This window comes from Periophthalmus magnuspinnatus, chromosome 3 (assembly GCF_009829125.3).
Source record: "Periophthalmus magnuspinnatus isolate fPerMag1 chromosome 3, fPerMag1.2.pri, whole genome shotgun sequence".
Taxonomy (NCBI): domain Eukaryota; kingdom Metazoa; phylum Chordata; class Actinopteri; order Gobiiformes; family Gobiidae; genus Periophthalmus; species Periophthalmus magnuspinnatus.
Genome location: NC_047128.1, coordinates 18,610,578 through 18,754,756, shown reverse-complemented (window position 1 = coordinate 18,754,756; position 144,179 = coordinate 18,610,578). Strand labels below are relative to the sequence as shown.

General features: G+C 39.3%; 4 protein-coding genes across 4 annotated transcripts; 2 read left to right on the top strand and 2 right to left on the bottom strand.

Moving 5' to 3' along the window:
* Positions 1-11,338: 11,338 nt before the first annotated feature.
* On the top strand, positions 11,339-17,969 carry fibinb (fin bud initiation factor b). The gene is made up of 2 exons (XM_033988198.2): positions 11,339-12,114; positions 13,859-17,969. Exons 1-2 carry the CDS (start codon positions 11,781-11,783, stop codon positions 14,146-14,148), a joined length of 624 nt encoding a protein of 207 aa, XP_033844089.1. The 5' UTR covers positions 11,339-11,780; the 3' UTR covers positions 14,149-17,969.
* Positions 17,970-23,976: 6,007 nt separating this feature from the next.
* Positions 23,977-53,337, top strand: bbox1 (butyrobetaine (gamma), 2-oxoglutarate dioxygenase (gamma-butyrobetaine hydroxylase) 1). The gene is made up of 8 exons (XM_033989907.2): positions 23,977-24,053; positions 25,266-25,667; positions 28,128-28,242; positions 48,082-48,280; positions 48,582-48,687; positions 49,422-49,618; positions 50,054-50,220; positions 51,869-53,337. The coding sequence occupies exons 2-8, from the start codon at positions 25,281-25,283 to the stop codon at positions 52,030-52,032; spliced, it is 1,335 nt and encodes a 444-aa protein (XP_033845798.1). The 5' UTR covers positions 23,977-24,053; positions 25,266-25,280; the 3' UTR covers positions 52,033-53,337.
* On the bottom strand, positions 53,333-109,326 carry madd (MAP-kinase activating death domain). Its single transcript, XM_055228925.1, is given in 36 exon segments — positions 53,333-55,226; positions 56,110-56,156; positions 57,957-58,026; positions 60,521-60,627; positions 61,578-61,650; positions 61,722-61,888; positions 62,434-62,514; positions 62,517-62,538; positions 62,620-62,730; positions 62,823-62,928; positions 63,185-63,305; positions 63,836-63,898; positions 64,424-64,541; positions 65,021-65,176; positions 65,252-65,335; positions 66,132-66,235; positions 67,124-67,174; positions 68,928-69,134; positions 69,413-69,563; positions 71,499-71,685; positions 73,315-73,423; positions 77,566-77,667; positions 78,823-78,959; positions 79,668-79,921; positions 81,039-81,247; positions 82,166-82,269; positions 82,729-82,885; positions 83,053-83,288; positions 83,513-83,685; positions 89,617-89,697; positions 90,155-90,268; positions 91,456-91,587; positions 93,838-94,141; positions 101,941-102,555; positions 104,318-104,484; positions 109,021-109,326. Coding segments are annotated over 35 exon segments (4,926 nt in total). The 5' UTR covers positions 104,377-104,484; positions 109,021-109,326; the 3' UTR covers positions 53,333-55,112.
* Positions 109,327-120,162: 10,836 nt separating this feature from the next.
* On the bottom strand, positions 120,163-143,462 carry nr1h3 (nuclear receptor subfamily 1, group H, member 3). Its single transcript, XM_033985743.2, has 11 exons — positions 143,324-143,462; positions 138,009-138,179; positions 135,062-135,144; positions 131,643-131,867; positions 130,571-130,837; positions 127,859-128,064; positions 126,565-126,744; positions 125,115-125,214; positions 124,925-125,038; positions 124,176-124,270; positions 120,163-123,091 (listed from the first exon to the last, which is right to left on the bottom strand). Exons 3-11 carry the CDS (start codon positions 135,102-135,104, stop codon positions 122,945-122,947), a joined length of 1,377 nt encoding a protein of 458 aa, XP_033841634.1. The 5' UTR covers positions 135,105-135,144; positions 138,009-138,179; positions 143,324-143,462; the 3' UTR covers positions 120,163-122,944.
* Positions 143,463-144,179: the final 717 nt, after the last annotated feature.

Here is a 144,179-nt window from a genome sequence, read left to right as displayed (position 1 = left end):
TTCTCAAAGTAAAGCAGGGGGATTAGCTTTACCTAGGGACCTCGGATAAATTGTAATCATCACAACTGCTGTATGTGTGTGAAAATATCTGTAAAACTTCCTTGAATACTACCTACTGTAATTCTGCAAACTCAGAGCTACTCAGGTAATTCTAGTCCTATGCAAATACTCATGTCTGTGATGTGAGATGTTTTTCGTCCGTGCATTGCATCCAATAGTGATTCAAAATGTCTCTACAGTCCATTTTGGTCCAGATATGAACTAATTTAGCAATATTAATTTGCCACAGACCATACTCTAATCCAATTATAGTTTTTTTTCTTCAACTACAAAGTAAAAAACATACAAACAACAAACTGCAGTAAAAACATGACCTGGGACTACAACTTGAATGCACACAAAAAAAAACAGATGTGGGGTAATTGAAATTTTAAAGACAATCCTGTAAAAATTCAATGGATTTTAGAAGCTACTGTGTAATTTCAGATCAACTACCATGCTTTGTGGAAAAATGCCACACTCTGTAAAGGCAGAAGTTCAGTCACCATCATTCTGACTGCACACACATCCGTCACTTCCATGTTTCATTCCATGAGTATAGCACCACTCAGGCTGCGCTCATTAGAAGACTGATGCACAGAGGCCCACAATTGTGCCTTTGATTCTCTCCAGGCCTTTTGACCCCAGTTCTGTAAGAGTACGTAGCATGTTGCTGTATGTGAGCATGCAGTGACAGCCGAGGTGTACACTGATCCTCTAGGTCTGTTTACATGTGCTTGTCTGCTAGCACTTATCTCAAAGCCATCTGGACTACATTAGTGAGATGGTAAAAACCGAATGGATGAAGATGTATAAAAAGCAGTTGCATTTCCTCAATCGGAGTTGCATGAGGGTACCAGAGTGTGTTCATATGGTTTCCAAACTGTTATTTTATCAGTTCAGTTTGGTGTGTCTTGCTCTGTTGATCAATCCAATCTAGAAATAAAATCTGTCAATTACTCTATACAGACAAATGAAACAGAAAACGCACACCAATATGTTTAGATCCCTTTAGAGGTGCAAATGCAATGCTGTCTTTCTTGTTGGAGCACTTAACAATATTACCACGTCACAACAGCATCTTTTTAGCTTTCATAATAGGCCAACTACAGTGTTGTTAGTTCAAAAGACTAATCAATATTATTGTTTCAACTGAGATCCTATTTACAAGGCACCACACACAAAACGCTTCCATGCTGTCAAAATGTAACATCCTTCAGACAGTCTAATCAGTGGCAGCAATGAGCATATGCAAGGTACAGGTTGCAGCATGGGCAAAGTTATGTGAGCAAAACACATGACTATTGATGGAAGCGTTACAACAAAACAAGATGTAAATGTAAATGTAAATAAATGTAAAGCATGAAAATACACTTATTCAGTTTCAACAGTTGTCAAGGAAGAGCCTGCTGTATTTAAAGTCTTAAAACACTACCGGCAGGCAGCTTGAAGCCTTCAAAGTTAAAAAGACAGAAACATTATCCACCTCTTAAGTCAAGTAGACACTCAAGTAAAAACATTCAAAAAAAATATGTTCAAGTAAAAGTAACAACAGGCTCACAAGGAGGCTACTGTAAACAATGCACCGTAACTGGTGGCATAAGGAATTATAATGTGTAAAACATCCCACACAATCACAGAAGAGCTTGCCCTCCTTCCATCCCCTAATAGAAAAAAGCTATCAATAATTGACGTGCATTCCTCCCGTGTAATGACAAAATATGCCGGTGCTTTCATGACATTTCAGATACCTCTGATATTTATAGATTTTTATGAGTCCTTGTATGTGGTCCTTTGCTTTGTTTAAGTTCTAATATGTGGTTTGGGCACCCCTGTGTATTATAATAATATTTCATTCTGATAACCATAAAACTACAGAAAAAATACTGGTATTAAAACTAAAAGTCACAAGCAAAAAAGACACAAATAATGGGTTGAAGCTACAGTTCTACACTGGTTGAGTTTGTCCATGCCCTGTGCCACAAACACCTGAATGTGAACAGTGTTGCAGGAGATTTCAGGATAATTTCAGATTTCAATGAACCCAGCCCATGAGAGTCCCAGCCCCAAAGACTGTCGCTTGTGGGTTAATAAAGTCTGTCAAAGTCTAAGACCCTAGAGAGCCTTTGTTCTTCCTGTACTCAGGCATCAAGGGGAATGTGGCAGCAGAGTGCTATGCACTTTTGGCTTTAAAAGCTGCTTCTCCCTGTCTGTGGAATGCCCTACCAGACATCCACCGCCATTGTGACACGTGCCACAAATAAATGGATGTAAAATTATTTCAGCACGAGAAATAAATGTTAAAAAGGAAAAGAAATCCCCTCAAACTGTTAACTCCAGCTTGGTCAAATTAAAATTAATCACTAAAAGCACAGGACAAAAATGCATGTGGACGTGTGCTGAGTCAAGTATGACACTGCCGTTTGTGGTTATGATGCAGTTAACCCATGGAATTTTTAGAGCAATGCTAAATAGAAAAGAAAATCTGACTGGCTGTGCAAGTGACTTTTTTCAGTTAGTATGTCCTTGGCACATTCTGGACAGATGGAGTTACTGTAAAGAATCAATTTTCCATTATTCTCTGGACATCTCAAAGCTAAGCACTGCTGGGTTATTGAATGGGCTGAGCCAAGGTTTACTCTTCACAGCTTTGAGAAAGAATAAAGGCGAACTTGTCTGTCACAAATGAACAATGGCATGAACAAAAAAGCAGATCATTACAGGCAATATCTTATTACTGGAAACATATTTATAAAATTAACCTAAAAATACTTGGACTTTTAATTAACCAGGTAAGAGATGTTTCTGTAAGAGATAATAATGTCTTAAAGAAACAACTTTCCCAAAAGGCAGCAGCACACAGGGCTCCACATTTCAAAATACATTATAATCAGCAGACGCACCCAGAAGGTTGAATTTAATACATCTCTCCAAACTCACTTGTGTTGATTTTTACGATTTTCAGCCCTGAGCTTGTTACCTTTGCCTTTCACCCAATCACCTGAAGCCATTTATATAAACGCTTAATCAAGTCAAATCTTAAAGTACTGGTTTGAAGAACTAGGTCTATACTGCCTTGAGAAGAAGGAAGCTGGAACTGTATAACAGCATTTAATGTTTTGGGGCCATTTCAACTATGATTCATGGTATGAACAATGAAACAATCATAGTTGCTTTTCTTTGAAATGCCTTGTAAAATAGGCTGCAGTATTTCTCTTAGTGAAGATATAACTCAAGGCAACTAAGAAGCACTATAAAAGATGTAAGAGAGAGGCCAGGGCCAGGCTGTAAAAACAAGAGTAATACGTTTATTTATTCAGCAAACTAGGGTCAAAAGGTCCACACTGTTTTACTTCACTGTTACCATGGAAATATATGTCTAGCATTAACACCCACATATATTTTATTATTATGAGTAGGTGCAAAATATTGAGGAATATTAATTTCCTACAAAGGACTGCCTTGGGTGGGCATAGGACTGCCAAATTTCTAAATAAATTACTTCAAGGACCATGCCCCTGTCAACAACGTCACCAATGCTTTACATTTGTGAGGTACAATTACAAAAACAAGATGTAATTCAACTTCCCAATACCAGTACGATTGCTTCTGCTGCCATTTCTGTTCTTAGGACTACGATGAATGTTGAAACTGCTTGATTGGGAGAAGTCATTGGCCCAAAACAAGTGTGCTGCAGAGTGAATGTAAATCGGATGTGCTCATTGGCCCCACAGAGCTGGGCCTCTGAAGATTAAATATGACAAGTGAGTAACTAAGACAAATCTGCTCCATTATCAGGCTCATGGATGATGAATAAGTACGAGGGAGCTAAAATAAACAATCCGCAGAGGTGTGGATGAAGCGATCAGTTAATGCGTGTGTAAGCGTCTGTTTAATTACTTTTCTAAATGAGTGCTGTGCAGTTACAAAAAGCCCAGTGGAGGAGGCAATGAGATAGTGAGGAGCTGGAGATGTTGTTTCAAGTGTAGAAGACAGAATAATCACTGGCTTTCAGCAGCAGATCCTTCTCATTAAGAAAACTTAAGAAAGAAAGGGGCAGTAGAGGTTCTGTAAAAAAAACCCCCAAAAAAACACTACAATCGAGACTAGAACTGGAACTGTATCAGAACTAGTGTAAGACCACATGGAAATATAAGAACCCACAATTATTTTGGAACGTTATCTATTATTGTGGTATTGATATTGATCATAAATATGCAGCATTTTTTGTAGTATGAAAATAGCATTTGAAATTTTGAAAACACCAGCAATTGGAGACAACTGCAGTTACCTGAGTAGTTTATTTTTCTGAAAACCCACAGTGCAATGTGCAACAGAGAAATACTACACTGTACATTCATCTTATGAGTAGCAGTAGCCACTGATCCACACATAGCAGTGATAAGGCCCCGCCACCAAGAACAAATGCACAGGTCTTGCTGAGATTGTTGTATCTTGCCCAAGAACACAATGACAGAAAGTTAAAGGTGCCTCAGATTATGAACTTTCTCAATATCTCTATGCAAACTCACCCCACTGCAGTTGTACCACTACCAACATCCTCAACACACCCCTTGCTCTGATTTTGAGCCAAAATCTCTATCAGGACAACAGGCCTAATGTGGATATTTTAAGTGGTTATTAGCATCACCAACATATAAAATAAACTTGCAAGCACTGCTTATTGCCAAAAAAGTAATTACATGTCCACAGTGTCACTATAGGCTTAATACAAAAAGCACAGAGCTGAAGGTTAAATGAGAAGAGCAACCCTGTTTAAAAGAGAATTCATAGAGTCATAAAGAAGTGGATTCAGAAAAAGCTTTTATTACCTCACTAACTCCACTTTATGTGAGAGTGAATCATTTTAGTCTGTGCTTGTTCCTGGAGAAACTCACACACTGAAATACTGAGGTTCATGCCCATTGTTTTAGCACTGTTTAAATATTGATTTCTAGTCTTAATAGTTTGTTTAGTTAAGCCTTTATTTGACGGGACAATTTACAGAGACTTTAAACTTATAAATACAGAGATGTTCCTTGAGATAAAAAAAATGTTTAATGTGTAATGTCTCCATCTACTTATAAAGCATTTTATTGTCTGATAATCAGGAAGCACATTGTTAGCATGCTAGCTTTTTGTTTGCTTTACCATAATGGCAAAATTCCACTTCTCTGAAAATTTTGTAAAGTGCTTAAAAACTCATTGCAGTGAATAATGAGGAAGCACAGAATGCATAAGGTAAGTGAGAAACTTTGGACCACTGCAAATAGTTTAAAATGAAGTACCGGTAGTTCTGTTTTTCAAAGTTTTAAGACAATAAAAATAAGGTACAGTGCTTTTAAGTTCTTATTTACTACTTTGAAAAATCATCAGTGCACTATGGCCCAGGTGTTCTCAGGGCTGTTCGATCTTAGAGGGGGCCCTAGGTTCTTTGGGAAAAACCTCTAAAAAAGAATGATGTAACAGACATTAGTAAAACAACATGTTCTCAGTTGTTATCCTTCCTCTTGGGGCCCCTACTGGCTTGCGGGACCCTGAACATGTGCTTAGTTGGTCTAAAGCTAGAAACTGCCCTGATTGCTACCATGGATTTAAAATATAAGCATTCAATTAAGAAGTGTTATTTGTGAGCACATCTGGAGGAGCGCTGAGATGGTCTCCTGGCTGTGTGTTGAACCTAGTCCAGAATCAGTTCAGATAAGGACTTTTTGTTTGTGAGAAGTAAATGGGGCCAAACATGTGCATGAACTTTCAGCCAATATTGGACTAATGCTGCAAACCATTCCTCATGGGTTTCTTTAGAAAGAGAAGCAACAGCTGTGGTTGTAATGTAGGTCAAATGTGTGAATGGACTCGAGAAAGAGGCATTTTCCAAATACATATAAGGTGGCCAAGTATTTTTAAGGACTAGATATAAAAACTATATCATAAATACAAAATGCATTTTTATTTTAATGAGTGAAGAGAAGACATGGCTCTTTTCCCAACTGAGAATGAGAATGCAGCCAAAATAAAAAAATAAAAAATTGGTCCAACAGACTTCAATAAACACAAGTAGGGAACTCCTCCAACTGATTATTAATAATAAAAAATATCAAATATACAAAAAACAGGATGTCTAACACATCCTCAGCTAAAAAGAACAAGGTTTACTCAGTTTCTGGATTTGAAGTCGCACTATGTAACTTTTCAGGTATAAGGTCCACCACTTGCTTGTCTTCATGGAGCTTTGCTTAAAATGTTCCATAGTGTGGCATTCATTTTATTTATTGTCTTTATTTGGTGTTATTTTTAGTGGGGTTTTTTTTGTTTAGTTTTTTTTTTTTTTTTTGGGGGGGGGGGTTTGCTTAGTTAGCTTAGAAAGTTACAAGGTAAATCTGTATTCACTAACCTTTCCCTCTACAATCTTCCGTGTGATAAGATGATCTAATGGAAGTTGTTTGTGTGTGTTTAAATTCCTGCCAATCCAAAACACACCATTAAGTCTGTGTAGAGCGAAAAGAGCAATAATCATTACTTTACTCAGTTCATCTAACAGAAACATTTACAGCTACAAATATTTACAGAATTTGTCAGCGACGGTGGGGCTGGATTTATTTTTGTTTATTCATTTTGTTCTAGACTGCAAGTATGCAGTATAAAAAAGAAGAGATGCACCAGACCTGCTTAAGTAGTGACGGACTTCAGATAGAAGAAAATCTCTATCTTTGTGTTAATTATTTAATCAGTGCAAATTTATAGTAGCCAGGGCAGTTGCAAGGTAATTTGGCAGATTTTAACTTTCAGAGGTGAGAGGAATAGCCAAAAATTGTAGTCAAGTAAGAGTAAATTTACATCAGAATTATATTACTCAATTCAAACTACAAAGTAGTGGTCCAGGAAATCACTCAAGTAAGAGTAAAAAGTATTTGGGAGAAGTACTACTCATGTAAGAGTAACTTAAAGAGTAGCTGTTAAAATATCTGCTTCACTGAAAGTTTATGTAATTAGACAAAACAGTAAATAATGCACAGTCTTGGCTATTTTCAAATAATATTCTACAAAAAATAAAATAAAAATAAATAAATCATAAAGGAGCACTGCAAAAAACACAACTGATCAAATCATTTAATACTGTCAGCATAAAGTTTTTATCACATGTAGACTTGCTCACAGTGGGAAGAGTAAGAAAAACTTAAAAAGTGAGCACTGTTACTTCTATTAAACAATACTCAAGTAAGGGTAAAAGTATGCTGAAAAGGTACTCTGAAAAGTAAATTATTTTTTATAAAGTTACTTAAGTAAATGTGAGTCATATCCATCTCTGTCCCTACATGGGAATACTTAAATAACAACATTATAAAACAGTGTAGCTCATAGAAGATTTTGTCATATGTCTCCTGTACTACCTGCCTAGGGACGACAGAAGGAAACTAGCATCTTTGCAATAATCTGCCATATTCACACTGTAGTTACACATGTTCATTAATATGCACTGACCCTATCAAATAAATAAATAATAATAATACAAAAGAAATCGGTTTACCCTAATATGTGACCTTTAAGACAGTTCCTTGCTCAAGTGTGACCCAGACAGTGGTGAAATATGGAGCCTGTAAAACCTTGGATAGAGGCCTCAGCGTCTGCAGAGGCAAACATTATAAAACACATGAACTTCAATAACAGAAGCCAAATCTAGTTTCCACAAGGAGAAATTCCACATTCGCTTGTATTCACCAAGATGAGAAATGCTTTATACACAGCCAGCATAGAGCAGTCCATTTGATTTTCTTTTAAAGATACAAAATGTAAGCCTCGGAGACAGGCGCATGCATCTTCAGCATTGTTCGTTATCTGAATCCTCTGCCCCACGGCCTTCTGGGAAACACAGGAGACTTGCTGACTAGGAGAAAGTACGATAATAAAAGCGCATCAGAAGACAGCGTGCAGCTTGTGTAGTGATGTTTACATGATGAATGAGCACAGCACTGGGAGCCTGACACTACAGCAATTTTTATAAGACGTCAAATGAAAGAGAGGCAGTTTATAATGCTGTGGCAGAGTTCAGAGCAAATGGGTTGTACAAGAGTTTAGAATCTTTGCAAGTGATTTAACTTTTGTCAGAGTTTTGAAATGTAAAAATATTCATTAAACATAATAATGTCCAGTTGCAGTTGCAAGAATGTAGCAGTAAATGCTATTGACAAAATGCTTATTTCTAAATATATTTTAGGATTTTAATGTATAATTAATGTTAACCGGTTTAGCGCGTGAGCAAACTCTTGATAAATGAGGCCCTTAGTTTTTTTTTTATAGTATAGTCCATATGCGACTTCAACAAAACTGTCCTTTGGTGCTGAAACTTTAGCTAAACAATAACAAAGCAACAGTACATGTTTTCCTTCAGTATCAGATACATGTTTTATGCAATTAAGCTTTTGTGTCTCATTAGTTTCAATCATTCAATTTAAACAAACTGTGGTTATGTTCTTATGTATAGACTCAAACCTGTTTAAGGCAGATGCAGATAATGTCTTTTGTGTGTGTTGGTGTTCTCCTTACTGCTCTTTTCCATGACAGGCCTCAGAGGTGGAGCTTCCCTTCAGTCCAGTCACATCATGTAAGCCACAACCGCTCAGCCAAAACACGCCCTCCACCTTCATGACTTCATTTTCCACTGTGTGTCTGTGTGCTGCTGACACAAAACACATTTGAGTTTACACATACAGTTCTAACTAGTTATTTCCATGCTTCAGTGAGTGTGTATCATTTTACTACTCAATAATAAGTGTGAGTAATTCAGAGTTTAATGGGTGAAAATAATGGCAACACAAGGCACATGGAAAAGAATTATGTTCTTTGTGAACTCTTGACAAGTGCAATCATCAAGAGTGGAAAGTACTAACAAGCTAATTACAAATACTCAGGTTAGTGTAATTCAGTAGATGTTTTTGGCCTAGCTTTATAAACATGTACTTGTAATTTAATATGTATTTACAGCCCAAGCGCCAATTATACCTGTGTGTGGCTGTCACTGCTTCATCTGCTCTTCTCTATCTCTACAAACACACATCCACACAGGCACTGCACTGCCTGCTTTGACTGACCAAAGCTGAGAGTAAATACAGTCTGAAACATCTTAATAGTTCTCTAAGCAGTTTTACTAAGTTCTACAAACTAGTAACAAGTACTTTCAGTGATATTCAGATTTAAAGAAAACATACTGTGCTTGAGCCTTCTCATTATCTATAGTTATAAGCTATGACACCTGTGGATCATTGTTATCATTTTACATTTATTATTATTTTAATATTAATCTAAAACAGCTTAATTATAAAACTGCGGTGCCCAATGGGAGTTGCCGTCACCAAAAATGTCAATATGTACCAAAATTACATGCAATGCTGCAGAACTCGACTTGTATCACTCAGCTAAGAAAATTAAATATAACATGGCGAAAAGCTCTAAAGAGTCGCTTTTGGATAATAGGTTCGCTTTAACTTGAGAACATCTTTTCAGAAGCTTTTCAATCACTAGCAATTATTTCATATTTCAAAATCCGGGACTGCTCAGGATTTTCTTCAAATTGTTTACACCAAAACACAGTTAAGGCTTAACGTTGTGGAGTTCTCATGGCTTTTTACAAGTTACAACTATGCTTTTCTAACTCACGCTGTGGTATTAGTGGTACACAAACTCCTTTTGGTGGTACAAGGATTCTGCAGTTCTATTGTTTTCAGTTTTTGTCCTCCATTGGGCTAGTCCATGTTTATAAGTAATTTTGGTTGATCCCTGGAATAGTCATGTTATAAACTTGGATTAGATATGGTTACTTGTACAGTCAACATTTTTGTAGGTGGTTGGTGTGCTACAGCACGAGAAGTTTAACATTTGCTATTATGTTGAGCCCACATCCGCAGCATGAGACTTTTAATAACTCTAGTACAGATCCATTTTCCAAGATAGATGGCATGAGTTATGCTTTATCTTTGTATTTTGCCCCATTTGATATTCTGCTCAACTCTGTGTACTAGGCTAAATCCCTATGGGTAAAAACTGAACACAGTTGTTGTCTATGGGAGAAGTGCGGGGTGCAGACAGATGATGAGCCCCCATCCCCTTGAGTGTTCATTAGAGCGGCTCTTTGAAGCTCTTTGAACTGAGCTGTCATCTGAGACACAGGAGACACAAGAGACCCTACAGAGTCTACACAGCACAGACCCTGCAGTTTAGAGTGGCCAAGAGCAGGTGGACACAGGAAGTCTCCAAATTACACACAGACAGGACTCTGCATGCTCAACTAGAAGATGCCACTGTCTAATTATATACCAAAGCCTACTATCAAAGCTAAATATATATGATTAGGCTACATTACTAAAGCAACATCTTGCAACTTTCAGGAGTTGGCACATCACCTGCATAATTCCATGGAAATAGAAAGTTAAGACCGCACTTAAGAACATTATCCATGAAGATGAATTTTATGCCATACTGCTGCGGAATATTATAGCCAAATGAATAACATTTCCATGGAGACAAGCAGGACGAGGGTTTCAAACCTGGACTAGGTCTGAACCATGGTTTAACATGTTCTTAGCATGGTATAAACCACAGGTCTAATTAGCTGGGGGCCGCAGGAGGCAGAGTCTGGGTGAGGCTGTGCCGCATCAAGTATTCAATAAAAAAAGCTTAGTTAAAATCTTCTCAAACTTCATTACTGTTTTCAACATACATGAAGAAATACGCCAATTATTGTGGATTTTATGGATATACATCGTTATTTGTTGAATCTTTTGTGATGGGAGTACACAGAGCAAGTGACATGTTTGGGGTTTATCGATTTGGCAGAACCTTCTACACACAACATGGTAATGCCACACTAACATTACATTTTTATATAGTCCTGCAGGCCACAATTTGCCCCTGGGCCATGAGTTTGAGACTCCTGGACTCAAGTAACACAGAAATCCAGTTTCTGATGGCAGGCTGTGCATAGACTAGCCCACAGAAGGTCTAGAATTTGGGCAAATATCTGCTTATCTGCTGTATCTACTTATTTAGGACCATGTAAATTACACACGTTGAACTGTTGTGGGTAGTAGTCTGTTTTCAAATGCATATAATATTTTTTGGGTAGACAAATTACAGGTTTTGTGGTACCTTCCAGCAGCAGTCCAAAGAACTGCCTGAGCAAAGTATTAGTGCCCATAATTCTAATTACCCCCTGCTTCTCTGTCCTTCTCCAGACCTCTGGAGCTTTGACACCGGGCTCTGGACAGCCTGCCTCGTCTGTGCCTCTGCTCAATGGAGCTCTCAGTGACGGAGGGAGAGCTGTAACCCGAGAAGAGGAGGCAGCCGCGGCGATATTATTAGCCAAAACTCCAAAGCGCCACTCGACTCTTCCAGATGTTCCAACGGAGGCACCGAGAGAGGACTAGCCCACTCAGTTTGGACGCCAAGGGGCTGTTACGGTTTTTTTCACCTTGAGGATGCTTCGTTGACGCTACTAAACGGAAAACAAGGGATTAAACACCACAATTTTAATATTTTTTCCCTCTGTTATTGCCGGAGAGCCTTACTGACAGTTGGCTAAGTTTGTTTCGTTTGCATGGCGCGCGTGCACTTCTTGAAAAGTTTTTTGAAATGTCACTCCGCCAGACTGGAATAAAATAGTGCGTTTGGGTGTTAAAAAGGAAACTCTACGACTGTTAAAAAGCAGCTCCACGTTTTTTTGTGGTTGAAGAGGACGAGAGCACACCATGGCGTTTTTTCACTTGCTTCTCTGTGTGGGAATGTTGTCAATGCCCATGTGCGGAGCGTTTTACCGCGGACCGCTACAGCCAGAGATGTCCAACGGCACTTTCCATCACTATTTTGTGCCCGACGGCGACTACGAGGAGAACGACGACCCGGAGAAATGTCAGATGCTTTTCAAAATGACGGACGAACGTAAATGTGGACTTGACGAGGACCAGGACTCGGTGATACGGGACGACTTCACCATCATAAAGCGGCAGATAGAGGACTCGGCCCGGGTGATTGAGGGGATAGGGAAGAGCATCTCGTTCGACCTGGATGGAGAGGACAGCTATGGCAAGTAGAGCCAAATAATGGGACAGTTTTGGACTGTACCACACGTGTGCGTAAAAATGTATGAAAAGACAGAAATCATTTCCAATTAACCACCTTTTGTAGCAATAGAAACCCCTAAAACAGAGCACGAAGAATGTCCGTCATATATGTACATTTTACTCCTAGTTTAATCCAAGATAAATGCTGCATTATGATTTTGTCTAGTTGGTTTATTCCTACACCTGGTTAGGTCTAGGTTAATCCAGGTTAGGTTCTAGTTTAGGTCAGGGTTGTGCTAGGCCTGTATATTTTTTATTTTGTAGCCTATAATTTATTTATTTTATTTATTTATTTATTTTTACTTGTATCTGCACACCTAGGGTTGTCAAAAGTATCCAAAATCAAACACTAATCGAGACTCAAACTAGTATCGAAACTAGATATGCATTTGTATTGATAGTACAAAAGTCACATTCACATGACAGAAATAAGAAACCTTTCCTGAGCAGCTTTAGAATGATCTGGAGCTGTATCAGAACAAGTATAAGACCACATAGACTAGTATACACCCATAGACCGCTATGGAACATACCTGGATGAATAAGGGATTGCACAGATATAAGGCCACGTGGTAATATAAAAGTAAGTACTACAATTTAATATCAAAAATTATATTCTATTGTCTTAAGTGTTTTGTCTTTTTTGAATGTCATGGAGTCAGAATCAGTATTGAGTATCGAGGCGATTCCTTTGTATTGAAATCGAATTAGAAATGTTTGTATCGTGACAACACAAATTCTTCTCAAAGGAACATTTGACCTGTGCATCCTTAGACCACTCCCATCAGGGACACATCACCTGATCTTGAGCCTTTGCCTTCTGTGCATATTTTAGGTTGAAGCAGGACACCAAAGTAGGAGGAAACTCTAAAACATGGGAGATATATGCTACAGAGAAACACTTCACAGTGTTTAGGAAAACCCTCAGGCTTCTTGCTGTAAAGGGAGAATGTTAGAAAAAGTGCAGATCCAGTTTAGACAATGATCACAAATATAGTATCTTATTTATATGTCATTGTTCTGCACGCTGCATGAATGAATTAGTCATAATTACAAAAATGTAACGTATATATGATTTTCATTGATTTTGCCTAGGCTTATAATAATATTTGCCAGTAGTGAGAAAGCAGCTTATCAGGTTGTTCCACAGTTTCTTTTGTTTATTTTTTCTAATATTGTTTTGGCTAATGCATCTCTTTGGACACTTTACCGAGTGACACCAGATATGGGGGATTTTACAATGATAGCCTTTTTGGCATTAAATCCAGAGAAAAATACTCTGATAGGTACCAATTCCAATACCACAATAAAAAACACGAATTATTTAGACAATAGAATGTCATTTTCAACACTAAATTGCAGTACTGTCTTTTGTATTACCATGTGCCCTTATATCAATAGTTCAATAGTGATCTATATACTAGTCTATGTGGTCTTATCATACTTATTGATACAGCTCAGGAGCATTCTAAAGCTATTCAGGAAAGGAAAATTTTTGTCCTGCGAATGTGACTTTTTCAGTATCGATACCTGCTCAAATGAGTATCTAGTTTCAATACTAGTTTTAGCATGGATTAATATCTGATTTTTGATACTTTTGACAACCCTACTACCTATTGTTCAGACCTACAGTATTTCATTCCTAGCTTATCTGCACATTGCTTGTGTAGTCCCTTTTAACCCTCTGAATTCTTCCCATCTTATAGGCAAGTACCTGCGCCGAGAGACCACGCAGATCTCGGAGGCCTTCAGCAGCTCGGAGAAGTCACTGCTGGAACTGGAGGTGAAGTTCAAGCAGAGTCAGGAGGGTGAGCTGAAGGAGGAGCATCGCCTTAATGAGGACTTCCTGCAGATGGTGGTGCACACACGGGACGTCCTCAAGGAGACACTGGACATCTCCCTTGGGCTGAGGGACAAACACGAGCTGCTCTCCCTCATCATCCGCAGCCATGGCACCAGGCTCAGCCGCCTAAAGAATGACTACATCAAGTTCTGAAAAGACACGGTACTGCTGGTGTCATGGTGTTAGGGATTTTAAGTTGCACGGTGTGACTTTTCTGGTGTGGGTCCACCACGTGCTTGTTTCCACAAGGATGTATGTTAGAGCTTTTTAGGTACAGAAAATGATTTAAGTTGTCTTTTCCTCATGGGATATTTATTTTAAGGCACAAATAATCAGACAGGCTTACAACAGCTCCCCTGCTCTTAAAGAGGTGATATTATGTAAAATTGACTTTTTGGAGCTTTCTACCATGTTATAACGTTGTTCCCTCATCAAACACATGCCTGAAATGGTTTATATCTCATACATGCGTGTTTGAGTAATCTTGCAATCTTTCCTGGGCACTTTTTGAACCCTCCTTGATGTATCCCACAAGCCTAACAATGCTCATGCACAGCCATTTTTTATAAGTATACAAAAGCATGATACTAAACAATACAGTACGACTTCACAAACCTGATCAAATGTACAGTAGAGCACTGAAGGGGGAGTGACTTAGTGCAGGGAGCAGGGGAGTGTCAAAATAGAATTTTCAACGCAGTACAGCTTTGAATAATAAGGCAACATGGTGATATAAATATGTTATGTGTTAACAATCAACACACCGTAATGTATTTCTTTATGGATGCTATTATTGCTCAAAGTGGCTTGAAAAACATGCAGTCTTACTGAGAGCGCGGTTGTCTCCATGTAGATAGCAATAACATTTCCATAGAAACAAAGCAGGTGGTGGACCCTCTATGAGAAAAGTTACATAGTGCATCTTTAAAGCAAAAGTAGGAAATGTTCAGGGAATTAGTGCACATTACTATTCACATTCACATTTACACCGTACTTTATCTACAGGTGTGTTCACACTTACACAAACATCATATAAAAATGGAGCGGACAAGTTTCGACAACAACTTAACCAGAACTAGAAACAGGAACCAAACCAAGTCTACATCAAACCAGGATATGTATAAACGCACTCTAAGCAGTACATAAAAATCTACTTTTACTTTACTACACTTTGGTACATGTATCAGCAGTTTGTACTCCGCTATTTATGAATCAGTGCTTGATTCACTGTACCACTGCTCCCCTCATTCTGGGAGCTTTAAAAACTCCTTTTTGTTAGTTGTCACAATCTCTGAAATACATCTTCTCTCAGTTTAACGTTTAGTTAAAGAGGGGGTATAATTGATCTTCTTTTAGCTTTCTGCCATGTTATAAAAATGCCTTAAGAGGTTTTAGATGTCATCCATGCATGTTTCCCTATTTTAACCGTCCTTATGGTTAGCTGTACGATCCTGTGCAATGCTCAGTCCGCAAGCCTACGTCATTTATGCTGTCACATGACAATTCTCCATAAATATACAAAAACATGACAAAACATATACAAAATTGTACACAGCAACTTGACAAACCTGATTTAATGTGCAGTAGTTTCATTAGGGGGATGCACACTGATAATGTTGTGATAGCGATGTGATGTGATTACTTTGCGCAGGGAGCAAAGAGAGGGGAGACTCAGATCGTTCAAAATAATAAAATGTAACATGGTGATCTAAATATGTTAGGTGTTAACAACACCTCCTAGAAGTAAAATACCCCCTCTTTAACATTGAAAAAGCACAAAACATGCTCAAAATATAAGGTGCTAAAGACAACGTAATGCAGAAACAGAGTATTTAAAATATAGATGTTTATAAGATTGATCACTCACAAGTAGCCTACATTAGACACTTTTACTTGAGTCCTATTTTTATATTGTCAAATAGACCTAATGCATCAATATAATATTCTTGAATATGATTTCAACTCCATTTCTCTGCAGTTTACCTTCCTCATTGTGAGGCATTTTGATGAGATTGCTCTTCACTCTGCTGAGGGCTCATATTTGGGCTGTATGATTTTGTAACATTTAAGTTGTGATTTTTGGACTATTATAATCTATTGCATTGGCATTTGCAATATATTTTTCAAATCAAGATTCAGTTCCTAATGGAAATTTTAAGAATAGCTGCAGATTTTTTTTATATAATCATTCATTGTGATTTAATTTATTTTTGTAATTTTCCTTGACAGTGTAGATAACAAACTTCTTCTGTTGGTGTTTAAAGTACCTGACTATTTTTCTGCATGGATATTTCTGTACCAGAAATGTACTGTGTGAAGTGAGTCTTAAACTTTATTGAGGTGAATAGAGACAGATGTTTCATGTTTGGATAATTGACAAAAGTAGGGGTGACGTTCTGCTCTGGAAACTTTAAACATTTGGTTTGGCTCTTCAGGCCAAACTCCACTTCTGTGATGTAAGACAGTAACATGATTTATCAGACCAGCAACCAAAATCTAAAAGGTTTCATCTTGTCAAAAATTAATCCACAAATTTTGTCTTCTTTTTATTTTCATAAACTTTGATGGTTAGACAAGTTAAAAGATGTTGTTACCTTGTTGACTTGTTTTGGCTCCAAGCTGCAAGCCCTTTTACAACACAGTTCTGAAGAAGACTTGAACATGGCTTACATTCAAAGTAGGGCTACCCAATATATGACAGTGTGTTTAAATACATTTTCAATTAAATCCGATGGTTTTCAGTGTTAATTTTCAGAACATAAACAATACAGATTTTAAGTTATTGCTGTTTTTCAATTTTATGTCAAATTACTTCACCCAATGTCTGAACTCTGCTCCAAACCACATTCTTTTGCTCACCAAAGATTTGCTGTAGACCTTGAGATATTAAAGACCCAAGCTAATCATTGAGTATTAGAAATGACTGAAATTCGATTAAAATGTCATTAATTGCCTTAAATCAAAGTGACATTTGAACTTTATGGTGTCTTATTTATTCTGTATAAATCATTTTAACCCTGTAGTTTAGACCTCTACAAACATGCATGAAAAGCATGGGATTGTTGTATTAGTTTAGCTGTGTTTTCTTTATTGTTATAGTACCTGGGCATTTTTAAAGGGCCCATATTACGCTATTTTCTGATCTATGTTATAATGTTGTTTGTCAAAAACAACCTGGAGTTGTGTTTTGTTTCATTCACACATGTTTAACACAAATCCTGCTGAGGTCTTCTCTCAAACTGAAAACACTTTGCTCCACCTTTTGATGTCATGGGGTACACAGGAAGTATATATGTAAGTGCTTCACTGTGTTTTTAAATGCCGTAAACCTTCATTAGAATCCTTTGGATCATTTCCATCCTGGAATTGCCAATATCAACTAAAATCTACTAAAACTTAACTTAAACTACTGCTTCATGACATGACAAGGTGGAACAGAGCATTTTGAGCTTTGGAGATGTAGACAGATTAATAATGCTGGGTTACTCAAACTGGTGTGAATGAAACAAAACACAAGTCCAGGTATGTCTAATGAGGTAACAACATTATAACATGGCTAAAAGCTCACAAGAGTCAATTTGGCATAATATAGAACCTTTAAAACAGACATTGTGAACTGAATCTTGATCTAAGTCTATCCTTTGTGTAAATGTGTAGATACAAACAGCTTATTGCAAGCTTGAGTTGTATTCAGAGCAGGCAGACTTTGCACAGCCCCCGTTCCACTAAAGCTTTGGACATATTTACTATATAATATTTGTTATATCTTAATAATTATTACTTATCAATGGTGTACAGTGTATTTTATGGGCTAATAATAAGTAAATACTGTGAGCATCATTGTCTACAGAAAATTATTGTATTCCTGTTTATATTTGTGGATATTTGAACAAGACTGCGGGCAGCTCTATAGTATATACTGAGCAGTTAACAGTGTTATTTTGTGTGTGCCATCTTAAATAAAAGTCTGTTTAAGGTACAGATGAGGTGGAAGTATATTTCTTTTTTATGTAACATGCTGTCATATGTTCTATTCATTCAGGATTGCAAACTCAAGGATACATGTAGTTGAAGTCTTTTTAATAGTTAGTTATTTATAGACTATTTGCTTGATATTCTAATTTTGCATATCTCCAGAACAACAATTACAATATTATCCATGCCTTGAAATATCTCCCACTCCTAAGTTGAAGTGTTTCCCACATATTTCAGGTAGAATAGGGTGGCAAAAATTCTTTTAATTTGAATCATTTCATCTCAATTTGTGAATGTAAATGTAGCTCATAGCCCATAGTTAATCATTAAGCTGTCCATTTTGCCCAGTAGTTACTCTGAAATGTTTAATACAGTGGGAAACAAAGTGTGATTTTGTTATGCCAATATAGTCCAGGTTGTTACCATAGTCTCCTCTATTAATGTGGAGATACTACTGTAATACTAAATAGGATAATGCGCATTCGATGACTGCTGGTTCGAATTCAATGAGGATTTTTTACTTGTAAAAAATATATATAAAAAGGCAAGAGACTGGTTGTCTATAGCAGTTTATAATCAGACAAGCCTGGAGACATTTGAATAGTCAACATTGGCATTGATCATTCAAGTCTAATGATGTTTCCACATGAAGAGGTTTGTTGTGCTTCATATTGGACACATTATACACGGCACACAGACACACTAGGGTGCGTTCTCAATAAATAGTTTAACAAATTCTATGACAAACCACACTGTTCTGTATCCCTTGCATTAGGCTTCCTCATTTGGAGCCTGAGGAAGTGTCTGTGGTGAAGGAAGTTTGCACGTTTTTGCTTCATCTGCTCCGACAACAGAAGAAGACTAGACAAAAAGGAAAGTTTAACAATCATGGAAAAAAATCCTGCCTAAAACACAAATAAATGAGTTATGTATACAGATCTGGGTGATTTCACAGTGAAAAACCCTACACCCAGTAGGTTCAGTGGTTAAGAGGATTGCCAATTTCCAAAACTTTTTTCTGAGCGGAGCCAGTAAGTTCTTCTCTGTTTTCGCCATCAATCTGAAACCTAAAACAGACCTATTATGCAAAATTGACTTTTCAGAGCTGTTAACCATGTTATAGTTGTTTCCCCTTCTCATTTACTCACCCAAAGTTTTATTTGGAGTGATTCGTGCATGTTTGGGCAATCTATCGCTTATTTTCAAGACACCATATTGCAGATCAATCCACATCTTCACCGTCACCAGCAGATGCACACTGCTCTCTACTTAGTTAATTCTCTAATTTTGTTTTCTTAATAGGTGATGCACGTAGGATTCGGCAGCATCGCGTAGTCATTTCACCATAGCAAGGATAGACTATATAAATGAACCTGCAAGCTGCCACGTTCTAAATAGGAAGTGAGCATTGGTGAGATTCAACTTCATAGACTCCAATTAAATTTCTATTGAAAAAACATCCTCCCCCTCTCCATAACTGTTGCTGGCAGACTCATAATTTCGGTCTTAAAATGTCCGTATTAACTGGCTCTGATAGACTGTACAAAGAAGTGGACTAAGTGAGTGTGCCATCACCCGTTAGCGTTTGGCTCTAGCGAAATGAAGCTCATCAAGGCGAGCAGTTAAAGGGGCGAATTTAGAGACGAGTTCTATATTTGGAATTCCAACCGTGAGTATCATAGCAACCAAAGATCAGGAACGAGGCTGTTGAAGGTAACGCTCCTTCTCGCTGGTACTGCTGGTTTCGAATAGGGTGGGCAATGTTTGATTTACGGACAAAATAGTGAAATCAAAACACCAGGATCATGTCGAACGGGTTAATACGAACATTTTAAGCTCTTTGGTTGCGATGATACTCACATTTGGAATTCAAAACATGGAACTCGGCTCCAGATTTGCCCCTGTAACTTCTCGATGAGCTTCATTTGGCCGGAGCCGAATGTTGTGGTTGACGTCTGTGGAAGTAAACAGCAAATTTTTAATCTTTTGTGTGTTTATATTGTTGCAAAATGGCTAAATGTTTTAACCCTCCGTGCATGACCCAGAGCCTGATTTGATGAATTTATTCATTTTATACTTGCAAATAAGTACAGAAAAGTGGGCAAAGATGGGGGGAAGGTGAAAACAGACATTTTCGCAATTGATGGACAATTCGGGATTTCTCAAGCATGCATAAATCAATCAAACTACAACTCTGAATAAGATAATGATGAGGGTGCACTGTGATAACAAGGTTAACAGCTCATAAAATTTGACTTTACATAATATGTCCCTCCTCTTTAATGCAGCACTTCAGGGGCTATATATCCTGTAGATTCTACTGCCGTTACAGGGTTAACATGGTGTAAAAGCTTAAATTGCTTCGGAATGACAAAGCTGGCCTCTGCGTTTTCCATACAAGCTTTGAAAGTTCTGTGTGATTTACAAAGCCAGCTGTTGCTCCTTCATTATGAGCGCTTTGAAGAGAGACGCGCTGCACGCTATTTATAAGGCAGACATAACAGAGGCTGCAGTGATGAGAGGAATAAGCACGTTGTAAACAGCTTGTTTTCCTGCTCTGCCATTCTGATGCAAAGTCCATGTGTGACAGCAAATGTTATACAGTGAATTATGCAAGATGGCAAAGTACAGTGTGCAGTAGGTTTACTAACACAGGGAAGACAAGACATACTTTGAACAGGCTAATTATAGAGACACTCGACACTATAACCTGTAAGGCTTGCGAATCCGTACCTTTAGCCCACATCAGGTTTCGCCAACTAACATCACGGGGGCAGTTAGCGCAGATATTGCATGGATATCAGGGCAATCAGCGCCATATTCCTTATGTTTCACTGACTTTAAAGGAACTGTATAGCCTGTGCTCTTACAGCTCTTACAGCAACTACACTTGCATATAGAGCACACACAAAGTTTTCCTCATTCAATATATGGACAGCTTATACTGCAGCAACATAGGCTGCACTAGCATGATTAATGACTGGCTGCAGATGGTGAGATTTAGGTAGAGAGGTGTCAGATCAGAGAGAGTCTTTTTTAGGTATCAACCAAATGGATTTCAGCATTGAAACTGGCAACCTAAATGAAAGACTGATGTGAGTCTGTTTCCGCTTTCTGATTGAATAACTGTCTTGAGAACAAAAACTTCAAATGATGACATAAACAACTTGGCCATCATGCCCAATGTTTTTCTTATCAAATATAAATCAAGATTACAATTGTTATGAGTAACAGCTATATTTGATTTGAACATTAAATTCCCTCATATAAGGAGACACAGATAGGTCATGTTTATGGAATGTAAAATCTATATATACGTACAGATCCTTTAACAGGAAGAGATGCTTATTAATCTAAGAACAGAAAGCTAAAATTGAGCTAAAACAGATGTAATACTGATACTTGAGCAGCCAATGCATGTTTCCTTTACATTTTACATTTGTTTATCAAGAACCAATATGGTGGCAAGTGGCAAAGGCCGATTGAGTTGGCTGCAGCACATCTGGGAGAAAGAACAGACATATGAACTGAGGACTCCAAAGAATATGTAACTGCAGAGAAATGTTAGAGTTAGATATGTACCAAAACCGGCTGCTTCTGTCAGATATTGATAGCGATACTTGGGTTTTGAGAATACTGATACTAAGAGGCCTACCTGATTGCAATGTTGATAATAAAATTTGACCAGTGCAGAGAGGGAACAGAATTAAATGTTTCAAACTGATCCATAAAGAATACCTATAGATTTTTTTTATTTTTTTTATCCATAACTCATTATGAAGACTTATGTCAACAATGGCCAGCACCATGTCTCATAATGTCACTGCATTGTGTCTTATGAAATATGTCCCACTGGTCTTTAAAGTGGGACTAAACACTTAAACTCTGCCCACAACCATATTTCAAATAGAGCTGCTCAACTGGGTAGTGCCTGTGGACTAAAGAAAAGAGTGAGGAAGGAAGAGGGGCAGGGTAGTCAGGATAGACTTTTGTGATGATACTGGAAATTGCAGGGGCCACTGAAGGCAGCACACACTTGGATTTAGGCATTTTTGACCAGAAAGCTGCAAATTTAGCTAGTTTACACTAAAGTTGCCAAGAATAACTAGGAACAGTAATGCTATTTAAACACTTTAAATGACTTCAGCATGGTTTTATCTGTGATCACATCCTGATGCCCCATATTTGTATGTAGCCTAGACAACCCTCTAAACTGCATGGCCTGCACATTATCTATGGAAGGGAAAGAGGAAATTACTTAATATTTGGTGGAAATTAATTGTCTGTGTCCCTCAGTCGTCCAGGTAAACCTCACTGAGCTAGACAAAATTCAGCCTTCTTTTACAATGAGAAGAAATACATGGTTGTTATGTGCATATAGGCTAATTACAGTATCATTCTTGCTTTTTATTTGCTGATGTGAAGCTGGATTCATCCCGGGTCGCTTTTTGACCGAGCACTCACGTCCAAAGGTGGGTAGTATTCACTTACATTAACTTTTTAAAGACATTATACTTTTCAAGCTGCATACTTTTACTCCTACTTGAGCAATATTTTTATTGAAGTAACAGTACTCTTACTTGAGTAAGTTTACAAGTGACAAAAACTTTATGTTGACAATATGAAATGATTTGAATATGTGTGCTTCTTGCACCACAGCTTCAGATATGCTTTGGTTTTTCAGATTTTTATGTCTATCATATGAAAATAGCAGATTTTGTGCATTATTTAATATTTTGTCCTTCAAATTACATCTCACATCCACAATAACTAAATGGCTGTTTTCACGCACAACGATATATGGACTGAGCCAAGTAGCTATTGAAATGCAGGGGAAGAAAGTACCTAATAGCAAATATGTTACTGTAGCCTAAATGAGTAGATTTTTTGGGGTAATTATACTTTTGAGTAGATTTAAACCTGTACTTGTAGTTATAATTGAGTATAAATCTAGCCATGTTGCCATCTAACATTTTAAATGATAAGCAGATGTGGGTCATTTCCAAAATATGTACTCAAGTAAGAGTAAAGTTACTTCAAAATAATATTATTCAAGTAGACGTACAAGAAATTACTCAAGTAAGAATAAAAAAGTATTTTGGGAAAAATGCTATTCAAGTAAGAATAACCTAAAGTGTAACTGTTGGAAAGTAACATCTGATTCATAATTTGTTAATGTAAGTAGGAGTATTGTTACTCTTTAATGTATCATGTTTTCTACAAAAAAAAAAAAAAAAAAAAAACTATCGTGGCAAAATGGCTAGTAACATGTACTTTGAGTAGTGTTGTCCATATGCAGCTGCACTTTTTGAAGCCTTCGACTATGTTGTTCCCTCATCAGAAACATGCCTGGGGATGTTTTATGTGTCATCCATGCATACTTGAGTAATTTAGAGAACTCTCCTGGGCCTTATTCAGATCATTCTTAGATCATGTCCAAGTATCAGCCAACACGCCTACGTCACCCCATGCTCCCTCACAGCAATTTTCCAATTATACAAAAGCATGATGTAAACTAATACACTATAACTTCACAAACCTGATGTGATGTACAGTAGTTTCATCAGCAGGATGCATGCTAATTAATGCATCCTGCTCATGCTGTGATAGTGATCTGAATGAGTGACTCAGACTCGTCAAAACGAAACTTATTAAACATAATAAAAGCATAAAGCATTTTCAAAACAATAAAAGATAACACGGTGATCTAAATATGTTACGTGTTAGCAGTTAATAGCTACATATAGAAGTGTTATAGCATACCACCTCTTTCAGTAGACTACAATTTTGGCAGCAGTACTTTTACGTGTAATTGAATAAATGTTTAGCCATGAAACTGTACTTTTACTTGAGTACAAATTTACAGTACTCTGGTTCCGCTCGCGCTCCGTTCCGTTCCGCTCGCGATCCGTTCCGCTCGCTGCTACGTTCCCGCTCAATGCTGCGTTCCGTTCCGTTCCGCTCGCTGCTGCGTTCCGTTCACCTTTCACCCACTTCCACAGACACGCCGCTCTGCTCACCCGGCGTGCGGCGTCTGCAGTTCCTGGCACACAACGAGGAAGCCTCTCTGTTTACCAGCTAAGGTAGGAGTGCCCGCCCGGCTTCTTTTAAAAGTACAAGCTAGAAATGTAGTTATTACTTACCGAATTACTCTGTACAATCAGTTAATAACAGTTGAGCTAACCTAACTAACGCTAAACTAGTGGAGGCTAGCTAGCAAAGCGTCACGTTGAGCATCAGTTGTCAAACACAGTAGTCTGCGATTCATTCATGAGCAGCTTAGTTTTTTGGGTGCATCATTTGCTATTGTATTTTGAGAACGTTTAGGATATCTGCACTATAATATGTTAATATATCTGGTGAAGGTAATGTAATGGGCTATGTAAGATTATTTACATAGCCCTGTTTATTCACAGCTTCATACATTTTTTTTTAAATTGCCCATCAGTTTTGTATTCTGTCACTGTCCAGTGTTTTGTTGATATATTGTAACTTGAAAACCCTGATGTAGCACATACTGTTACGCAGGTTAACTCTCTGCAATCCAGCAACCATCTATTTAGGTCAAAGGCCATTGCCACAATTTATGTAAATACTGCCGTCCATACATGTAACCGCACCAGCCTTTAGACCAATTAGATGACATTCTTTTTGTTTTAAGGATAACTTAATTAGTCTTTAGTCTGTACAACTGGTAAATAGTAGGTTTCATGCAGGATTACAATGATTAATTCACTAATAATCATCATCACTCTCTGGACCATGCAGGTTCTAAAGGACATAAGAGCAGACCTTTTTACATCAAAGATAGCTGCATTATTAAATCAAATTTCTTCTAGAATACACTTTGTGATTATTCTCTAGAAGCTGTCCTTCGCCATATTTCAACCTTTATTTTGGTGATCATGGGGTACAGTATGTAACTTTCTGGACATGGCACATCACCTGCATGATTCCATGGAAACAGAATGTTAAACCATACTTTGGAACATTCTCCATGGAGATAAATATGAAAATATTTTTGTTATACTGTGGAATATCGTAGCCATAGACATTTCCATGGAAACGAGAGGCCTTCCTACAGGCCCAAATAAGTCAGGTTTTGGGGACACGCAAGCATGCTCACACTAAGGATGCATGTTTTTCTGTGCAATAAACACAACCAAAATGGCTCAAAGTTACATACAGGGGCTTTAAAAGACAAATTATCTCCTGACTAGCCAACCGCTAAAATAATCATTAGTTGCAGCCCCATTTCCAATCTTGTTCCATAGCTGTCCCTGTTTTTTTTACAGCCCCAGCACAGAACCATGTGGATGAGCAGATGCAGTCGCTTTGTGGTGTCCGCCCTTCGCAGGAGCTCCTCGACTTTGCAGTGTGTGAGGGGCCGTGGTGTACCTCCTCAGCTCTCTGTGTCTTCCAGGCTGCAGCAGAGGCGTGGACAGCACACACACAGCCCGGCTTCTCTCTCTGATCTGGGCCGGAGTGTGCGCTATGTTGAGGCCCTACACGAAGAGCGCCTCCTGCAGGTGGAGTGGGAGGACGGCGGGCACAGCGTTTACCCTTTCACTTGGCTCCGGGACAACTGCCAGTGCCCCATGTGCACTCTCCAGTCTGCCCAGGCGCGAAAGCTGCTCGTAGGAGATCTTGACGTGAACATCAGGGTGGACTCCGTGGAGCTCACCGCTGACAACAAGGTACACAGCAGCACGTCAGGGATGTACTGTGGCACTAGGCAGAAGGCTGAATATGGGGTAACTTGCACACCATCATGTGTGTAAGTTCTAGTGTTGTCACAATCCTAACATTTCAAACTGGACCATCTGGACGACCTAAATCAGTCCAGGGCGGTCTCCCTGACACCCATAGTCTTCAAGACATTTTAAAAGAGTTGCATGCTTGACTGTGTCGAAAGCAACAATCTGGTCTAAAAGCATCAGAATGGTAGAATCACCAGTATAAGTCATTAAAAACAGGTCATTAAAAACCTTTTAAAGTGCAGATTCAGTGCTGCTAAATGCTTTGTAGCCTGAATGGAAAGTGTCTAAAGTGCCATTTCGATCTAAAAAAGGCTGTAACTGCACAATGATGCAATTTGATACAAAGGGAAGTTTGGAAATTGGACAATAATTAGACAAAATTGTAGGGTCGAGACCAAATTCCTTCTTCAGTGGTGTAACAATAGCCATTTTACCAAAGGAGGGGGCAGTGCCAGAAGATGGACTGCTTTTGATGATTTCCCTAACACAAGGGCCCCAAAAAAGCGAGATGGGACTGGGTTTGTTGGACAAGACAATGGTTTTAATTTATCAAATGTCCCTGTGACCAGATACAGTGACAGAGGCTCAGACTGACTAAAACAGCAGAACACGGTGCAGTTGGGCCAATGTTAAAGATAGATTGGCCTATAATAGCGACAACCTTATTGTTAAAGAATGAAATAGTTTTTCACCCTTATCGGTCCATCGATACAGTCTCCAGCAGTCTTTGAATTTGATAAGATACTTCCAAGTTATCACTTTTCCACCTGCGATCCACTCTATGGCACTTGTATTGCACCATTGAGCTATGGCAGCACGCCAGTAGTGGTTCATGCATTGCAAAACGTAAATAGTGTGAACCTTGTAAGGATGGACATTTGTTGGATAAACGATCATCAAGGGCGTCACATCCCATCATCTTGTACTGCATGGCATAGACCAAGTTCTCTGGCTGCTGTTATTGGAGCCACGTAATTGCCCCAAGTGTCCTTCTATGGTGCTGTTTTGTGTATTGCTGCTTTGCAGGATACACATTTGCTTGTGTTTTTGAAGTCGCTGCTGCTTCTAGTTCTTGATGACAAAAAGCAGTGTCTTCTGTTGCTGTTGGTCATGTTCATGAACAGAAGCATGATGTGCTTAAACTCTTTGTTGCTGCTCATTGTTGTGCCGCAGATAATTGTTGATGCTCTTTTAGCATCTGTCTTTTTATAGCTGTCCAGCACCTCTTGGCAATGTAAGCCTATGTCATACCATTGAGTGTGTCTTGCTGGACCCGTGTCATGTGCCGGTGAAAAAGTGGCTAAAGCGAAATACCGCACTCTTCATCCAGTTCCTTTAGGGAAGCATATCAGGACTTTTTAGGAGTACGTAGCTGGAATCTACACAGGTGATGGTTCAGGTTGATGGGGAAACCAGCACACCAGTATAACATGCTGGGTAGGTGGAGCTTGTTTTGTGGTACAGTCTGTGCCCAGACTCAACATTCATTCATAAACGTTCTGTAGGTTTTACTATCACCCAAGGTGACTGTTTAAATGTCCAATAAAATTCATAGGCTTCCCCAACATACTCGTGCACCACTTAGGCCGGCTTTTACAACCCACAGGATGGTAATAACTGGCACTTCAGTGTGCTCAGCTTTCATTTTACTGTTTAGGAAATGAATAAATGGTTACATTCAGATTTGAACAAATATCTGAAGCTATTAAAATGCACATGAAAATACAGTAGTAATTCAACCACGTGAATTATGTGGCTGGATGGCAGAAATGTGTAAAGGCCCATTATCTGCTGAAGATGGGTGTGTTTGGCATCATAAAAAAAACCTGCCGAAACGAGTTTGAAATTACGTCACTAAACTGTGGGTTGAAATGGGTGACATAAACATAAACATGAGACAACTCATCAAGTCATTAAGTCATTCCCAAACCAAGCATGGTTTGGGAACCATCAATTACATGTAATGCCTTTGCCTTTTTACACCTAATATTAAACAGGTAATTTAAATTATTTTATTACTTTTCCGTATTCAATTCCAGCTGAAAACATCCAAAGCTCCAGGAACAAGTTGTACCCACAAAGAACACATTATCATCTGAGATGATCATCTCCAATGTAATTGTTACTGAAGCCCCCTTTTCATGTGTCTTAATGCATGAGAATATTCAGGATTAAGAATAGCAATGTTTGGGCTTATGTTTTACAATTCACTAACTCAACTTGAATGTGCACGTGTAAGTGTTATGTATTCTAAAGCACCGAAGAACATGGTAAATGAGTTTTAGTAAAATAATGACCATTTTGAATAAATTGTATCCAACTAAAACAATCGTATCCTTGTTCTGTTGTATGTATTATGTCCTTAAACGTCACCACCACATGCATGTCTGTCCTCAGGTGTCAGTGGTGTGGCAGGGCCAGCACTCCAGTGTGTTTGACTGCGACTGGCTGAAGAGACGCTGTTTCTCTGCTGCTGCCAGACGAACTGTGCAGGAAGAGCTCTTCCTCAGTGGTCAGTGTCCCGTCTAAACCCACACACACTACACACAACTGTACACAACTGGCCATACTCACTTTGCACCATCAATACTTAAATACATCTTTTTACACTTTCTATGAGGTATTATTTGTTGACACAAATTTAGGACCCCATGTTACTTTTTATTGTTTTGAAAATGCTAAATTTTCAACAAAAAAAAAAACATTAAAATGTTTAAACAATCAGTCTACCCAAGAGCAGCTGCGGGTTACAATAGTAGCTTACCATCACTGAGTGTGGAGTAAATGAATAATGCATGTAAAGTTGAGTGTCTTGAAAGGCACTATATAAATCCGGTTATGATCAATAATTAGTTTTAGTTTAGTTTTTGTCACTTGAATTCCTGCTCTCCTCTCTGCCCTCGCCAAGTCACAACACAATCAAAACAAGCAGTGTTTTGTGTCTTGCTTTTGTATATTTATGAAAAATGGCCATGTGGGAGCGCTGCAGAAAGCTTCTTGTTATGTAGCCTTGTACAAGAGCCATGCAGGTCTAAAACATCTTTAGCCCTCTTTTGATGAAGGAACAACGTTATAACATGGTATAACGCTCCAAAAAGTTGATAATATGGCCTCTTTAAAATTAAGGCTGCATCTTGTGTTCCAAATATATACATATAAGTAGTACAAACAAGAGCACTGAAGCAAATATTGTAGGCTCTGTTGGCTAGAAAATGTGTGAAAAGGGGGAGAGACTATTGAGCGCACCCTCACCATCTAAATTTGAAAAGAAAACACATTTTGTACATACATAGGAATTAGTTGGACTTAAGCCGCTGGTTTTTATGTTGTAACATGAGATATTTACACATATTTACACTTTTGTCTTGAGGCACATTCACCCTTGAGCTTGTGTTGTCCTCTTCATCACGCAGCAGTCCAGCCTTTCGAAACCGGTTGGTGGACTTTTTCACACTTCTCCATTTTGTCAGGATCCATTCGCAGACTTGAGCAAAAGTTGCTCTTCACATGTGGCCAGTTGTGGTGAAGGATTTCTTGCCGCTAGTCATCTAGCCCTCCCACTCAACTCGGAGTGCCACTTTAAATGCACGATTTACGCTGATGTCCAGTGGCTGCAAATATTTTGTTGTGCTCCCAGGAATCACAGCTGGAATTGAGCTTGTTCTCTTGATGTCTGCTTTCACAGAATCTGTTATATGGGCCCTCATGCTGTCCATAAGGAGCAATGCTTTTTTTCTGTGAAAAAATCCTCCAGGTCGCTTGCCGTTGCACTTCGTAAGCCATTTCTCCATTAGGCTTTCTACCATCTACCCTTTCGCATTGACTTTCACCACGATTCCTTTTGGGAGTTTCTCTTTTGGCATAGTCATCCACTTAAAAATCATTATTGGTGGAAGCTTTTGTCCAGATGCTGTACAGCTCAGTACACAAGTGAAATGTGTTCGCTCATGGCGAGTTGTTTTCAGCGTGACAGCTGATTCACCTTTCCTGTTAACAGTCCTAATGAGAGGTAAGTAAAACGTCAAAGGTACTTCATCCATGTTTATGATGTCATTTGGGTCAGTGGAATTCTGGGCAATCTTCGTTTGAGTGAATTTGCGGAAGTTTTTAGTCGGGAGGGAGTTGCTGACAGAGTCGTCCGTGCCCTGATGGACAGGCCTTTTCATCTCATAAACCTGAAACACCAAGTCCATTTCTGAAATCTTCAGACTTTTTTTTTTGGTCGCGATTGTTTTTGCTTTAAACCGGATCTGCACAGTGATAACACTTCGGGTATCCAGTATGGGCAATCTACTTTTATTTCTTCTGAAAGCTTTTGTTGTCTTTTTACTTTGACTAAGTTCCTCCCACTGCCACCTCCAATGTCGATTAATTGATGTCAAGCTTACATACGGTGGTTCTATTTCCATCTTTGATGGCCAGATCGATTGCCTTTAACTTATCATATGCATTTCTTTGTGTATTCTAGTGTATTCTTCAGTGCATAATATTTCCCCACATCTGTCTCACTTTTGCGTTTACTGCTAGAGAGTGCCCCCGGTAAAAATCTATATATTAGCCACACCATTGTATAGGGCACGGGGTTCAAAGTGTGGGGAAAAAAGTAGCAGCTTATTGTCCGAAATTTAGGGTAAATGTAGTAGCCCCAGCATTAAAAAAGAGGCATGAAGCTGAAATTCTAATGCAGGAAAAGTTTTTTTTTTCCTTCAGTACAGGATCCAACACCCAGAGACTTGAACCCTCAAGACATTATGATAGTGTTGTCCAGTTCAGTCTAGCTATACCTTTGCTGTAGAGAGTATTGTCGTTATTTTTGTTACATTAATGAATTACTCTTAAGTCATGTTTTTGTAGTAGTATGACAACCTGTCTTCTTTCACTTCTGTGAGGGGAATCGTGCTACAGGCTGAATTGTTACTTGATGTTACTTGTCAAAACATTTGCAAAGTAGATTTTTGCCATAAAGCACTTTTGAGTAGGGATGCATGGTAATATTGGTCACCAATAATTACTAACAGATAAAATATCACTTATCTGAAGCATATTGTTAAGAATAATGTCATATTTTTTTAAGGCTTTATAAAATGCACCAAGCAGGTCATATAATATGACCTGCTTGGTGCATTTAGGCCTATAAACTGACACAAATAAAAAACTAGTTTTACATTTCAAAAATAAGGTTAATTTAAAATGGTCTGTTATTGTATCGGTTGAAAATTCCATAATCGTGCATCACTACTTTTGATGATACAATGTTTATAACAATGAATTAAAAAATCTTGTTAAGGAGGGGGTATTTTACTTCTAAGGGGTATTAACTGCCAACATATAACATATATAGATCATCCTGTTACCTTTTTATTGTTTTGAAAATGCTATATTAACCGAATGAACAATGAATGAACAATGTATTGTTCATTGAGATATATATATATATATATATATATATAATATATAATATATATATATATAATATATATATATATATATATATATATATATATATATATATATATATATATATATGTTTCACTTTTGTTTTTGACACTCTGAGTCTCTCCTCCCTTTCTTCCCTGCACTATGTCACTCCCCCTTCAGATTGCTATCACAACACAAAACCTCTTCAGCTATGTTTTTGATGAGGGAACAGCATGGTATATAGCTAAAAAAAAATTAATAAATTTAGCAAAATGCCCCCTTTTTAATCAGATCATAGGCCCATCAGAGGTGTATTTCCATTGATTTTACAGGCTGTTCTTGTTGAAATTCCATATTGAAGTTTTACAAATCAATCATATTCTTCTTCCGTAACTGTTCCTGGGAAAAGCGGTGATTTAATCTTTTCTTTCCACACATTTGTCATGATCACATCACTGCTGTTAAAATGGAGCGCAGTGATTTTCCAGGACATTAACAATAGTCCCGGCTGCTTTATGGTGTGCCAGACAGCAGAAGGTCGGCCTAGAACAAGGTAAGGCTCTCAGGAGGGAGGGGAAGGGGGGCTGACGAGGTCCTGCAGGAGCCACGGGTCTGTGCGGCTCTGCTCTCATTAACAGAGCAGTGCCAGGGCTCTGTGCCGGAGAGAGAGGGAAAGAGAGAGGGGATGGAAAGTATGGAATATGACTGCACTGTGTTCCAGCTCTGGGGAGAGGAAACACGATATGGAAAAAACATTTATATCGACTGACTACAGACAGGCTTCCTTTTTCTAACTCAAGGTTTACTTCAGTCATTAACAAACACATTTTCAATTTGGGGACTTCGTTGTAATATTTTAACATGATTTTTTTTAAGTTAATGGAGTGAGAATTTTGATTGTTAAAGTTTGTTTTATTAGAGATCCTATATTACACAAAATTGTCAATTGTGAGCACTAAGCCATGCTAGAATGTTTTTACATCATGAAAAAAAAAATCTGGAATGAAACTGCAGGTATGTATTTGATGAAGAAACAACATTATAACATAGATCAGAAAATGGATAAGCAATATGGGCCCTTTTAGGTTAGAGTAACAATGTCCATTCATTATAAGGTGCATATGTGTGCCGTCACAGAATTCTTAGTTTAAAACTGAGGTGGATAGCAGGTATGCTAGAATTAGCTTAACTGTTAAAATGCAATGGTGACTTGCCTTGGTTTGTGGTTACTATGTCACTACTTTAGCTGGCCGTGAACAAAACCCCTCACAAATAATGATGAGGTTCAACACTTGTGACTTTGAATACTAGCAGAGGGCACAGACACTAACTTATCCATTCAAAAGGACAGTGATTTGCAGCACTTTTTTGGGGGAGCTTGAGGAATAAAAATTGAAATGCCATGGCAAAAGTGTCAAGACTATGAAGTCAATTTAGCATAATGTTTTGATGTAGCTCAGTGAAGCACACTCTAGTTTGTCTGCACTTGGTTTTACAAGTCCACCTCTGCGTATTAAAGTTCAGATCAGTGAGGAGTGGTGAGCATGAGGATATCTCAGGCATTCTTTATGGGATGTCCTAATATTCCCAGATGTGCAGTTATAGTCCTGTCCTGTTTCTAGAAGCAGGATTTTGAGACATGGGTTCAAGTGATGTAGTTGCATTGTACTAAAGGGAGTGTTTCTGAAACTGGTATGCAAGCCTTTTCAGGTGTCACACAAGCCCCACAGAAGGGAATACCTTAGACAAGACACACCCAGCTTGCCTATATGAATGTGCTGTGTGTGTGTGGGTTGTCAGAGGGTTTGATGACACAGGTGGGCAGCCTCACTTCTGATAGTCTACCTCATGCCAGCTGTGGCTACAATACAGCTGTGTACATTGTTGTAAGTGTGAGATTTTTTGTGTATACAGACTTCTGACAGCTACCATTAGCAGTGTTAACTCACCTTCACAGTCTAATAGGAGCTCACTCGTGCACTAGGATTGTCAAAAGTATCGAAATCAGACGTAATCAATTCTAAAACTAATATCAAACTAGATAGTATGAGTACTACAAAAAATCACATTAACAGGACAAAATTTGAGCTTTCCTGAATAGTCTGTCAGTTTGAGCTATACAAGATAGTAAAAGATCTTATGTAATAAAGAAAATAGTATTTTGTGTACAAAACTTACATCCTCATTACATTACTGGAAAAGGAGCATGTTTTATCTTCAGTGCGGTATCGAGTATTGAGTCAATTTCTTAGTGTTGAAATCACATTTGAAATTTTACTATTGTGACAACACTATTTGGCACTTAGTACTGTTGAACTCCATAACTCCCCAAAATGTTACAGAGCAAGCCACGTTTGTTCTTTACCACTTATGTTAGTAAATGGGAAATGTTTTGAAATATACTATATGTTAATAATATATATTTTTTTTAAGTGTATGAGATGGTGGTATGAGCAATTTACGTTTTGGAGACCACAGCCCAGAGAAAGAGGCTTTGGAGTGGCAAGGAGTGTGATAGTTTGGACAAGTACAGTGGATGGATTCTGTCTAAGTAATAAATAAATCAAGTGTGCATGTTGTGGCCTTGCAATTTGCTGAAGTCAGTTTGAATTTGAGAGCTGTACAGACCATATGGAAAAGTCATTTAAAGCGCGTTGGGACTCCAGGGTAGTGCATGTTCTGCTTAACACTAGCCCTTTGTAAAGTCACTGTTTCCTCCACACTGCAGGCCTCTGGGTAAGCAGCACTTGGTCCAACATGTTTTTACATTTTATTAAACATAAGTAAGGCTGTCAGGGTTAATGCTAATTTGTTTTAGTACAAGTGCTACTATACTGGAATATTAGTGTAAAGTGCTTTTGAGCTTGTTGCAGTAATCAAAAGCTGAAGCTGAAGTTATTATTCATACACTATTTTCATGTTTTTTCTGACTTTAAAGGTGCACTATATAACGTTTCTGATGAAGTGCAATATAGATGTGTTTAATGCCACACGGTGGAATATTCCTGGCAACGTAATAACATCTCCGTGGATACAAGAATGTAGTGGACCCTCCTTGAGAAAAGTTACATCTAATAGTCTGTTTGTGATTGGTGTGTATAGATTTGCATTGCGAGCTCCTTCAGATGGTAGTTTGGCAGCTTTGTCCTTCTTTGGATAATTGTACATTGGAAGTTTTAATTTCTTCAAATCTAGCTTTATTGGTAAACCAAATTTGTATTTATTTTTTATGTTGGTGGTAGTTAAGTTTGAGAGCCGCTGATGTAGATTATTAGGATTTATATGCAATAACAGCTGAATGACAAGTCTGTGTTAGCTGCAGATTTTTGTATTGACGTATTTATATATAAAAAGTCAGATTAAACTCATAATTCTCAGGTTTAATCTCTCCTTATATAAATACATTGTTTCCTAGTACTTTTTCCAGTGCAGTTATAGTCTTGTGAGTGCAGTTTGGGTCAGATACTCACCCATTTTCACTAATTGATCTGCAGGTTATTCCTTTAATTGACCAAGAATTTCTTTAGTCGACTACAGCCCTAGTAGTCTTTTCCTATAGTTTAAAGCACTTGTCCTCCTTGCTCTTCAGTTCAGTGCCAACACATTTTATGGGTCTTATCTTAATTGCCATTAGTGATGTTACATGTTTATCTAACCTCTCTTATCTCCCCGTTTTAAATCCTGGTTCACTGATAACCGTGCCCCTTTGATCCTGAGGCGTCCGGTGGTGTTGGCAGCGCTCTGTGGACATCTCCGTCACAGCACAGTTGTGATGCATAATATTATCACACATGTTTACTCTGTGTGATAACTGTCACTCATTGACTTTGCCCTGCCTTTGCCCCCTTTTTGAACTATGACACACATGCTGTCCCCAGTGCTATACTATCACAAGAGAAATCAACATGCAGCAGTATAAAATGTATGTAGCTTTACTTATACACACCTCTCACACACAAATTTTTTGTGAGTTTTGTATCCATTTGAAGGAACAACAAACAGAGATATTAAGCTCATAAAAACCTGAGACGCTCTGGACCAGATTGTAGGTAAATAGCTAGTTACCATCTGCCATCCCTAATTTACAGAAACAAATTGTACAAAGCAATTACATTGAGTCAACAATAAGAATAATTCACAGTGTCCACTCTCTGTCCCACACACACTCACACAATATCACACATGTACAATACAATCACACACCAACGATGATCATTACCTATTTACAAAATCATGAGCTAGCTTCATCTTATAAAATATATACCACTTCTATATTTCAACATTACATCAGTCCATAGCTTTCAAAAATACAGTATACCAGAGTTGCACACATTTCAGAGTGTGTCATGCATATGTGCTGGCAGGTTTGTTTATGCCACAACCACTTTATAATCTCCACAGAAAATGTTGCATAGTTTGTTTGACTTTTTATTTCAGGTGGGAGATTGTTCCACTCATTTATTGGCTGTTTGTGCAAATGAAGTTTCGTGAAGTCCCTGCCTCCCTCACGGAAGCACTTGCCTTGGTTATACATTTTGGCATAAATGCAAATCTACTCATTATCATTACTATTGTGTGCAAGTAGTTGTCAAATCCTGATTTAATCCTGGTTATGAATGATTTTTTTTTTTTTTTTTTTTATCCCAGATGATGTCTTTGTGATATAGTCTTGCTTTAGCTATAGTTGAGACCTGATTTAGAATAGTTAGTCCTGATTGAATTTTGGTATAATCTTGGTTAAATCCTAATTTAGTCCTAGTTTAATCCTATTAATGACCTAAAACTCATTCATTCTTCTTTTAGTTCAGGTTTTCGCTGCAGTCTTTGCATTCGGAGGATTGTATGATTTAAAATCTCTTCCAGTTTGCCTATGCAAACAAGATATTATCTAAATAGTTTGCCACCCTTTGCCATTTGCTTATTACAACCATTAATATTTTGATTTAGCAATTAGTCTACAATTATATAATCTTGTAGCCAAATAGGCCAAAGCACTAAGGCTAATAAACTGTTGTAGTGTTTGGCGATTAATAAAAACCTTATTGTCTGTTACCTGTGCAGTGGTTTATTAAATGTCCCCTGTCCTGAGGGCTGCACAATGGAGACAAACCTCCATGTCAGTGAAGTGAATAATGGCACAATGTGATCTAATATCCACTAATGGCCCTGATAACCACACTGAGGGACTTCACTGCAGTCTGAAAGTGATGGCTATGACAGTGAGCTGCTGTCTAGAGCTCAGGCCTCAGGAGCAGCACTAATGGATATAAATGGAATTGAGCTTTTTAGGGTTATTAAAAATCAATGCACTGATAATATTTGATTGTAATGTTCATACTCATATTAAAACATTTGAGGTGGTATGGATACTCTCCTTTCCTAAATTGTTTTAGAATAATTTACAGTTGAAACTAGAAATTTACATACACTTTTTTTTCTGACAGTCTGGTATGAAATTGGGTCAATTACGATTACCAAAATTATTTCTATTTGCTAAATGCTAGAACAATGAGAGACAGATTTTTTAAAGATAATTTTTCATTACTTTCTTCAAAGTCAGAAGTTTACATACAGAAAGATGCATTTAAACAATTTGGAAAAACACAGATGATGATGTCATGTCTTTCGAAACTTCTGATAGGTTTATTGACAATATTTGAGTTAATTAGAGACACACCTGTGGATGTATTTGAAGTTGCGCCTTAAACGCACTGCTTCTTTGTGTAACATCATGGAAAAGTCAAAAGAAATTATATCAGGAAGATAATTGTAGACTTGCACAAGTCTGGTTCAACCTTGGGTGCAATTTCCAGATGCCTGAATGTGCCACATTAATCTGTTTAAACAATTATATGCAAGTATAAACACCATGGGAATGTCCAGCCATCAAACCATCTCTGGGACACAGAACCTGTCTCCTTCCAGATCAAACATACATTGGTCTGAAATGTACATATCAACCCACGAACAAAAGTAAAAGATCTTGTGAAGATGCTGGCTGAAGCTGGTAAGACTGTCTTTATCCACAGTGAAACGAGTACTGTACTGACATGGGCTGAAAGGCCAATCAGCCAGAAAGAAGCCATTAGCCAAAAGCCAAAAAAAAAAAAAAAAAACATTAAAAAGCCAGATTACAGTTTGCAAATGCACACAGGGAGAAAGCCCTTAATTTTTGGAGTCATGTCCTGTGGTCTGATGAAACTAAAATTGTTAGGCCATAATGAGCATTGTTACATTTGGAGGAAAAAGGGGGAAGCTTGCAAGCCTCAGAACATCATCCTAACTGTGAAATACAGGGGTGGCAGCATCATGTTGTGGAGTTATTTCGCTGCAAAAAGGGGCAGGCGCACTTCACAAAATAGATGGCATCATGAGGAAAGAACATTATGTGGAAATACTGAAGCAGTACGTCAAGACAGGAAGTTGAAGCTTGGGCGCAAATGAGTCTTCCAAATGAACAGTGACCTGAAGCATACTGCCAAACTGGTTACAAAGTGGCTTAAGTATAACAAAGTTAATGTTTTGGAGTCGCCATTACACAGCCCTGATCTGAATCTTATTGAAAAGTTATGGTCAGACCTGAAAAGGCATGTGTGAGTAAGGAAGCTTACCAGTTCTGTCAAAAGGAAAGGGTCAGAATTCTTACCAACTACTGTGAGAAGCTTATGGTTTGATCCAACATTTAAAGGCAATGGTACCAAATATTAATGAAATGTATGTAAACTTCTGACTGAAGAAAGTTATGTAAAATTGTATAAAAAATTCTTCTCTCCTTAATTTGGCATTTAGCAAATAGGAATAATTTTGGTAATTCTAATTGACCTAAAACAGGAAAGTTAAGCCTGATTTCATGCAAGACAGTGAAAAAAGAAAGCAGAAGAGTTTTTTTTATATATATACTTCTAGTTTCAACTGTATATCTGCATGGAAATATTAAAAGCCTTGTATCTTATTTTAATGTATTCTTGTCAAGATAAATGCTCTTTACATTATCCTTTGTAAATGGTAAAAAAAAAAACCAAAACAAAACATTGAGGCTGTTTTTTATCTGGACCAAAAAAGGTGATCTTGGCAGGAGCTTCTGTGTTAATTATAACTAATCAGACACATGTTGTTACTAAGAATCATGAAACAAACTGCCTGACACCATCCCAGACTGTTGTTTCTGTGTCGTGGTGCATTTTCAAGACTGACAAAAGAGCAGAACATGTTCCTTAGGTTTGAAACCTCTTGACAGAAACTAACATACAAATGGGTGATATAACAATAGTAAATCAAATACTGGAGGTACTCTTTGACAATCTGGAGATAATCAATAATCCTCCTGCTTGGTCATGATCTTAACCAATCACAAAGTGTGAAGTCTCAGAAGATGCAGTTACTTCTTACATTGGCCATTGGCTGTATTTAAGTTGGAGCACATAGTGGTTGGTGTCTTATATCAAACTATTCAAATGTTTATGCAAATGTAATTTGTGTACACAGTGTAGAGTATGTCTTAGGGATTGAGTTAGTCTGATGCAGTTGAAGCAATGTTTTTAATAGCAGCATATTTGAAAAGATAAGTTGAACATACACCCCTTTTATAAGCAAACACCCTAATCCAAGATTGATCGCAGTCGAATCGAAATCACAAGTTGAATGGATGCAATTAGCATATCACAAAGGCAAGTTTTGACGTAATAACTTTATCCACAAGCAAAATATCTTGTCTTATTCTGCTTAAAAAACTTCTAAACCTGTAGTTTAGATCTGTATTAAAATGTATAGATCTGTATGTTGTGAAATCACTGAAGTGTGGTTGCTGTATTAGTCAGTTAATTTTTCATTTTTTTTGTCAATTCAAAACAGAAGCCTATTAAACAGTCAAACATATGCCTATTATTATTAAAACATAAATCGCAAATCTAGTTGCAATCCTTGTCAATAAAAATCACAACTGGATTTTTTTTTTCCAAATTGGTCCGCCCTAATCTAAGCTGTAATTATTGCTGTATGGAAGAAAACAACAAAGCAAAGGGTCCCAGTGATGTACAGAAACCCAATGAGCAGAGCGTTGTCTTCCCCTGCAGCTGTCTCTGTTGTTTTGTCCTCCATTCAATCTGTTCTGTCCCCTGTCTCGTGTCTATTCCATGGAAGGTGTCCCCGGTGGCTCTCCCTCCTCTGCTCCGGTGCAGTGTCTCTAGTACAGTGCCCTAGTGATGGAGACGTGCTTCAGGCTGTCAGCCCCACACTGCCAGAGCTCAGGAGAAAAGGCTCCCTCCTCAGAGACATCACTCAGGGTTTACTCACTCACTCAACTGGCCCTGCTCCTTCTATGTCTTCATCAGGACAACATAACCTTTGCACAGGCAATTTGGTAGAAGGAAACTTCATAGTCTAATAGTTGAAAGTCTAATACTGATGCCATGATATGAAAATTTCAAACTCTATTCCAATGTTTAAGAAATGGGTTGATAATCCATTTTAACACCACAATGTGTATTCATGAAGACATGTTGTGCTTGTGTCTGGTATAGTTATAATCTATGATACACATGAGTCATTATGTTATAATTTGGATCTAAATCTCATTATTGAGCCAAATTGAAACAAGTACGCTGACATCCGTGTTAGAAAACCAGATGGGAACCTCGTTGCCCAATAGGAGCTGAAGTCACCACCGCACAGCTGTCAGCACCTCCTATGGATATCTGCAGATTTTTTTCATTTGTTCCAAAAGGACGCTGTGACGCTGCTGAATGCTCCAACTAAGAAAATAAAATTGGTGAACGAAGTAAAGAAAAGTGGATGTATACTGGTGGCGGTGAAAACGGGTGTTGATCAGAGCAATGACATTTTGAATATAGGCATATAAAGATTACCCTATTTTCCGGACTTTACGTTGCTCCTGAGTATAAGTTGCACCAGCGAAAAAATTTGTAATAATTAAGAAAAAAAAATATATATAAGTTGCACTGGACTATAAGTCATTTTTTGGGGGAAATTTATTTTACAAAATCTGAGACCGAGAATAGACATTTTATCTTTAAAGGAAAGTTATAATAATAGTAAAATGGAGAACAACAGGCTGAATAGCAGTACAGCACGCTAATGTAACACATAGACAACAAACTGAATATGTATCTGGTATGTTTACGTAAAGTATTAACAGTTAATCAGATAACTAAAGCATAAAAAACTAGGTAACAAGTTTACTCTCGATCTCACTTCCAAGTCACATTGAATTCTTCATCCTCTGTGTCGCTTCTGAACAACTCCGCCTTCTCCGGAAGTGGATGAAGTGCCACTTCTGCATGGCTGCCATACTGGTACACAAGCCTAGAGTGCCCTCACACAGTTGTCAGTGTGACAATAACAAAGATGTGAAATTATATATTTTAATAATTTCACATATAAGTCGCATCTGAGTATAAGCCGCACCCCTGGACAAACTATGAAAAAAAAGGGTGACTTACAATCTGGAAAATATGGTATTCAAACATGCACGAATCACTCTAAATACAACTTCAAGAGGGTAAATGTAAAGGGAAACATGGTTGAAAGCTCTAAAAAGTCGATTTTGCTAATTAGTGAGTGTAAATAGAGTTTTAGGGAAACTACTACTCAAGTAATTGTAAGAGTAGCTGAATGGATCTATCTATATTTTTTTGTAAATGTTAATGCTAATTTCAACTTTACAAGGCAGGTAAAACAGAAGATAATTACAAAACATTACACAAAAGACAATAGAATAATAAGACCACAAAAATTTGAGGAAACTTAATAATAAATGATGCAAATATTTCTTGCATCATTTATTATTAAGTTTCCTCAAATTAATAATAAATGATGCAAATATTTCTTGCATCACTCCTTCAGGTATTATTGTCTACATAAAGATTTTGCTTCTTGTAGTGTCACACAGTGAAGTCTACGTAATAGTGCTTTTGACCCGGTGCACTTGGGCTGTTGTGAACACAGCAGACGGTCTCTGAGCAAGTCGACTGTGGTAGAAAAGCAACAGACCTCAGGCTTGCCTAAGTAGTCTGCAAGTGCAAGTAAAAGTGGCTGGAATTGGATTAAAGAAGCACTTATTTTTCCATGAATGGGCGCGACAGCACATTTGCAACCTTCATGGCAAACAGACAAAAAAAAAGGCCACCGCGTGTAGCATCAGAAAAGCAAATGTATCAACGGGGCCTGTTGTCATGGAAATAAGTTGTCATGGTCAGTAGCTCTTGGCGCAGTATGTGTGAACAAGGACTGACCCAGCAGTGAAATAAATTCAACCAAATCTAGTGTGCACTGGGGCTGCTCCACAGAGCGTAGTAATGTGTTAAAACACCTTTAGTCACAGTGGAAAGAGTAATCCCAATCTTTTACTCAAGTAAGAGTTCTTTTATCCTGTAAAATGTCACCGGATTATAATATATAATAGACAATATTATTATGAATACATCATTTAACCCAAATTTAGTCCCTACAGTATATAGGCCTGTATGATATAATAATATAGCCTAAGGTAGCCTATAATATTAGGCTCTATAATTATGTTATAATGATCGTAAAAACCTAATTAGTTAGACATATTCTTAAATGACAGCACACAGCAATGGGCTTGTTATAAATGACAAAAGAGGGCTGTCTGATGTCCTAGCGCAGTGTTTTCAGCCCTTCCCCACAGCTATCATTTTGAAGGGGTAGGCGAAGGAATATGGCGGAAGAGGAAGGGGTACAAAATTGGGATTGGGTCTAAACCAGCACAATTTAAAAAGTTACTCCCCACTTTACATTACACATTTTGCATTATCTGAACATCATCTTAATGCGTTTGGCACATTTTGCACCTCAAGTGTGTCTGCTGCTCGTGTTCCACCATGTGCTGTGGATTAGCTGCTGTTGTGAGGGCTCCTTTTCTCTGTGGTGGGCATCTGTTTAAAAAAACTGTGTGCTCTTCCCGATCCGCTCAGTGCTTTTTCCACTCACATGCGCACCCTTACATACTCACGCTGGGCTATCATCCCCAACGGAATCTGAGGAATCTACACACACAAGCACTACTGGCCTGTTTTGATGGAAAAAACATGGAATTGCAGCTTTTCACATCAATACTGCCATTTCCCAATATATTTTATGCTTTGAGATTTGAAAGTAGTGTTGTCACAATACTAAAGTTTCAAACTTGATATTGATACTAAGGAATTCAGTCAGCACTCAGTCAGCACACAATGAAGATAAAAAAAATGCTCCTTTTTAAATAACAGAATGTGATTTTCATATACAAAATAAATAGTACTTTCTTTATCTTGGCACAAGGTCTTGTATTTGATCTGGTAAAGCTCAAAATCATACAAAAAACTATTCAGGAAAGCTCAAATTTTATACTGTTAATGTGATATTTTTTGCACTATTGATATTTGCTCAAATGGGTATCTAGTGTGCAATATGTGGGATGTGCAATGAGTGGAATGTGCAACTATTGGAATTTTTTTTTAAATTTTGACCCCTCTGTGCCTTTGGCTATAATCTGGTGTGTTTACATTCATGTCTGTCATGTCATATCTTCATTAACATGCTTTGTCCCAGCCAAATAAATAATTAAATAAATAAAGTTTTTCGATATTAGTTTTAGTATCATTTAGTAACTAAATAAATGACTGTTAATTGTGCATATATAACTTTTGCTAGTGGAGGGTCTGTCTGAACCATGAGGAATACAAATTATTGGATCTAAACTTCAATAAAGGGGACCTATCCTGTAAAATTGACTTTTATGAGCTTAGTTTACTCAGAGTTGTATTTTGATTCCCTCATGTTTGCATAATCCTTTATTGTCCTGTATTTGAAACTTGAGTGGTCAGAAATTGTCCGTTTTCACCTCTATCCAACATCCAGGATTTTGTGTTAAACATGTTTGAATTAAACGAAACACAACTCTGGGTATGTTTTTGATGAGGAAACATTATAGCATAAGGCAGAAAATGGCATAATTTGGGCCCTGTTGAGATGAAACATTACGTACCTGCAGAGGACTTAATATTGCTTGACTAACAGCAGCCTTTGAGATTTACAAGTTTATAGACATTCAAATTGCAATTTTGACTTAATTTGTGATACATCTTTCTGCCCTGTTGCATTGCCGTCACAAACTCGAATTCAAACTTCCCCCATAATGTCGTGTTTATTCATTTCACACTTGGGCCATAATCCCCTTTCCACTTTCTACTGCTTTGGAAAGCTTTGGTGATTTGTGATTGGATTTTTCATTTTCCTGGCTGTGGGTGAGTGCGTGAGGAGAGGAGGAGGAGGAAGGGGAGGAGGGAGAGGGCAGGAGCTGGCAGGGAGGCCTGGTGTAGCGCAGAGGCAGTGAGCTGTGCAGAGGAGAGAGAAAAGGTTCAACAGTGTGCACTCTGTGCCGAAGGCTGGGCGCCGTCTTCACCTCGGCCGCACAAAGAGACCTGTGTTTGTGGAAAGGAGCTGCTAAAGACTGTTCCTCAGAGCTGAGCGAAATGTGACGTGTAATTAAGGTGTAGGATTTATGACAATTGAATCTAAAGTGTGCAGTCATGTGGGGATCCATAGGTTTTTATTCTGTGTAAAAGTTGTTAACTCTGTAGTTTAGATACAAAGCACTTATGAAATGCATGGGATTCTTGTATTAGTTTAGCAGTTCATATTCAGTCTTCTTGCAAATGTGATTACTCCTGGATGTGTTGTACAGTAATAAAACTAATAGCCAAGACCAACACAGAGCTGACTTGGGTGGTCCCTGAACATAACTTCTGCAACTAACTTGTTTATTAAGTAATGTAGAGGAATTTATTCAAGGAACTTATTGTAGATCCATTTGACTCTGTAATGAGGGGCAGTTTACCCCAGTGTTCAGTAAGAATGATCTCAACCTTGAGATATTTTTATATGCAGCTAGTTGTCACAGTACTCAAACTAGATTTTGATATGAAGGGAAACTTTTCCTTGATATCAAAATCTAGGCAGGGGACAGTAGGCGTAAGGCGAAAGGTTTGATACTCAATATCTATTTCAGTACCATGGTAGAAAATAACCCATTTGAATTGCTGTACTGTTTTGCTCTGTGGAATCTAGTGTCCTTAACTGTGCAACATAGTGTGTGTGTTTTTTGATTTTGCTTTTTACAGAAACAAGTCATTTTTCTTTTATAATCTATGACACCTGTGGATCATTGTGTCATAAGTTGGGCATTTTAAATCGCAATGTTTACCTAAAATACCTTAATTAAAAAACAAGCCAGCTGACAACGTTATTTGAAAACTGCACATTGGGACCTGACGTCGCTGTAAACGTCATCATAACACAGAGCCGTGCAGTTGTTGGCAGTTCTGTTGGATAAGTGCACATTATGTGAGTGTCATTAGTGAGTACCAGGTGGCAGTGAAAACAAGTATAATATGGTTAAAAGTGCTAAAAAGTAGATTTTTGCTTAATAGGTCTGCTATATAGGTCCCTGGGACTGCAGATGGAAATTAGCTACTTAGCTATAATCTGGTGCAGAACATCTCTGCTTTATGCTTAATGTCTCTGTACATGGTCCCTTAAATAAAGACTAAACTAATATATGCACTGTTTGGTGATACTGCTTCTGAAAATACCTGGTCAAGTATCTTTCACTACTAGTTTTAATATTGAAGTATCTGGTCATTATTTTTACAGCATTTTTACATAAGGTTATCTTACTGCACAAGTCTACAGTATATTTAGTAAAATAAACATATTTTGATAACACTTACATTAAAAAGGAAGGAAGCCTAAAGCATTTTACTTCAGTGCATGTTTTTTCTTTTTGCTCCTTGATCGACCTGCAGTGTGCATTCCATTGATTCTCTGTGAAACAAGCTGATTGGACTCCTCTGATAAGAACAAACCAATCAAAAGAGCAAGTGATAAGTGTGTTCTGGAGCACCAGACAAGAGCAGGTGAAGAAGGAAAAGCAGCCTGCAGTTCATCCTACCTACTTGTCCTACACTGTGAGGTTTGAGACCGTGGGCAGGTTTCAGCCCTGTCACTTGCTGCCTTCCCAGGTGTTCCTTTTGAGAAATTCTGTGTGATTTTTTTTGAATGGCAGTGGCTGAAGTGGAGCTGAGAGCTGGAGCTCCACAGAGAGGCTGCTGTCAGGGTATGGAGGTGTTCCCCGAGGCCAACAGCAGACCTCAAACTCTGGACAAACAAGTCGTCTTTTTCCCCGAACAGTGGACATCCCCCAGACACAAGAAACAGCATGCTGACAGCAGCTCCTTTACAACAAGTGGAAAGTATGTGAGGGAGAGGGGAGGGGAGGGGAGGGAGGAAGAAGATTCTGCTGTCTACTACTAATTTAAACAGCCCAAAAACACAAATTGTCGTATCATCAATTAACAAAATAAAATTGAAGAATGAAAAAGTACAAAGCAGTGGACATGTGGCTGTGAAAATGGAAGTTCATCTGCAATATGGCATTTTGAAAATAAGAAATTAAAGATTGCTCAAACATGAAGAAATCACTCCAAATACATCTTCAAGAGAGTAAATGATGAGGGGAACAACTTTAACATGGTTAAAAACTCAGAAAAATCAATTTTGCAGAATAGGTCTGCTTACATTTTTTGTTTTAACCCAGGTTTAGTCTTTACAGTGCTAATGTGACATCAGAAATGCTCAGATCTGAATGGTTATAGTAGTGTTTTATATCTCCAGACTGCAGCTGTGATCTCTCAGAGCGGAAACCAGAGAGTACATGTGTGCACAGGAGAGCTCCTCTTTCACAAGCTCAGAGGAACTTTTAACATGTGGAGTGGCCCTTTGGCCGTCTGCGCTCCTTTGTCTGTCTCTCTCTGTCTGTGTGTGTGTTTTTGTGTGTGGATGTATGTCCAAGTGTGAACCAAGGGCCCCTCACATCTCCGTCTTTCAAACCCTTTTAAAGTGTTCCCCTGTACACGTGCCTCTCCCTGAGCTGAGGTCAGAGCTTCACATATAAGAAAACATGTGAATTTGTGTTTGGTTTCATTCACATATTTCTAGATTCAGACCATCTCCAAAGCTGAAATAGATTATCATGTCACGTACATTGGTAGAACTAAACCGAGAGAAGTAATTCATTATGTGTTTATTCTTGGGTGGCAGTCTGTGTAACAGCATGGTAAGAAGGGAAGTGTGTTTACTCTTGGGTGGCAGTAGCTCAGGGTTCGGTTGGTTCATCACCCACCAGCCTTAGGCTTGCTGTTAAATCCCAGGTCAGACCAGTGCATACTGGTGTCTTTAGGCAAGACACCTCGTCCATTTGTCTAGTATTCTGTGGTGTGTGAGTGATTGGTGGTGGTCAGAAAGGGTGACCCAGGGCAGCTGGAAGAAGCTTACCATCCCTGTGGAGTGAAAGAATAATGACCACTGTAAATCATTTTGAGCGGCCTGTGGAGAATAATTCTATTACTGAAATTACACTTTCAACAAACTGATCATTTCAGTGTTAAACTTTACAGTGTTTAATAAGCAGCTATTGTTTTTAACCCACCTCAAGACTAAACCTGACCACACTGACCTTGTGGATTTGTTGCTTTTGTTAATTGCTGAATGCTTTTGTAAATCTCTGGAGAGTTTGACGTAATCAGTGTCCTAATGATCCTGTCACAGATGCCTCCTCACAGTGGCCTACATTTGGATTCCCACTGTGCGTATTGTATCAAAGAGAAATCCTTTCACGTCTCTGTTCTGATCCTGAGTGCATGTGAATAATGCATGCCTGAGCTCCCTGCTGTGTCTTCGTCTCTTTCAGCCTGTTAGCACCATGCTGTTTGAGAAATGCTAGCTGTTTTCACTTCTCCTGTACACAGACATAAGGATGTGGAGCAGGAAGGGAATAGGTAGCAGCAGCATGCTAACAGCGGAGCCACATGGTAATTTTGTTAGCAGCTGTTGGTGGCACCAGGTGATGTGCAAAAGCGTGTTGTGTGCAGAGCCAGCGGGTGCGGGATTCGTCTTTTTCCAGCTCTCTGTCAGAGAGCTGTGGATCCTTCCCTGCAAGCTATTAATCTGCACTGTGCACTGTCAAAGGCTAGGGCTTTAGGTAGGGTAAGCTTTGGGATTTTATGGGATTTAGTGGTAAATATTTGTTATGATTTTTATTTTTATGGTTGAAGTCATACAAGTGAATACAATTATTATGCCACAATACTAAAATTTCAAACTCTTTCGATACTTAATAATGATTCTGATACCACAATGACAGTAAAAAAAACACACTTCCTTTAGATAATAGAATGTAATTTTCATTACTACATCATAGTACTTTCTTTTATATTCCCATGTGGCCTTACATCTATGTAATCCTTCAGTCGTCCAGGCATGTTCCATAGTAGTCCATGGGCGTAAACTAGACTATGTGGTCCTAAAAAGCGTGGTCCTAAAGCTATTTAGGAAAGGTTCATTTCAGTTTTGTGAATGTGACTTTAGCATTGATATTTGCTCAAATTAAACTGGTTTCAATACTAGTTTTAGTATTGATTAGTATCTCATTTTCGATACTTTTGCCAACCCTATGACATGTTACAAAGATATTTTAAAGCCCCACTGCAGAACATTCCACCAAATAAATGGATAAAAATACAAGAAATCAATTTTATTATGTTTTGTTTTTATTTTTTTCTTCCCTTTTTTGGGGTTTATACTTTTGATTTTGTGCTTTGTAATGTTTAGTCCTTCCAATTACATTCACTTCGAATTATAAATTGGATGTTGGGCCCCGACAGTTACTCTTCCCAAATATTTTTGTACTCTTACTTGTCAGGTAATAGAAGTGTAATACTGTCTCTTAAATAAAAGACAAATTGTTGCACAAGACCACAATGTTCTCATGATTTTATTTTTTAAAACATGAGTTCCATTGGCCAGCGGCTTCACTCATTTAAACACAGTATTAAATGCTCCTGTCTGTGTGTTTCAGAGCGCGTGCACTGGGGCTCCTCTCTCCGTGTACCAACTGCTCACTTCCACGAGGTGCTGCAGGACGACCGCGCGGCTCTGGCCTGGCTCCTGACCCTGAGACGTGTTGGTGTGGTCCTCCTGCGGGGGGCGCCACCTGAGCCCGGACACGTGGCCCGACTGGCAGAGCGCATTGGCTACCTGCGCCTCACTTTCTACGGGTAAGGTCGTAAACTTAGGCATTTGACCTACTTGCTGTGCCAGGGTGGAAACTTGTCAGGAGCAGGTCTTACAGGTAATACTTTTGTTTAAAGGGTTCCTATTTTCTTATCCATGTTATAATGTTGTTTGCTCATCATAAACATACCTGGATTTGTGTTTTGTTTCATTCACGCATGTATAACACACAAACCTAAACTCAAGATTATAGGAACCAAACTTAGCCTAAGTTTGGGGAAACCTAAACTAAACCCAGATACTAACTTTGTGGTACATTTTGTGATATGTTTGTGTCTTTCCCAGTCACACGTTTAAAGTCCAGGACAAACCCATGGCCAACAACGTGGCATACACTGCAGAGAAGTGCAGCTTCCACACAGACTACCCTGCGCTGCACTATCCTCCTGGAGTGAGTTCTGCACACAGCACTCAACACACTACAGCACTTCTAATAGGGATTGGCAATATTAGGAAACTAATATACTGTATTTACTGTACTGCATTTGACCAAAAGACTAAAAGTAGCTTATTAATTTTGTTTTGAGTTTGTTTTTTGTTTTTTTTGTTTTGATACCTGCTCATAGAATATCTAGCTTCAGTACTAATTTTAGTATTGATTAGTATCTGATTTTTGATACTTTTGGCAACCCTATTTCAAAGCCTGTTCTTCCTCAGAGGCATCACCTTTCCTTAATTCAAAATGGGGCATTTATAGTCTAGTATACAAATAAAAATAAAAAAATAAAAAAAAACCCTGTGATTTTGACACAATTTATTGATGTTTTGCTGTGGGGGTGTTCTGCGTGTATTGCTATGGTAGAATGTTCAGTAGTTAGCATGAAGACACTACAAATTAGCAAACACGATCAAAAAAGTTTTAGGATTGTCTGAAAACTCAAACAACACATTTTGTGGGGCCTGTGACGAGTGTTCATGGTCCTCAACTGTTCCAGCTCAGTAAATTCTTTATGGTCAGATTGTTTTAAAATAAAGCTCAGATTAAAGTCTAACAAAGCTTGTGACAAAGCAGAGCCGACAGTTAGCATTACAACCCCAGGGACTGTTGACATCAGCTGTGAAATATCGACCTATAATGAGTCTTAATGTATGTCCTGTCCTGTGTGATTGGCTGTTCTTCTGCAGGTCCAGTTCCTGCACTGCATCAACCAGGCGGCGCGCGGGGGCGAGAACCTCCTGGTGGACGGTTTTCACATTGCAGAGAAGCTGAGGGCAGAGGACCCAGAGGCCTTCCACAGCCTCTCCTCTCTCGCCATAGACTTCACTGACACAGGCTCTGACTACTGCTCCTTCAAACTGCAGGCCAAACACCGCGTCATCCAGTGAGCAGTTGACACTTCAGTTCTGGTCTAGTCCTGATGTTTAGTACTGGGTTTAGTCCATATTTAAGCCCTGTCTGTCCTAGGGTCTCTTACAGCCTCTCTGCTTTTCTTAATAACACCAAACTCCGTCCTTCAGTGAGGCTATTACTGATATAATACTGCCCTCTACTGGTTATTGGCAGTAGTCATGTTTTCAGGGTCATACTTGCATAGGATTTTCTAATAATATCTACCTACATTACCCAGTACCTGCTATGAATGTCTTATTTTTAAACCTAATTTCTCAAACATTCAATTTCCAATGTATCTATTATATTAATTGTAGTATTAATGATTCTGAAAACAGCCAGCATGTTTCTTTATTGCTCTTCTTTGCTGACATGAACAGTGTTGCCTGCTAACTCTATTGCTAACCAGCTGCCCATATACCCACAGTGTGAACTCTGAGGGCACCGTGACCAGGATCAACCTGAACAATGCCACCCGAGACTCGGTGCTGGACCTGCGGGTGGAGCAGGTGCAGCCCTTCTACAGAGCGCTGAAGGCTCTGGAGGACATGATGAACAGAGAGGACAACATGGTGACGCTCAGAATGGAACCAGGTCTGTGCACACACTCACCCCCCCATCTCCACTCACCTAATTATTATCCAATCAGAAAACAGAATGAGACTCACTTGAGTTTCTCATTTGGGTTGCCAGTTTCAATGCTTAAATCCAGTTGGTTTAAACCTAAAAGGACTCTCTGAGCTGAGCCCTCACCACCTAAAGCTCAGCCGCTGCAGTCAATCATTAACCAGTACTAGTGCAGCCTCTTCAGCTCAGTGAGTGAAATCTGGAGGTTCTGAGCTTCTGAGCCTGTCCCATATGCTGAGAATGAGAAAATGTGTCCTCTCTGCAGGTTAAGGCACTGGCAACCCAGGTTCAGCTGTGATTGTAATACAGTAAGAGCATAGACTATACAATTCTTTTAAGGCCAATATGCCCAGAATGTTTAAATATTGTCTTGCTGTACAATAAAATTATACCTTAAAGCACTCAAAGCAAAGCAAACTATACTAAATGCACAATATATTTGAAAAAAACATGCAGAATGGAACACTTACTAATTAGTTTTCTATCTATAATGAGTCATAGAAGTAAAGTATCCAACCCTCTATAGCCCAAAGCTTATGATAGTACAGAAAAATATTCCCCACTAGTACTAAGAGGTATCTATGATAAATATTGACCTTCAGAAATGATTGTTCCATCTGTCATGTATTGAGCGATAAGTTGAGCGTAATTATCGTGACAAGTGGCTTGAAATGTTTGCTGTTTCAAATTTGCACCAAATGTTTCCATCTTTTTGAGAGGTCCTTGGCAGTGCCTGTTTAATGAGCAGAGCAAGGACACGAGGACTTGCCCTTGAGCAGTGCATTGGATGACAAACATCTGCGACAGTCTGACAGTGTCCTTTCCACTGCAGTACCCGGGTCACCGTGACAACACCAGCCAAAGTCACCCCCATGTGCTCCCAAATCCAATCAAGTGTCTGCTGCCCTCAGAGCAGGCTGCGAGAGCACTCTGTCTGACATGATTTATCCCATAGACGAGACCATTACTTCCACCAGTGCTGAGCAATTTGGGAAAGATTTCTGACCAGCATTGCGATTAGATTCGAAATGTAATCGATCCTGTTCAAAGTTCACATTTTAAACACGTCCAGAAGAATTCACAGAAAGACTTAAATATGAAGTGACAAAGTAATACAGGCATGTCCAAACTGTGGCGCAGGATCCAAAAGCGGCCCTCAGATCAATGTTTCTTGAGACTTCTAGGTGTATTGGCCCATATTACCTTAACAGTACTTTTTTACTGCAAGTTTTTGCCAATATCAAATAATTAGTTTGTTCTATTGAGAATCTAGATTGAGCCACCAAACCATTATTCAGGCTTAATTACATTTTGTACATTTATAACAGATTATTCACTGCACCAGTCTATGGCCCTCAATTGCATCTCTGCTTTGTGTGTTTTGATATGCAGCCCTTGATGAGAAAAAGTTTGGGCACTTCTGAACTAGTAAAAGAATCCCATTTCAGATTTTGTCTACGGGTTTAGCAGTTTCAATGCATAATATGACAGGATATTTTGTTATTGTGGTGAAAATTTTTGAAAAGGTGTTATTCATTGCGATTAATGTTGGCGCTCAAGCCTCCACCCCCGTCACAGTCTAAATTCATAATGGATTGTCTTGTGCCAATTGCAGGGGACATCCTGACCTTTGATAACTGGCGCTTGCTCCACGCCCGCACAGCATTTGAGAGCTTCCCTGACCAGCCACGCTACCTGGAGGGCTGTTACTTAGACTGGGACGAGGTTATGTCTCGCCTAAGGATCCTGCAGCACGACCTTCAGGGGAACGAGGCATAAGCGGAGATCAGGCACAGCAGGCACCGGCATCTCAGGTTTAAATCCTTCAGCAGCAGAACATACGGCAAAGTTTACATTCTGCGCAAATCCAGACATCGAACCTTAAATAAGATTTCAGGTGTTTGATCAGAGAGTTGTTTTGACTTTAGACAATGCAATTATTTTATGTAAAAGTAAGATTTGTAAAATATATTTATTTTTTCAGTACTATTAAAATGTAGTGTTATACATTCTCATTTAAGGGATCTCAAATGTGACATTGTGCCTGATGAGGAAATGCCTCAAGTTTGCCAGTAAGTGTAAAATGTAGTGACTCAATTGTACATAACCACAGTCACTATCATGACTATGCTGCTTTGATTGTGAGATTGGATTTTGCATAGTGCCAGCATTGATACAGAAGAAAGCCACTTAATTTTAAACTTCTAGTTAGACTAGTGTTAGCGCATCTGGAGGTTGATGAATGCACAACAGCATCTGGTTTGTTCAGGTCACTAACAGTGTTTCCGTCACCCTTTCCTTCCCTATTAAATTTGTATGGTTTTCAGTCATGTTAAAACAAATATTTATGGATCATGCTGAACGAGTTACGGATGGAAAAACACTGACATGATTTTTATGAGCTTTTAACCCTGTTAGTTTCCCTCATTATTACCGTATTCAAAGTTTCCATTTCACCAACAAATTCAAACTTTGGGTCAAACCTGTAGGGTTAAAAAAATCTATTACTATTCTTTGCCATTTATTGTTGAAAGTGGTTATGTCTTTAAAGTAAAGCAACTGGACTTGCCGATTAGTTCAGTTGGTTATTTTTATATTTCACTTTACAATTAATATTAAGACATAACACTTACCTGTATTAACAGATGTGTCCTCCAGTGAAGCATTCACTTCATTTGCAAAGTTCTTAAACATGTGATGGATATCTACCTCCAACTCACTATTCATTGTGTGATCTATAAGCATTTTATTTAAATATTAGCACAAAAACCCATAGGAAAGTTATAGGATCAAAATGGTGACAAAACTGTTAGTGACAGAGCCAATTATTAAAGGTAATTTTTACTGAAAAATCAGACATGGATGATTCAAGATGACAAATGGTTGGAAATACCAATGTGATTTTTATTTGTATTTATTAGCAGCCATGTCTAGCCTAGGTAATACTAATCCTTGTAAATGTACGCACCTTTTTAATGAACGAAGGCTATGATGACAGGTCTATGTATGCTTGTATGTGTATTTATATGTTGTATATTGTATGCTTAATGATTGTATATAAATCAAAGAACCAAGGCTTGATTTGGGCCAACTTTATTCTGTTCCCAAAGCTGTACATGGTTTATAAATATCTCCTCAAACATGGAATACTTACACCTGACATCTTGTTTCATTGATTCCAGCAGTTGGCTCTCACAAGGATAGTTCCACTTTGAAAAGTATCAAGTGCACAGCCTGAACAGTGCACAGTAGCTCATTCGTTTCTTATTGGTGGATTTCTCTGCACAGTTAAATGACTAAAATACAAGCAGGTCAAAAATAAACCATCTTCCAGTGTTACAGCTGTAGTACCTATATTGCTGAATGTACAGTCAACCCGAAGAACCCTAAAGGTAAACTCACACTCGGCACTACGCACAAAATGGCCGCCACTGCAGAGAATGGTGCAACCAAACACAGCGGAGAAGACTTCTTACACATTTATGCTCGATTCATTGCTCTGACAATGATTACAAAGATCAGTCAATTCATGGTCAATGCTTGGATTAGTGTATGTGCCCTCTGCTGGCTACTTCTAAGTATAGAAAAACAACAGTTACATGTTTTTGACACAGCAATTTACACATTAAAATTATTAGAGTATTTTTTCATTTATTCAAACAAAATAACTGGCCACGTGTTACTAAAATCCTATTTATCAATCTGTTGTTTGGGGGTGTGTCCTATAAGCAGCTCTGATCTTCAATTGGTCCATGTCTACGGGAATGTAGAAGAAAGGCATCAGAACTTTGAGCGAGCGGCACCATTCTCATAAACAGACTCCATTTTGTGTAGTTCACAATGACATCATATTCACCCATCTATTTACACACAAGTCTGGCACATCCTTCACCCTGTTAAAGCCAGTCTCTGGCATGGCTAACTACCTAGATATTGCACATCTAGCAAATCATCTATTTATCACAGAGAAATGTACAGTTAATATATTAAATAAATACTATATATAGAAATATATATATAATATTTATTTGTCTTTGTCATAGTTACATGCAATAGAACAGCAGAGCACAGACAGGTTAACAGTAATGAGCCGTTTGAGTGGAGCGAGGGCAGGGAGACACAACACTCACAGAACAGTGTACACAGCTGACGGAGCGTGAACATGCCGTGCTGTGGGACGCCCCAAACAAAGCAGGGCTCAGGAAGGACATGGACTGTACAGAGGAGCAGAGAAGCACAGGAGGGAGGGGCCAGAAAGGGTCAGAAGGGGTCGGGGGGCGGTGCACGGGACCTGCACACACCGCACAGCCCTGACCAAAGACACAAGAGTCACTCAGTTTAAACAGCAGGCAACATATAGGTTCACACAAGGCTCCAGGACCCTAATATCTATCCTTTCATTTTTTTATATGTGCCAAGATACAATTAATGCAGTTGTTCGTATTTAAATGTGCTGTATTTTGCTTATTTTTACATCATTCACATAACACCATTCTGTCATTCTTTGTTTTTGTAAATTTTCTAGATTTTTTCCCCCACTCCTTAATACATTTTTGGAGAACCCCAGCATTAATCGATTCTAGAGCATCTGGATTGAAGTAGTGTAAAAAAAAAAAAATCTGTATTACATAGGAATTGTATGTAATGTATTCTATCCAGAGTGAAAAGCATGAGTTTCCATTTGCAGGATGGTGATTGGAAGCCTGTGATCAGAAGTGAAGGTTGAAGTCTGTACATGCCACAGCGCAGGTCCACACCACACAGAGCTGGGGCAGATGTGCTTTAACAGATTGTCAGAGTCTGCGTCCAGAGGCACGTCCAGCTCACACACAGGACGGGGGTATGGGAGGGGGGGTACACTAGCTGGGCAGGGGCCTCGGGGACAGCATCTTGGGTTTGCCCTCTGCCTCTTTCCCCTTCACAGCAGCCACGTAGGAGAACAGACAGAGGACAGAATAGCAGATCTGATGGGCCTGTGGACAACAGAACGTTTAGTCCACACAAAACTACACATGCTTGCTTTGTTCAGGTGCAGTCATCGCCTTTCACTCGAGGACAGGACGTTTTACATGACGTTTTTAAGGCAGCTAAGACTATGTAACACCATATGGTCCATATAGAATAGTAATGATACAAAAATATCATCCCTCTAAAATAAATGAGCACACATTTAAAACACATGTCTAATTTCCCTGCATGCAGTAGCAAATCCATACTACTTCTGCTCTCATTAATCTCTACAGGGGTTTGGTGAGTCACTAAAATTAATGAATACTAAAGATAAGGAAGTGGACGACAATTTGCAGATGGATATCACTGACAGCAAAGACAAAGAGAATACCTCACCAGAGGACACTTCTGTGTCAGTTTAAAGGACCAGGTTGTTCTTATGTGAAGATCATTGTATTTTAATAGCTATTAGGCTCTGAAATTAGCATTAGCATCAAGACAAAAAGACCTGACTTAAAAACACATGAGTGCCCACCGGTCAGGTTTTTACCTCATTTGTTTAATGTTCAACACGTCAGTGACATCCACTTGTAGCTCACTGTTCATTGTTTGATCTTAAAATATTTATTCATTTTAGCACTGCTTGGGAAAAATCCCCATAGAGATATAATTGGGGCGATAACAGTGAGCTAGCTGTTCTGCACAGAGCCAACTGAATTTGCTCCTTTTATAATCATTTGGGAAATCCATGTTTTGAACGAATCTCAATTATCTATCCACTCTACTGTGTGATATTTTATCCACTTATTGTCAAGTGCCTTGGCTAATGCCAACAGCATCACAGTTTACATATAACTTCAAAGTGACTCCAGTCACTGTTGGAGTGAAGCCTGCGTGAGTACTCACCATGGGCGTCTTGTACTTGTGGATCACCACTTCTTTAGTTTCAGGAACTATTTGGTGCAAGAGACAGAACAGAGAATTCAAAGGCAGCAGAAACATGGGTGAGTAACAGGGTTAGCACAAGAGGGACGTACACACAAGAGCAGTGAGACACATCCACTCCCCTGTCCCACTAACACTGCACACAACCATTCTTCTCTCTGTTTGGAGATTAGACCCTTGTCCCACTAATGCTTACACCAAACACATTCATTTAAGGCATCGGAGCAAATCCTTTCACCCGGACAGCATAGTTACACCCTTTGAGCTACAACTGTTAGCACCCTCAGTGACTTTTCATTAGTAACCGTGAACCCAAAGCCCAGATGAGCTGCTGGCCAGGGGGAAACACAAGAGACACAAAATGGCCGCCCCACTGACCGCGGCATCTGGGCTTTTCCATAGGAGCAGATGACTGAGTGGAGAGAGAGAAAGCGAAAGGCTGGAGGGGGGGAAGAAAGTAAAGGTGATGGTGATGAGGGGGTGAGTGTGCACGGACAGAGGGAGAAGAAGAAAGGTGGCGACACTTTACCTGCTGGAGAATGAAGGTTTTCATAGTGGCAAAGATGAGGGCAACATTACAAAAAGCAGCACAGAGACGCAGCAGTAACCCAGCCGACCACTACACTACTACCATTACTACTACTGCTACTAACACTACTACATCTACTCCAATTTCCTCAGTACTAGGTCAGGTCAGTAAAGACCAATAACCAGTCTCTAGTCTTTTTTGTGGGATTTGTGGAGTGTCTATGTTCTGAATGTTAACAGATTATACACAAGAAAAAAACAAAAACAAACAAAACACAAATCTAGAAATTCTCATTCTCTCAGTGCCATAATTATAAGGAAGGAAAGATCATGTAGTGATACAACATTTTAGGAAAAGTACTTTGTTTCCTAAATTAGGGTACGACTAATGTCAATAGAAATGTCCTTTAAGCATAATAAATCATATGAATATATGCATCCCAGGAAATTGATTAGCTAGTAATAAGAACCGACTGTGTAGACACTACCAATAGAACTCAACAGTGACCACCCGCTCTGGCCCCAAAGTAAATTTCATAAATTTTTAATTTTGACTTTTAGAGAAATTAAAATATTAAGAGTTCAAAAGGCATCATGGAAGCTAAGAAACTATGTGGTAACTAATATCCATAACATGGTTATTTTATAGCTCAGTCTTATGAGCGAGCTTTCAAGCTTTTATTTTATTTTTTCTAGTCTATGGAAAAAAAAAAAAATACTTCCGCAACCGGGGGCGGACAGCATCTGTACCAGTATTCATGAGCAACTTGTAACTATCCCCCTTTGTGTTTATGGAGTTCAAGTGATTAAATCTAATGAACATGAAACACATAATTAAAAAAAAAATATATATATATATATATATATATATATATTTTTATGTCTACTTCAGTAAGAGCACAATAAAAAACTGTACCCTAAAAACCCTACTGTAAGCACAAGCAATACAAGGTTAATGTTATGAGAAAATCATTGAAAGAGATTTTTTGTTCCTAACCTTACTGTACGTCAGGTAACACCATTCTTATTTGACTCCTCTACCCACCTCTGCACTTTGAAAATCTTATACAGACTCTAGGTGGTAGTTTTGTCTCTCACTTCCTCTGTAGTTCATCATTTTAACAAGTTTCTCCCTCACACTTTGCGACTACACCTCACTATAGTAAGCCAACATGTCTCCTGACCTGTAGTAGCCTGTAGTAGCCCTGATGCCCTGGCTCTGGAGCTGAGTTACTGCTGTGCCGAGTACAGGCCTAGAATCAATAGATGGTTGTAATTACCAAATTCCTCCAGGACAAAGACTCCCTTCACTGTATTGCACTTTTTAATGTGACTCAGCTCTATGAAAACCTAAAAACAAACAAAAACAAACAAAAACAAGACACAACATTATTAACTCAACAACAGCGATGAAAGAAAACAGTTCATCTTAACAAAGTAACCTACGGTAAGTGTAGAGCTCTGAGTTGGAAAGGGAAATCAAAGCACTTGATGTGAAATGCAAGCTCTAAGCAGCTAACAGAAGAGGAAGAGACAGGCTTCCATGGGCATACACATGGGCGGTACTACGTGAGGACAATGGGACTGGAGCTACATGAATACTGAGGGAGGGGACATAGTGCAGTGTCCTTTAGCTGTACGGTGCATTAGGGCCCATATGATGCATACATGGAATTACTATTGTAGAATGAAAACGAGGAAGAAAAACAAGTGTGCATACAGCTACAACTCAAAACTAAATAAATCATACAAATAAATCATGTGAATATGAAATAGAATAAAGAAATGAAAAGTAACCAAATAAAGAAATCAAAAGAGCAAAGTAGATGTGAGAGCTAAAAGCAAACACAGCAGAGGTGGGTACCTTCCGCTCCTTGCAGGGGGAGAAAGCATGGGAGAGAAATGGTTTGGATTATTATCGGACACAAGAGCAAAAACACTCCAGAGGGCGCTCAAAGCACCTAAGCCTCAGACCCCAAACAACTGCCTGACCAATGAGAATCCAGCAACATAAAAGACCAGGAAGTGATGCTGCTTTCAAGGACATGTGGGACAGTTCTCTCTGAAGGTGCAGCTTATCATTTGTATTTGTAAGTCAATGGCCTTTTCCATTTGAGACTTGGGGTTGCAATTACAAACAGGTGACCTTCTTGATGATCCAGTTTGTCAGCCAAAGGAACTGTCTGACTGTCTGGCCACATGAATATTATTTTCAAAAATGATCCGATGCTAAACAATCCGACCCTGGTTAAGTAGAAGTACGAAGGTTGATGGTTTAATCCCTCCTTGGACCAGTGAATACTGCCATATCCTAAGGCAATATACTTCACCCATATTACACATGTAAACTATGAATAAGCTGAGTGTGCGTTGGTGGTGATCGGAGGGCCTGATGGCACAGACTGACAGCCTCAGTTACATCAGTCTGCCCCGGTAGAGATGTGGCGTGGAGTGTGAAGTGAATGAATGACCATAATGAAGCTCTTTGAGAGGCTTCTGAAACAATCTGAACCAGATTGCAAGTACAGTAATACCCAGCTTCTACAATTCCCATTTTCTGAACAAAAACTTCAGTTTGGCATTTCATAAAACTGCACTGCCTTACAAATGCCAGTATTCAACTTGTGCTCATACTAACAGACGTTTGGTGCATTCCAACCCATTCGCTGCACACATGGAACGTGTGTTGTCCAAATCTGATTTCAGTGACCCAACAGCTTTTGAAAGCAGCATGTGCCCAGTCCTGAGGTCTAACCTCCATGCCTCCTCCTCCTCCAGCAACCAGCGCAGGCCCCAATAACTGCACACAGACTGGGCAGGATCTACGCTATCTTTGGAGCTTAACATTACTTCGCTAAGCTAATTCTGAAGCTAACATTCACTTCTCCAGGCTAACTGTACACTATGTTAAGCTATCTGTGTAGCCAACCATCATTATGCTCAGGAAGATAACCCTCTATGCTAGGCTACCTGTAGAGCCAACTATCACTATGCTATGCTGTAAAGACCTCACTACACTGCATTTAGGAGGACAGCAACTTTAGACATGATAAAATACAAGGGAACTATAGTTCAACACCTTAATTTACACTGAGTTTGGGTGTAACATGCACCTCTAAACTTCCTTCCAATTGCGTATAGAAAATATATAGTATAGTGTTTAACAATTAACCAACAGCACACCTGGCAAAGCAGAACACTACGGTTCTGTTTAAATTGGTGAAATTGACAAGGCTAATAATATATTATGGACCTGTATTTGCTCTAATGCAAAAGTCTTTATGTAACACAAAAGCAAAATGTGATAAGCATTGTGTAGACCAAATGAAAGATAAATCCTGGTGAGTAAACACAATAACATTATTTGAACATTACGATGTACCTCTCCTGCTGTTGCATATTCACATCACAAGATATAGAACTAACTATGCAGATGTGAGGACAACGCATGGCCATGTTGACGGGTCCAAACTTGAGTCAAAGTTGCTATGAGAAGCCAATTATTAATGAAAAGTCTTAGCTCAAGGTTTCGGTCTTACCACTGCAGGCAGCACACACCCAGCTCCACGTCCTCCCACACAGAAGAGACACGGAGAGCACCACAGATGTCCAACAGACAGCATATGTGTGTGTGGGGGGGACATGCACGCAGACGCACACCAACTCAAAAGACGATAAAGAAGCAAAGCTAAAGGGGGAAATGTTCCTCTAAACTGTGTGGTGCCTGCCCTGGTTTAGAGGGAGATTTCTGGGTGTGGGTGTGGAGGGGGAGCACGATGGAGATGGTCAGGTGACACAGGAGAGATGGGTGCTCATGCCACAGTGGAGGGGGGCAGGGTCTTACCTGACTGTGCATAAACTTAAGGTTGATTCCCTCCAGGGTGACCTGCAGCAGACCGCCCTCCCCAGTCTTCATGTCCTGCACTGGGAACTCCCCTCCCAGCTCAGGGCCTGAAGAAAATAAAGGACTACCAATGTAAGTGTGCTTTTAGTGGACTTAAAAGCGTTGTAGAACTAGTTTATGAACACTGCAATGTATTTGCAGTGCTCCAAATTTATTTCTGAATTTCCAAAGATTCACCAGGATGATTTCACAATTTTGCTGTCATGAAAATGCTAACAATTAGCAGATAGCACTAGTTTCACTTCCTGGTTTGCAGACAATAAACATGCTTTCTAATTAGATGCAGAAAGCAGTCTCATTTTGATGAAACATTAAAAAAATCTGTTACAAGCCACTTTAAGTCTGTTTGAAGACAATAAATTTATTCACTAAATAATTTAAGGCCAATACAATAATATAAATGATATATGACTATCAAACAAATATATTATTAACATATTAACTAGGTGTCTTAATTTGATTTTCTTTAGCTTGTTTACTCATGGGTGTCCAAACTTTTATCAGATGGGTACATTTTACAGAATCCAGTAAAGCCATTGTACCTTTAATAAAGCTCGAAATATTCATTTTAGATCTTTGTGATTTAATTGTGGTTTTAATGGTAGATTTATTCAAATTTGCAGTAAAAAAAAAACCCCATCAATGATCATTTGTGTCAATTCAGCAGGGCGTCTGAGGGCCAAAAAAATTTGGTCTGAGGGTTGCATTTGGGCCCTGGGCCATAGTTTGGACACCCCTAGTTTAGTTGCTAGGCATGTTGCAGGCAAGTGTTAGACATGTTTAAAGAACACATTTTTACCCCATACTATTAATGTTTTGTCATGTTTTGTTGTTTTAAATCAATGATAACTGTGTACATTAAACAGCAACTGTTGTAATATATTGCACCGTACTAATGTATTAAATTCATACAATTTGGCATTCCTTTGATGGGTCATGCATTACCATAAAAATCACAAATAAATAATTTGGGTTAAGAGGCAGGTGTGGAGCAGACCTGGCTTGATGCTCTGCTGTCTCGCAGCGGCTCTCTCCATACTGTCTTTGACGCAGTAGTAGAGCTCCCGACACTAGAGACACAGTATAAGGAGAGTGAGTCTTTCCTGCATGAGCTTAAAAGGTAATGAGGAGCACAGGGAACCTTTTTGGTGTAGAACTTGTTGAGCTGTGTCTCCTGGCCATTGCGTCTCCAGAGACACAGGACCTTGGTCTTGGGGCAGTAGGTCATGTTGATGAGCTTCTCGTACCACCAGCGCTCGTACACAGTGCCAATATTACTGCGTAGGACGATGCAGTCATCACATACCTGGCAACACACAAGATAAGGCATCCTGTTGAGCTTGGGTGTGGAGGGGGGATCCATCTTTTTTTTATTACCATGTGTGCTCTAATACAACTCAAGATCATTCTAAAGCTATTCAGGAAAGGTTCATTTATTATCGATATCTAGTATCTAGTTTCGATACTAGTTTTAGTCTCGATTAGTATCTGATATTCGATACTTGGTATCAAAATTTTAGAAGTATCTGATATTCGATACTTTTGGCAACCTTATTCCTTACATATAAAGGTTATGGTATGCAAACGTTATTATATTAGATTTATTATTGCATTTTAGTAAGACAATTTTTTTAATTTTTTTTATTTTGTAATGTACAAGACCTAGGATTTCCCATAGGCAAAAAGTCTTTGGACATCCAGTGACTCATATTCGATTGGGGAAAGTGAATAATCCTTATTAATCAAGGGTTAGAATAATTAACAGCACCATTACAGACAACAGAAATGTTGTATGTTATTCACTGGTGTGGCTAAGGTACAGAATAGTTTATCTGTAAGCAGAAGCCTACCATCCATGAAAAAGATATCTCCTTTGTTATCAGTGCCAGCATGAACGACAAAGGTTTGCTTTTTGATATGTCGGCTTCCACAGGCCTGATGGACAGCTCACGGCCATTCTACCACACAAACAAATCACCAAAATATATTACAGGCTATTTTAAGAACTAGTCAAAAATAGTGTGTATAGAGTGTGGTACCATTTGGCCCAGTTTGTCCAGTATGTCGTTGATCTCTTGGCTGTATGTGAGGCCGATATGGGACTTGCCCATTAAGCGCCTCACCTTCTTCCTGATGTCGTTTTTGTTCACCTACACGTGCATGCGCACAGATACACAAAGGCAGGAGATAAACACTTTATGTACATAAAGGGCTAATGACCTTAAAGCAGAGGCACACGTACTTTGAGCATGAGCATGTATGCGATCATGTTGTGCAGCAGAGTGGCAAGGAGCCGGTCCTCATCATCCTCCAGACGCTTGCGCTCATGTTCTCCCAGAGACAGGTACCTGTCAACGTGACACGCACGCAACTGAACTGGTAACAAATCACTCATTCTCTTCAGCATCATATTATGCTACAAAGATTATTGAAATCACTGCGATAACAGTGATGCTCTGTCCACTTCCCATTTTTGCCAGTGGAGGGCAATACCCATAATCAAAGAAATTAATTATACTTTGTAAAAACATATTAAATTTACTGCCAAAAATTAAAGCCTTTCTACAGATATTTTTGAAATCTATGTGTTGGTTTAAGTTGTACCTCTCGATCATCTCGTGCGGGCCTTGGTCCATGCCCATACCCTCCCGCTCCAGCATGACTGCGTCCAAGAAGGCATCCTCCCAGAACTGCATCTGGTCCCACAGAGTTGAGCGCTCTTTACCTGCACACCAGCCCCACACCGAGACTTTAGCTCATGATATTACCTAAAACATGTATAATCTAATACCAGAGATACTTATTCAAAACTTAATACATTTATGAGGAAATATTTGTTTTTTCATGTTCAAAATGCAACCATTTTAGTGCAATCTAGCTGTTTTAATATGACTAATAAGAGAAGCAGTGTAACGTAAATACAAGTTTATTGTATGGCTTGTTTTCAGAAACAGCTTTCTTTGTTTAGCAAATGCAAAGCAATATAATAAACTTAATTTTATAAATTAAGATTATCGTCTTGTCAATGCCAACATTTGGCATAATTTTCCCCAATACAAGTATGTTTCCTTTTTTTTTTTTTTTTTTTTTAAAGTTCTCTTATAGAAGCTCCTGAACTGTTAGTCTTTGAGGTTAATAGCAGAGGCAAAGGCTAAAAGCCCAGTGAGGAATGTTAGATGCTCTGACAGACCCACATAGCACCATAACAGTACGACACACTCACACACAGGAAAAGGGCAAAGAGATTAGCCCTACTTAGAGAAAAGGTTTCCATGGCAGCATCCTCCAGTTGGTCCCAAACTGAGCTCTTATCCCGGCCTGAAGCGGGTTCCGCAGGAGCAGTGGAGACAGAGGGTTAGGTCAGCAGGGCCATAGGGTTTAGTCACAACAGCACACAAAACAGGGACAAATACAGACACCAACACAACAACACATCGTTCCCAGGTTAATGAGACATGACACAAACACAGTATTACACAGGGATTACAATTGAGCAGAAGAGTGAAGATCACAGTTATAACCAGGGCTGAGAAGCTAAAGGATGTTAGTGACACTTGGGGGTAAAATATATCCAACAGAAGTTTACTAAAGATGGCAAAAATACAATACTGTGATATTTTGACATGAATTTTGAACTATAGTTGACAATGCTGTATGTGACTGAGTTTTAGCTAGCATCTTTGTAATTTGTTGTATGTAAATACTCCTAATCAATAAATACATGAAAATTAATTATAATGTCACTTCTGTCCTTCAGATCCTTCACCATTCACATGATAAACCCAATATTGAATAAATATTACAAATTAAAGTGGTGGTTTGGACATGGTCGCACACACATACCCAGCAGCCCCTCACACAGGTAGATTCTCATACTGATGTCCTCCAGGGGCTGTGGGGGGCCCTTCCCCATGGCAGACAGGTGGTCTCTGGCCCCTGGCTTCAGTGTGTGAGTCCTCCCCTGTGGAAACGTACAGATTTACAAACACAGACGTTTAATATGGGCTATTCATTTTAGGAGTGGACTATAAAGCAAACTGTAATGCAGCTTAAGTGCATATGACGGGTTAGTTTACTCATTTCACAAAACCATTTCAAGAATTGTTCTATTTAAGATTTTGCCACTCACTTTTACCAAGTTTATAATTTTACTTTCCGGTTTGACATGGGCAGCACATAACATATATAGTAGTAATTCAATAAGTGACACCTGGCAACTATTGTGTAATTCGTTTTCCCTTGTTTACATTATAGTTATTATGTGACCAATAAAAATATAATACAAGGCTTTTATTGCCCTAAATGTGTGTTTAAACTGTTACAAAAATGAACTTTTCTTCACAAACAAGCGAATAAGACTGATTTAAAACTATCTTAAATATTTACCACATATTTAATGTTTGGTAAAGGGTTTTGGTGTGTGAAGAAAGGTGCACTCACAAAGACAGCGCTGGTGGCAGGGTTGGTCTCGATCTCGCTGTCTGAGAGTGTGCCTCTGGACTGGGTGAGGTGAGCCATGGTCCTGCCCAGTCCGTCTCCTGCTGTGCTGCTCAAGTCACTGTCTGCTCCCAGAGTCTCCCCGGAGCTATTACTAATCTGCACAACACACACAGGGTACAGGGTATGAATATGCAAGAGGGAGGCAGACAGAGTGAGTTGGCTGTGCCCTACCACTGTGCTGGCCTCAGAGTCCTGGCTTGTGCTTCTGGTCAGGATGGGAGGCTCGGAGCTGGTCACCGACTCACTGTCACTTTTCTGCAGAAGGAAACACCTTAACTATCAACTTCTCCTGCATGTTAGTTTAAAAGTAGGGCTGGGCAATATGCAATTAGGTTATTACAAGTTCTAGATTACATTTTAGATTTTAACATTATTCACTGATGTACTCAAAAGTTCCTGTACCCAAGTTTTTCTCCATGTATCTGAGCAAAATTTGTCTTGTCCCAGTACAGACATTTTTTTTTTTAATCTCCAGAGCTGCTTTTACAATATATCAGGTGCATGCTGTCTGCATCTAATTATAAAGTATTTTATTGTCTGATAATCAGAAAGTGCACAATAGCATGCTAGCATATGTTAGTTTTACTGCCATATCATAACTCTGCTTTGGACTCTAGGAGTTGTGAAAAGCCCTTATAAACTCATCACGGGAGATAATTACAATGCTTGAAATGCATAAGGTAAATGGGAAATAAACACTACAAACCATTTAAAATGAACTAGTTTTTCAAATTTTTACGACTGTAGAAATTAGGTACAATGCCTTTTATATCATTTTAAAGGGCAATATTACGATATTTTCTAATCTATGTTATTAATATTAACTCATCAAAAACGTGTTTTGTTTCATTCACACATGTTTAACTCACAAAACCCACGTACTTAGACTACTCAACCTTGTGACGTCGTCCTCCACTGTGTTTTAAAACTTCATACACTTTCATTTGTCTTTTTCAAAAAATCATCCCATTGCCTGAGGCACCTTTTACAGTTTTTCTCTAAAACACAGGACAAACTAGATATAAATGATGAATATGTTTGAAGGACAAACCTGAGATCCAGACATGACGCTGAGCCCACTATCAGAACTCATCTGAGACTTCTTCTCTTCTGCATCTGCCACCAGGGGGCGCTGCTGCTTGCCTCCCTCAGACCCTGAGAGCACACATGTTAATTAAGACTGTTTTGTGCCAACTGTACCATAGCTTACCTTACGGAGTTGCTACACAGCACTGCACTACAGTCTAAAGAGCACATCTGCTGCTGGAGTATTCAAACTAAACCAGATTACCATCAATATAATGCTGACAGAAGGACAGATTTGGGTCAGATAGGTTCAAGAATACATAAGCCATTTGAAAACCAGACATAGAAGTGACAAAGGGGCAAGCAGAGAGTGCAGTAATAAGTGCCATCAAATCGAGGAGTTACAAATGAACTGAGCAGGAGCGTGACACGTTTGAGTCAAGGCTGCGTGTGGCCCGGGTAACACCAGAGAACACAGGACAACAGCACACAGGCAGTTAGGCATGCACACAAACTCAATCAGGAGCACGGAGAACTTAAGTGTTAATGCCATTCAACAGGATTTCACTATCAAGTAGAAGATGCCCGCTTTCCCATTATAATAACTCCCAGAAACCAGGGCACCGAAGTTGTTGTAACCTTGGCCAAGTCACTTCAAACAGGAAAAGGTTTAGTCAGTAAGAAAGGGCAGCAGTTTTTGTATTGTTTATAGCGATATGTAAATAAAAAAATAAAAAAATCAAGCCATAGTAAGTGAGTTTGTCCAACATTGTGTCAAAAAACAAACAAACAAAAAAGACAGTTGTAGTAGCATATAGTGAATATGTACAGGACCACATTTTCGAACCAAGAATGTTCATCAGCTTCAGTCTACTTTAGTAGAAAGTATGTTTAGGGTTCAAAGTCAAATGAATATGTTGAGAAAGAGCAAAAATGTTTAAGTAAAAAACGGGGTGGAGAGAGAGCAAAGGGTATACCCCAAATTTTTACTTTCTTGGTGTGTGCAAAGTCTCTTACTCTGTGGTTTTTCCATAGCTTTTTGCTTATCCTGGTGCTTGCTCCACAATTCTACCCAAGATGCATTGCAAGCAAGGAGAGAAAGACAGAGAGAGAGTCAGAGAGCTGGTTGAAAAGGCATGTATGGTGGGTGAGCATTTAAATCAAACAAAACAAACTGAGCATTGAGAAACTGTTACTGAGGAGGAGGAATGGTTGTCTCTGTGTGGCTGAGATTCAATGGAGCTCAACAGTGGGCGGCACTTCTGCTTCCAAAAGTCAAACTTGCATTCATTTTCCCCATAGACTTTGAAAAAAAGTTTATTGGATGAGGGCTAATCAGCTCTGGAGTAACTTGTGACCAAAGACATATTTTATTGAATATAACTAAAAACCAACAGTTACAAATGTAACTATGGTTCTAAGAATTCTGCTTTACACACTGAATGAGTCCCCGCAGGGGACAGGCCATCATCCAGGATTCACTGAACCGTAGTTAAATCTGTAACATTCATCCTCTGGTCAGTAGGGATGAAACACAACATTTAAAAAATGTTATGGTCATTAGTGACCCCATAGCTAGTGTGCCTTTAAACTGAAATCCAAATTGCTCAGAAAGTCTATGCTGAAAGCAGAGGTGGGCGGGCACTGTTGAGCTCCATATGGATTATAAAGACAATTTCATGTAAACAAGCTGCTATGGTAAGAGTAGAACCCAACCACACTGGCCTGAGCCCTGCCGAGTCACACAGAGAGAAAATTACATGTGTGTGGCTCTGCACAGCAGCAGGTCTTCAGCAGCGGAGGAGGTGATGGTTCAGAAAACAGCATGGGATGGCTTTGAGAGGCTGACCAGCCCGCCATGGGTGAGATGGAGCAGTTGCAGAAGCTAGGATGCAAGTCTCACAGCATTCTGTAGAATTGAAGGTGCAATCTCTAAAGGGAGAGAAGGGTGCAGGATGGAGTCAGGGTGGCATACTCGGAGTGTCCTCTGTATACAGACCCAGAGCAGACCAAAAACAAAATGGCTCTGATTTTTATTGACTGAATTTACAACCAAAGTGCTCAGAGGAGGATGGGTCTTTACTGGGCCTGTATACCAGGGAGAGAAGCTTCCACCCTCCATGCTCAGAGCAAAGGGAGCTGCCATAGGACTAGAGCAGGCCTGGCACAAACCTGCAGTAAAGGCACACAGAACACACTGGCCTCAGGCCTCCCTTGTCCACTACTGCAGATTTAACACGTCTGATACATACACATGCAAGTACAAGGCTGCAGGCACAACACACGTGCACAGGGGGCAAACGGGGACATGTTAGAGGAAGACACAAGGACTCTTTCCAAGCTGCAACAGGCCAATATTTCACACTCTACAGGCTTATTTTATTATTTAATATAGGTGTAGTGCTCCTACATAATAACAGCGACCTGGGCTTTGCAGTGATTTATAAATCAGCATATCCATAATATTGTTTATGGTTTATAAAAGCACAATTAGTTTACCATTAATAGCATGTAAAATTATATCAATTCACTTGAGCCACCAAATTTTAAAGCCATTTTATTGCACTTCCACCCTTTTGGACTTAAAAGTCTTATTTTAACAGATAGGAGTGTTTTTATTGATCAGCACTCAAATTATTCACAGCCATCTATTTATTATACTAGATTTTGGATCAAATGGATGTAAGGTGAGACTGTAGAATATTGGCACTGTAGGAGTTAGTCTAATGCAGAGGAGGGGATGGACAGTTTCTGACAAGCCTTTGGGATGGGGGAGGGGTCTCACAGAGCACATGCCACAGGGCTGGAGCGGTGTACACACCAATGGAGGCAATAAAGTTCTCCTCGTTGAGGCTGCGAGTGTCAAAGTGGCGTGTGCCCCTGCCTGGAGTGTGGTGGGGCAGCTGCAGGTGGGGCACATTCAGGAGGGCCGGGGGTCGGGCGGCCTCAATGCGACCCGATGGGCTCTCTTTGCTGCCCGGGCTGCTAGAACTGTCTGTAGGGCTTCGCTTGTTTCGCTTTTCGGGGTCTAGCGAGTTACCAGAGTTAGGAAGCCAGACACAGAGTTTGTCAGCATTACAAAACAGAAAAATGGAGAGGTTAGTCAAAGCAAGGACGCAAAGGGTTAGACATACAACTCCCAGTGCTTTTGATTTTCACTAGAGCAAGTGTCTGACGTGCGGCTTAAAGCGCAGTACAGTGTTAGTGGCAGAGAGTCATTGCTGTTAAATGATGCACAAGTGCTTACAGTATAAACAATAACAGATGATGTACATATCCTGGAAGAGCTGGATTTGAAGAGAGTACCTTTGGTCTGATAATGTGTGCGGGCGATCTCCAGCAGACTGAAGACACTGGCCATTCCTCCCAGGCCGGCGTTGGTGTAAGAATGCTCCAGACTGGACACAGTGCACTTTAAAATGTCCAACATGCCCTTGTACACCTTTCTGTTCACCTCCTGTTACACACAAAAAATAAAGATTCCAGAACCTTTTCACTGTATTCCACAGATAAACTAGTCTGGCATTGCTTTAAAAGCAGGACCAACAGGAGAACAATGTGAGTACCATTATGTGTAAATAGGGACAGCTGGTAGATCAGTACTGCCTCTAAGTAACAATCAAGTTTTTGTTACTTTGGGCATTATTGTTAAAACATTTTTAGAATAAATTTTCAGGAAAAAAATATGACAGATGTATACACTTGCTTGTTTGGTGCTGATTTTTTCATTTCAGAGATAATCAATAGCTGTAAAATGAATGTGAATATTTTAGCAGTTGGTAGAGCATATCACAGGCTTCAACATTGACATATATCCATCCATCCATCTTTTTCCACTTATCCGGGGCCAGGTCGCGGGGGCAGCAGTCTAAGCAGGGACTCCCAGACTTCCCTCACCCCAGACACGTCCTCCAGCGGGACCCCAAGGCATTCCCAGGCCAGCCGAGAGACATAGTCCCTCCAGCGTGTCCTGGGTCTTCCCCGGGGTCTCCTCCCGGTGGGACATGCCCAAAACACCTCCCTAGGGAGGCGTCCAGGAGGCATCCTGAGCAGATGCCCGAGCCACCTCAGCTGGCTCCTCTCGACGTGTAGGTGCAACGGCTCTACTCTAAGCTCCACCCGTGTGACTAAGCTCCTCACCCTATCCCTAAGGGTGCGCCCAGCCACCCTGCGGAGAAAACCCATTTCGGCCACTTGTATCCGCGATCTTGTCCTTTTGGTCATTACCCAGAGCTCATGACCATAGGTGAGGGTAGGAACGTAGATTGACCGGTAAATCGAGAGCTTCGCCTTCCGGCTCAGCTCCTTCTTCACCACAACGGACCGATACAGCGACTGCATCACTGCAGACGCTGCACCGATCCGCCTGTCTATCTCACGCTCCATCCTTCCCTCACTCGTGAACAAGACCCCGAGATACTTGAACTCCTCCACTTGAGGCAGAGACTCACCACCCACCCGGAGAGGGCAAGCCACCTTCTTCCGGTCGAGAACCATGGCCTCGGATTTGGAGGAGCTCATTCTCATCCCAGCCACTTCACACTCGGCTGCAAACCGCCTGCTGCAGGACCTGGCTTGAAGAAGCCATCAGGACAACATCATCCGCAAACAGCAGAGATGAGATCCTGTGGTTCCCGAACCAGACCACCTCCAGCCTCTGGCTGCACCTAGAAATTCTGTCCATAAAAATAATGAACAGAACCGGTGACAAAGGGTAACCCTGGCGGCGTCCAACATGCTCATTTATTTATTTATTTATAGCGGACAGTGCATGTTGACCAACAGTAACTGTTTAACATGCCAGAATTAGCCAAAAGGCTAGTTTTCATCTGTTGTCTGTTGCCATGATGTACAGATGGCTCCTTATAAAAACATTTGCAAGCATGGTTAAAAAGTGCACCGGGAACAGGTCTGTCTTACTGCCGGCAATGTGAACACAGCTCCTGCTTCGGTCATACAGGGACCGGACAGCCCTTAGCAAAGGGCCCCGGATCCCCTACTCCTGGAGCACCCCCCCAAAGGACACCACGAGGGACAAGGTCGAATGCCTTCTCCAGGTCCACAAAACACATGTGGACTGGTTGGGCAAACTCCCATGAGCCCTCAAGGACCCGATGGAGAGTATAGAGCTGGTCCAGTGTTCCACGACCGGGACAAAAACCATACTGCTCCTCCTGATTCTGAGGTTCAACTATCGGTTGGATTCTCCTCTCCAGTACCCTGGAATAGACCTTACCGGGAAGGCTGAGGAGTGTGATTCCCCTGTAATTGGAACACACCCTCCGATCCCCCTTCTTATACAGAGGGACCACCACCCCGGTCTGCCACTCCAGTATACACACACAAAAATGTGACTTGTTCTCATTTGAATCTCAGCACTCTTCATTCTCACCACATCTCGTATGATCTCCTGTCTGGCGTCCTCCTCTGATTGGACGGCCCTGTTGAGTTTACTCAACACAAAGACGCGCAGCTGCTCATTCTCCAGGAGGCGGCGTACTTTCTTCATGTTGAGCCAGCCCACTCCCTGGCCATCCAGCACGCTCTGCACCACCTCCTTCAGGAACTGCTGGTTCTCACTGCACCATGCACACAAAAGGGCACTGAATGATCAGCATTTTTATTAGATAAGCTGGGTACTGTTTATGTGAGAAGAAAAAAAAACAAGTTCCAAGCAAGGCAAATTTTATTCCACTAATGGCAATATTGTTCAACTGCATGTAGGCTACTGCAGACTCATTGGAGCATTATCTTTTTAAAGGGCCTTTACCAGATTCTACATTCTTCTGATTGAGCTAAATGGCCTTAACGTTATCCAGTGTATTTTAATAACAGATAGAGAAAAATATTAGGGACCTCCTTGTTCAATGGTGCCTTTAGGCAAGTTAATACACAGCAATAATCTGTCCTACCACAACTACTCAGATCTATGTCTCACTAGCAGTAGGTGAATATGGATCAGAAATCTAGGTAATAATGGACTTGAACAGCCACATCAAATCATCAACATCTGCAGTTTTTACTATCTAAAAAAATTGCAAAAATCACAGGTATACTGTCTAAACCAGACTTTGAGAAACTTTTGTCTCCAGTAGGGGATGTTCTGCTCACTGGACTCTTCAAACAATTGTTAAGACAGCTGCAGTACATCTGGAACGAGTTTAAAGGAGCTCTGCTTGTGGACACGTGTCTCCATGGCCTAGCACTAAAGTACATCTCCGACATGTTAGTGTCATACCATCTCGCAATCTTGAGGACTTCAGGGACCTCCTGCTGGTGCTCAGAGTCATGACTAAACGTGGGGAATCAGAATTTCAGTTTTATGCAGCTAAAACCTGGAACAGTCTTCCTGAAGCTGTAAGACAGGCCTCTACTTTGACAAAGTTTAAATCAAGGCTCAAAAAGGTTTGGTTTAGCTGTGGATATGACAGAAAGCCTTTTATTTTGCACTGCTCTCTTTTAATGTTAATTTTATGCTGATTATTTATGAATTGTGCAAAATCGTGCTATAAAATAACCTTGTCTTGCCAGATTTTCAAAGCAACAAACTACCTTTAAAAAAGCCTTTGGGGGAAAAAAAAAGCTCCAAAACAAGAGACCCGAACCTTATGAAATCAAAAACTACTTTAAAACTTTAACAGCTTTCAGTTATTACCATAGATTGTATATGGTCATTACCGAGTCTGTTAATATGAAACATAACAGAAGATAAAGATAAAAAAGATAAAAATCACCTCTTTTATGATGTGAAAATGCCACTCGGTAACAAGCTCAAAAAAACACAACCCATGTCTCTTAAAAATTGCAAGGGACTTTCTGAGGAAAAAAAAAGTTTCAGATTTGGGCACTGCACAGGAAACAACTGTGTGACACCATCTCAGAAGTACGAGAGTAGAGTAGAGATTGATGGGGTCCATGTGGAAAACCACTGTAGAATATCTCAGACAGTTGTTTCTGTGTCATGGTGCAATATCACAGTGGCAGAAAAGAACTAAGTGAGCGAGGCTTCAGTTCACACTCAAACATGTTCCTCACTCATGGTTAAATATCTGGTACAAGACATTTAAAGTGGATGCAGGTACAGCAGGTGACCAAACCTATGAAAAGTTAATTTGGTGACTGGCACTGCCTAGCCAGTAGCTTTGTCTGTGGATCACTCTTTTGACTGGCACTTTAAGCAGACTTTTGAGCCCAAGGTGGAAACATACCTGTTGTTGTTGACTCGACCCTGAGGGGAGGGGGACTCTCTCTTCACAGTGGGGCTGTGCTTGATCACTGAGGATTTCTGGTCCACTAGAGCCCGGGGTGCACGAGCACCTGAAAAAGGAGCAGTAATAATGATGTTTAACACTATTAGAGACAACAACTGCTCATTATGTACAAAAGCCTTTGTTAGGAGTAAAGTGTGCACACCAAGGATGTGAAATATTCACCGCAATGTCACAAATTAACACCATGAATGAAAATAAAAAAATGAAATATCTTTGTTTACTTTCAATTCTGTGTTAAATATACCTGCAATTTTTCTCATTTTAAAACTGTTTCCTTACATTTCTCTAAATTAAGGATTAGTATGTTTGGAGCACACCTTAAAATCAGAAAATATTGCTTTTGACATTAATAAATCACAATATTCTTTGTCTAAACCAAAAAAACAACACAAACCAGGACAGGGAAGGTACACTACTCTTCTAAAACATACACATATTGCATTGGTGAAGAGGAAAAGGTGACTCTGCGCTGCATGGTCAGGCTGCACAACTGTCCATTTTTAAAACAGAGCAGAATACAGCACCGCCCCACATAGATCGGCTACATCCATGCAAACATAAAAGACAGTTTGGTCTGTGACGCCACATCAGAAAAGTTCACTGTGCAATAATTTTTTTTAAAAGGTCAAGTCCTTTAATCAATTGATTCATGTTTTGTTATTAATCCTGAGTTTACATGTATTATTTACAGTGGGTTTAACATTGACAACTTATTCAATTGGAGAAAAAAAAAATCTTTGTAGTCTGTGTTCATTGTGTTAGGTTACACCCATCCCACACCCACAGATAATGACTGTTTTTCAGTTCCTGTCAGCTCAACTTACAAAAAAAATTGTTATTTAATTTATAGTTATCAACTGTTATTATACACACTGATGATTAATGCTTCCACGAAAAAATAAGGTGAAGTTAGGACGGACAATATTAATGGGCTCAGCTTCTATCGTGTTCTGACTGCCAGGTGAGTGACATGTGTGTTTAACCAATCACAGTGAAGTGTAAACTCACAAGACGATTTTAGATAGTTATTAATGGTACAAACACACTTGCATTATATATGAAACCATTAAGTGTAAAAAGATTTGGGCGGTGCAATTAAATCAACTTGTGATTTAAATTGTTTGCAGATCGCAGTGATCAGCTTGGAGCTTTCGACGACATCCTTTTTATTTATTTTATAATTTTTTTGCCATGTTGCCCAGTCCTAAAAAGGATACATTCAACAACATTCCTAGGATTTAAGTGGAACAAAACCCTAAATCAACTTTTTTGCGACTAAGCTGTGTACATGGTGTTCGAATATCATTGCCTCCTTTCCCCCAAGCCTTTTTGGCCACTTTAGTGCAAACTCATTTGCAGCTTTGTGGTCAAAAATAGTAAAAAACGGTGTGCTCTGCCTCCAGTGGCCATTGCCATTTCAAGTAGTACATGGCATCACGCAGGATTTCCCTGATTAGACAGGTGTTTTCTGATTACAACACCAGGGCTTCAGGGACAGTGTTTGAAGTGTGGATACCTGTTACCAATTACACTGTTACTTATACTTCCAGACCTGCCCCCCTCACCTCCTCACACTCTGCTTATTCTTACAGGTAAGGCCCAAGTTAGCAGCTCTATTTGAAATGTGATTTGGGCAGAGTTTAGGTGTTTAGTCTCACTTTCTTTTGTTGCTTTATGGCCCACCCCTCAAATGAAGTTAGAAGAAGCAGAGACACTATGAGCGGTGATGATAAGACAATGATCCAAACACAGTAAGTGATATGACAGACGCTGAAGGTGTGGTGGACTGGTCTGGGGAGACATGCAGCTCATTGGAACAAAAGGCCATGACACATCTTCTCTGCTCCCCTGGCTGGACTCCCCTGTTATTATCTCAAATAGAGAATTTAGCCCAAAGACTGCACACAGAAGCCAGGATGAGTGCTGCATCAGGCAGGATTCAGAGGGACACACTCAACATGGTTCAAGAAAAATATAATACAACCAAATACAAGTACACGACAAGGACAGATGATGGCGCCATGTGTTGGAGAGGATGACTACAGCAATGTGTCACCATGGCGACTATGGCTGAATGCACAGGTCTGTCAGGTTTTGCAAGTTGGATCAGGATATTTTTCTTCAATTGTTTTAAAACTAAGAGGCAAATATATTAAAACACACTGCAAGCAAAAGCTCTTTACAGACAGGTAGTGTGCTCCAGACTCACTACTTCTCATTCATTTCTGCTTATTTAAAGCCCCAGTATGTAACTTTTTGCCAAACAGACTAAAATAAAAGCATGTTTTTTCATTACGGATGTGTTTATTGCATTGACAAATATAGACAAAAAACATGCATCCTTACTGTGAGCAGGCTTGTATCTCCAAAAAACTGACTTATCCTTTTGCTTGTTTCCATGGAAATGTTGTTGCTTTTGCTATAATATTCCACAGTATGGCATAAAACATATCCATGGAGAATAATCCAAAGTATGGTTTTAACTTTCCATTTCCATGGAAACATTCATACACTGTATTTTATTTCACCTAAAAATGTGTAAGGATCTCAACGTGCCTATTTTATATATGCATTATAATGACTGAAGGTCACAGCTAAAGTTAAACTGAGCATTCTTGTATCAGGAGGATGCGTAAACTCCACACTGACACACTGTTATGTCACAGTATTATTTTGGCCAACAATGTGTGAATCATAGTGCATCAAAAAGACAGTCCCACCAAACAGCGCAGAGTAGCACAGGATCAGAGGAGAGGTTAATATGGGATCTATTAGAAGGCTAGGTTCAAAGTTGAAAGGCTTAAAAGGTTAATTCAAGGTGGGTTGTTTTGGAGAGCAGTAAGGCTAAGGCTAGTCAGCACAGCACACATGAACATACCCGGGCTGTCGGGGGAATCTGAATAACAGAGACAAGACACGTCAGAATCAGGAGCACAGGTTCAATGGCAGCTATTCCACATGGAGAGATGCCATGCTAGATGTTTTCTCTCACTTAAAGTCAAAAATCCAGCCTCACACTAAACATCCATGTAAAGTGTGGACTTAATAAGTGTTTAAAGGAGACGCATTATACTAATAACAATGTTTACTTTGCATTCTTGATCAGCTAGCAGGCATCTTGTTACAAATAAGCTTCTTGTCAGCATGCGTCACCACTGTTGCCAGCAGAATGCGCAAGAGCAGTGGTACTTTTTCCTACTAATCCTGTTGCCTCATATCAGGCTAGCCAGGCTTCCATTCATGTACCACTACCAGTCAAAATTTGGACACACTTTTTCATTTAGGTTTCATCTTTATTTCCATAACCTTTTTTGTTTGTTTCCTATCATTATTGTATTTTATTGCACAATGATTGATGAAAAAAAAAATCTTCTGAAATGGTTTTCACTTCACTGCTGTGTTTTGATGCCTTCTTTTAGAAGACTTCATCATAACACTCATTGAGAGAAGGCCAAGGGTTTGCAGTGCTGTTAAAAAAGCAAAGAGCAGCCAATTTGAGGAATTTTAATCCAAAATGTAAAAACTATGTAGCGGAATTATTTAACTTATTTAACACATTGAATGAGGAGGTGTGTCAAAATTTTTGACCAATAGTGTATATGCAATATATAAACTTATGAAAAATGAAATCCACTCTAAAAGTATTTGATAAAAAAGGAGTAAATAATACTACATCTCCTTTAAAAGTCTAAAATATATCAAAGTAAATATAATAGAACGATGCGCTCCATCTATGCACCACAGCATAAAAACATGATACTACAAAATGAGAACATGGATTTTTCCTTTAAACTTACTGGAGAGAAAAACACAAAAAGCCCTCCATATGCCGCATTAAACAGTGCCATTTTGAAAAGGCAATCCAGAGGAATTACAATCGTGCTTTTTTCGAACCCTCTACCAACCTGCTTGCTCCACCTCCTCCTCAATATCAATTTTAAAATATTCTTGGAAAAAAAAATAAAGAAAAGGACAGAGAATAGGAGGAAAAAAATAAATCATAAAATTGTGATTATTGAAAAAAAAAGTTAAAAAAACAAACAATATCATGATAAATACACGTTTAATGTGAACAACTTTGTAAGGCTATTCACAACTAAAATTATTCTTCCCACTGCTGACTATTATGAGACCAAATGGAGCTCTAAACAGGGTCAGAGTGAAGCTGATGGAGGTGAGATGTGGTACCTTTAAGGCTGGGGAATGGTGTGGCTTTCTCCCTTGCAGCTTTGTTGGGCAGAGCCAAGTTGGAAAGACTAAAACTTGTGCCGTGGTTCTTGTACAGATTGCCTGAAAAGTCAAGACAAAGTGTCAAAGTCATTATTTTCCTGTAACAGCAGCATGAAGTAAAAGGTAATTTAAAATCATGTGAATCTGAATTTTCTGATCTGACTGGAATGAGCTGCAAAAAAAGTAGAAGCCCCATACTTTGATCTCTTTACCTGCATTTAAATCTTCCTTAGGGGATGTAATATCTTATATAGTAAATAGTCTAATGTGTGAAAGATTTCATGTTTGTATATTTATTATGCATTGTATTCACTGTTCTGCTCTTGGTATATTCCTTGTACTGCTGCCTCTTGACCAGGTCATTATTCAAAATGAGAATTGGTTCTCAATCAACCTACCTGCCTAAATAAAGATTAAATAAATACAAAATTCCATGCTAATTCTGTCTGACACTAAAATGACAAAAAAAAAAAAAAATCTTTTGCATCATTATACATCACTCCAGTGCTGCAGTCTCTGCATTGGCTTCCAGTTTTTTTTTAGAGTTCAGTTTAAAATCATATTGTTTTTAGAGCATTAAATGGTCTGGCACCTTTATATTGGTCTGTTATCCGTTCATGCTCCTGTAAGAGTCCTGTGATCATGTGAAAAGTTGTTTTTATACACTATTCTTCTTACTGCATTTTTGCATTTTATCATTGTTTGAAATATTGACTGTATTTTAATTATGCTTCATAAATAAACCTTGACCTCAGCTAGGCCTGCCACGATAACAAAAACGATATCATTAATCAAGGTATATATTTTTAACAATATAATATTGAAACAAATTTATGCCATTGATACAATAACAATTAAGCAGGATCATCCTAGTATAACATTTTTAAACAGACCGTATCATTTAAAGGTTTGAGCTAAATTAACATCTGTGGCAAAAATTTGCCACAGATGTTACTATTTCAACCCTCTACAGCTCAAATCTTAGCACATTAAACTAAAAATAACAAAAATCTCCTTAATTTTGCAAAGAAATTGCCACGATGAATACTGACTCTCAAAATATAAGGCTCCAGCTTTCATATATTTAACAATAAGTCAATAGAATAATTATTGTGACAGGCCTAACCTCGGCCACATTTTTCTTTCCTCAACAGGTGTTCTCAGACTACTAAACTGTTGTGTATTTTTTGATTTTTTTGTAGGCCATATTCTTACTTGCAAAGGACATGAGGCCGCCCAGCCCGTCGTTGCTGCTGTTGGAGATGGTGGAGTTGGGCGAGCTGTTGTGAGAGTCCTCTCCGTCAGACTCTCCAGGGAGTCTCAGGCTGCTGGGACGCAGCGGACGGGCCACCCTGGTGTCAATTCAAGGTCATTAGTACATGTCACAGTAGATAAACAGCATGGCTACAGTATTAGGGCTCCACAATAAACAAGATTCTTACCAAACTTCAAATAAAACAAACATGGTGAAAAGCTAAATAGCTTTTTTTACCTGGCATGTTTTACAAACATTTGAGTTTTTCCTCTAGTGGAAATGTGACATGTGTTCAAGGTTTTTCTATCTAGTTCTATTTCTTCCCTGCTGGCTGTGAAACCGCTGGGATTATCTACTGCTTTCAGCATCACTCACTGACCTGGAGGTCATTGGAGCTTTACAGAACTGTTGTTACATCCGTAAATTTCGTTTTATTCCTAATCAAGTCTCAAAAACAAATGTTATTTCTTGATTTGGTCTCAATTATGAAGTTTAAGCATGGAGGAATTAGCTTGAACAGTGTCAAGATAGTATTATAAATATCATTGTTGCTATACTCAAATTGATCATCGACTACTACATTTTCCTTTTTGCATTTTGCAGCCATAAACCTAATTACAGTTAAGTTTTTAAGGCACACACACACTCATCCACCCCACCAAACATACCACCTTGATTCAAACCACCATGGAATGAGCTGGGTAAATTGCCATGCTTGGATTAAAAAGACAACATTTCATGGTGTCAGAAAGCCCTTTGAATGATGATTACACAGTCATTCAAGTCACAAACAAGTCGCACACACTTGTTGCCATTGAGGTTCTGGTTGAATCGAGGGGTGTAGGACTCCACATGCTCGTCGGCCTCCGGGTCATCCTCAGTGGGGAAACCGTATTGGGGCTCAAAGTAGGGGTTGTCATACTCTGGCTTTTTGTTGGCTGTGTCCACCACGCCGCTATCCGCTGGGGGGCGGAGGAACGGCTGGCTGGCTAAGCCTGGGACAGGGTTCTGGAGTGCTGCACTGGCTGAAGCCTCCATCTCAGGTGGTTCTCCAGGCTCCTGAAAAATGGCCACAAAGGATTTATTAAATGATCTGGAAAGATTTCCCCAGCACACTTCGCTTGAATTGGTTTGTTCTCATTTGGTATAAACATGGTGTAAAAATGTCCTCAGTGCTATTTGACACTTGATTGGGGTTGAACTTTTAGTATCTAGTGTTGTCACGATGCTAAAATTTCAAACTCTATTTTGATATTGTGACATAAAATCTGATGATTGTGGATGAATGTTCTGTTTACATGTCTACTACTTCATAACTTATTGACACATTACTCTTGATTTTGTATTGTGTGTGCTTTTACTGGTGTGTGCGTGTGTGTGTGTGTGCATGCGTGTGTGTAAGTGTGTTTTAAAGCTACTTCTACCCTGTAAATTGCCCACGAGGAACAAGTAAAATTATTTAAGTGATGGATTAAATTCCACCCAGACACGCAGAGCATGCAAAGCTGCTCACAATCTGGAATCTTGCTGTACGCTTAGTAAAAAAAAATTACCCTACCTAAAAAGAACACACATCGGCCTCAAGACTCAAGCACAACCAACGCAAATGAGATATCAGCAATTCCAATAACATGTGTCATGATAAAGATGTATTGATATTTGCAGCTGATGTCATCAACATTCTTTGGAGGTGTGAAGCTAACTTTGACACTACTCTGTCTGAAGCACTGAAGCACTTTATTTTAATGCAATCCGACCATACAGAATTGACTTAGTTGGAACTACAGGTGAGATGATTTGTACTGTTAAACAAGTCCTTCTAAAATAACATTACAGTCACAGGCTAGCAAGCATTACCCAACAATTTGAAGGTGAGAGTGACTGAAACTGAAACCTAAACAGGACCATGAGCGCTCGTATTGATCACAGACTCCTGAAAATGTGTTGTTTAAATCCATTTTGTATTTTTTCTCGAGTTTTTAAACCATCTTAAAAACTTTAACAGTGTTTGCTAATGTGTGCATTGTGTCACCATGGCAACTGCTTTTGCCACCACAGACACACATGTAAAGCCCCCCCAGCGTGATGTCAGTCAATCAATACAATATCAATACGATATCAATACAATACATGAATGGTAAGACAAACTATGTACGAATGGTAGAAGATGACCCACATGGTTGACTCCCTGGATGATGGTGCTGGGGCTGGAGCTGGCTGTAGTGCTGGAGCTAGAGCGGAGAGGCTGTCCGTCGGAGGGTTCAGTGGGAATGTCTGCACCTCCCGTGGGCCCCTCCGAGCTCTGGCCCTCCCTCAGCTCCTGGAAGTCTTGGAACTCCACTTCACTGGGGTCGCCAAGAGCAGCGTGTGTAGGGGGATCCAAATCTGAACAGAATGATTTTGTTTAAAGGCACATATTAGGTTATTTTCTGATCTGTTATAATGCTCATCAAAGAACAGACCTGGAGTTGTGTTTTGTTTCATTCACACATGTTTAACGCAAACCCTGCATATTTAGGCTGAGTTCTTCTCTCAAATAGAAAACACTCTGTCCAACCCTGTGATGTCATGTGGTTCTACAGAAAGTGATCTGCGTGAATCATTTCAGACCTGGAATTGCCCATCTCTACTGATCAAACTTAACTTGAAAACTACCACTACATGACAACACAAGGTGGAACATATCATTTTTGAGCTATGGAGATGTAGACTAATAATGCAGGATTACTTCAACATGTGTGAATGAAAGAAAGCACAACTCTGGGTATGTTTCTGATGAGGTAACAACATTCTGAGTAAATTTATTTATTTATTTATTATTTTTTTACTATGTAATGATTTCTTCCACAGCAGAATCTAAACACATGCTTAGCACTTAATCTGGCATATCTGTGTTTGTGTTTCTAATTTAGCAGTGAATCAATTACAAACACTGTGGACAAGCCTACCAAAAACATTCTGCTAATAACCTGAGGCTATCAAATATGAAAAGGGAAGATTATATCAATAAAAAGGATCTATTAAACCACAAAACCACAAAAGAATCATGTCAAAATGAATGGCACAGAAATGTAATGCTTTTGCCATTAAGATTAATTTAAAACCAATTTAGGGTTCTTGATTGACAGAAAAATATTTTAAAATAAGTTATTAATTCGCTTTCAGAAGTATTTTAGGTGTATTTTTTAATGAAATGCAAAATAAAAAATGTTTTTATCATAATCCATGCTTTGACTCTGGCAGTGCATTGTTATGACATCAAATTGTCCATAATCTAGTCATCTGTGGGACAGTAGAACTCACTGGTGGTCTCTCCTTGGATGTCTCCTTGAATCATTTCACTCACGAGATCTCCAAGTGATGAGTATGAGGAGCTGGAACCATCGTATGCGTCACTGTCACTGCCACTGCAACACACAGGGCTGTTACTGAGGACTTCCAAACTCAAAGTAGAGACTTTAGAGACTAGCCCTTTTTTAATTCAAATGTGTAATATCAACAGTTTCATAGCATAAGTTTCTTCAAAACCATGCAGACCTATATCCCCTACTAAAAGGGCACATATTTATTTTGGATTAGCCCTTGAGATGCATCATCTCTTTTTTAAGGGGGCCATGTCATGGTTGGAATTTCAACTGAATGAACAGTACAATTTTTGCATTGTGCCAAATAACTGCATCTTAATCATATAAGATCTGGTTAAAAATATCTGCTTTAAATCTTTGCTAGTGCCACAAAATGCTATGCATAGAATAGGATGAAAACACCTCAGCAGCAGTAGTTAAGTATCTGAAACAATAACAGCAGGCAGGCAGACAGCCTTAGAAAGTTGCAGGTGTTGTGCTGTGAATAAGCAGTGGTCCCACCTGTCTGTTGGGTCAGATTCGTTGCCCTCGTCCTCCAGAGGACTGGCCATGGCCTCCACGAGCTGTGAGCTGCCATCATAGACTCGGTACAGCACTGGCTGCAGCTGGTGAGCGTACCACTTTGGCTTATCCCCAATTAAAGATGGGTCAAATACATCTAAGAGGAATGAATCACATCATTTTTATACAACATACTCATAATTATACAGCTGAAAATGTTATATCGTGTAGTTTAGTAAATAGAATGACTCTGTTGCTGATAACTGTCTGTAGCTGGACAGCTCAATTAAAAAGAAGTCAAGAACAACAACATGACAGACGTACTGTTGTGAATCCTCTGAAAGGCTAGGTTGGTTGGGTTGAGGGCCCATTCTCCATAGAACTCCACAGCCTGAGTGTGAGAGAGTTTATCTGCAAAGCTGGAGCGCCTTGGCCGTGAGGCTAGGAAAGAGGAGCACTGGAAGGCTACCACAGGCCGGGGGAACAGGCGCAGTGTGCGTGTGTGCATTTGGAACCCCTGGAGGACATTTGGGGAGTTGAAAAAGCGCACCATGGCAACCCTGGGGAAATAGAAAACACATGAGCCATCATGTAGTGAGAATACCAAAGTTTTGCTGCCACATTTTGGAAAAGGACCAATTAAATGTTGTTCTAATTCTAGTGAGGCCCAAGAACTTAGCTATTGATGTTTTGTGATTTGGGTGACTTTCTGTCTGCAGAACTCAGCTAAGTCACACTAGATTTGCACTTACTAGCAAAGTGCACTATGAGCAAACACACTTGCCTGGTGGCTACATCCACTGAATCCACATCATTGCCATAAATGAGAGGGTTGAACTCAGTAGAAGACGGTGAGGCTTTATCTCGTCCCGGTGGGAGCAAAGGCAGCTCCTGTCCTTCCTGAAACTTCTCCAGGTTCAGAATGGGCTGGGTATTCAGGCTCATACTGGCCAAAGCCTGAAATAAGCCACAGCACACCCATTACAAATACAGAAAGTTTCAAATCAAGTAGAGAAGGTGATTAGGAGAGGATTAGAATGGGATGCTCCAGCCCCTGGCATCAACATGTAAGCATTAAGACCCTATGTACTTTTTTACGCCACAGTATTTCATTAAATATTCAAGTCCACAGCTAACTGAATGCAATGACAGCTTCTGTGAATGTGGAAAGACAAAACTTCTTGATCTCTTTTGTATAGCACCACTGTACAAAAGATTGCTTAACTTGCTCTGCAGGCATGTCTTGCAAACAGTAACTCTTTAAAGCCCAGTGCATGTACCCCTCAGGAAGCATTATATAATGAAAGATGTGCATCTATATCTTAACAAGTACATAAAAAAGCTGTGGACACTGTACACACATTACTGATGTGAATAGTTGTAGTGCTGCATGAACCTACTCTAACCAGTTCCCATCTGGTTATATGAACTTTACAATTTCATTCATGTCCACTGCAAATAGCTCAAAAATGTGAATGTGTAAAAACATACATTTGAATTCCTTCTGCTAAAATTATATGTTTTATGATGAGATCTAATGCTATCCATCACTTCATACCTCACACATTTACTCACTTTTTCAACTTTTTGAATTGGTTCTTCTACCTGAACATGATCTTACTATTAAACTTGGAGCTGGTGTAAAAGTTGATGCCAGAGGTGGGCCTGTTACTTTGGAAGAGGAGCAGGAGAGTAGGTCAGTGTGCATGGTCGCTGCAGATTCCAGAGTCAATGTTAAGCTTAGCGCAATGGAACATTTAGTCGGCCTGAGTGACTGGTAAGTTCAAGGTGATTATTTTTTTTCCCATTATCATGAAAAATTGGTTAAAACACGTATTGCTGCCAAAACAGATGCACGCACATTCAGTCATGCTCAAGCCAGAGCTAAGCAGCGTCTCCTTAAATGGCTGTGCCACATTCTCACGTGTTACTCTAGTCTGGAGAGAGGAGACAAATATTGACAGGCAGATTCATGTAAGGAAGGAGAGATCCGTGCAGGGCTCATTTGCATTCCACACCAGGCAAACATAAGTAACCTTATTTTCAGCGGAGAAGAAGATCTGCTTTTGGGTGATGGCGCTGAGCCTAAGCAGACACTGAGGAGAGGGAGGAGAGTCACATGAGGCCAGCAGTGAACAGCACATGACACAGGGGGAGGACATGGAGGTGAATCCAACTCTTTCTTTGTCTCCTTTGTCCACATGGCTGTGGGTGATATGTGTTTGGATACCTATCTGGATATATACTAGATTTTTTTTAAATAATCAAAAGGGCTCCTTTGTCTGATACTATATTTAAAAAAAACAAAACATAAGTTTTGTATTTATTTAGATTTTCTCTGGGGCAGACTGCATAATGGAAAAGCATGCGTGCTCCATTCATTAGGGCACCCAGTGCTGTAAGAAAAGATTTCTTTGTTTGAAAATGTGGATCTCTAGTTCAGTCAAAACCATAAAAATGTGTAACAACGGTGTTTTGTTTTGGCATTTTTGATGGTGCGCTTTGTTTCCAGGTAAAGGAAAAACATTTTCATGAAATAAGCAAGTGACAGATCCTCCAACAGAAAATGTGCAGACTGCTCTTTTAAATTCACATATTTACTTTAAATTATTTAATGAATAAAATCTTTGTGTCAATGAAAACATTTCAACCAGATTCCAGTGGCCTAAAAATCTCCATGAATCACTGCTGCAGAAGTTAGTTGTGCCTGGAGGTTGAAAAGTACCAATTATTTATAATATAACCATCAACTAAATTTAAAACATTTAAAACATAAAATATAATATAAATATAAAATGACCAATTATTTGATCAAGGGTGGCTAATGTTAGAGGACACTGTTTAGTTAACATGGAGTTAGCGTAGATCAATTGAAATCTACAATGGCACATTGAATATTATGAACATGAGCCCTGTTAGAAGTGGTACTGCATTCGTACCTGTTACACACCCCAACCCAAGATGACTGTTAACATTTGACAAAGGTACTGAGGAAAAGGAGGAAAGAAAACGGATGTAAAGACAGGACAATGATGCAAGAGACTGACACATGGAGACCCAGACAAACACAGAGCGCCCCCAACAGTTCTACAGAGGTACCACAGACCATTATTCATTGTAAGCAGCTGCTGAACTGCTTACAAATGAATGACGATGAACAAAGCAGATCTCTCAAAAAAAAAAAACTTTCAACTGATACACAGTACACTGTATTAGTATAGGTTAGCTGAAGAGACCACACAGGTTTCAACACCATGACAAAGACTTCCTCTGTCTTTTCACACATATTGCCTAAGGATGAAGCAACGTTTTTTAAGGTTCATTGTTTTGACCCATTACGAAACCATTTAACCTCCCAAGATAGGGCTGTTTAATAACAATTAAAAGGTCCTATATTATGCAAAATTGACACTTGTGAGCTTTAAGCCATGTTAGAATGTTGTTACCTTCTCAAAAACATACCTGGAGTTACGTTTTGTTTCATTCACACATTTGAGTAATCCTTTATTATTAGTCTGGCTACATCTCCAAAGTTCAAAATGGCAAAAGATGAAGTTCAAATCTGATCTGAATCTGATCTGATTGAACTTCGTCTTTTGCTATGGATTAGACCTGGACAACTGACGGTCTACACAGGCAAAGCTCAAAATGCTCCATTCCACCTTGTGATGTCATGAAACTGTAGTTTTCAACTTTTTATGTTTTATTTAGTAGAGATTGGCAATTCCAGGGCTGAAAATGTTTCACACAGTGGAACACTTTCTGTGTAACAACATGACATCACAAGGTAGAACTAAGTGCTTTCAGTTGAGAGAGAAGAACTAAATGCGCAGGAAACAACATTATAACAGATCAGAAAATAGTATAATAAGGGCCCTTTAATGAACTGTCAAATTGTGATGTCAACTATTACAAAAATGTTATAAACCTTCTGTTCGAAATGATATGTCTACTCATTTTGCCACTCAAATCCTGAAGTAAATCCACTTCTCTAGTCTACAGACTTTTTTTTTTAAAGGCATCATAAAACATTACTAATAAAATATATTAGGCCTATACCTTTTTTCTACAGGTTAATTTTGACAGGATAGCAGTGATCACTTGAAATATGAATGCATGAAAATATCGGTGACCGATAATTATCTGCCAATAATGGCAATTATGATGCCACATGGATAATTCTGATACAGTTTTTCACTGATAATTTAATCCAAAAATTAGAAGCCCAAAATGCACTGTGTTTGTATATAAGGGCTTGTTTTAGATTTAGAGGTAAAATACTTCAGTAAAACCTCTTTGTGTATAGGGCTCTCTGCCTCACTCCGCTATCTTTTACTCATGTCTATATTTACAAATACACAGTGGCTGCTTTGAGCTTGTGTCACTCAGAATCCATCTAGTGTTAAAGGAGCATCCACTGTGCTGCGGGTCCTCCCCTTTCCCTCTGTGTTGCACAAAGCATGAAACCCACAGCTACACTATGGCTTATCTGAAGCATATTGCTAATAAGGAAAATAACAAAATAAAACAGTATTTATAATGTGACAAGAAGTTTTAATGTAGGCCTGTACGAAACATCATCAGGACATAGGAAGTCTATAATTAAATTATACTCAGTTTATGAGCAGCTACAACCCAATACTGTTACTTAATTTTTGTAAAGTTTTGTCATATTTTTTAAGGCTTTATATGTATTATATGGTCTGCTTTAGTCACATTTAGGCCTATAAATTAAAACAAACAAATAAAAAAGTTTTACATTTAAAAAAGCTGGTTAATTTTAAATGTATTATCAGTTATCAATGACACACATCTCCAAATTATCGGTCATCGATCCATTTTAGAGCATCACTCGTTGGAAAGGGTTAAATCCTAATAAAATGACTAGTCGACCAATTTTTTGTCAATAAAGATCAGAAGTAGTTATTTTCTATTTTAATTTGATTATGAATGACTAGAAAACGCTGGGTTTATACTGACTGTAAGGTGGGCCTGGTATGTACTTTGCGCGGGTTACTTGCAGATGGCCTGCAGATTACCAACTATGACAACTGCGGTATGTATTTGCCTAAAGCTATGCTGTTTCACGTGGGTTCACATGATAACACACGTCTAATGACTTAAAAACCACACCAGACCACTGTGGTGTCTGGGAAAAATAGACTTCTTTCCGCAGACCAATGCCTTACCCAAGCCCACATTCGAACTCCTCTGAGGTCAGTGAGGTAGGGGGCATTGGTTTTAATGTCTTGCCAAGTCCAAGTCTTGCAGGACAGGACCCGCATGAAACCCGAACCGCATCGCACTTGCAGTCAGTGTACACCCAGCGTAAGAGAAAGTGAAGCCACTACTACACAGATACAACTTGGGATCAGTGTATCTCATCTCTCACAGTCCACTCACCCATCTTTTTTGGGTACAATAATAATATTTAGTTTATTAAATACTGAAATTTAACTGTTAACCTTAACTTTGTGTGACTGAGTGGACTGTGTGCTAGATTCTACAAAGAGGGAGGGAGGTGCTAATGCTACAGCACAACTAACTGGCTCTGATTCAAGGCTCCTTTAGTAACGGCCCATATGACAGCAACCTGGTAAACAAGGTCATTGTTTAAACACGGTTCTTACAAGGCAGTGGCTAAAGTTGCAGAAGTGAGCACACATTCACAGCATACAATGTAGAATACAGGGCCAACGCAACACAGATAATCTATTTGTTCACAAAAACCTTTCACATTTAAAAATGTGGTATCTGCCAAAAAGCAGTATTCAAGGACTTATTGTAGTGCTCAATTGTGTGATTAGGGGTTTAGATTAAAAATGATTAGTATTTTAAAATAGTAGACAAAGGACTATTGTTGGTCAATCTCAGTTGCACTGTAATAGAAAGACCATAGACTGTATATAGAATTGGACTGAGGGAGTGTAACCCATAGCATTTGATTGCAAATAAATGAAGCAGTTATAGCGACTATATGGCGACTAGCAATTATAGTGACTAATTTTCAACCAGGGACCATATTTGTTTGACACGCTTGGCAACAAGGCACAAAAGCTGTCAATCAAACCTGTTGCTACCAACAGTGGAAGCTGACTTCAGGGAAAGACCCTAGTTGATTGGTCTGTTATCATGTTCATATTAAGATTTACGGACAAAATAGTGAAAGAGAAATACCAATATCATGTTGAGCGGGTTAAAACGAACACGTTAAGGTCAGAATGACGAGTCCTTTGCTATAGAAAGTCCTAGCTAGCCAAGTCCATCTATATATACAGTGTATGAGTAGGACAAGGCACATTTCTAGTGAAGCCACATACAAGCATCCCATCGATACTAATAATGTTTATCACTCCTCGTGGATACTCTTCTTTAATAATATAAGAATTAGAAATACATATGTAATTAAATCATACTTGCAGCTGAAAGGACTACACCAGCTCCCATCGAATCCCAACAGACCAAATCAATTCATCCACTGTTTAAATCATAATTACTAAAAGTTATTTAAAAAGCTGATGTACAAAAGAATCAGAGCCAAGTTGTGGTCTCAGATGTTCAGGGTATAATTAGTTTGTATCAGGAAGTAGGATTCTAGCTTCTATATTTTTTTACCTCCACAGGCTAGAGCATGCAAAGGAAACAGGACAAAGAGATGTTAGTGTGCCACTCAACGCATTCAATGTTCCCATACCGCATCTACAATACAACTGCAGAGGGAAGAAGCGCTTAGTCTTCACAACACTGGAAAAAAAGGGTCAAGTACACGTATAAAAGGGCATTGTAAAATATAAATGGTTGATTATGTTATATAAAGTCTATTGATGAAATTAAAAGAAAACAAATGCTAAACTTTCAGTAAAGCAATAAACCAATACAACTGCATACCTGTTTCAAATGTTTTTTGAGTTCACCAGCTTCAGGCTCAGGAAGAGGTGGCAATACCTCTGCATTGGTTGGGGCTAGGACCTGCAACAGCCCAATGAAAATCATATTAGATATTGAAAAGTTGAGCAAAAAATAATGTTAAAGGACCTGTACCTGATTTTCCCATGTGTTTGAGCATATATTGCCTTTCCCCAGTACAGATTTACTGTATAAGCAGGTCTTTAGGTCAAAATATATCCACTACATGCTGTCTGCATCTAATTGACTGATAATCAGGAAGTATGTGTTAGCATGCAAGTTGTTATTAGCCTTCCATCATGCTAAAACTCTGCACTGGTCTCTGGGAGTTGTGAAAATCAAATGTAAATTCATCATGGGGAATAATTAGGATGCTCACAATAAGGTGCCTACGGTAAGTAACAAATAATTTTGGACCACTGCAAACCATTTAAAATGAACGAGTTTGGTTTTTCACATTTTTAAGACCGTAAAAATCAGGCACAGCACAAGAATGAAGTATACTATAGTGGTTACTGACCCTGCTGCTGTCAAGGTCCACAAGCCACACATCGTCAGGCATTTTGAAATCCGATTTGTAGAGAAAGAAACTAGCTGGTACCCCGATGATGTAAGGAGTAGGGGCAAGGAGAAGCTATGAAAAGTGGAGGGAAGAAAATACAATGAGCATTTGGTATAAATCCTTCTAGAAGAGGATACCTGGAAGTCAAGCATTGTCAGTGAATACAGCATTGTACAAAATGTCACATTCCTTTGTATATTATAGTATGGAATCTTATTAAAAAATGAATAAACTGAAAAGCCCAGTTTCTATGGTAACCGACTCAGAACACGATGATCATTTACAAGCACCAGACATTATTTAGCCTATGTCAGTGAGATGTTTTTGAAGTAAGGGTTAAAATGAATTTGGCAAAAAATATAAATAACATTATTTTCTTAAATGCTTTGAAAATTGCCTTCCTTGTGTGTAAAATGCCTTTGTATTTTGGATAGAATTTTGAGTATTGGTGACATAGACTGAACTCCGCTCTACTTCCTGCAATCTTCAACTTTTTTCAACCAATTTTTTCCATTTAACTGACCTAAAAATATGATATGCAGGGCTCCAGACTAGCATTTTTTTTCCCGGAGGACAGTGGCCCCTGACTGAAATCTTTAAGGAGTACAACCAGACAATTAAGGGGTGCATGATATAAATAGATTTTTTTTCTAGTTAATCTTATAGACCTAATTTATAAGTTTTATTAATTTTTAATTGTAATGTAATCAGCTAATAGATGTTTAATGCAGACAAATTTAGTTATGAGTAGGAAGCAAGAAGCAAGTCATCTGTAAAACAGATCTGGTTTGAAAATAAATCATATTGAGCAAATGTAGGCTACTATAGGCATAGATAAGAATTGTCTAAAGTTCGTTCAATGCCTTATCTCACACTTCCATATGAGGATCATCTTAAGCACAGAGGCTGCAAATTAGACTCAATAGCAGTACAGCTGTCAAACATTGACTGTAAATATGCAGTCAGTGCCTCCATAGTAACAAATTTAGACCCTTAGCTTCACTTTTATCACTGAAATTATAGTCCCTGCCCCTGTCCTCTTCAAGAACACCGTGTAGAATGAGTTTGCAAAGGTTACTGTGCATGTTTGTTTTACTAAAGCTCCTCTTTAAGCACATTATAAAACAGTGATTAAAAAAGTAATCGAGAAGTGAGCGGAATGGCGCGATGTTGTGGTGTCGCATGTGAGCATCTTTTTATTAGAAAAAAAAATGTATCAATCGTAATGGAGGACAATTAGAATGCTGTGTAAGCAGTACCTGTTCGGCAGAAGCCATGCATGTTGGTAACAAAGGAATGACAGGAAACATGTACTCTAGAGGATAGATCATGGCAACAAAGGCCATCACACTCATGGACAGAGCATTGTAGTCTCTGGACTGAAGAATCACCTGAGGGAGACAATGCACAGGTTAAATACATCAACAATGATAGAAAATAGTGACAGAGTTTTCTTTGACACTGGTTTGAGAACAGTTTATTCCTTTAGTGCAGAGTTGCTTTAGTGCTATTCTAATCCTCATTTAGTCCTGGTCTATTCCAGATTGAGTTTTGAGTTTAGTGGCAATTTATAGCACTTCCACTCCTTTAGTAGTTGTTCACGAGTTTAGTCAATTAATTGGTGGATGATGTCTTAGTAAATCAAAATTTGTATTAGTTTACAAATGATTTTATTCCAGATCATAAGGGTTTATATAGACCAGTGCTTCTCAAATAGTGGGGCGCGCCCCCGAGATGCCTGGGGGGGCGCGTATGACTCCGCGTATGACACTGTAGTACTGTAGACAGCGCGTACGAAGCACGCACACAGCAAAGAGCAGGAGAGAGCGAACAGATCGTGACACAGGGCAGTGAACAAGAAATACTTTAGCTAAAGAGACACTATGGAAAACATTTTAACAGGGATGAAAAGAAAGGCGGATATAGACGGAGGTAATGATAAAAGTCACTCGAAAAGTAACACGAGGAAGTCTGATGAAGCGTATTTAGCACTTGGCTTCACTGTGACTCCGGTGGGACACGAGGGCAGACCGGTGTCTGCAAATGTTGGCAGCCGACAGTATGAAGCCAAATGAGTTAAGGCACCATCTCATTACACCTCAGTCACGCTGATAAGATGCTGGAGTTTTTTCAGCGTAAACGTGCCAAATATTGCCAACAATCATCCACTTTGTGAATGTCACTTAAACCAGCAAGCACTGAGCATCATATAAGGTGGCGTACCAAATTGCTAAATTGCTTGTTGTAATTTGATATTTATTTAATTGTAATGTGTTATTTTGTGTTATCAGTTGGGGGGGGGGCCCTACAATTTAGATATGGTGTGTCCCAAGTTCAAATACAACATTAAAAAACAAAAGCATTTATCGTGATGGATGTGAAAGCTAATAATCAACCCCTATTGTTTAGCTAAATAACTAAACAACATAAAGCCTACTTTTAAGTCAATTATTCCGACAGTACATTGTCTGTTGTCCTACAAAAAAAGATGCACTTCTAGACTGAATTTGACAAATGGAACAACTGCCTGAAAAGAGCAACACGCAATGCACTTTCCTCTCCGGTTTTCTTTGAATCCACTCGATGACTGTGCTGCAGAAAGCACTCAAACTGAAGGCTCCATCTGTATTATTCATAAAGAACTGAGTCTGTGTGAACTGTCTAGTGCCATGGGTAATTTCAGCCTTTTAAAAAGGCTTTTGAATCAAATCTGTGGAATAAACCTGAACACTGAAAAGAGCCTTGTATAATGGAGGACGTTAGCATGTCTGCTTTTATGCTAAAGTGTCTTGAAGTCTTCACTTATAAATAGGGTTGATTATAACTGTCCACGAGCAATTCTACACCAGCACAGGCAGACTTACAGGCAGATAGACTTACATTCCCGCTCAGAGCTAATGGTTTACTGGAATTGCTAGTGGGTGAAATATAAAAAAATAAAAACCTGAATATTTTGTTTAGATTGTCTCAGTAAGCAGGTAAAATAAATGACTAGTTAGAACTGTAGAAATATTCACTTGTTCAGGCATCGCTAAATGCACAATAAGGAGTAGATAGTAACAAAGTATTAAAATGAATAGTAGCAGATAAAGGGTTGTCCAAAATATATATTCCCAGATATGAATTGGTGCTACAACTAATGTCAAATTATTTACCATATTTTCTTTTCGACTAGTTTTAGAATCGATATCTTCAGATCACATGGTTACATTATTTATACTATGATTTGATTTTAATAATTACATCCACTTGTCAATTTTTTTATTTTATTTTTTTTTAGTAATTATGGTATTGAGTTTCAAAGCTCTTATTTCCATTTTTATTCAAGAGTCTGTTCAAGACATATCAGATGCAGTCCAATATATGTACACCCACTCCTAGTCTTTTTAATAATCATATACTTTATGCACATGCACAACTGCAGCCATTATAATTAAAAGTAGATAGATATGGATATATATGGATAGATTAAAGCCGCAACAGAGGGGAAAAAAAATAATGAATGTTCAAACCGAAAGTAAAGATAACTGATCATTGAAGGTGTCAATCATAAGTGTAAATTTGACACTGTGACATCCTACGGGTGAGCAAACACACATGTTGAATAAATCCTAAATGTCCACTGTTCCACGGGTCCTCACCTTGTGCTCCAGTAGGACACAACTGAGCACCTGGAGGCAGGCGTCCACCCCCAGTAGCTCCAGGGGCAGGTGCAGGGGGAAGTCCACCATGGAGAAGCGCGAGTTATCGGGCAGGGCGAAAGTGAGAGCCCTCTTGAGCTCATGGGGCAACACCTCCACGTCCACACGCCTCTGCCCCGCCACAGGCACCGGGGAGCGCAGCAGCCGGTAGATCCACGACTCAATGTCCCGTAGGTCAGACAAGAGCTGGCTGCTCTTCTCCTCCGATGACAGGGCGCCCGTGAACACCCTCCACATGGTGTCCCTGTGGAGCCAATACAAGGGAGACATGAGGACACCAGTGCAGAACACGTTTAAGTCATTAAAGGTTCTTACAAAAAATTGACTCTTGTGGGATTTAAGCCATGTTAAAACACCTGTTCCAAAAAGTTCATTGACTTTTTCACTTTCAAAATTGACAATATTCACTCAGATCTCTCACCTACACGCATTCCCCTTATCCAAAAGAATAACCCCGCAAATAGTTCATTCCTGAATTTTGGTTTTCAGGTATTTAAATTCCTCCATAGTTCTGCACTGAGCCACACAATTGTGATCTAAAACATTAGTCGTTTAGTCAATTAATCAGTCGATGGTGCCTTAGTTGACCAAAATTTGTATTTGTTACAAACATCAAGCAATTGGAATAACCAGTCACACACCACATCTGTTATAATGAGGTAATTGGACATTTAAGTGACTCTTGAGCGAGTGCTGAAATATTGATGAGACATATATGGAGCCATTAAAGCTGTTTGAATGTTTGCTCAGTGTGAGGTTAAATCATTAGTCCTGTGGAACCTCCCACCAGCTGCAGAGGCTCCAGAGGGCAGACCTCAATCTGTCAGCGCTGCTGTAATCCCAGCCACTCTTCTCTCAGTACAAAGTCACTGTAGCGCTGTGTAAGAACGCTTACTAAAAGCACTTAAGTCTAGAATATACACTTAATCAGCCACAATACAAAAAAAATCAGCTGATTCTATGTAGATGTGGAGAAAATCCTTAAAGGGCCTGTACCTGGTTTTAACACATTCTTGTCAAGATTAGCAGCTTTTACCAAGAAATGCATTATGTGAAGAGTATTTAATAAGAAAAATATGTACAATATAAACAATTTATTTGACATAAAAAATTTTTGAGGATTTATTTATTTAAATTATTCCAGGACTTTACAATTTACTTATTTTACTTATTACAGATCCATAAAACATAGCATTAAACTAACCAGCAGAAGCAGCAGTAGAGACAGAGCATCCTGACTCTTCCTGAGCAAATGTATTCTCGTCAGTCTGTATGCTCAACACTTGAACTGTAAATACAGCGGATCCCTCATAGGAGGAAGCAAACTATTGAATGAGAGCTTTTATTACCATCAGCAGCAGCAGAAACATTCAAAGCAACTGTCTCTATGACTCCCCTACAACTGAATTAACACACAGAAATGCTATGACCTCTGAGTCAGAGATGAATCAGCAAAATGGTCAGAACATGGGAAAGATGGATTAATCAATGCTACAAACGTAAGCACTGTGACGTCAATGTGTGAGGGACTCACAGCCAATCAAAGGTTCAGTAGCTCAAACAAAAGTAAACTGAATATATTTTAATAATAATAATGATAATAATGAATAATAATCATGTATAAAACCAAATGTGTTTTTTCCTCTTATTATGCTAATCACAACACTGAAGCACATAAGAGTGCTTTTTGCTGTCTGCAGTGCAAACCTCACCTACTCACGGTAACACCATCACTGGCAGCGTGACAAGATGAGTGTTATTTTCTCTACTTGAGAATAGTGTTTACAGAGATCTCTTTTAAAAAGGTGCTGCACCTAACTTTTTCTTCTAGTTTAGGTAAAAGCTAAAAACAGCTATTTGAGAAAGAAAATAAGAATGAAGGAGGTCACTTATGCATTTCAAAATACATTTTGTTGAGGCATATGTAGCTCTCAGAAACACTCCCCTTTTCCAATAATGAGTGTAAATGCCTGAGAACCATGTAGGAACAACTGCCTGTGACTATACCAGACAGTTTGTCTTGAATGATGTAATATTAGGTGAGAAGGGACAAGCATCTTTAGGAGACATATTCTTTGCACACATTATAACTTCTAATATGTAACTCAGCCCTGATTTTAGTTTTCAGAAAGCCACTTAGACAGGAACTGAAATGATCTGAACAAGTGAAATGAAGGAGACTGGATTTTAAAAATGTGAGGAAAGTTCGCATTAAATGGTTGCTGCCATAAAGTTGGGCTGCTGGGCTTCCACAGCTGCCTAGAACACGCCACAATGATCTGGGAGCAGATCCAACAAGTCAAAATGGAGAAGGTGGACCTGAGAAGAATGCACTGCAGGTCCAGCTCAAGTCCCTCAGTCTGGGTTACCAGCAAGAAAAAACATGCTTGGTGCTGGAGATCACAGAATCAAAAGAACAGCTTGTGAGAATTACAAATGCAGAAGTCCATATAGGATGCAACTGGAAAACAGAACAGGAGGTGAAACAAGCAGTCAGAAGGCTGCAGCACAAAGAAATTCTTGAGAGAGGGCAGTGTGATAGAGCAGGGTTGGGGTGGGGTGAGAAGGCGCTTTTTTGGTCCAAGGCCACTAGAGAATAAAGGAAAACGTTGGTGCTGGAAGAGGTCACACAGGTTTAGCAGAAATGCTTGTACAGTAAATTTCAGAATATAAGCTGCTTTTTTCCCACGCTTTGAATCCTGCGGCCTAACAAGCTGAAGAATGCACTAGTTTTGATTTTGAACTGTCATTTTGTGCATCATGGACACACCCTCAACTTGGGAAACACACAAAGAAATGCATATGGTGCAGGTTTTAAGTTAAAGGCAATAGATCTGGCCATCAAAGATGGAAACAGAGCCACTGCTTGTAAGCTTGGCATCAATGAATCGATGGTACGACATTGGAGGCAGCAGCAGGAAGAATTTAGCCAGATATTCTGGTCCAGGCGCGACAAAAGAGTCCTCATCATAGAACTCTCTGTCCTGTGGTAAGAGGGAATCCAAGCAGCAAATAAGTTCAAGAGGCTGAAATATACAGACTTGGCCGCAGATTGCAGAGACACGGGGTGGACGACAATTATCCACCCGGTGGAGGTCAGTTGTCAGGAATTTTTGGGGAAGTCCATAATCTGTCTCCTTAGACATGTTGAGATGACAGGGGCAATGTTAAAATGGGCCACAAAGGCGCTGGCAGAGAAACCAGAGAAGGCAAACTTCTGGTTGTGGGCACAGAGGAAGGAGAGGACATGGGGAATACCACAAAGTAGGATCAGCTACAGGGAGTGGCATCCCTACACAGCCATTGCCAGGGAGATGTACTGGCAAAGGGGGTGAAATTGTTTTTATTTTATTATTTACCTTTATTTAACCAGAATAAAATATATTTTTTTAAAAATGTGGCTGCAGCTGTCCTGAATGGCACTGTAGGAGGCGCGTCAAGCATTTTTTTGAAGCAGGAATATCATCACCTGTATATCCAAAGTGAATACCCCAAAAGCTGATATGTATATATTATATCTGTCAAACAAAGGTCTAACTATAGCACCATAACATAAGAGTATAAATAGTGTATGTGTAAATGTTGATGCTATACAAAGCCCATAGAGAGGCAGTGAGAGGCAGTCTTCCCACACTGACAGCCTAATTAACACTTTGCAGCTCTGAAATAGCACTGTTTTGTGTCATCCACCACAGAACCGAAAGGACACTGTCACAGCACAGGCATAAAGCATGTGTCATCAGACCAATGTGCTGCTCCACATTTTCTGCGGTCACTCACTAAAGCCAGGCTGCAGGTTGACAACTGACAACTTCTCAACATGAAATACTTGAAATACACTTGATTATGTGGGAGCGGGAAATCTTTTAAATTACTTGGAATTAAGAAAAGAAAAGCAGAAAAACAGTCTCTGTGTGAGGTTAAACAAGAGGTTAATACAAGAGTACTTTGTGCATGTAATGTGTTGTGTTCAAAATAGTGAGTTAAAATTCTATCTATCTATCAATCAGTTTCGATACTAATGAATAGACTGCATATCCAATACCAATTCTAATACCATGATTAAGAAAAAAAACCAAAACACTTTCTTTAGACAATAGAATGATTTTCAACATTAAATTGTAGTACTTTCTTTTACATTATAATGTGATCTTATATCTGTGTAATCCCGGTCATCCACGTAGGTTCCACAGTCCATGGGCATATACTAGTCCATGATGTCTTATACTTGTTCTGATACAGCTCATGATCATTCAAAATCTTTTAAGGAAAGCTTAATTTCTGTTCAGTGAATGTGACTTTTTAGAACCGATACTTGCTCTTATGAGTATCTAGAATCGAAACTAAAACTAGTATCAGATTTTCGATATTTTGACAAGCATAATGTGGGCATTCTAATTGCACTACTGATCCAACAAGACAAGTTATTATTAGGCATAACCGACGAGGTGGAGCAGGTTTGTGGTAATGATTACGTATCATACACAGTGGATTGTGAAATCAACAGATGGGAGACAGAAGCTGAGTAAACAACACTAACATGAAGTCATTTTGCTCTTTCTGTTGGTCTGGTTTTAGGTGTTGGTTTGGCTTGGTATTGGACAGTAGTGAAAGGGCAATAGAACAACTAGGGAACTCGTCTCATTATACTAAATGTCCTTTTTTATAGGGCACCAAGATTAATCGCATTTGATTCAAAATTGACACAAATTAGCAAATTGCAAGGGCTGCAGTTTTTGAAGTACCATTATTTCCTCCCTGTAATTGTGAAGGAAGACATTGCAGGCCAGGTAGAGAGTTGAAAGAAGTTTATCTGATCAGATGAACGAACTTACAGACAGCAGGCACATGTGTTGCTTTTTAAGGGAGTTTTTTCCAGTATTTATCGCCCGAGAAATGTACTATCTATTGAAGGCTGGTCCTATAAGGACTTAACTCATTTTACATAATGCCCGTACAAGGTTATAAATGGATATACCGTTAGCTGATTACAGGAAGGTAGAATACGTCACTAAAAAGATGCTCGCAGTCACTGAAAAGATGTATTACAAGGCCTCTTATAAACCTGAAAAAGAAAAGCCGTATGATTCAACCGAAGTAGCCAATTCCAGTGTAGACATCTTAAAATAAGCATGTGTCGCATTCTTACTGAGAAACAAGTTCACTTCAATGCTTAAGACACACAGTATTCAACACAAGGTTTAAGAGTAAAACTAAAACAAAACTCATGCTTTCACTCCACAAACATAATATCGCATCTTATCTCGTCTTTTGCATAAAAACTGCCAATCCTGTAGTTTAGATCTGCACAAACATGCTCTGAAACATCATTATTTTATTTGTTTTTCAGTTGATATTTCTTCACGTCAAGTCTCTGGGATGCATTTAAATTATTATTAAACATCCCAAATCATATTGCAATATTTGTTAGAACAATCGTAACTATATTTTCCCAAATCTTTTTTATTATCGAAGTTGTCTGGAAATTTGTATTGAGTATCGCAGTCTACTGCTCAGTATCAAAAGAGTTTGAAATTTTAGTATGACGACAACACACAAAGCTATAACATCTTGTACTGTCTAATATTTAACAGTAGAAATTCCATACAGGACATAATGAGTCTTAAGTGCATGTAACCTTTTATCCTCCTACACAAAGGATAACAAATGTTACAGCAGTCTGACTCAGAGGAATATCAAATGTAAATGGGAGAGTGCGTTGGTCTCCTAATACCTCATACTGTAGTGGGCTCCATTGTGCTCCTTATATAGACTCTGTGTGTGCGTGCAAGTGTGTGTGCATGTGTATGTCCGCGTGGGTGAATGCACGCTTGTCTGTAGGTGGGCCGCTCTCGTCCTGTTGACCTGTGTACTCTGGCATTTCACTGCTGAATGCAGCGGCCATTGTCCTTTTTGTGCACTGTAAATTCAATTGACCTTCTGGAAAAAAATAAGGTATTTTGAGAATAAAGAAGGGTTTTGTATGCCTCAGGGCAGGTACTTTAGGCTTTTACAATAAGTGGATGCAAGCCAGCTATGAGCCCCTCGGGTTTTCACAGTCGGTAAATTCAAGATTTTAATGTTATTGTCATAGAAAACAAGATTACTTTTAGAGCATCAAACACTACATAGCTTTGATGTAAGGTGCAATACCAAAGGTGCAAGACGCCATCCAATAACCCCAGTATAGACATTAGCAAAATGTCATTACACAACAACGCAACAAAGTCTAGCTCAGTGTTATTGGTGGATGTAGTTACTGTCCATGGGCGGGGAACAAAGACGGGAAGAGGGGGACTGTTCAGCAGCCTCACAGCCAGAGGATACAGGCTGTTGTTCAGTCTGGCTGTTATGGGCCTGTACGGTTCTGTATGTGTCTGCTACACTGGTATATACCTGGTCCAAAGTTTTATCTCCTCTGTGAACCGTTTTTAAAATTGACATGATTGATGCCCCTGGCTGCAGTAAACACACTGGCCCTCATTTATTTACATTGCAGAAAAGGGTGTATATTTGTGTGAGTATTTTAGCATATGGCAGAGGGTGTATGGTATTTATCAATGTGAGTGCAGAGCTCCAATCCTGCCAAAACCAGAGGTGAGGTGTTGTTCCAATACTTTTTTTTAAAACAATCCAACACTGATATTTCTGCTTGGTGTACTCACAGATACCGATGCAGATAACAGTCCAATACCGCATAGTGTGAAGAAGTAGACTAAGGCTACTTAATTTTGTTACAGGGCAAGAGCAAAAAATAACTAATAAAAGGCTATTTCTAAAGAAAATCTGCAAGAATAAGATTTTGAGGACGTAGGTGTTAAACGTATAATAACACAATCAAACAACCCTAATGAGTACGGATTAATGAACTAGCCACTAAAACCACTGTGTACATGGTGTTTTAAAAGGATAATCTACTTTTCCTAGTCACTTTCTGGCAATTTTGGTGCTTACTGGTCAAAAATCTACATGTTTCTCCCATCAGTGGCCACTGTAATTTCAAGTACTGGATACCTAATCACATTGTTCCTTATACCTAACACCACACCCCTCCTCTGCTCTCACCCTTTTTTCTTTATTCCTCCGGATGCTGTCTAGTTTTTCTGCTCTATTTGAAATGTGGTTGTGGGTTAGTTTAGTAATTTGACTTCATGTTGTAATGAGCCAATATTTGATGAGTGCATTTTAGATTTTTCAGTTGTATTCTATTAAAATAGAAGTGCTACTATATTTTTAATTTATGAACTTAATATGAACCATCATTTGAAAATAACCAAATCTGAAGAAAAGCTAAGCTAAAGAAAAGATGCATGAATAAATTGATTATCATACCAGCAGTAAAATTGGTAGGAAACACCATTTTCAGTCTGACTTCAGTCTATAAAAGGTGCTGTTCCACTATGGCCTCAAAAATGAATGTGGAGCAGAGTGATTACACTCTACTCTACTTATCTGGTTTGACGGTCGCTTAAGGAGAGTGCATCAAGGACAACAATAACACTTGACTCCTGTGTCTGAGTAACAAAAGCTCAGAGACACAGCAGCAGAGGAAGTATCACAGTAACAGTAAAAACAGAGCAGTAGGCCTGTCGATAACATATTTTGAAATACGCTGAAGAACGACAACAATATTGACACTACTTTTGCCACAGATGTAGTAAACCTTAAGCAAAATACTCTTTTTTCTGTAATGTATATAATACCTTAAAAAAGAGCTGCAATAAATATAGAAATGGAACACTTCTGTACTTAGTTTGTATCTATAATGAGTCATAAAAGTTTTTAATTCAATTTTAAGAGCTCAAATCTTGTCATAGTACAAAAAACTAACAGAAAGTAACCCAACAGTACAAATACAAAGTACCCAAGATAAATATTGACCACCAAAAAATTATTGTTCCATCTTATCATTTACTGAACGATATGTCGATATAATGATTTTCGCACCGATGACTGACCGCTGAGTAATAAGAGCCCACAGACAGCAGCAGTAGGAGTACCACAGTAACAGTAATAACAGAGCAGATAGAGCGTAGGACTGACCTCTGAGCGGCGCGGGGGAGGCCGGCCCGCTGGGTGAGCCTCTGACTGCAGCAGTCCACCAGCCTCTTGAGGATGTACAGACACTCCCTGAAGGTGGAGAAGAATGGGTAGTGGCTGAGGATGCACAGGGAAGTCAGGGTGCTGTTGCGGTTGCGGGCAGCCATTTTGGCATTGCGGTGCTTGTGCTGAGGGGATTTATTGGTGTTTATGTCAGAGGGCTGATCTCCATCCTCCCCCGGGGTGGGTAGATCAGAGTGTGGGGCAGACAGAGCTAAGCCGGGTCCTGTCCCGCTGTTGTCCGAGCCCTCACTGGTCTCACCCTGTGCCCCAGGGTCATGGGTCTTATCGGGCCGAGGCCGGTGGTGGCCGCGCTGGAAAGAGCGGTAAAAGTTTACACAGATGCCATAGCGCGTGATGCCCGAGTCCTTATCTGTGAGAGTGAAGACGAACGAGGAGTCGTCCCGCAGGCTGACGCGCCGCTGCCGGATACTCAGGCAGCCCTCAGGTTGGCAGAAGAACACCACGTCAGGAGGCAAAGGGAAGTCTGCGTGGTCCTCCAGAGGGTAGCGCCGCAGCAGCTGAGGGGTCTGTGCCACACTGTCACTACTCGGCTGCCTGTTATACACACAGAAAAACTTAAATACTAAGAGCTGTGCCATGTAATACAACATTCATCTGATTGCTGTAATGCGATGTCCATAATGAAATTTAAATGAAATGGTATATAAGCAAGCCATTAAAACTCTAGACAAAAAACAAAGACCCACCATCACTGTATTATGAGAAAACATAATTAAACTTGCAGACTCCACTTGTGTACAAATTTTACCCGAATCAGGCCCTGTCCCACTACAGAAATTTATTAAAAAAAAAAAAAAAAAAAAAAAAAAAAAAACAGCAATTCTATCAGGGAAAAGTGCCTTTGGACAGGCCATTTTTAACATACTTCTCAAACCTGGAACACCATCCCAGTCACGACATGTGAGCTGCCTACATACAGTTCCTTCTCTGATCAACTTAAATCATGGCTATTGGACAATCAAATCTGTCCACACAACCAAACTTAAACAGGCCTTTTGCACATAAGCCGTAGTCTATATGACCACATTCATATAGACCTGCAGATAGACGTTAATGCCGTTTGTATGCCTGTGTTTTAGAGTGTGTGAGTGAGAGATGCAAGTACAAGCTGCTATTGTATGGCCTAAGGATGGAAATTAGTGTTGGCTACAATCCTACATGTTGTTTTGCATTATCTTGTTTTTAATATGCATTGTCCCTTTAATAAATAAAAACAAATACAAAAGAACTCACAAGCATTAAGCAAATGCTAAAATGTTTGTACAATTGTTTGAGAAAATATAAAAAAATGTAAAGACACCCAAGTTCCCCCTACAGCTACAGAAATAAAATGTGACAACTCCTAAAGTGCTATTTAGGACTTCTGAAAGGCCAATAATTACATGAAAATGTCAAGCCTCAAAAACACTCAAGAGGACAATTTGTCAGATTAGTGCACTGTTAATAATGCTTCGTGGACTACAAATTATATCAGGCATTTATCCTCTGTTTGAGCTCATCAAACCTTTGCTCAAAACCATGCTCCCAATCTGAAAATAATATAAAAGACTTGGTGCTTTTTAAAGAGTGTAATTCCATGTTCCAAGTTTACCCCAAACCTACTTCCACTTTCCCCTCCCACTCCAGGATTCCCTAAGGAATCAGGAATCCCTCAAGATTCAGTCAGGTCTCAAATGATTTCATCATACAAAATCTTTAAAATAAGTGAAATCATTTGTTATTGTTATGCTGGAGTCAGTGAAGGGCAGTTCAGCCATTATTTTATCTTTTGGTTATTCAAACTGTTTTAATAGGTCTGACAGTACTCATTTGATTTTACACATTTGGTTGTGGTCAATTTTTTTCCATCTAATAAAATAAACTTCCTCTTGCCCCAGTACAAGCATATTGTAAAAACAGCTCTTAATGAGACAGCTGTGTGCCGTCTGATTTTAATTCATCATCTGTTAACCAGAAGGTGCACTGTTAGTTGTTGTTGGCATTACCATGATGGCAATACTTACTAGTGGCAATACTTACTTAGTAATACTAGGAATGTATTAGGAAAGTGAGGAATATGCTTGCTTTTAAATACTTTGCCATATGAAAAGCATAGTACAAATGATTGATTCACATGGAAGGCCACTTAAATTATGTAGTTAACTTGTGAATGGGCCCCTGTTTTAAATCACTCCCAGATCTATCTTGCTAAAACGCAATAAGATAGCACCTTGAGTCATTGAAACAACGACCTGCCTTCCCTAAAATGTAGGCCTAAGAACCATGGGAGCATGTGATGTGATTAAGCTACAGTTACCTTGCTCCAACTACCACCAGGTAGTCAAGCAGGCGAGGACACATTTTCTTTTTCTCCATCTTGGACTGAGCGCAGCCGTTTTGTCAGAGTCACTCCTCACACCTGGAGCCCCCCCACAGTGCAGGCATCTTTATGGACCTGGGGCTGGAGTCTGGGCTGGCTTCCACCTGAAAAAAGAAAATGTAATATTTTAAAAGCTAATTTCTTAAACAGACTACAAGTAAATAGAAATACAGCATGAAACATCAAGCCAAATTGGCGATTATGAGTAGTGGACCATCCTTCAACCAGTGCCACTAGATAAGCAGTTGTGAGAAGTGGCCGTTCTCAAGATCTGAGCCAGTATCAGGAATAAGCATTGCCCTATTGTGCAATGTGCATGTATGGGGTTCATTGGGAAATCCATGGTGGACTCCAAAAAGCTTGGGAATAGGCGTTAACTTCAATCTCAATTCACCTCATAATACTGCAAGCATGATACATGATTCATTTGGTATCAGCTATCAAAACAATCAGTTGCAGGTCTGGCACTGTAATTAATTAAAGACAGGCTTTTTCACCAGTCATTATCTGCCTGAACCAGGCCAGGGCATCACCACCCCCATTATAAAACTATAGCCGGCACTGTGTCCAGAGACAAAGTAGCTCTCATTACAACTTCATTGAGCCAATTTGTAGGCTCCTCCAGGACAACTCCTGAGGGGGAGTTAAGAACCTTAGAGCACGGCTTTGTTCAGGATAAGGCCTGGACTATGGCCTTAGCAACACTATCAACACAGGCTTAGCCTGCAGCTGCTTGTAGCCATAAGAGAAGCAGGGTGAGCCGAGGCCAGACCAGACCCTCTTACTGTGTGATTCATTGTCATTGTGTCTGATGGATACCAAATGTCAACCTCTTTTTCTGATTACTGGATAATACATGCCTGTTATTACATGTAATTGTTAAGCCTTGCTGTCCAACATATGTAGAATGTATCCTACATAATTAGTTATTAAATGTAATTAAAGACAAATTAAGGAAAGAAGCTCAATAGTCAACACTTTGAAAAACAAACTTGACACAGTGACTTAAATATTTTACATCTGCTAAAGCTCTTGTAATGCTGTTCCCTGAGAAAACACAATGCCATCACAAATCTCCTTTTATTGATTTAGAGGTGTGCAATAGCAGACACTTGAAGGGTCTTGCAGCTGTCTAAATGATACTGTACATCTAGCTACGGGTGCCAAATTATAAGTTACTGAATTATTGGCTTTTTAGCCATTTTACTTCGCTGTACAATAAATAATGAAATTTCATGTACCCATTATCAGAATAAAGGGATAGACTAGAATACTAAGACACCAACCAGAACTGACCAAACCAAATGATTCAACTGATTAGTATTTCAATCAATTCATCATGAAAGCAGTCTGTCCATAAGGTACAGTTGAAAGAACCAGGGTGCTCCTCCCTTACAGCTTTCCAAAGCATGTCAAAGTAATGCTGTAGTGCCATCTAAAAATGACTCCTTAAATGGAGTATGTGCAATATCATTATTTATCCTAATAATGAAAACTGTAAAACCATAATACAGCACTGATATCAAAATGTTTCCCCAAATGATGGAACTATTTGTATCTAACCATTGCTGTCTGTTTTACTTGACCAAACACAAGCTGGCACTGAAACCTCTCTCATTACAGAAGCTATTTACAGAAAGCTAACGATTCCCCCCAACATATCAATTACAGCAAGTACGGCCCATACAGAAAACAAAGCTCTTTATCTTGCAAAACCATCAAGGCAGCGTAATCAACACGCTGGTCTGGCCGGCTGCCGCTGGAGCCTCCTGGAGAGCAGCCAGAGCAGATATTACACCGGAGGAGAATAGAAACTGTGACGACCTGCTCAGAGACGTATCGGCAACTGTCAAAACATGCACACAGACCTCTCTCTCCTCTTAGTTCTTGTCTAGTACTTAAAGAAAAAATACCGAATGGAAGCTATTGGCGCATTAAACAGTGAACGTGAAGTATTAACCTGTATCTGTATTATACACACACACACATTATATATATATATATATATATATATATATATATATATATATATATATATATATATATATATATATATATATATATATATATAAAATACATAGTGTGCCTTCTTATTCCAATTAAGAACCTAGGTATAGTAGAAAACGTACTGCAAACATCCTTAATAATCACAAAATAGTATATTTAGACATATCATTTTAGACACTGTAAGACTCTGAATTAGGAACATTAACATTATTCAGTTAATCAATAATTCAATAGGTCACAAAATATTTGTAGGAACTAAAAAATATATATATATATATAAATGTGACCATTTAAAATCATGAAGTTTTTTTCTGACAATAATTGTAACTCTAATAAGTAATATTGTGACATCTTCACTTTTGATATTGGAGCTTTTACATCCAAGCTAACATAATAGTGTCAGCTGAGGCAGCACATCAGCACAGATCTGGTAGAGTGAAGTGCAGGCAGCACTCACTGGTTATATAAGCACTGAGCTCAAACAGTTCACCCACTCTGACGTGATGTGCTGCCATCATCCATAGTATTAGCATAATAAAGCTGCATTTAGAAAATGTATAATCCCAAGTGTGTTGTAATGTTTTCTGGGCTCACACATGACAATGATGCATATTATAGATGTAACAGTGTCAAAAATCATGGTCATCGTATTAATATTGTGGCTGGCTGATATAATGGGATATTATTGTTTGTTATACTTTTTGTATACACACTGACCTTATATATCGGCCTCACAATATTGGCTCATCTTATTTGCCATTGGCTTCCTGGAATCTAAAAGATAAATTGTATCTTCCATGGAAAAAACATAGACTATCACTCCATCTCTAGCCTAGCCTATATTATAGGCCTGATTTTCATTTTATTTGTGTATATTGTAGCATAGCCAGTAATACTAGTATAATCAGTTTTTATAACATGTCAAGGTTGTATTCCTGAGACATAGCAGGTAATATGCATTTTATGATGCACCAGTGTCATTTAAACCACATGTAATGCTGTTTGCTCTCTGTCAACACTGGAGGTTATGATAAATTACAATCATGAACTACAACTGTGTAGGAGCCAAAATCATATACCGGTCTAATCATTTTCTATTTTACCATATTGTTGCTTGCCATCAGTCCAGAACTCTGCGGCACGGCTCTTGACAGGAAAACCGATTTTTGTGGCTTCCTGTTAATTTTATAATTGATTTGGAGATTTTGTTTTGTTTGTAAAGACTTGAATGGACTGGCCTCAAAATACATCTCGGACCTCATCCAGATTTACACATCTGTGCTCACTGAAGTGCGAGGGCATGACTTAAAACCTGGGGGGACAGGGCCTTCTCTCTGGCCAGCCCTATGGAACACTCTGCATTTGGTACAAATGAAAAAAAAAGTCTGCAACTCGCTAGCATGATGTGCAGCTACGCAGGAGGTGCCGACAACTTCCTCGCTCTTGGTTGTAATGACATTACAGCAAAGTCAGCTACCATTGGGCACCATGAAAGTCAGCGGACTTGTTTCTTATATTAAGTTGTTTTAGATGAATTTTGCAATTTACAGTGTACAATTTATAACAGTAATCCAAGCTGACATTGATTATAACTATATAGCTAATACAATCACAATAGATCTTCTTTCAGTCTCATCTTAAGACCCACTTTTATTCTTTGGCTTTTCACACTCCGGGTGTTGTGTGGTCCCATCTATTTTACTCATTTAATTTTATTTATTGGTTTTAGTCAATTTTATTCTATTTAAAACTCCTTTTATTTACTGACTTTATCATTTTTATTTATTCATTTCATCTGTTTAATTTGTCTGGAAGGCAGTTATGCTGACTTTTAGAGCTAAATATATTTGTTTTTTTATTGCCATTACGTGCAACACTTTGAAAACTACCTTGTTTATAAAATGTACTATACAAATAAAGTTGGATTGAGCTGGATATTCCACATTCATCCAAATTATTTCATATTGTGCTTTTATGATGTGCTATCTGGTCACGTTGTACGTCACAGGCTGGAGTTGTCACTTATGTTTTGTTTTTTTTAAACCTACCTTTTAGCTACTGTACTCACCATTTACACAATCACGACTCAAACTGATGGCTAACCACCTTCTCCTCAGTCCTTTCACAGCAGAATTAAACAAATAGTGCAAACAGATATTGACGAGTAACGCTACGGGTGAAGTTAACGATTATTTAGTGGGTTGAACAATTGAATTTCGACGTCTGTGCAAAACCAATAGACGCATGTGTAATTGACGTCAAAAACAAGGGCACTGTGGTCACGTCGCACCTATTAACCGTACTTGTACTAAAACTCAGACATTCCACTTAAACTGTAACGTATTTACTGTTTTTTACTATTCATTCTTATTACAAACCCGTCTTCCATCCTCTACATGCAAAAATGCTCCTGTCACCTCCGCTTCTCCGATAGCCGTGCGCTTTTCTACGTCACTGATGGATTAGCCTGTTAGCTTCCTAGTGGCTAACAACAGCTAGCCCATTTCGCTAATAAAATGGACTTTCATCAGCGTGACATCGTGGTAAATGTTTGGATAATAAACGCCAAGACGCCATATGGATGTATTAAACCTCAATCTGAATTAAAAACTCCTCAAAAATAGCAAATGTACCTGGTGACATTAGCTGGTTAGCTGCTAATGCTCATTCAGGGGCAGGCTGCTGCTGAGAACGGCCTGAGCGGTGCGTAATGTACTCCTCTCGGTCACGTAAAAGCAGCCAGAAGTGTACGGCGGTGGATGGTAGCTGTTGTCGTGTAAAAGACGAGAGAATGGCATGCTAGATCACCCGATGAGCAGGGCGGTCACACGGATAGGGCTTATCGGGAGGCTCGTAGCGGATGCATGGTGCTTCTTGATGCCGTGGGCTCGCCTGTCTTCGGTGGACGATTGGCCGTGCGTGCGTCCTTCTGTCCAACCTGCTGTGCTGCCTGCGCTACATCCTCCATCAGCGGTGGTGGGAGGTCCGCAAACGGAAGCAACCAAACCATGATAAATCCTATATAAACTACTCAAAACAAAATAGAAAGACAATAAATCGAATTGGTATCATTTTGGAAACGAAATACTTGAATATTTTCAGACATTTACTTATGAAACAAACAAAAAGGCCATCAGAATATATATATATATATATATATATATATATATATATATATATATATATATATATATATATATATATATATATATATATATATATATATATATATATATATATATATATATATATTTATATATATATCTCAAATTAGTTGCTCCTGACTTTACAACAGTTTGTGTCTGTAAGATTATTTTTATGCTCTGTTTAAGTAGTAACTACCGTGCCTTGTCATGACCTCGAGAAATTATCATGTATATGGTTTTATATTAATAATAAAAATATATGTCATTCCTCTGGATGCATGTAAGCTAGAAGTATCCTCTCAAAATGTATATAGATTTAATTTAAATATAATTGTCGGACATTATGAATCTTGATGTCCTTTGTGCTCTACAATAAACAAAAAAATAAATAAATAAATAAATAAATAAAAGCAAAAATACAGAAATAAAAATAAATACATCAATAAATAAATAAATAAATAACCCCTTCCTGAATGATCCTGGGAGCTATGTTGTCAGGGGTGTCATGCCCCTGGTAGGGTCATCCATGGCAAACAGGTCCAGGGGGATGGGTTAGACCAGTGGTTCTCAAATAGTGGGGCAGATACCGGGGGGGGGGGGCGCGTATGACTCCGCGTATGACACTGTAGTACTGTACGCAGCGCGTACACAGCAAAGAGGAGAGAGCGAACAGATCGTGACACAGGGCAGTGAACAAGAAACACTTTTGCTAAAGAGACACTATGGAAAACATTTTAACAGGGATGAAAAGAAAGGCGGATATAGAGGGAGGTAAAGTCACCCGAAAAATAAGACGAGGAAGTCTGATGAAGCGTATTTAGCACTTGGATTCACCGTGACTCCGGTGGGACACGAGGACAGACCGATGTCTGCTGTGTCTGAAAATGTTGGCAGCCGACAGTATGAAGCCAAATAAGTTAAGACCCCACCTCATTACACCTCAGTCACGCTGATAAGACGCTGGAGTTTTTTCAGCGTAAACGTGCCAAATATTGCCAACAATCATCCACTTTGTAAATGTCACTTAAAGCAGCAAGCACTGAGCATCATATAAGGTGGCGTACCAAATTGATAAATTACTTGTTTTAATTTGATATTTATTTAATTTTAATATATTATTATGATATGTATTTAATTTTAATGTATTCATTTGATGTTTGTAATGAGGACTGTAATATGCAGTAGCTTGAACCCTGGCTAGCAATCACTGCAGGGTGTCGGGTCAGGACAGCGATTAGGTATGTTCAGGTGAGGCTTAAGAATGAGAGAGTCCACAGGCAGGTACAGGTAGAACGTTGCTTTTAATGTCCTTACTTGGGGTGTGGGCGTATATGGGTGAGAAAGAGTGGGTTTGTGTGTGTGTGGGGTGTGTAACAGCAGTGTGACAGCAGTGTGGTTATATCTAAGGGACGCACACTATAATTCAGACATTAAGTCAGTTCGAGAGAGCGCCGATGCACGTAACGTTGTGCAACCATGTAAATTATAATCTGCGCATCTGCGGCGCACTGGTGTACACTCGCGCTCCCTCTAGTGGTGCAACAAGGGATAACAACAATTAAGAACAACTAAACAAAACCAGTAATATAACAAAACTAAATGGGCTTTATGGATAGTCTTTTATACAGCCGCCCCCAAATTTGCTGTGTAACAACAATTAAGAACAACTAAACAAAACCAGTAATATAACAAAACTAAATGGGCTTTATGGATAGTCTTTTATACAGCCGCCCCCAAATTTGCTGTGTAAATTTGACCATTAGGTGTCTGTACTGTCCTGGGGTAAAGCTGGCAGTTTGATGAGACGAACAACAGGGCGAGTGTAGGTCCGGTCCTTTACTTGAACAACAGCCGTCCTCACTCGACCGTCTACTCCTGGAATCACCGTTTTTACTGTTCCCACCTGCCAGAGAGCTCTGGGGGTCTGCTGGTCCACAATGAGCACAATTGTGCCCGCAGTAATGTCCTCTTTCTCTGTCTTCCACTTCTGCCGTGCTTGTAAAGTGGGCAGAAAGTGTTGAATGAAGTGCTTCCAGAAGTGATCTGCTAAAACTTGTGAATGGCGCCACCTTTTTCGGCTCAGCAGGTCTGATTCAGGATAGACCACCTGTGGAAGGGATGAGTCTGGCCGCCCCATCAGCAGGCAGTTAGGTGTAACTGGATCGGGGTCAGCAAGGTCAGAGGACACATAGCCCAGGGGCCGAGAATTAAGAATCCCTTCTACCTCAATGAGGACTGTCCTTAGCACCTCATCTGGTACTGTCTGATCTCCTAAAGTGGTGCGGAGAGCGTTCTTCACGGATCTCACCTCTCGCTCCCATAAGGTTAGGATCATCCCATCCTCTCTTCCTGTCCCATAAACGCTGCACAATGATCTTAGCTCGAGTTGTGTAGGGAATGATGTATCCCAGAGGATCATACTGTTGGGCAAGGAGGCGGTAGATGTTTCGCATGGTAAGTTCAGAACACTCACCCTGGTGTTGCTTATAGTGCAGTGTGTCAGACTTGCACTGCCACAAGAGTCCAAGAGTACACTCCTGAGGGTCTGCTGTTTGCTGGGTGAACCAGAGAGTACTGTTTTCAGAGCAGGATTCCTTGGGCAGGTGATGGATCACTGTGGGAATGTTACTGGCCCACTCTCTAAGCTCAAATCCACCTTCCATCAGTAGTGTTTGCAGGCGGTTGACCAGATGCTTGGCTTGTTCTTGAGACTGGAGGCTCTGCAGGCAGTTGTCAACATAAAAACAGCGCTCTACTGACAGACGTGCATCCTCTTCTGGTTCTGTGTGCCTTTGGACATGGGTCTGGAGTGCAAAGGTGGCACAACAAGGGCTGCATGTTGTGCCAAACGGGAGCACCTGCCACTCATAGATGGTCGGCTCTTGGTCCACCTTAACATCTCTCCACAGGAAGCGAAGGAATGGTTTGTCGTCTTCCAACAGACGGACTTGGTGAAACATTCCTTTCACATCACTGCTGATGGCCACAGGGTGCTCTCTAAACCTGAGCAGGACTCCCAGGAGGCTGGCACCAAGTGTAGGCCCGGGAAGGAGGTTGTCGTTCAGGCTCTGACCATTGGATGTGAAGGAGCAGTTAAAGACAATTCGATGTTTCTGATTGTGCTGCACCATATGGTGAGGAATAAACCATCCAATGTTGCTCTCTTCAGCTTTGGCAGGAGAAATGGCTTTGACGTATCCAGCGTCAATCAGCTTGTGGATCTCTCTGGAGTAAATGGCGGCTTTCTCTGGGTCTCTCAAAAGGCGTCTTTCCGTCCCACGTAACTGAGAAAGGACAGCCTCCTTTGATGCATGGAGTGGGGAGAGGTTCTGTTTCCACAGTAATGGAGTCGCATATCTGTTTACACCGTCCACCATTACTCGTATAGTCTTCTCCTCCAATATGCGGACTGCCTCAGCATCCTGCCTTGACCTGGTAATCAACCGCTCGCTCCTATATGGCAAGATATCCAATTGCCACAGTTTCTCCACATGTTTGAGGAGCTCAGATTCTGGAGGGTTGCAGATAGTGAAAAGGCACTGCTGTGGGGACAGCTGATGACACACGAGGCTTGTAGGGCCTTGTAGAGTCCATCCTAATCTGGTGCGCACAGCTGCAGGTCCACCGGGGGGGCCGAGACGTACTGGTTCCACTGGAGTTATCAAATGAGGATAATCTGACCCAATCAGCAGCAGCGGCTGGGCATCCTTAATAGGGGGCAGTGGAATGTCTCTGAGATGACGGTATTTCTCTTGCAGAGCTTGGACTGGATAGGTGTGGTGGGCTAGGTTCAGTTCTCTGGCTGTGAAAGCATTGTTGATCTGGTAGCGCTTGCCTGGTTCTGAGGCACGGGCTACTGTGAAGGATACAGTCGCTCCATGAACAGTGCAGACCTCCTGTCTGACTGTGCGAAGTGTGAGCTCTTCAGCCGGTCCCTGAAGCCCCAACTGAACTGCAGCATCATTCAGGAGTATGGTGCGCTCGGACCCGTCATCCAATATGGCATAGGTTTCAAGTAGCTGATTGCCACTCTGGAGGATGACCCTACTCAGCTTCAGTAACACTTGGGGGCTGCTGGCTGGGCGGTCAATGTACATAGTCTCTGATACAGAGCTCACAAGACAGGTGCTGGCTACAGGTGCTGGGGGCTTAATAGTGGCTGTGGCATTTTGGCTGGCGTTAACATCGTGGAGGACGTCCAGGTGCTTCCTCTCACATTGCTTGCACTTGGCTTTAAGGTTACACTTGGCAGCCTGGTGCTCACGTCCACATCTCCAGCAGCGATTATTTGTCCTGATCCACTGTGTCTTCTGCTCCACTGATAGGAGTCTGAAATTGCTGCATTGGTTCAAATAGTGCTGTACTGTATCGCAGAAGGGACAGTACCTTTTAGGCTTGTCTTGTGTCGCCTCTCTCTGGGCTGGAACTGCAGCCATAACCACCTTCTTTATTGACTCTGATTCACTGCCATGGAGAATGGTGGTGGATCTCTGGGACTTGTAGTCGGCGCGTTGGATCCTGGATGGAAACGGCCTCTCTCTGCCTGGAATACTGCCGTGTTGATCACCACTAACTTGAACTCTCACTTCATATTCAAGCCAGTCTGCCAGATCAAGGAGTGTAGGAATGGGAGTATAGATGGGGTTCACAAATCTGTGGAAGTTGGCTCTTAGGTCATGTGGTAACTTAGCTAAGAGGCGAGAGACATGTGAGCCGCACCTCAGTTCAGTCCAGCCTTGGCTTCCCAGTTGGTGCAGCATCCCAACCAGTGCACGGACCTGAAGAGCAAATGACTTAAACGCTTTAATGTCCCCAGATTTTATGGTGGGCCCATCCATCACAGTGGAGATTCTCTTCAGTGCTAGCTGCTGAGGTTGGCCGTACATCTCTGTGAGCGCTCTCATAGTGTCGGTGAATGGGTGTTGACTGTTACTGTAGGAGTCAGCAATGAGCAGTGCTTCCTCACATTTGAGGTGATCTGTGAGTATCTGAAACTTGAAGTGCTCCGAGGCATCATATGGCAATAAGTTGTCCAGGGCCAGCTTCAATCTAGCAAACTCCCGTGGATCCTCTGATTTGAAGTCTGGGATCGTTGGCTTGGGTCCACGATAAGCCTCTGGTGCTGCTGTCCTGATATGTGGAGAGTGATTACGTGATGGAGGATATGACGGATCCGGTGGGCATCTGTCCCTCCCTTGTCTCCTTTCATAACCATAAGCAGGACTGCAGTCATCAGGACAGTCTCTGTAACTAGATGAGTACCCCCTCTCACACCCATAATAGCGGCTGTCAGGACGAGCCTTTGGACTACTGTGGTGATAATGTGGAGCAGGATGGCTGTACTCATTACTGGACCTTAGATAACTCAGACGGGGTGGAGAAGGCCCATGACGGCGGTGGTACCTGTTATCATATCGATAGGAGCGGTCAGGATAGCTATCATAGTCCTCTTCATACTTGATGTGTGGCTTGACATCAGGCCAATCCACTTTAGGTCGTAGGGGGCTATCATCTGACTGGTGACTAGTTTCACCACATGGTGGGGAGACTCTGTCATCATGCTCTGTGGGCGATGGACTCTTGTGAATGTCTATCACCCTATGTTCACCTTTGGAGAGAGGAGTTGAGATGCCAGCAGTGACTGGTGCCTCTGCCTGATCTGATAATCCTGTTTCATGTAGATGCCGTCTGAGAGACTCTACAATGGCATGTCGACCGACAGGAGCAGGAGAAACATCTCTGATCACCGGGAGGGCACTTACTGGCTGACGTGGGCCCTGGAGGCCGCTGAGTGGCGCCTGCTGATTTGTAAGTGCTGGTGTGGCAGATGTTTCCTCTTGGTGCCTGGGCAGTGGCAGCTGCTGTGAGGATACTGCAGGAGCATTCTGGATCATGTCTGCAAGGCGTTGGACATCTCTGCGCAGCTGGTCATTTTCCTCTCTCATGCTCTTAATGGATCTAATTATTTCTGGAGAAGACAAGTGCTTGGTCTGCTCATCATCAGTAAAACGGGACCTCACAGGGTAACTGACCTCATAGTCCTGGAGATATGATGGCGGCTGCCTGGATCTTTGTGGGCGATCCTCAGTAGGTTCTCTTTCATGTGGCCTGAACATATTGACTGCAGTGGTTGCTCGATCCGGCTCGAAGGACCATAAATTGTAATGAGGACTGTAATATGCAGTAGCTTGAACCCTGGCTAGCAATCACTGCAGGGTGTCGGGTCAGGACAGCGATTAGGTATGTTCAGGTGAGGCTTAAGAATGAGAGAGTCCACAGGCAGGTACAGGTAGAACGTTCCTTTTAATGTCCTTACTTGGGGTGTGGGCGTATATGGGTGAGAAAGAGTGGGTTTGTGTGTGTGTGTGGGGTGTGTAACAGCAGTGTGACAGCAGTGTGGTTATATCTAAGGGACGCACACTATAATTCAGACATTAAGTCAGTTCGAGAGAGCGCCGATGCACGTAACGTTGTGCAACCATGTAAATTATAATCTGCGCATCTGCGGCGCACTGGTGTACACTCGCGCTCCCTCTAGTGGTGCAACAAGGGATAACAACAATTAAGAACAACTAAACAAAACCAGTAATATAACAAAACTAAATGGGCTTTATGGATAGTCTTTTATACAATGTTTATTTAATTTTATTTTTTTTATTTGATATTTAATTAAATCATTCATTATATCATTTCATTTATTACATTTTTTCGGGGGGGGGGGGGGGGGGGGGGTGACCAGATTGGACCAGTCATGGAATGTCACCTCGTTGGGGGGGAAGGAGCCTGAGCTTGTGCGAGAGGTTGCGCGTTACCGGTTAGATATAGTCGGCCTCACCTCCACGCACACCTTGGGCTCTGGAACCCAACTCCTTGGAAGGGGCTGGATTCTCCATTTCTCTGGCATTGCCCGCGTGGCAGCGTGCTGGTGTGGACTGACTTATTGCCCCACAGCTCAGCTGCCTTGTGTTGGAAGGTCGCGTCCCTGCGCCTTCAGGCCGGGGCCAGGTCTCTCACTGTTGTGGTGGCCTATGGGCCAAACACCAGTGCAGAGTACCTGGCCTTCTTGGAGTCCCTGGGAGGTGTACAAGACAGTAAACTGACCGGGGACTCCATTGTTCACCTGGGGGACTTCTATGCCCATGTGGGTAATGACAGTGACACTTGGAGGTGCATGATTGGGAAGAACGGCTTCCCTAATCTGAACCCGAGCGATGTTTTGTTATTAGACTTCTGTGCTAGTCACAGTTTGTCCATAACAAACACCATATTCAAGCACAAGAGAGGGACAGAGCTATCAACCGATCACCACCTGGTGGTGAGTTGGATCCGCTGGCGGAGAAGGAAGGGGGGTCTTCAACTCGCACCTCCAGGAGAGCTTCTCCCAGATGCCCAGGGACATGGATTCTGAGTGGGCCATGTTCTCCGCCTCTATTGTCAACGCGGCCACTCGTAGCTGTGGTCTTAAGGTCTGAGGTGCTTGTCGTGGTGGCATATACTCCGGGTTGGGAAGAGTTCGGAGAGGCCATGGAGAAGGACTATTGGACATCCTCAAAGAAATTCTGGCAAACCGTCTGACGCCTCAGGAGAGGGAAGCAGTGCTTCACCAACACTGTTTACAGTGCGGGCGGAGGGCTGCTGACCTCAACTGGGGATGTTGTCGGACGGTGGAAGGAATACTTTGAGGATCTCCTCAATCCCACCATCTTACAAATGCTCTGTATGACCAGAGCAGGAGCTGTGTTTGCATTGCCACCAGTAAATCAGACCTGTTCCCGGTGCATGTTGGACTCCGCCAGTGCTGCCCATTGTCAGCGGTTCTGTTCATTGTATTTATGGACAGAATTTTCCGTAGGCTGGAGACAGTCTGGCTTGGGAACCACAGGATTTCAGCTCTGCTGTTTGCAGATGATGTTGTCCTGATGGCTTCTTCAAGCCAGGACCTGCAGCAGGCACTGGGCGGTTTGCAGACGGTGTGTGAAGCAGCTGAGATGAGAATCAGCTCCTCCAAATTCGAGTCCATGGTTCTCGACCGGATCAGAATCAGAAGACTTTTATTGCCATAGTCTGTGAACACAGTTCACAAACTAGGAACTTGCTTCGGTGAAAAAGTGCAACATAAACACACTGAATAAATACAAATACAAATAAGGGCATGCATGGGTGGAGAGTCTTTGCCTCAAGTGGAGGAGTTCAATTATACTTACTACTATTACTATTACTTGTTCACAAGTGAGGGACAGATGGAGCGCAAGATTGACAGGCGGATCGGTGCACTCTCCGCAGTGATGCAGTCACTGCATCGGACTGTCATGGTAAAGAATGAGCTCGAAAGGCAAAGCTCTCAAATTTACTGGTCAATCTACGTTCCTACCCTCACCTATCACCTATTAGCTCTGGGTAATGACCTAAAGGACAAGATCATGGATATAAGTAGCAGAACGGGTTTCCTCCACAGGGTGGCTGGGTGCCCCCTTAGAGATAGGGTGAGGAGCTCAGTCACACAGGAGGAGCTCGGAGTAGAGCTGCTGCTCCTCCATGTCGAGAGGAGCCAGCTGAGGTGGCTAGGACATCTGTTCAGGATGCCTCTTGGATGCAGGATACGCTGGTAGGACTATGTCTCTATGGAACTGAAGGATGTGTCTGGGGTGAGGGAAGTCTGGGAGTCCCTGCTTAGACTGCTGCCCCCGCGACCCGGCCCTGGATAAGAGGAAGAAAATGGATGGATGGATAAAAAAATAAACAAATAAAATAAGTAAATAAAACAGAGCAACCCATTATCAGCCAGAGGATCAACCAGAGGTTCAGATCTTGCCTAGCAGCATGTTGCAGCTTGTCCTCAGATCTCACAATATTATCCATTGCTGTTAGGGCTTCTCACATAAAATAGATAGAAAATAAAACTATCAAACCTGAAATCTCCATGCAATGCAGTTTGGCTGGCTGAAAATTGATAAGGTAATTGCAGTTTTTTCAGCAACAAAAATGTATATTTGTGTCATATTTTTTGAAAGATATTTATAAAGACTTTCATTATCATTGCAAATGTAAAACCATAAAACGAAGTGCTGATTGTTAAGGGAAATCAATCCAACCATAGGCATTAAACCTGGGCTATACTGAACTAAAGAAAGTAATTGGTTATCTTCACATCGCACAAAAATTAGGAGCCCAAGGGAACAGCGTGAAAACTCTTAAGTGATAGATGTGATGGCCCGCCCAATTCAAATCCTGAGCCTGAGGGAAAGAAAAAAAAACTTGCATTGCTTGGACTAATTTTGCATTTCAAAAACTTGTTAATGTTTAAAGGGCCCATATTATGCTGTTTTCTGATCTACAATGGGTACGGAAAGTATTCAGACCCCCTTAAATTTTTCACTCTTTGTTATATTGCAGCCATTTCCCAAAAAGACTCATGGTTGTATTAGCTCAAGAGGGTGCTTCTAATAAATACTGAGTAAAGGGTCTGGATACTTATGGCCGTGTGATATTTCAGTTTTTCTTTTTTAATAAATCTGCAAAAATTTCGTGTTTCTCGGTCAATATGGGGTGCTGTGTGTACATTAATGAGGGAAAAAATGAACTGAAATGATTGTAGCAAATAGCTGCAAAATAACAAAGAGTGAAAAATTTAAGGTGGGTCTGAATACTTTCCGTACCCACTGTATGTTGATAATATTTCCTCATCAAAGTATAGGCGAGGTTGAGTTTTGTTTCATTACACATGTTTAACACACAAACTATGTTCTTCTCTCAAACTGAAAACACTCTGTTCCACGTTGTGATGTCATGCGGCTATACTACTGAACAAAAGGTAAAAGGTAACTGTTAACTTAAAAACTACCAAAACGTGACATGACATGGTGGAACAGCATTTTGTGGTTTGGAGATGTAAACACACTAATAATAATGGGTTGTTCAAATGTGTGAATGAAACAAAACACAACTTGGGGTATGTTTTTGATGAGGTAACAGCATTTTAACATGTCATATAGCTCACAAGTCAATTTTGAGTAATATTAGAGTTTGAAAGACCTGTTGTGCTTGTGTCTGCAAGTTTTAATCTATGACACTCTTGGGTCATTGTTATAATTTGTACATTTTAATCTGGAATATCAAAATAAAACCATTATTTTAATAGTTCCATGAAAATGATAAAAGAAACAAGTTTACTGACTTACGTGTAAGAAAACTTCGGTGCTCAATGGGAGTTTATTTTGCCGTAAACATCATCACAACAAAGAGCCGTGTAGCTGTTGGCACCTCTGATAGATAGCTGCAGATCAAGCTAGTGGGCAGGGAATTTTCTTTTCATTCGCACCAAAATGACTATGCAATGCTACCGAATTCTTTGCGTTTCACAGAGTAAGAAAATAAAATTGGAGAATTAATAAAGTAGAGAGCAGTGGATGTATACTGGTGGCGGTGAAAATGAGGGTCGATCACGAAATGGGGACTTGAAAATAAGTGATTAAAGATGGCTCAAGCATACACGAATCACTCCAAATACAACTTCAGGTGAGTAAATGGTGAGGGGAAACAACTATAACATGGTTATAAAAGCTCTGAAAAGTCAATTTTGCATTATAGATCTGCTTTAAAAACAACAACTCAAGCAAAACAAAGATAAGCCACCTAGAGAATAGCTTTTATTCATACTGTACATATAAAACTGACAGGAAGTATTAAAATAAGTTTGCATTTCTATTTTTTACATTGAAACAAATGATCTTATGTACAGTTTGCTCCAGATATCTAGACATAACAAACATGACAAAAATTCTCTTGTTCTCATGTTGAAATAACAATTATGCAATTCCTTTGTTAAACGATACATGAACTCGTCTTAGCATTAAAATAAGCAATTAGTATAATCCATAAAATGAAAAATGACACCCAAATTTCAAAGCAGCAAAGTCCACATTTATCAACAACAGAAACTTGTATTATATTATTGTCATTTTGTACTACACTTTACAATGTTCTCATTTGTGACAAACATTTTTAATGCATGTTGCAAAATATAATCGTCAAGAAGGGGAGAATGTAGATTTGTAGTAGCCCATGTTAAAGAGAGGGTATTACACTTCTATGGTGTATTAACAGCTAACACAACATATGTAGATCACCATGATACCGTTTATCGTTTTAAAAATGCTATATTTGCCAAAAATAAAGTATTAACATGATTTTTAAGTTTCACTTTCTTTTTTGGCGCTTTGACTCTCTCACCGCTCCAGTAGAGCGCCATCACAACCCAACGAGTGTGCTTCCCACTAATGAAAGTAACGCACATCAGGTTTGTGCAGTTGCTGTGTACAGTTTTGTATCATGTTTTTGTGTATTAATGGAGAACTGTTGTGTGGGAACATGGGTGACGTAGGAAAATTGCACAGAGTTGTACAGCTAATCATAAGGAGGGTTTGAGTAGGGCCAGGGAGAGATCGCTAAAATAATCAAACATACATGGATGATATCTAAAACCTCTTCAGGCATGTTTTTGATGAGGGAACAATGTTACAATATTTTTCCATCAAAAAGTCAATTTTGTATAATACCCCGTCTTTAAAGTAAATTTTGTATAATACCCCCTCTTTAAAGTAAATTTTGTATCCTCTTTAATTATAAAAAATAAATTATTACCCAAACAACATCATGATTTATGAACTTAGAATATTGATTAGTAAAGACCAGACCTGCCGGTATTAGACCTTTAAGTATTAGACCTTTAAACTTCTGCTGACCCTTGGTTTATTTTACAGTCAGAGCTGGAGTTTGATATGTTAAATAAAAATTATACCAACCAACAAATAAATGTGATCTTAGCATGTAGGTTGGAAGCTAAGTATAGCATTCTAATTCGACAGAAAGTAGGAGAAAGTAAGTGGAACTTAAATAATAATCTTGTATTTCTAGCATGGTATAGCATTATTCATTAATAATTATTCATTCAAATATGTACAATTTTTATGCATTAGGAGTTATCAAGTATTCATTCAATCCTGAAAGCAGCATTGGTTCACTGTATTGTTGTGATGTTTGGCAATGGTAGCCAAAGCAATGTGGATGTATAAATGACCCGTCCCAGATTGTAGCATCAATTTCTAAACCAACGTCAACCATTCTGTGCTCCTTGCAAAGTTATACACTGCAAAAATGAATATCAGTTAAAATGAATATTGAAAGTAATATTCCTATTTTGCAGTGTATTAAGTTAACAGCCAAATGCTGGAAATGCATCAGTCACATTTCTTTCAACTATACAAGCTCTGTAGATTTCGGTGTGCATTACAATACAATTATATACTATCAGGATGTGCATTCTCCATGTCCATTCTAACATACTGTGTTAAATATGCCATTTGCAAACATTTAGGCATGTACACATGACCAAAGGGTCCCTTTTGAACAAAATTCTACCAGAAATGTCATATTTCCACCAAAGAAATTATACAGTTTAATCATTTCACCTGTGTAACTCCTGAAGGAACATTCACTGGATTAGGCTTCAACATCCGGAGTATCACTGTCCAACTTTAACATTCAGTTTATATACATACTGCTTCAGTTACACTTATGCTTTTACCAATTGTATGTGCCCTTTATGAGGTAAATAAAGGTAACCTTCAGGCAACCACATTTCACTGGAGAGAACGGCGAGGAGTGAATGTGGAAAAGTAGCATGGATACGATACATCTGTGTTTGAGCACTAAAATGCATTACACAGAAATGCACTAATCACTGTTTAACATTTTCTCCAGATTGTCACATAGGGCAAAGTGAATGTTATTACATTACATTACCCTCTCTGTGGTAACGATGTCATCTGGCAATTGTTGTAATATGTTGACTTTCACACTTATCATGAAATGCATTCCTTACTTGTTAACAGAGTATCCCAAAGGCACATAAATTAATTTTATGCTATGCTAGTCATACTCTCTAATATTGAAGCCCAAAACAGCAGCTTTCCCTTGAAGCTGTAATCATGCACCAAAATCTAAAAATACATGGATTATCCAGGCGTATTAAAGCGATTGAGAGAAATGTGAATGAAGGGACTTATCTGCATGTTCACACATTTTTAAAACCTTTTTGAAATGAGGCTTTGAGTTCAGCAGCTTGCATGTATACAGACTGAATTTCAATTACCATATTAGTATACCATTGCAATATTCAATTTTAACAATTTATTCAAATGCAACAAGCTAAAATGATGCTGGTAATCTTGCCATAACCAACCCGCATTAGCCAAAATCAATAGAATGAAAAAGGCTCCAAACTAGTGTCCATAAGAAAAGATAGTGAGGCCTGAACGGGAGCATACTCTTTACTCCAGGCTGAAAGTCTCTGCCAGCAATGTGTGTGCAGCCCACAGAGACCCTTCACTGGGCCACCATCACTGGGTCACCTTCACTCAGTCACGTCCCAGATTTCAGACAGCAGAGGGGGCAGTTTCTTGTCCTGGAGGCGCAGTGCAAACACCTGCTCTGAGTGGACACTACTCAACGTGCGGAGGCTGACCAGCTTCATCAACATCCGCGGAAACATCAGGTGGTCCTAAACACAAAAGGTCTTTTTAATAGTGGGGCTAGAATTGTCATGATATTAAAATTTCAAACTTGATTTCAATCCTAAGGAACAGACTTTATACTCTTAATACTTGATACTTAATACAGATTCTGATACTACAATAATTAAAACACTCTTACTTTAAACAACAGAATGGGATTTTTCACATTAAATCATAGTATTTTCTTTTACCATGTGGTCTTATATCTGTGTAATCTCTCAGCCGTCCAGGTAGGTTCCCTAGTGGTCCATGGGTGTATACTAATCTATGTGGTATTATACTTGTTCTGATATAGCTCAAGATAATTCTACAGGTATCTAGTTTTGCCACTGGTTTAGTATAGCTTAGTATCTAATCTTCATTCCTTTGACAACTCTAACCGAGACACATTGGGCATTGACATTTCACAGTTTGCATAAATTCACAATTTCCATACATGGTGTTAAAGACACTTTTCGCTTTTGCCATCAGAGGGCATCAGACTCCAGAAGCAAGAGTGTCATATCTTGAATCACTGATGATACTGTTAAAGGAACTGCATGTAGATTATCAAATTTGACATGAGTACATGGTTACTCAATCACCTTTCAATGATTATTATTATATTGTTTGAATAGCTTTACTTAAGATTTTATAATCTGATTTCTCTTCTTTTCACCCAGTTTGTTTAATTAAAAACATAAGACTGCAGATAATAAACCACTGAGAAATAATCTCTGTAGTTTTAGGGAGCCTTTGGATGCTAATACTACTTAGATGCAATTTAGATATCAAATTTGTTGTAGTCGTAGTAGTAGCTAGTTTTCGTTGACCAAATTTTAAGTAAATTAAATCTTCAAGGTATTTGTAGAAAAATAAGAAAAATTCATAGTCAAAATCTTTTTTCAGTTTGATCCTTGATTTCATTAGGGGCTTGATACAACCAAAACTATCTTTACATAAGACATAGTTTTAGTCCAATACCCACACTATATTACCTTTTATTTAGTTTGTCAATTGTATTACAAGTAGTACTAGTAGCCATGTAAATTTGACCCATTGCTTGTTATGGTGCCAATGTGGTGGTATTACATTTGGTCTCTTGATCATGATGTATGAGCGCAGGGCATCCACGTAGGGCTGTTGCAGCCTCTCCACCAGCTCATGGTCCTGGACGTTGGGTCGGTCTAAAGGAGGGAATCAAAAACGCATGAGCTTCACTCTCAGACTTGATACAGCCAGAGATAGAAGTACATAGTAAAAAGTAATAAAAATAAATAATAAATAAAGTAATATTCGGGGAAACTGAAATGAAACAAACTGTAACAGTCTGGATAGTATGTAACTTTCTGGAAGTGGAAAGTCAACTGCATGATTCCATGGAAATAGAAAGTTAAAACCATACTTTTTCCATTCTTTATGGAGATAGATAGGTTTTATGACATATGGTGGAATATTATACCCACATGAACAATATTTCCATGGAAACAAGCCTCCAGGCCAAATAAGTCCCTCTCACAGTAAGGATGGATGTTTTTTATGTTTTTAGTGCAATAAAAACATCCATTACATGATTTTATTGGAGTCTGTTTTAAGGCAAAAAAGTTACATACTATGGCTATAACATACTATTTATATTTAGAAAGTAATGTAATTAGAAGGACAAAGCATTAAAAAATGTACCAAGTCTGGTATTTTTAGACTTGTAGACTCGTAGACTTACAAACAGTATAAAGAGTAACCAAAACTGACTAAAGTACTGTAAGAGTACTGTTAATCAAGTAAATATAACTAAGTGTAACCAAGTACTACCCAGGACACATATGTTTTTACATTCTAACCTGCAGAGAAAATGTTGATGGCGATGAGCAGGGCGTATTCTGCTTCATCCAAATGGAGGTCGTTCATTCCTTTAGAAAACTCAAAGATGGGATTGATAAACTCAATCTGGAGCCCTGAGGTTAAACGAGAAATAAGGGTAAAATACTATACCATCTGTGCGTTACTGTAAACATATTAAAGAAGCAATACCTGCTTTTGCAAAGTCCTCCTTGTTATAGCTAAAATCCTTCAGAAATGTGATGCTGTCAATGGCAGGGTTGTACCGCCGGGATGTCTCAAGCAGCATAATCTATCAGACACAGAGATACTTAGTAAGTTAACGATCAGGCCCATTTTCTCTAGGTGCAATGATATGAATTTATACAAAGTGAAATAAAGACATCCAGTACATCTTATATATTTACTTGAATCTTTGCCATGTACGGATGGATAACTATACATTTCCACTTGTGCCCTCCAGAGGTCAGTGTTGACCTCTATGTGTTCAGCTAATGGGCTCTACTTTTCATATACCCAATGCAAGTAGTTGCTCCTTATTTTTGTTCAAAACTAGGGTCATATTTTTGTAATGATTTATGGACTTGTAACTTCCTTATGAACTGCTGTTGTTTGATTGGTTGATTAGATGTTTACACTGGGAAGCAGTAAAACATGAATTATAATGTACTGTGCCATGCTATTACTATGTAACTTTTATGGTGGAGTTCGCTGGCGCTACCCATTATTATTTTGGAATGTTCCACAGTACGGCATTAACTAATCTATCCTGAATTTATTCAGTCATAGGTTTTTATTGCCAAAATACATTTCTCCACAGAACACATATGTTTTTACATTCTAACCTGCAGCTTAACCTTATGGAATAACCTGCTGACCTCTATGAAGTTAAAGTTTAATGCCATGTTGTTGAAAATTCCAGACAAAACAATGGAATTCCATACAAAATGTGCATATTTAGAAAACTTGCATCAGAGAAGCGCATAACAAATCAAAGTGCATAACTGGGTGTTGGTTAACCGGTTACAGAAGCTGCACGTGTTCTGTGTCATGACACCACTAATCCTGCAGAGGGCACACCATGTGCAGTCTGATTGGGCTGTCTTTGGTAGAGATACGCTTTCTGTTAATTCCCCATTTACTGCGTAGATTTGTGTCGTGGTAGCAAGTTCTTTAAACTGTAATAATGCTATAGACCACCAAGCAAAAGTCTGCTGCTTCTGTCTTTGTCAAAATACGGCACTGAAGTTGAAAAAGAACAGCTGAAGTCAGGGCAAATGAGCATGATGGAATTATTTTGGTTTCGTTCATCACCTGCGTCCACTCCAGTCCGGTGCAGGTATGTAGTCAGACAGTCACGTGGGTTGTATATTTGATTCATGAGTTAATGCAGCTAAATGCGTTTTCACCTTCCAAAATTCTATTCAATTGTTATGCTCATAAATCAAAATCCACTACAAGTGAGAGAATAAACTTTTATGCAATATTTAGCATTCCACTTCCTGTCACTTATTTTTAATGCACAATTTGAAGATTTGCATAAGGTGATGGAAACTCAACAAATAAGACCTACATGGTGACAGAGTTACATAATGTCTTACTTTAGATATGTCCAAACAGGAAAGTGCTATGAATGTCCCACCTCTATAGTGGAAGTCTTGAGCAGAGCAATCTGGTCTTCTCTGGTGAGCTCCAGAAAGCCAGGAAGCTGCTTGGCGAAGTCCACGATCTCCTGCACGGACATGATGGCCAGTTCAGTGAAGTGAGCAAAGCGCTGCTGCCGCACCTCTCTGTTCTGCAGGTCCTGACTCTGAGGCCACGGCTACAACACACAACAAAACACATGGACATTACGTACAGACACTATTATTTCAAAGGTGATTTTTATACTAAGGATTTAAATCAAGACTCGATAAAGAATATGATACCACAGTGAAGATTAAAAAAAAAAAAAAAAAAACTTGAGTAATTTTCAACATAAAATAATAATCCTTACTTAGTGCTTACTTTATGTTACTGTGAGATATCATACTCGTTCTGATAAAGCTCAAAATCATACTTAAACTGTTCAGGAATGCTCATATTTTGTCCTATAATTGTGTTTTTTTACAGTGTTGATACTTGCTCAAATGAGTACCTAGTTTCGATATTGGTTTTAGCATCAATTAGTATCTGATTTTCTGTGCTTTTGACAACCCTAACAGGCACACACAGGAATTTTCAGGGCAATAAGCTTGTAATTTAAGGGAATAATAGAAAAAACACAGATTTCCCCTTAGTTGTTAGAAGAAACTACAACAAACCAAGTGCATAGTAATTTGGCAGATTATTACACTGGATGCCCTTCTTCTGTGCCTGAAAAAAAGGGATACAAGACAAATACGCACATCCAGTTAAAACTTGGATAGCCTCTTGAGAGTGGGCAGCCAGTGGCTTATTTGTTGCTAAATGACAAAGATTGCGGAGTGCTATAAACACAGCTGTGTCAACTAAACCACTCTACTATTCAACTACAGGCCAAAACAAGAATTGTCAGAAACCAAAAAATCTAATCAAATATATTTTATTGTCCCAATGGGAAATTTGTCTGGCAATTTCAATTATCTTAGTGGCTCAAATTTCAATTCAATTTATTATCATTTGCACGCAAACATGAAAACAAAATACTGTTTCACAGAACCCTTCAAAACTGACACAATCCAACAAGGAGTACCTTGAGATAAAACTGATATAAAAATAAAATCCATAGAATTATGACAAATCATTGCATTTTGTTTTATGAATCATTGAGCATACATGAAAATACAAATAAATACAATCATATGATGAGAGAAAAAAATACTAAATGTCATATCACTTGGTTGAGGCCCGAGGGACAAAAAGCTGACATATGTACAAGATAGAAAAAAAAGGATCTGCTGGAAAACTGTACTCACAGTAACTTTGGGTCGGTCCAGGAAAGACCTCTTGTTGCATTGCTTCTGCATAGCCACCAGCTTCTGGATCATGTCCTCCTGTTGGGGGTCCAGGGTGGCAGGGTCAGGGGGAGGAGTGGGGGTCACCACTGAGGAGGAGCGTGCCGACTCATCGTCTTGTTGCTTCTTCAGCTTCTTCAGCCGGATCTGCTCCTCCGATAGCACACCTACACAACACATGCTTGGAATATTGAGAGCTGTGTACATAAGGCAACATTCAGTTGAGAAAACATGCATGATAACAGTTGAACTATTGTCAGACTGTAGACTGAACAATAGCCCTATACATGTTATAATATTGCACATGATTGCTACATTTGAATGACACATTATATGAATCTTTACTGGTACAAATCACTTCAGCGATTTTACCTGCTATGTACCGGTATTCATTTATTCCGTCCATATGCTGCACTTATTGTGCAGAGTGTTGCTTTACTCTGCTGACAGTGTGGTATTGTCTTGTCCATTGTAAAGCTTTATAGTATAATTTACAGTGGAAACTATACATTTACAGATAAAAGACATACACATTTTTTCTCACTGTTTGACATGAAATCAGACTAAACTTTTCCTGTTTTAAGTCAATTAGGATTACCAAATTTATTTGCTACATGCCAGAATAATGTGAGAAGGATTTTTAGAAATGTTTTCCATTACTTTCTTCAAAGTCAAAGATTTACACACAGTATGCCTTTAAACAATTTGGTAAAACTCAGATGATGATATCATGTCTTTGGATGCTTCTGATGAGACACAACTGTGGATGTATTTGAAGGCACACCTAAAATACACTTTTTTTGTGTAACATCATGTGAAATTGAAAATAAATCAGTCAAGATGTCAGGAAGAGAATTGTAGACCTGCACAAGGCTGGTCCATCCTTGGGTGCAATTTCCAGATGCCTGAATGTGCCACATTCATCTGTTCAGACTATTATATGTGAGTATAAAGATCACGGGAATGTCCCGCCATCATACCACTCAGGAAGGAGATGGCCCCTGTGTCCCAGAGATGAATGTGTAGTGATGCGAAATGTGCTTATCAACCCAAGAACAAAAGTACTGAACTGATATGGGCTGAAAGGCCACTCTGCAGGAAGAAGCCATTACTCCAGAAGAAACATAAAAAAGCTAGATTCCAGTTTGCAAATGCGCACAGGGATAAAGACTATCATTGTACATGAGACATGTCCTGTGGTCTGATGAAACTAAAATTGAACTGTTGGGCCATAATGAGCATTGTTACATTTGGAGGAAAAAGGAAGGGGGAAGTTTGCAAATTTGAGAACACAATCCCAACTGTGAATGTATGGGATGACAGCCTCATGTTGTGAGGTTGTTTTGATACTGGAGGAACAGGTGCACTTCACAAAATACATGGTGAGGAAATGGCATGAGGAAAGAACATTATGTGGAAATACTGAAGCAACATCTCAAGACATCAGCCAGGAAGTTAAAGCTTTGGCGCAAATGGTTCTTCCAAATGGACAATGACCTGAAACATACTGCCAAATCAGTTACAAAGTGGCTTAACGATAACAAAGTGAATGTTTTGGAGTGGCCATTACAAAGCCCTAATCTCAGTCCTATTAAAAATGTATGCGCAAACCTGAAAAGCCATGTGTGAGCAAGGCAGCCTACAAATTTGGGTCAGTTACACCAGTTCTGTCAGGAGGAATGGGCCAAAATTCCTGCCAACTATTGTGAGAAGCTGTGGAAGGAAATCCAAAACATGTGACCCAAGTCATACAGTTTAAAGGCAATGGCAGTAAATACTAATGAAATGTATGCAAACTTCTGACTTGGAAGAAAGTCATGGAAAACACATTACACACTCACATTATTCTGGCATTTAGCAAATAGAAAAAAATTTTGGTAAATCTCACTGACCTAACACAAGAAAACTTTACTCTAATTTCATATCAGACAGTGAAAAAAAAAGTGTATGTGTCTTTTTATATAGTGTATGTAAATGTATGTCTGGTTTCAACTGCATCTTGATCTGGATTTCATGTTCTTATTTTTGTGCTGTTCTTGATCTTTCCGTTGCAATACTGCAATTTCCCCATTGTAAGATAAATAAAGGTTTATCTTAACTATTACTTTTGCATTTTTAAATAACAAAAAGAAATTTGCCTCCATGACATTAGATGATATTAGTTTGACTATACTTTTTGTGAGTTATGTTGTATTTGGTCTTATAATGATCTCAGTATCTCATTGCTGGGTTTCAGATCCCATCACAACATTCTATTGACCAATAATATTTAGTACAGTTAAATTTGATATTGTTAAAATGCAGATTTGTTGTAAACTTGTCAGTTCTAGGGTCTAGTAAATAAGAAATTATCAGGTTCAACATTTGTGTATTTGCTTCTTGGATATTTCATCGCAAATTACAATGTAATTAATTTGGAAAAATTGGCTCTTGCCCCCTTCTAGGACTACAATATCATCCCATTCTACAGGTTGAAAACCAATATCAAATTCTGTCAATGGATAACTTTACAAATGGATATCTAAGTACAAACAGAAAAGTGTACAAAAAGAACCTCAACTCTTTCTCATATGATTAGAGCCAAACCGTATCAGCAGTGATTTCATGCATTTTGTCTTAGTCCCCCAAGCGTGGTTTGCCCCCTCGTGTGGGCAAAAGCATTCGCATACTCACACTGCTCCAGCATGCCGGCCTCCCTGCACTTACGCAGGCGGCACTGTTGGCACTTTCGGCGCATGTACATGTCCATCTCACAGCGGCCGTTGTTCTTGCAGGAGTACTGGGCACTCTTGATGACACTGCGGCGGAAGAAGCCCTTACAGCCCTCGCAGCTCAGGACGTTGTAGTGGAAGCCGGATGCCTTGTCTCCGCACACACTACACACCTCGTTCCCCAGCATCTTAGGAGCAGGGCCCTTCTTCCTCTTCACCGGCTGACCATCTAAATACATATAAATGAGTTGTCTTTACTACACAGCTGAAGCCGCATCTGAATCCAGTTGTGACAGCATAGGTCTTTTAGCTTCTGTTAGAATGTCCTTGGAGCCTGTCCACAGTTTAAATAGAACCATGATTCATGTAAACTTAGTACCTTTATATTGTCTTGAAGCTTGTATACATGTTGTCTAAATGTAATGCTTAAAGCGAGAGAAAATTTTGTTGCCATGCATACAGTTGAAAGCCACAAAAACAAGATCACATTTGTAGGTTTGGAATATGCACTATGTAACTTTTCTAATGGAGGGTCCACCACCTGCTCATCTCTAAGGAGAGGTTATAACTTGGTCGGACTGAGCCAGGTGGGAGAAATGAGAGAGCATAGAGAGAGCTGCTCATCTCCTTCAACTGCGCACCCTTCTCACATCTCTGCCGTCTCGCATCAAACAAGCCCAGGACCGGACCACATAGGCTGCCGGCTGACCACTCTGATACTGAGTGCCACATTATGAAACATTTCACATTTCAACAATTGATATCTTCATGAAGAGAAACAGGTGACAGACCCTCCACGTAGAGTTACATGGTCCTCTTTTACAGATGTGTGGAAATCATGAACTGAGTTGAACTTGGACTGCTCTTATTGTTTAGCATGAAGTTTAGTTGTTCTTTTTTGTTTTGTTTTCTTTGGTATGCTTTTTACATACAACAGCTATGGTCATGTCATAGCAATCTAGTGCAAAAATAACATGTACAGTCCGTATTTCTCTGCATGTTTTATGGTACTGTATGGCTGTAAAGAGGAGTACCTAAACTGGGAGAAGCGTCGCTGGCAGCAGGGTCCAGTTTGATATGGTTGGGCTCTATGGGCAGGCAACTCATGTCACCGCTCATGTCGCTGAGGGAGTCTCCGTTGGGGGGAGGGAGGTCACCCAGAGACAGCAGGCCATCGGGCTTCATGGAGCTACTCCCACTTGTTTCCTCCACACTGTCCAGCTGTAGCCCTGAGGCCCCACCCACTGCTCTCCTCTCATCTGACACACACAGCAAAATCACAGCTCAGAAATGTACAATTCAGATTTACTAATATGATGTTGCATGTATAAAGCCATATTGCAATTTTCAAGCAGTCCTTTAAGTTACAAACCTTGAAATTATGTTATTTTTGACAATACAATATGTAAGTGTGTGTACATGGGTGATGGACGCTGTACATTTACAAGACACAAGACTACAACTGCACGGGAGCTCATGCTAAAACAACCATTAATGCAGAAATATGCACTAAGTAAGAAGAAAGAAACAATGTATTTATATGTAAAAGGCTGACTGAACTCATAACTCAAATCCAAATCTTAAGCCAATGCCCTCCATGTCCCGTCCTTTCTGCTATATCTATATCTCTCATTATAGTCTAAGTAGAATAATTACTCAACTAATAAAAGATTTGGTCGACTACAATACCATCAACCAATCGACTGATGACATCCACCTGAACACTGATGCAGGCAAAATCTCAGTCTTGATCCTGTTAGACCTGAGTGCTATTTTAGTCTGTAAAAGGATCCCATGATCCGCAGTGTCTAGAGCACATATGTCAGAGTCAAGGCCCGTGGGCCAGATCCGGCCCGTGAATGAATTATCTATGGCCCCCGGGATGATATTTAATTACTATTAGAAGCAGCCCGCAGGCCACAGCCGCCCGTTGGTGTTTTGCACCACCAACACTACATTTCCCACAATGCAACGGTAGCCCGTGGGCCTCTGCTTCATTATTCATCAGCAGTCAGAGTAGATGTCAACTTTCAGCTACCCCTCTCCTGAAAAATGGCTAAACGGAAGGTGGACGCTGAGAACAGGGGGTTTCAAGCCAGGTGGGAGGCAGAGTACATGTTCATGGAGGTAAAAGGCAAACCTGTGTGTCTTCTGTGTGGAGGTCTTAAGTCCTGGCTCTGTTCACAAAAGCCAAATCACAAAGCGAGGCTGCTGTCAAGGCTTGTTTTATTGTGGCAGAAGAGGTCGCAAAATCAGCCTGGCCATTTACAGAAGGAGAGTTTATCAAAAACTGTACGCTTAAAGTTTGTCACGCAGTGTGCCCAGACAAAAGGCAACTTTTTCAAACGTGAGCCTAAGCAGAAATACCGTTGCTGAACGTGTAGACCAGCGCATATTCCCTTGCTGTGGATGAGAGCACGGACACATCTGACATTGCCCAGCTGTCAATTTTCGTCCGTGGAGTTGACTCCAGCCTGAGCATAACCATAGAGTTTTTTGCATTATGTCCTATGCATGGCACAACTACAGGACAAGATCTGCATGAAGAGGTATCTAGATGTGTAACTAACATGGGGCTGCCTTGGGAAAAACTCGTGGGATTGACAACAGACGGAGCACCCGCAATGTGTGGGCACAGGAGTGGATTGGTGGCAAGGATGCGTGAGAGGATGCGGGAGGAAAACGTCACAGGTGAAATGACAGCTTATCATCATACACCAGGAGTCGTTGTGTGGCAAAGCCTTGAAAAGACGTGATTTTTCATTGAACAAAGTATTGTTTTGTCTGTGTGCCATAGATTTTTTTATTTTATTTTATTGTATTATATTAATTTATATTTCTTTTTCAGTTGAATGGACTCAGGGAAAATTGAGAGCCATGAGAAAGAATACAACAGATTTTTTTTTTTTTTTCTCATTTTACTATTTGAAAGCGGTGATTGGTAGGATCACAGAGCAGCACAATAATGCATTTTCAGTTTATAATGCATGCAATTTCATTTATACATTTATCTTGATATTAAGGAACATATTTTCTTTTTGAAGGACATTTACTTTTTTGCTGTTTGCCTGTTGAAAATGTTTCCCTTGAGGTTACTGACAGAGCCATAAAATAATATTGCTTTATTCATTTAATGTACAGGACATGTGATTTTTCTTTGAAGGAAGTTTGTTTTTGTTTATGTGCCTGTTGAAAAATGTTTTCACTTGAAGTTACTGACAGAGCCATAAGAAAATATTGCTTTATTAATTTAATAATTAAATAATATACACTGTGTTAGGTCTTGGTTCAATAGGCTCTGTGCAATCATTTCAATATGTTTTAAGAAACATTGAATCAGTGCGGCCCTCGGCTTGTAGCAAATTTGTTATTTTGGCCCTCTGTGTATTTGACTTTGACATCCCTGGTCTAGAGGACTGGGTGGGCATATCTGCTACTGCACTAAACTGGTTCAAGTCCTATCTAGAAGACAGGGAGTACTCTGTTGAAATTGGAAACTGTCTCAGATCACATGGCCCTGTGGGGTTCCCCAGTGGTCTATCCTGGGACCCTTTTTGATCAATCTCTACATGCTGCCATTAGGCCAGTTAATACACAGTAATAATGTGTTCTACCACAACTATGCAGATGACACTCAAACCTATGTCTCACTAGCAGCAGGTGAATATGGACCAGTGGATTCACTCTGCCACTGCATCCAACAGATCAGTGTGTGGATGTAAAACAACTTTCTTCAGACAAGACTAAAGTTATCGTCTTTGGAGATGACTGCTTACACTTTCTCTTTGTTTATGTGTGCCAGTCCCTCGGTCTATAACCTTCAAATCAGGCTAGAAATCTAGAGGTAATAATGGATCAGATCTGGACAGACTTATCCAAGCATTTGTCTCCAGGAGGTCAGTTCACTATAATGGCCTGATCACTGGCCTCTCCAAAAGAGCAGTAAGACAGCTGCAGCAAATCCAGAACAGACTTTAAAGCAGCTCTGCTTGTGTACAAGTCTCTACATGGCCTAGCACCAAAATACATTGCCAACATGTTAGTGCCAAATGAACCATCTCGCAATCTGGGTACCAGCAGGAAGCCGGTCCCTGAGGTCCTCAGAGTGAGGACTAAACATGGGGAATCAGCTTTTCAGTTTTACGCAGGTAAAACCTGGGACAGTCTTCCTGAAGATGTGCCACAGGTCTATACTTTGACAATGTTTAAATTCAGGCTCAAAACGGTTCTGTTTAGCTGTGCATATGACTGAAAAGTTTTTTTATTCTTCACTCTTCTCCTTTAATGTTAATTTTATGATGATGATTTATGTATTTCTTATTCTGTAAAGCACTTGCAATTATTTTGTGGAAAAATTGTGATATACACATAACCTTGGCTTGCCTGACTGAGCCGATGGCCCACAGCCCTCTTATACATTTAGACTTGTGTGTTGTATTTAGAGTGCTCTTACCATGACCAACATCTGAGATATCAGTCACTGACAGCGTGGACATCTTCTGCACAGCCCCTTGTCATTACGAATCCACTCTGCTCCTGCTCAAACAAAATCATGGTTTACTACCTCAAATAGCATCTTAAATATTAGCTTTACAACATACATCTACAATTGCACTACATCTTAGGCTATGACATATTTATGTGACAAACAGACGCTGCAGTCCCTTTGCGATAGTTTCCCAATAGTCAATCACCAGCCAGGTGTCAATAGAATTAAATTGTTTCTTTTTTATGATATATTTGGTAAGCAGGTTGTATAAGGTGGCACAGATTAATTTACATAGTTTCATATTCCAGTGAAGCCTGTAGGGGAGGTTTGGTGGGTAATATACAGGAAGATTAAAAATACACAATGACACATCATACAATGTGACATTTTATTTTTACAAGTAGTCCTTTGAAAAGCAGTAGAGGAAAGCAAGCAGGCTGTAAAAACAGAAATGAAAGTGCTCATTCTTGTAAGGAACTGATTCAGCACAGCCAGACATAGAAGGGCTATTCTTATCTTGCACCATAGAGACAGGGCAGAGGACAATAAGAGAACAAAATGATCTGGGTATTGGAAAACTAGCAGAATAAAAGTTAATTTTAACAAAATGGACCAATTTTGAATTCCAATTCCAGCTGTTTTTTGTCTATTCAAAAAAATACAATGTTCGCACAGATTTACTGGTAAACAGCATCTGCATAAGTGAAAAGGTAGAATACTGCATCTAGCTCCAACTAACTCATTTCTCCTTTTCACCCTTCTATAAATTATTATAACTATATATAAAATAATTTGTCAAATAATAACAATCAGTCGACTAAGAAACCTTCAAAAGATTAATCAGGCCTACAGCCCAATAGTAATGATAAAGTGATTCTGGAAATTCTCTCTCATATTTATGTATTAAGGGTGTCACACTATTTTTTACACATCGCAAGACATTGCATTTGCATTTCTTCGCACTGTTGAATGCACCATATCCATATTATGTGACCTGCTATGCCAACTCTGCGTGCATGTTTAAAAAACCGTGCATTCATATAATATCTATACAATATAATATCTACCGGTATATAATATAATATCTACGTGAAATAATATCTATATCTACATCTGTATCATAAAGTAATGTAATATAATGTAATGTAATATTCTTACTGAAAAACCAACACTTTATTCATGTATTTTTTTTACAGTAATGAAATGCTAAAAACTGACGACAGTTTTCAGATCTATATTTGTATGTTGCATGAAGTTTGGCATTAGGACAGCAAGATTGACAACAACAAAATTAAAATAGCTATTGTAATGAGCAAACTGCTGTATTTAGTTGACAAACAGAAACACCTCAAACAGCAGTGTAAACAAAAAAATCCATGTTTGTGGGTCGTATTCTGTACAACTTATATTAAATTAAATTAAATGTTATTTAATATGCATGTTCGGAAATACAAATTTTCACTTATTAAATCACAATTCCTAGCACAATAGCAGATCTTTTTTTCTAAGACATACTGCATCATATTGCAAGTTTGAATATTTTAAGGTATGTAAAAAAAGTTTCTAAAAGCATCTGACTTTGCAAAACATTTTTCTTTTAAGGTTGCATACACCTCTTGTTTTCAGCACCTTGTTACTGTATTTTATTCACAAGTTGTTGTTGTGCTGTTTCCAGAACAAACCATTTCAATTGTGGGTCTATGGTTATGACCTGGATCTTTATATGGTCTTCTGATAAAACTAGATTTTGATTTGAGATTTCAGTTGAGGCTGCTGCCATAAAACTTTAGATTGCATAACTAGACAAACAGATTCAGTAACAGTATAGCCCTTCCATGTAGAAATCACTCATACTGAAAAAGAAGTCATATTGAAAAAGAAATAACTTATATTTTGACTTTTTTTAGTTTATTTTTTATGTTTTGCTTTGAATTGTTAATCACTATGGCAATGGTCCTAATTTTTCCATCATTCTGAAACCAATGGATTGCAGGGTTGCTATAGTGATGCCACTTGCATATTGAGTATACTTACAGATAAAACTTTTTTCATCAAAAACACAAAATCTGCCTTCTGTCATGATGTAATTCTTGCTTTGACAGGGTCTTAAAATCGCTTCTCTCATCACATTTTATTATTTCAAATTGTTAAGTTGTGAACATTCAATTATCTTCTTTCCATCCTATCTATAGTAAACCTGTTTACCATCTGCACTAGTGTTGTCATAACAAAATTTCAATCTCGATTTAGATACTAAGAAATGGACTCATCACTCAATACCGATTCCTATACCAAGATCATTTAGACAGCAGAATGTGATTTTCAACATTAAATGGCAGTACTTTCTTTTATATTATTGGCCTTATAAACTGTTTAATCCCTTAGCCGTCCAGGTAGGTTTCATAATGCGCCATTGATGTATACCAGTTGGTGTTCTGATACAGCTCAAGATCAATCTAAAGCTATTCAGGAAAGGTTCATTTCTGTCCTGTGAATGTGACTTTTTAGTATCAATACCCACTAAAAGGAGTATGTAGTTTCAATACTACTTTTAGTATCGATTAGTATCAGATTTTTTATATTTTTGACAACCCTAATCTGCACATTATCATCATGATTATATGTTCAACCTATGCAATTATGAACACAATTTTTTATTAAAAATCATTCAAAATCATTTGTCTGCATTTGAGTCTTTTTCCAGAATCACATGAGTACATAGTTTAGGTAATAGTTTTGGTAAGCGCCTGGGAATTGATTTGGTTAAAGACACATTCATTTATTTTTAATGTCCTCAGAACAAGTCACATTTTGTACATAATATATTATGCTCACGGACCTCTGGTACTGGTAACAGTATCTAGTCACATACTGATCCAAAGGCAGTGCAAGAGCATTGACCAGTCCTTACCTGTAAATAGTTATTGCATTTTCATCATTGCACAGGTGTCCACAGCCGGAGTCAGTCTTTGAGGTCAGCTGAGGAGCTCCTCTTTTGGTCCCTGTACCCTTGGGATCCAGCAGCGTGGCCTGGATGATTCAATACGTGTTGATATGAGAGGAAATGTCTTTGTTTGGAGCCCTATGGGAGACAGAGACAACAGGGAGGCGGGAACACCAAAGGTTACTATCGGTCATTCACTCCTGTACATAGACACAGCTCTTCTACTGCTGGAGTATTTGGGAGACCAGTAAACCTACACTAGTGAAAAAATGAGCAAATGGAGAGTCAAAAATATTCACGTAAACAAGTGATAAACAGACAGTTAATTTTATGAGAAAACAGATGTATTCCTGTGCAAACTAAAGGCCACACGTCGGTATTAAAGTCTGCTGAAAAAATGTATTAAGTGAACATTTTGTCTGGCACAGAGTAACCTGGACACTGACCACAAAGACTTTGCCTGGCAAATCCAGAATATTATTACTCTGTATTTTTTTCATATAGGGTGCAATATATTGAGTAAACAAATCGTTTCATCAATTCCCGGGCTAAAAGTCTGTTTCCATTCTTTACCCCATTTTTAACATCTGTCCTATCCACGGCAACTTAAAACCAGTGTTTTCTACCATGACATGAAATATTGTAGCCAAAAGGAACAGACAAATAATTCAGGTTTGTGGAGACGCAAGCTCACAGTAAGGACGCATGTTTTTCTCTTTTTCATTGAAATTAAAACATAAAAAAACAAAAAACACATGCGAATTATTAACATTATTGTAATTTTGGGGATTAAAGAAAATGAGACTTATCTAAAAATGTATGAGTTTTTTCTACTAATGCTGAAAGCACAGTGCAAGAGTCTGCACCTATACTCCATATTTTGCCCTTCTGTCCTCGTCGCTACATAATCATACATACCGGTATATAGTCGACTAAATAAACATGGTCTGTCTATCAATTAGTTGACTAAAAGAGGGTGTGGGAAAACTATAATAATCTGACCCAAACTGCACAAGACTACAACTGCATGAGAGTTCATGCAAAACCGACTTTTTAAACAGACATGTACTAGGAAACTGTATTTATATGTAAAAAGGTAGATGAACTCTCAAATCTGCAGCCAACTCACACTATACATTTTCCCATCTGCTGTTGGCCCATTATAGGGTCGTCAGAAGTATCAAAAATCAGACACTAATTAATACTAAAACTAGTATCGAAACTAGATACTCATTTGAGCTGGTATTGATACTAACACAAATTATGAAATGAATCTGAATAGTTTTTGAATGATAAGACCACATAGGCTAGTACATCCATGGACCACTATGGCACCTACATGTACAGTAATATAAAAGAAAGTACTGTGACATAAAAAACACTTTCTTTAGACAATAGAATGGGATTTTGAACATTAAATAATTTTGGTAATGGAATCAGGATGGAGCATCGAGTCTATTCCTTTGTATCAAAATCGAGTTTGAAATTTTAGTATCATGGCAACACTACACTATGCACAGCCAGCCTTTTCTCTAGTGCTATAATGTGGTGTAATGTTTGCCTCGACTTTGCTCCTCCTATCCTCAATCCCTGTGTCATCTCCACCTGCTCTGTCTTCTGTCCAAGTCCAATGTCCCCTGGCCTTATCAGTCACTCCCCTCTCCTCCTCCTGGGTGTCAGTCTGCATCACAGGTGGAATCAAAGCAGCATACAATATCAAATACCCAACATGATCACCATCTTTCCATTCATATTTAAAGGGCTTGTATCTGCTTTCTGTCATTAACTTGTTTTCTTTAAAAAAATAAAAAGATAAACAAAATGAATTTGCTTTTTGTTATGTAATATGTGATATATTGTAAAAACATGGGAGCGCCGGGTGCTGTCTGCATCTAGCATTTTTATTGTTCAAGAACCAGGAAGTAAAGTTGATGCTAGTTGTTGTTAGCACTGTTGAAACTCCGCTCTGGCTTCTGAAAGTTGCAAAAAATGCTTATTGCGGTGAATAATTAGGATGCCAGGAATATGTTAGGACAGTGAGGAATACGACTGGACTGCTGCAAACTATTTAAATTGAACTTTAAAATGAATGTTTTTTAGACAGTAAAAATCAGGTACAGCGCCTCTGCTGAACTTACAGAGTTGACTTAAGCTATATATGAAAGTGCACAAAAGAATCCAAGAACAGTCATCCAGAAGTGGGTTAAGCATTTGCCCACCATATAGGGGGATATGAATCTCAAGTACACACCACAATTGTGTCCTTAGGTAAGACACTTCATCCACATTGCTTACAAGGGAGAGGTAGCATTGGGTAAAATATCCCAAATAAAATTGTTATATATGTTTTAACATTAGGTTTTTACAGCACAAATTTAAAAACACAGCTAGAATTCTGGCCTGTTAACAAATAGAATTCTAAGGTATTATTATCCACATGTTTCTACTCAACATGTGATATGGATTTGATTGCAAATTTTTTTTTTTTTAAATCAGCCCAATTTGTATTCTACAGTCACACCTCACTCACTGTTTCTGGTTGACACAACTCTGACCATGACTATGAGAAAATTTGACTTTCCCAGAGGTTAATGCAAAAATAAGAATTCTGTCAGCAAAATGTGATGTGAAAGTCAAATGTCCTTCAAAACACAAAGGTTCCCACACTAATTTTACACTAAATTGGGTGTGAATTTATAAAGGTAAAAAAAGTCATGTTTTCACTTCTCTTAGTCTGACCGGCTGTCACAGGGTGGAGCGATGATGGGAACCTCAGGCCAGTATGTCCAGACAGTGTTCCACTCTTAGGCAGTGTCATCATGATACTAAAATTTCAAACTTGATTTCGATACCAAGGAAAAGACTCGCTTTTCAATCCTGATTCTGTTACCACGATAATACTTTATTTGGACAACAGAATGTGATTTTCAACATTAAATCATAGTACTCCCTTTTATATTACCATGTGGCCTTATATCTGTAATAACTCAGTCATCCAGGTATGTTCATAGTGGTCCATAGGCGTATACTAGTCTATGTGGTCTGTTGTTCTGATACAGATAAAGATCAGTCTAAAGCTCTTCAGGAAAAGTTCATTTCTGTCTTGTAAATGTGCCTTTTTTGGTATCAATACTTGTTTAAATGAGCTTCTAGTTTCAATACTAGTTTTAGTATTGATTAGTGTCTGATTTTAGATACTTTTGACAACCCTAGTACATGGAATTACTTCATAGTTAGTGTCCAAGATGATGTAAGAAACTACGAGCTCAAGTGTTTTCTTTGATAAAACAGTGAAAAAGTTTGACCTAATAAACGAGTTAAGTTGTGTTAATAAAACTCAACAGACAGTGGTGCTAAACTGTTGTGACATTAGCTCCATGAATTGCCATTTGTAGATGTTCTGCCAAACACAATTTTGCTAATTAAAGATAGACTGCAACTTTGAAGGGTTCACTACCTGCAAGGAGATGTTACCATGTTTCACAGTAGAGCGATAAACGCATCTCCAGGACACCACCAGGTTAGATCTGTGGAGAGGTGTCCCTACTAAAAGTATTGTGATTATGATCAATAAAATCTGTAATTAAATACACGCACGTGATAGATAAGTTAAATGAAACACTGGGTAACATTCAGGGGCATGGCAATAACCCTTTGAAAACATGATTCAAGGATCATACCAACCTCTTTAATACCGTGTGTGCTAATGTGCTATTAATTGTACATTGTGTAGATTATTCATTCTGGGATGTCTACTTTATTAGTTCCCTATAAAAGGTGGGATTTTTGGTAAAGCTGTAACTATTTTAGTAGCCGACTACTCAGCGATTCATTTTCTGATTGGTCGTCTAGTCAAATAATTATTTGTACGTAAGGTTGTCAAAAGTATCGAAAATTGGATACTAATCAATATTAAAACTAGTACCAAAGCTAGAAATGCATTTGAGCAGGTATCGCTTAAAATGTCACATTCAAAGGACCAAAACTAACTTTTCCTGAATAGCTTTTGAATGATCTTGAGCTCGATCACAGTAGTGTACGCCCATGGACCACTATGGAACCTACCTGGACAACTGAAAGATTGCATAGATATAACACAACATGGCCATATAAAAGGAAATACTATTAATTAATGTATTTAATGTAGAATTATTCTATTATTTGTGTTTTTTTATTATCATGGTGGTATCGGAATCATTACTGTGTATCAAGTTTATTCCTTAGAATCAAAATAGAGTTTGAAATTTTAAAATCGTATGCTAATTGTACATTGAGATTTTTTTAAATACATTATCAATCCAATAAAAAATGAAATATTGTGACTGAAGGCTTATATATTGGGAATATTTTTGAATAGTGTATTCCTGAGGGAAATCATTCATTCATTTTTGTCATTTAGATTTAATAATGTTGTTGTTATAAAAAGTTTTTTCACATGAGTTTTAGAGTCTGTATAGTCTTACCAAAATATGACTAAGGTTCAGATCTTAGCCAGAGAAGAGTATTTATTATTGTCGATTAGTCACAATTAGCTCATTGGAGCCCTAATGTGTGGTGCGGCAATAAAGCTTGAAGGTAAATAACACCAAAGATGGGGAAATTAATAAATAAATTGTGCTTGTAACAGGTGCAAATGGTTGGATAGGTCTTCACCATAGACTATATATAGTCTATAGTCTATGGTCTTCACCCGTCATTATGAAGAAAGACAAGACAATAACAAAAATACCAACTTAAAGCATGTATCTTAAGGCGTCTGATGGGGAAAAAATGATGTTAAACCACTTTGCAAGACACGCCAAGCTACATTAGCAACCCTCTATTATGTGTGGGACATGCTAACAGCCATTTCGCAATCGTGCTGTAATGTTTGCGAGAAATATTGATTACACTTTCATACATTTCGCCATCGTATCATCTACCTATCATAAACATCGTCTCAAATTAATCAACACATGTCCTGTCCGTAAATGTGGACTTTGGAAAGACAGAAGCCCGCAACTCCAACTTGTAAACAATGAGTAGTTTGGAAATTTGGTAAATTTAGCGTAAAGTTACGTTGACAAAATTAAGAGTTAAACTGCATTATAACAAAATGATCTAGGAGAATAGGTGTAGGGATCAGAAAAGATTTTCAATGGTTAATTAAGTGCTTAACACCTCCGCGACACCTTTCCAAGAAGTTCAACGTAGCATTAGCACAGTTAGCTAGCACTGCCTCAAAACGCTATAAAGTTAAATTAAAACGGGTTAAGATGACCAAATGAAAGGAATACACTTACCACGAAAAGCCGAAGACTGAAGCCGGGTCAGGAGTGTAGGTTTCGGGGCACTTGGAGGCAGATGACAGCGCTTTGACAGCCGATACTAGCGTGTTAGCAGTTAGCACTCATCATCATGTGACCGTGTCGGCCTCTGTGCGCAGGGCAGAGCCAGCGCCACAGGAACACGCGCAGGGGGAAAAAAAGAAAAGAAAAAAAAAGGTATTTATTTTCCTCTTTTTTCTGATATTTATTGTTTTGGTTTATTATTGACTTTTTTTTTTTTTTTTTTTTTTTTTTTTAAAGTTTTTGTTATAGCATTCAAGTGATGAAATTACATAGGAGCAGTTGGATTGAAGAATCGTGGGATGAATGGGATGAAATGATGCAGGAGCCACAAGAAAAGAAATCCAGCATAGGGTGGTACGTTTGTACAAAGGTCAACCACAGAACGCCATTCAACCACCCAAGAAAAAACAAAACAAAAAAAACACCACCATAGACTACACTGGACCACATAGGAAAATTACTATCTGGAACATGCAGAATCAAACACAGGAACATACACAGAAAGGTACATGCATAGGAACAAACACAGGAACAAACACAGAAACAGGAAGATGTACAGGGATATACACAGGAACGTGCACAGGAACAAAAGCAGGAGCATGCACATGAATATGCACATGTATTTGACAGAAACAAATACAGGCGCATGGACATTGTCATGAATTTGACAGAAACAAACACAGGAATATGGACAAGAACAAACATAGGAACATGTACAGGAATACTATAAGATGAAGTTAAATCTGTCAGCTGGACAAAAAGTGGTAGGAGTGAAGACGTTTTGCTGTTCATCCAAGCCGCTTCTTCA

Coding starts and splice junctions, on each gene's coding strand:
- fibinb (XM_033988198.2), top strand. CDS start 11,781: ATGGCGTTTTTTCACTTGCTTCTCTGTGTGGGAATGTTGTCAATGCCC. Junction 12,115..13,858: donor GGATGGAGAGGACAGCTATG/GCAAGTAGAGCC, acceptor CCCATCTTATAG/GCAAGTACCTGCGCCGAGAG.
- bbox1 (XM_033989907.2), top strand. CDS start 25,281: ATGTGGATGAGCAGATGCAGTCGCTTTGTGGTGTCCGCCCTTCGCAGG. Junction 28,243..48,081: donor GGAAGAGCTCTTCCTCAGTG/GTCAGTGTCCCG, acceptor TGTGTGTTTCAG/AGCGCGTGCACTGGGGCTCC. Junction 49,619..50,053: donor GCCAAACACCGCGTCATCCA/GTGAGCAGTTGA, acceptor ATATACCCACAG/TGTGAACTCTGAGGGCACCG.
- nr1h3 (XM_033985743.2), bottom strand. CDS start 135,104: ATGTCCACGCTGTCAGTGACTGATATCTCAGATGTTGGTCATG. Junction 128,065..130,570: donor GGCCGGCATGCTGGAGCAGT/GTGAGTATGCGA, acceptor TGTGTTGTGTAG/GTGTGCTATCGGAGGAGCAG. Junction 126,745..127,858: donor TGGACCGACCCAAAGTTACT/GTGAGTACAGTT, acceptor TGTGTGTTGTAG/CCGTGGCCTCAGAGTCAGGA.